The following is a 111318-nucleotide window of genomic DNA, read 5'->3' on the forward strand; positions in this document are numbered from 1 at the left end:
ATCAAAGGCCATTCTGGCTGTCAATCTTTATCAATTAAACTCTTTATATTTTTTTACAAGTATATGTAAGCTCCATCTATATTGTTCTATCTGAATACTTAAAACATATACACAGGGAACGTAGACGTTCACTACTTTCTGCCTCATACAATATGGCGGTGACGTCGATGTGCAAACCTGCACCCAATGGAGCGTCTACGTATATGATGTATATGGTAACCCATGTTTACTTCCTGGTTCCTGTACCAATCACATGACAGTTCACAGGGTTCCCAAAACAGAGCCCAGAATTTAAATTAGTTCAAATCCAACCCTGGGTCTTTCTGCATGGAGTTTGCATGTTCTCCCTGTGCATGCGTGGGTTCTCTCCGGGTACTCCGGCTTCCTCCCACAGTCCAAAAACATGAATGTTAGGTTAATTGACTTCTCTAAATTGTCCTTAGGGGTGAGTGTGTGCATGAATGCTTGTTTGTCCTGTTTCTCTCTGTGTTGCCCTGCGACAGACTGGTGACCTGTCCAGGGTGTACCCTGCCTCTCGCCCGGTGAACGCTGAAGATAGGCACCAGCACCTCCCGTGACCCCATGTGGGATTAAGCGGGTCAGAAAATGGATGGATGGATGGATGGATGGATGGATGGATGAATTAGTTGAATGAGACAGGTGTAACCCATATCCTGTAAATTGGCTCTTGAAGTTCAGAGTCAAGCCACAGTCCATGCCTGCCTTGAATGGACTTTGCCTCAAAATATTCTTAAGGCAAGGAGCATCCCTGTTACTTGAGCACCTTATATGGCATTTTTTACTTCCACTTAACTTTAAAAGAAATGTGCTCGGCTACAGCACTCTGTGAAAAGCCAGCTATTTAGCAATGACCTCCTGTGGCTTGTTGTTCCCTGTTCAGGCAGACAATGACTGCTAAACAGCTGTGAAGTCAGCACTCTTCCTCCGATTGTGTTGACCATTACCTAACATTTCTGTGTTAAAAATTATTTATGTATTTGTCTTATGTAGTACTTTTAATTTTCTCAGAAGTCACATTTTGAGATTTCTTTCCCCCTCTGAGACAAATTTGAAATATATAACTGTATGTAATGAATTTGTGCAATAAATAGGTTTTACTTTTGAAATGCAATTATTGAAATAAATTAACTTTTCATTGATAATCCAATTTACTCAGAGACGCCTGTGAATGAAGGCAGTTGTACGGAGTGAAGACTGTGGGCTGCAGTCACTATATAGTGAAACTGTTTCAAAAGCTTTACTGGACTGATTGGATTTGTTCAGCCTGGAAAGATATACTTGTAACCCACGCAATTTATTCCAGAGGCTATGTAGGCAGATGAAGGAGCTTTATCTAATGAGAACAGTTGGGTGTCTGGAGGGGACTTTAGCCTGTTTGTTATATGTGATGCCCTGGCAGAAAAGCATTCACATCTGTTCCCCCCATCAGGATGGTGGAATAGTGGAATAAAAATTATATAAATGTATTTCAAGATTGTTTGTTTTTCTACAAATACAAGTTTAAAGGTTGTGGAATGCATATGTTTTGAGTTTTCCCTTATCGCTACTTTATAGTATCACCTACTACAATTACAGCAGAAAATCCTTTGCGGTATGTCTCTATGATCTTTGTAAATCTAGAGACAAAATTCTTTACCCATTCTTTTTTTTTTTTTTTTTGCAAATTGGTGCAAGCTCTGATAGACTGGAAGGAGAGCATCTGTGAACAGAAATCACAGTAGTCACTGAATCTCAATTGAATTTAGGTCTCGACTTTGACTAGGCCATTTGAACTTATCACTGTACTTTGATACAAATCAATGTATTCCAGTTCCTCACCCTTTATAATTGTATGCTCTTATCTCAAGTTGAATTCTCGATTGTTTCAATGTCAAGATAATTATTTGTTTTATTCAGTTTGTTTTGTGTAATTTGATAACTTTATTGTATGAGTAGTTAATGGGTTGTCTGTCCTTCTACTTAACCTCTGAAAAACTTTATGGCAAGATGTGCATTTCACACCTAATCCTTTGGTAGTAGCTAATTCAGTCCTAACCTCAATAACTATTATATGGCAATGAAAACTTGTATTATCCTGGCAAAAAAAAAAAAAAAACAGTTTTTACACTCTTAATCGTAGCAGTTTGATATAGTTAAACTGCTGTAAAGTACATTTTTAAGTAAAAATTATGATTATGATGATTATGATGATTATTATTATTATTATTATTATTATTATTATTATTATTGCAACAACATGATGCTGCCATGCACCTCCATGTATTACAGTCCACATCTGTTCAGGATGATATGCAGTTAGCTTCCACCCCTGTCTTTTGCATGAAGAGATTACTTTTGGTCTCATCTGACCAGAGCAAATTCTTCAACATGTTTGGGGTGTAACCTACAGACTTAATGGCAAACTTTAGATTTGTATAGCTCTGCAGCTTTTCCAGAAGACCTTTTGGCTGCTTCTATGATTAATGTTCTCGTTGCTTAGCCTGTTAGTTAGATTGCAGGGAATTTCTTGATAGGTTGTGATCGTTCCATGTTTGGATTGAACAGTGCTCTGCAAGTTCAAATTACCTGTCGGTAGACTCTAGTGAGGTGACTGCTGACGGTGAATGGTTGCACTGGATTTAATTTAGTGATATACAAGTAGCCTACATCTCAAAGAAAGTAGAATATTGATAAATATGTATTTTTGTAACTCATTTCAGAAAGTGAAATTCATATCGATTCATTACACATTGAGAAAATATATCAAGCCTGTATTTCTTGTAATGAGTTTGGCTTACAGATAATGAAAAAAAAAAATTCAGTGTCTCGGGAGATGAAATATATCGCCCAATCAATAAAAATGATATTTTAAAAAGAGATGTCAGAGTTCTGAGAATTGTGTTAAATCCTCTGAAAAATGGAGTTTGTGGCTAAACCGTCCTACAACCTGAAAAGATTCAAGGCAATAAAAACCTTTGCAAAGAATCGTAAATTTATTTTAGGACAATAAACCGGAGGATTTCTGTCACGAGGTTTGTCAAAGACATAAAGTCTGCCTGCAACATTTCAATATCCTGTATCTGGAGCGCAGCTGTCACAACATCATCCTGCGGGTTTGGGGAGATAAAGGAAGCTCAGTGTGGCGTGACAGATTATATACTACGGAGACGGACAGCTCACACTGTTTGTTATTCATGAAGTTTGAAACAGCAGCCACACAACTATCGATCAATCTGTTTGACTGTTCGGTGCACTTGTGCGTCACCCCGCCTGTTGCTGCGGACGGCGGAGGATGTGCCTTCACACCCACATTCAACAAGCACCGGATCACACACTGCTGGTTTACGCACAGACTGGACAGCGGTCCAGAGCGGCTGCAGACAGACGCGGAGGAAGATGGGGACCGCTTAATTTGCGCGCAATGGCGCCGGTGCGCAAATCCCCTTCTGCCAATCCAGATTTGCACTTCAACAGGTAGACAATAAAAGCAAAACAAAGCATATATCTTCACAGCATTGGGACAAAAGCAGAAGAGGATGGGGACCCCACACAACGGATCCAACGTAACGTCGAATTACACCAATCAGTTCGTGCAGCCGCCGTGGCGCATCGCTCTCTGGTCGGTCGCCTACAGCTCCGTGCTGGCGGTGGCCGTGTTTGGAAACCTCATCGTGATATGGATCATTCTCGCCCATAAGCGCATGCGAACGGTTACCAACTACTTTCTGCTCAACTTGGCTTTTTCGGACGCGTCGATGGCCGCTTTTAACACTTTGATAAACTTTATCTACGCTGCCCACGGAGACTGGTACTTCGGGGAACCCTACTGTAAATTCCATAACTTCTTCCCAGTCACATCTGTGTTCGCAAGCATCTACTCTATGACTGCAATAGCTGTGGACAGGTGGGTCTATTGAATACAGCATGAATAATAATTCAGATAATGCCGAGTATCCTCTGTTGACCTCAGTTCTTCATAACAGTGATGCAATTTTAGGAATGGATGTAAAAGAAGGTTTGGAATCGAATCACACGCACAAAGTTATATATATATATATATATATATATATATATATATATATATATATATATATATATATATATATATATATATATATATATTGTGTGTGTGTGTGAAAGTATTAAGTAGCCTATGATCCCATTAAACTGAATTGTGCTCGGCTGCACGTCCACTGATGGAAAGTTCTAGTAATTAGATTAAAGATTAAAGCTAATTTATTCCTGATATTTAATGACTGCGGATAAACTGTGCTTTGCCTGGCTGGTATACCTAAGGTATTTCAGACTAATTTTAAGACCTCAATTTGAATTAAAACACCCAATTGGTTTATTCGTCTCTTCATTTAGGACATCTTATCGTATCTTTTCACATTTGATCCTTCAACCATAGACTTCAATAGTTTTGTATTGGGGTTTACGTAACAGACAAGTAGTGCACAATTTGGAAATGTAAGGAAATTGATAATGTTTTCTCACAAAAAAATAAATAAATGAAATAGAATACTGTATGCACATATCTTCGGCTCTCTTTACTATGATGCTCCAAAATAGGATATTGTCAGGAGTCATATTGTCAGTACATTGAGTCCACCTGTGTATAATTCATAGAAGCACAGCTGTTCTGTGAAGGCCTCAGTGGTTTGTTAGAGAACATCCATGAACAAACAACATCATGAAGACCAAGGAATACAGCAGACAGGATAGGAAGAATGTTGTGGGGACTGTTAAGCTGTACAGCAATATTGTATGCTTTGAATGTGTCATAGGGCACTGTTCAATCTGTCATCTGATAATGAACAGTATGGTTCAATGTAAATCTTCCAGGTCATAGCTGTTCACCTAAACTAACAGGCCACTTAAAGATAGAAATAAATCAGAGAGGCAGCCAAGACGCCCTCTATGGACCTTCAGAGACCCACAGTTTAGGTGAGGGAATCTTTTGACAGAACAATCATTTGTTGTACTCTCTACAAATCTCTCCTTTATGGAAACATAGCAAGAATAAAGCCATTGTTAAAAGAAAGCCACTTAAATTCCAGTTTAAAGTTTGCCATGTAAGTGACAGCGTTCATATGAAAGAACCGTATTTAGGCTTACATGCAAAACATTAGGTTGGAGTAAAACTAGCAATGCCCATGATCCCAACAGTAACACATGGTGGGGACAGCGTTGATTTATATGCATGCTTTTTTCTTCAGCTTGGACGGGAAAATTGGTCAGAGCTGATTGGCAAATGGATGGAGATAAATACAGGGCAACCCTGAAAAAAAAAACCTGATGCAAAAAACATGAGACTGAGGTAGTTTCACCTTCTATCAAGAGAGCAACATTGAGCAACAGCCAGAGCTACAGTGGAATGGTTTAGATTAGAGCATCCAGACCTGAATCTAATTGAGAATCTGTGGCAATTTTTGACCAATGATACCCACAGGTGCCTACCATCAAGTCTCAGATTGGATTTGAGCTATTTTGTAATGACAAAAGGATAGAAATATCAGTCTTTGTGTAAATTCAGCTCAGTTTTATATATAAAGCACTTATTCACAACACAACATCTCAAGACACTTTACAAAGCCAACACAATCAAATCATACAGACAGATTGGTTAAAAAAGTTTTCTATTTAAAGGTATACTATGCAACCGGTGTTGATTTTCCAGCGAGGATCACCCCCAGAGGGCGAAAGTAAAAGTGCACTGTCATAAAGATGCTCAGCTGTTCTGGTTTGTTTTGAGCTTAGCAGACAGGCGAACGCAACGAAAAGTGGAAGAAACGGCAGTACAAACAATGACTAACACAGTGAAAGTGTGAATATCAGGGTTTCCCGCAGCGCTATCTTGGCGAGGCGGCCACCGCGGCCACCTCGCCAAACTCACGCTACCGCCTCGCAAACATAAAAAAAAATAATAATAATAATAATAAAACTCGATATGCTTGCATGTTTATTTGAGGTTAACACGCGGTTCTTTGTTGCTTTCGCGCGTGCATATAGTGAATGGCAGGGCAAAAACACATGGAGTTCTCGCCGTAAAGCAAGACCGACTCTCGCGGTCTTGCACGAGACTTCTGTGTGTGCGGGCCGTGAGCTCTTGCAATTGCAAGTACGGTATTTCCCCCACAGACCACCAGGGCGGCCGAGAAAACCTTTGTTCGACCTGAAATGACTCATTTAATCATCCAAAACGGTATGGAACACATTAATTAACTGAAAAATGTTGCATAGTATGCCCTTAAGGAAACCCAGCAGATTGCGTCAAGTCATTGATTTGCAGAATTCACTCATCCTGGATGTGGCGACAATAGACAGACGCCTGCTTCGCGTCGACCTTCCAGCAATCCCTCGTACTGAGCATGCGTGCAGTGACAGTGGAGAGGAACACTCCCCTTCAACAGGAAGAAAAATTAACCTAAACCAGGTGTAGTGTGAATGGCCATTTGCCACTGTGGGTTTGAGGAGACAGATCATACATACAAAAAGAGTGAAGAAGTACAAATCCAGGAATACTTTCTATGGTAGAGAGGATAATGGCAGACTAGCTCCACAGGTGGCTTTATATTAGAAAGAAACACAGTTAAGCAGATAGGCTCAGAGCCAGTTTTCTGCTCCAAAGGATGAAACAGCGCACATACAGTTAGCTGCAGTACGAGTTCAGCCAATAGCTATTTCTAGGAGAGAAACTGGGATAAGGCCCAAAAACACCAAGCCAGCTGATCCGTCCGATCTGATGGAAAATTGCGTTGTAGCAATTAGATGTTGTTGAAGTGAATGGAGGCTGGGCCGACCGGCCTGTGGTTTTCTTCAGCTGTGTCTGCGTAGCTCCAAATAAGGTAGATCCCTGCTCCACCTTGGTCGGAGCTATGCTGAAATTCGATGGGAAATCCACGAGTCAGACAGGAAGCGACACACTCTGGCAAAATAAAACACACCCTCTTTGGGGAAAATACTAAATAAAATCTCCAAACCGCAAGGTAAACTGAACACAATTTCCGGCCAGGTTCATCCCCATGTAGGTTTGTCGCAGAAAACACACAGCTCAAAAAAATAGTCAATGAAACATTCAATAAAGAGTGTACCTACCCATGGTCGGAGCTCAGAAGTGCAGCAAACAGATAAGAAAGTTAATTTCCTTGATCTTGTTCAAGCAGCAACTGCAGCTTTACGTTTGCTGCCCAGCTTGTTCACGCCGGCAGAAATTGCAGTAAATCCTCTGCATGAATACTTGATCTCACGAGTCCGGTGGTCCGTAAAGCGAGCTTCTATGCAGCCACTAGGTCAGAAAAAAAAAGGATCGGACTGATGGGATGGTTTGGTGTGTTTCGGCCTTTAGACTCTGAGAGGCAGTATCATGCATCATCTATAGGATTAAGCTGTTGACAGTGGTGGTTCAGCTGATCTGCCCTCCAGGATGGTGTCACACCTTAACAATGCCAGGTTAGATGTATCTACTATGAAGAGAAAAAAACATAAAGTTCAAAGTCAAAATAACAAGAATGAATGTAAAATACACAATACTTTTGAGATTTTTATTGGAGATTAACGTTGAAAACAATCTATTTTCTTCTTTCCACTTCACCGTTGTCACATTTGACCCATGAAATCCCAAACAAGTACATCAACGTCTGTAGTTGCATGTGACAAAAAGTGTCTTTCTTTCAAGGCTTTGTAAATAAGAAATTTCAACTGCATTTAAGCATGTTGCATACAAATAATTTTTATTTTACATAGCTAATAGATTGAATCGGCAGCTTTGTGAATAGTAGAGTTAGAAAACATGTTAGAAAAGATCCCCCCCCCCCGTTGTGGTTTCTCAGGCTCTAAGCCTTTTGTTTTCTGTCACATGCAGTCATCCTTTTTTCCTCTTTCACACATTCCTTTTCTTTCTTGCGTCTCTGTATGTTTCTCTTTGCTCTGTGGTTTCCAGTTATTTGGAAGTACAACACTTTCAGCTGGGCTTTGATCGCTGAACCATCGTGTACCATAAGATGCGCATTAGGGATTACATTTAGGAAAGATTCAGCTACTGGCCAAACATGAAGGGGGAAAAAAAAATAAACGATGCAGTGAAGTAAGGGGAGTGTGCTTAAGTTTGCATGACAGTGTGAGCTGTGATATTGTGTGAGGTGTCTTATCTGTACAGTGCTTCCCCCTGACACACGGACAAAACAATGCATTTCCCCGGGCAGAGCTCATTTTGGCTCCTCAACAGCAACTTCCACGCATTGGTATTTTTGGCCTGCAGTGCCCCTTGAATCTCACAAATTGTTTACTGTGAAAGAGAACATTGCCACGACCTAGCCTACATGATGCAGATGTAACCTCGAGTCATGCCTTCCCTTAACCCCCGAATGGCTCTGGCTCCGCTCTGATGTCTTGAAATGGCAGAAGCCACAGTTCGTGATCATCTGTGAGTTTGTCCTTCCTGCTCGCTCTCTGCAGGCATGCAGGTTTTCTGGGGGACCGCTGCATAAGAAAGACAGGTTTCTGTGTGCAAGGGGAATTCACTGCAGTGGATTCAACTATTTATCCCGGGTTATACATATGCATGCCTGGTCAGATTGGAAACATTAGATGTATAGATGGACAGCTATTAAAATTGTGCTGTTACTCTTTTCAATGGATTTTGCTTTAACTGAAGGCTAAATCCTCCATAAAAAAGAAATACAGTGATGCTTAAAAAACATCCTAACACTTGGCTACATCTCTGCCTAAATATATGTTTAATCATATGTGTTTTAAGGAGATGGTGATATTTAAAAATTTAAATAAAATGAATGCATATGGAAAATATTAATAGAACCCATTTAAATATCACTCCTTGTCCTTATATTGTATATAATATGTAAAAAGCACCCATAAACCTTAAGGTTTCTGGTGAAAGTCGATCAGTCATGCATGTCCATATTCGGCCGTGCAGAACAGTTTCAACTCATGTGAACTGCTTGCTTCAGTTCCCTCCACAACCTTTCTGTTGGATTTAGGTCAGGCATTTGACTTCGCCATTCCGAAACATTAACTTAATTTCTCTTTATCTATTCTTTTGTGGAACAACTTGTGTGTTAAGTCCTTATGTCCTCTACATGACCCACGTTCTGTTGGGATTTGTTTCACAGATAGATGCCCTTCTTGCTCATATCTTACTGATATAATTTTGAACTTATTCTTCATTCTTCCAGCAGTGCAATCAAAATACCCTGGGCTATATCACACATAATCCCAAACCATAATACTACAACCAGGAAGTTCACGGCTGGTATTGAGTTATTCTATTTTTGATAAAATAAATTAATTAATTAAACTCTGTACTTTAATTTTGAATTTTGAATTTATGGTTTCAGCAATGCCACAAAACTCTCTTAGGCTAAACCAAGCTTTAACCCCAAGTTAAAGCTTGGTTTAACTACCTTTCATACATAGTACTTTTTTTTTCTCTACCTTGAGTGAAACAAAATGCTACAAGGCAAAATATTCGTTTTGACCTTTTTCAACTGCAAAAAAACTTTTGCTTAAAATTCTTCTGATATGAATAGCAAGAACTTTATCAATAATAGCTTTTATCATGTTTTATTTTTGTGATGTTGTTGCTGTTTTACATCCTGGCGACTTTTGCCACGCACAGTTTGGTCCTGATGTTAAACTCTCTAGAGTAACCCTATAAAGGAAATTAATTTAATCCTCCTAAACTAACATTTGGGGATTTCCGTAAGCTTTTATATCATTCCACGCTTTTTCTTTGGGGCAGATATCTAGTGGTTAGAGCATCTCAGTTTTTCTTTACTTGAGCGTCGTCAGCCTGATTGTTCATTAAAGAACTTCAGACTATTTATCTTCTTTTTCAAGGCAGATCTCGGTAGACTTGCAGATTTATTATAATCATTTTGCTCAGTAATAAATAAATATTGGGCTTTCTAATTGGAGTTATTCATATGTATGTATGGTTCTGCATCTACTTTTGGTGCTTGTAAGAAAATCAGACAAATATCCTCATAGATTTTGTGAGCTTCTAGTTAATAGATTTAAATAAATTGTAGGATATCAGTATTGCAAGCTAAAAATAAAGGATATGTTTCTCTTTTTTGAAACTGGGGCATCTAAACCAGTGAAAATGTGCTTTAAAAACTAAAATATTTGTATTCAACTAATATATTTATTCTTTTTTTTACTTTTACAACAAAAATATCAGAAAACCAAATAATATGAATAGAATTAGGAGATCTGAATAATATTTAAGGAAAGGAACACGGATAAAATATGTCACTCTGGTTCTACAGAGACCAATTAATCTTGTCTGTACTGAGACAAAACCTGGCTGAAAGCTATAACATGAATGGGTGGGGCGGCAGCCCTCAGCACAGCCACCAAACACAGTCATGTGTTCAAATTACTCATCCACTACACCTAAAAGCTAAGAGTAAGGCTCAATTTCTGGTCAGTAACCTTATTTGTTGTGTGATAAACCTTCTGTAGTTTTGCCAAATGAGAACATGTCCAGAATATATGGATCAGGAGCATAAGGGCAATACTTCTCATTGTGAAAATCCAAAGCGTGGTTGATTTTTGAAGGCTTGCATTTTAATGGATTGCATCACGTTTGGCAGCCTGTTAGAGTGACAACTTCTGCTTATTCCATGTCATGATCAGATGTCTACTTGAAAGTTTCATACTGTCGCTTGCAAAAATACACATTCAGAAAGATTTCCTATATACTACTTAATGTATGAAATCAATTATTTTCCCACCGCTTAAAACATTTATTATTAGGTTTGTGTCTGTGTATGTATTTCTGTTTTTATTTTCAAGGGATATTGTCACTGCATGACAATCACTGTGTTGTTCAGTGGCTTTTAAATCTGTCACACTGGCCTACATCGTATTTCAGTTTTGGCTCAGAAATCATCCTTCTTCAAATCCTTTATAAGGCATCTAACATGCATGGGGCCAATGTAATGCACCAAGTTCCACACAATTACTTGTGATTGGATGAAGCGTCTTTGTTGTTGTCCCCCAGAGGGTTGCTGTGGTGACAGAGAAGGACATTTTTTTTACCTCCTCCGTGAGACTGCATTTGCAGCTATGAAGCGTTTCGATCAGCAGTTTGAAAATCTGGCAGCGTCCAGAGTGGGGTTAATGTAGGTGCTCATTATCAGAGTTTCAGCTGTATTTTGAATGGAATCCAACTGTGCTGCCCAAAATTAAGTGTAGCTTTCAGTAGGGCTGAAACGATTCATCGAATAATTCAAGTAACTCGATTACTATAATTCCTCGAGGTCCTTTATCGACATAAAGTCTTCATTTGTTTCATTAATAGAAAATATATTGATATAGCTTGTTACCACAGCCAACCAGACAGCCAAAGTGCTTTACAATAAAATCACAAAAAATATAAAATAAAACAGATAAAAGAATAGATAAAAAAAATTAAAATTTACATACATTGCCATAATGCTACTGAGTATTAAAAGCCTTGCTGAAAGGTTTTAAATTTGGGTTTAAAAGGCCCGGATCAGTAAGTGAGCGAAAAGATCATTAAATTATGTTTAACTATTCAGTGCACCGTGTTCCGGCCAGGGGGTTAATTGCGTTTCACAACCCTCTCACTTCCACTTATTATAGCCTACACTGCTGATAGATTGATCCGTGTCGCCAGATTTGACGAATTTCCATCAAATTGGCCTTATTTCAACATGTTGGGCTAAAAATATATATCTTTGGGCGGGTTGTTAAAATTCTGCCTGGTTTTCACATCATTTAGGAGGTACTCGTAGGAAAATTCCACCAAAAATAATTGTCATTGTGTGGCAGAAAAGTAAAAAAAATTAAAAAAACTTGCCATTTTCTTGCACTCATTTTATTTGCTTGTTTATTTTGAATTGTCTAGAATCTGTCAAATCTGAAATCATCACTGATTGTTAGTCGCTGGATAATCAAGAGTCACTGTGAAATGACATTGGTCAATGTCAGTTGTAAAGTAAATGGGGTTAAGAGTTCATCTGACCAACTTAAAAATGTTTCGTGGCTTGTGTGTGAAAGAGAAAAGTTAGATTGATCTATAGTCTGAGAGAGAAAAAATAAATGTTGTATTAAGTTAGATTTCCAACTCATCTTGGTAGGCTAGTGATAACTGTTTTTGCTGTGGCTATGACAAGATGAGAAAGTAATTTTTGTTTGTAGGTTCATGACTCTATATCTATGTGTAGGTTATTTGGTTGCCTTATTGCACATTTGGTGGGGAGCCTTTATGTGCAAAGTTATTTTATTCCTTTGGTGCAGTTGCATGTTAAAGGTGTGTTATTTGTGTTTTAAAAATGTCAGTCATCTCTGGCAACCCTGACATTCATGTGGAGTGTGATTATCAGAAATGGAGGGACACAGCAAAGGGCGAAATGAGGCCCAGAAAATGTCCAAAGTGTAGGATCACTTCATATATATATATATATATTAGGGCTGGGCAACGATTAAAATATTTAATCGCGATTAATCGCCCTGATTAATCGCGATTAATCGCGATTAATCGCATTGTATTTACAAAGTCCAAGAATGAATTCAAAAGTAGTGTAAAGAGCACTTTTATTTTAATGTTCTGCTGCCATATGAACAAAAGTGTTGTAACATTTGTAGCACTTATTTTATACTGGATATTTTCAACCCATCTATTGAATTTAGTGCACTAGTTGATCTTTTCTTCATAAGAGAACAGCAAGCACTGCAGCCAAAATATGGCCTTTTTTGACCTGCTGTATATTAGCCACTCCCTAAGCTTGATGTATCATGAAACTGTTGACCTTTTGGGTTTTGTGGTTTTTATTTTATTATTACAATTAAATAATAATAATAATAATAATGTTATGTTCAGTGTTTTTTCGCTAATCCACCTCTTATATATTTCAATCCTTATGTAATTTTGTCTGTGTTGTGTGCACCTGCCTGTTGCTTTAATCCTAAAAAATTTCCCCGTCGTGGGATAAAAAAAGGATTAGCTAATGTTATCTTATCTTAAATAACACTTTTTAATATATGTACTGGGTTCTTTCAAGGTCTTAATTACATGTTATGTGTGGGCTCCAGTAACATCCATCCATCCATCCATCCACTGATCTACCTGGATGTTCCCTGGAGGACTGAAACGCCTCAGTCAGTGACGTCTGTGGGTCTGTCGGGGCAATGAGAGAAGTTTCGTCTCCTCTCTCCGTTTCTGGGGCTCGACGTTTTCATGTTTTTTCACGTGCTTAGATAAATTTGTTGTGTTTCCACTAAAATGAACCGGCTTTTTACAAAACATACAGCTTGATTTCAATTACGGTATTAAAATAAATCCAAGCGGTGGTACTTCCTCCGTTAATGTTTTTTCGCTGCTGCGGTCTCTCTCAGCTGTTTCTTTGCTAAGTTAGTGTAAGAGCTGAGTGGGCGGGCCAGGCTGAGCCTGCGTGCTGATTGGCTGGCGCCGCTGAGCCATGTACGAGAGGGGAGGGGGAGCGGGAGAGTGCTGCCGTGACAGCGCGCTGCAGTCAGCGCGCCTGCTGACTGACACTGACTGAAAGCATGTGAGCAACATGCGTTAATGCGCGATAAAATAAATATCGCCGTTAATAGTCTAATGAATTAACGCGAAATTAACGCGTTAACTTGCCCAGCCCTAATATATATATATATATATATATATATATATATATATATATATATATATATATATATATATATATATATATATATATATATATATATTAAAGAATAACATCTGCAACTGGGTATTGAACAACAGACTAATTATGAAGTCAAAACTAAATTGGTGCTCCAGGGTTGTATAATTTTTTAGGGAAGTTATTATTTCAATGGCTTTAGCATTTCAACTTGATTTTAGGGAGTCTTCATTAATATTTATTCAAGATAATAAAATCTGGAAATTAGTTTTTTGTTTCAGATGTTTGGAGGTGTGAATATATTTACCATAAGTGATAAAAAATAGTGCTAACAACGTATAACAATTTTCTTTTACCAAATCTACTTAACTTCACTCTTAAAAAAAAACACTTATTTGTATTATGGTAATTTTTGGATTTCTTCAAAGAACAAGGTTTGTGATTTCCGTCCAAAATATTCTTGCGTAACAAAAAAATCCCAAAAGAGATTTTGGGATTCTTGCAGAGAATACACATGGGATCCAAAGCCCATATATATATATATATATATATATATATATATATATATATATATATATATATATATATATATATATATATATATATATATATATATATATATATATATATATATATATATATAATCGAGAAATGCTTAGTAATAATAAATCATTTAAAAATGTCTTTCTTACTTTTTTTTTTTTGGGAAACAACCAGGTCCAATTCCAGGTAGCATTTTCAAAAACTATGGACCAAAAAAAAAATTCACTGGATGGTGAAAAGAACTGCATTTTTCTAAAGAATATTGTTAATGGGTTTTTTGGTTGTTTTCCTACTTATTAAAGGACAGTCATAATCAATATGAATGGTACTTGGATCAAAACATGGAGCAGAGTGATCCTTACTTTGAGGTTGAAATGACAGAAGTTGCAGAGCACCACTGGGGACTGCATCAGTCAGCGGCGTATTCTTTGGGTGGAACAGGAAACTGAAAAAGTGACATAAATTCAGTGTACGATAACGTAACACTGTTCAGATTTAACAACTGACAGACAACATATATTCACTGTTGAAATATTCTTCTGTAAAAGATATCTTATTTTTGTGCTCAACGTCATCATTATTCCAGATAAAATGTTAGAAAAAAAATGGTGTTTGTACAAAAGTGACCATCTTAATGACAACTTCAAGGGGATTTTTGGTATATTACTGTTACATCTGAGAAGATAATGTGATCCTCCAGCATTACTAGAAACACAAATTAGAATAGCATTCCAGATAGAAATATAGTTTTTTAAGTTTTTTTTTTTTAGAAGAATTTTAAACAATATTTAATGAAGTCTTTAAAGACATGACGTTAGAGTGCTTGGGTGGCTCCATGTCTAGCTCAAGCTCCTTGTCTCGGTCCTGATTCATGACAACTCTCTGTGCTGGTTCTATTTGGAGTGCAGGGGACTAGAGTGGTTTTGGGGAGGGGGGGGTACAGGTGCTGCTGGTTCCTCGCAGATTATGGTGGCACTGCTAGAGGTGCCTTCCTCTCCAGATGGATTTTAGAGAGCAGGTGTGCCTATTGGAGTCAGCGGGGGAGCTGACTTCCTGGGAGGGCATGTTGCTCCCCAGTTCCTCTGCCTGCTCCATCATGCTGCCACACATTACACACTGCCCCAACTCCCCACACCCTTGGGGAGTGGGGGCGTTGCTGGGGAGTGGGGAGGATTTCCCAGCCCCGCTGTCTTGTGACATCCTGGCCCCAATTTTATTGCTCAGGCTGCGCTGTTCTCCGATTGCCATCCAGAGTTTGAGGCCTGGAGGAGGAGTGGGCCACCTAGCCGGGGTTTGGGCTGAGGATGGGCATTGGGTCCTGGGGGTGGGCTGGGGTTGACACTTCTGCTCTCTCGGGAATGGGGTGTGGGGCTTAAGTATGGAGGGCAGGGTGCGGGGAAGACAGTGCCTCCTGGTTCATGGGGTGGCCTCTGATTGGCTGGCCCATTCAGATTGTGTTGGTCCGATCTCTGAGTGGATGGGCTCATGGGTCGTCGTGGCTGGGAATGGGGTGTAGGGTTGAAGCTGGAGTGTGGACCGGGTATGTCAGGATTGGGTTATATCAGGTTTGGGTTTGCCCTCCCCATTCTGATGATGAGGTTCACCTCCCAGGTCTGGGGGCTGGATACCCCTCTGGGGTGCCGGTACCTGGACCTCGGAGTGTAGGATGTGTGTGGTGAGTGCAAGTGTGAGTACAGCGTCCCTTTTTCTCATGTGTGGTTAAGGGTGTTTGCATGTGGGGGCACAAGGGTGGGAACGTGTGAATGTACTGTATACCTGGTTTTGTGTTTGTCTTTTTGTCAGGTTGGGTTTTGGACTGCCCCATCTCCTGGGCCATCTCAGGTCTCCACTAAGTGTGGAGCCCATCTCCCCCATCCTGCTCCCCTTCGTTGGCTGGCGCCTTGACCCGCTGGTGTGTTGCTGATCGGTGTCTGGGGTTGGGTGCTCAGGTGTGTGCTGATGTACTCCTGGCAGCTGCTTCACAGGACATGGGCTCCATGGCTCTGTTGAGGCCCTACTGGGCCTTGGGTCTCTGAACCCTTGGCTTGATCCGGTCTGGCATAGCTGGCTGCCGGCGGAGCCCGCGGGCTCGTTGCTGCATCTTCCAGGGCCTTTGGAACTGTGCCTGCTGGAGCTTTCCTGGGGGATCCTCTCTGCTATTTCCTGGGATGGGAGAGGCAGATGTCCCTGTGTTGGTACTTCATTTGCTCCTTTGCTCTGGGGAACCTTTTGGTTCTGGTCTCCCTGGTGTCTGCCTCAGTGCTCTGTGGGGCAGCTCTTTGGCTCCTCATAGCCACTCTTGAGCATTTTGCTTACGTGTAAACCTTACATATACCAGCACTCTCTCACAAACACCTACAGTTGCTTGGATTCCAGTGCTTACAGATTCACTTCTATACAGAAAAACTATTATTAACTTTGGCTGTCACTATATACATCTTGTATTAAATAATATTACATATTTTTCAGTTATGTTATCAAGGTGGTTATTTGTATCCTGTGATACTCTTTTGGGTGGTTTTGCTGTTCTTTTTATAAATCTCTCTGCGGGTGTAGAAGGATGTTATCTTGTACTCTCTTTTTCCTCTACTCTATTTTTTGTCACCTTTTATTCCTTTTAGCATTTTTTTCTCATCTGTTTCTCTTCTTTTCTTTCTCTTTTACCTTTCTGTTTCTGTATCCATTGACAGCAGTTCTTAATGCTGCCCTGCCAGACAGGACACATTAAAAAATGATTTTCATCAGAACATGTTTACCAAAAAAGTAACACGAATATGTTCTCCCTCATCAAACGATTTTTGTCTCAAAACATCCTTAACTTGAGAATTTATTTCATTACCTCTGATTCCATCTTTTTTCTAGTGCTATTTCAGACCCAGCTCTCATTAAAATTCTACAAAGTTGCAATTTCAGCAGTTCCCAGTTTTTCCTGAATACCTTCTGAACTTGCAAGTTCAGAAGGTATTGAGGAAAGTTCAGAAGGTATTCAGAGTTTAACACTCTGTTATTGTCCCTTAATGCTATTTTACCCACTACTTCATTTGCTAAAAGTGAATTATTTTGGTTCCAGCAAGCTGTGATTTTATTTTTTCTATGCTGATTAACTTTAACTCCTTCAAGTAGATTAGGTTTGTGGTCAGACAGAGGAGCTGGTAGAATAACAAAGTTAATTTGATCAGTTATTAAATCAGACATCAGCCAGAAATCAATTCTTGACTCAGAGTGCCTGTTTCCATCAACTTTATAACTATTTTTTTCCCTCCATAAAGCAGTGACACCAAACTTTAATTTAAAATGCTCTGAAATTGTATTTGAAATTGTGTTAGCCTTTGGAAGAATCATATCTATTGCATCCTTGAAAGTACAATTGAAGTCTCCACTTATTGTGGTATTAATATTAAGATATTGTCCACATAAGTATATCACCATATTGATGTTATAACACTGCCCATTTTCTGTTTTAGTATTGCATTCATAAATTCATCCCAACAAAGATATTTCTTAATTTAGTGACACAAGTGATAAAATAAAATTTGGATCTAGGGCTCAACATGCCATATTACCACTGTGATTGTTTTGTAATATTGCAAAACCATGTACCAGCCATAGTTCTAGAAATCTTGGTCTTCCATCAGTTTGTTGCTTTTAGCCGGGATCTTAGTGGGTATACTGTCTGTGCTGATGGATTTACGTTTGCCACTTGCAGCCATTAGATCAGAGATTTGGGATTTCTTCTCCATTTTCTTCATTCTTCTTTATTTTGGTGTAAGATTCAAAATAGAGATGTCGATTTAAATGCTTCTTGTGTTAAAGACATATTAACACAACTAACTCAGAGGGAGGGAGATTGCTAAGAACAACCAGTCTTGCGCTGCCTTTTTGTTAATATCAGCTAGTGTTTCGAGAGCACACCAGAACGATATATATTACTGACAGAACACATTTGTAAACCAATGACATCTGCAGAATGAGACCATTCGCGTGTGCAAGGAACAGAAGGTGATGTTTGATAAATAAAAGGAAGTGTTTATTATGCCTTTAATTTATTTAAAAGGTAATGTATATATTATTATTATTTTCATTTGTTGTCTGTTCTTCAGCAACAACAAAAACATGAAAGAGTCTAACCTGGTATTTAAGTTCTCTGCAAGGGTTGCATTTATTTGGATGTTATTTGGACATTTAAAAAAATCTCTTTAAAAATACAGAATGCGATATGTTCAAGTGACACATTTGTCTGGGTGCAGCTTCTGTCTTGCCGCACCCTGAAGATCTCCCTGCACCTTCCTCCTGCCCTGCTCCGTCTCCCTCCTCTAATCATCTACACCTGTTAACCTTCAATCAGTCAGAACTCAGTCCACCTGCAAACCTCTCCATAAAAACTCACCTCAGCCTCCAGTCTGTCTTTCATCCTCCTCTAATGAGAAGACTTTGCCCGCCGCCTTCATCGCTCCACTGATGAAGAAACCTCTTCGCTGCACCTCTGGTTCAACAGCAGCCCATGCACCTCCAAGAACCCTCTCCGCTGCGCTGCTGAACATACTGCAGTCCCTGTGTTCTAAGGACTCTCCCTCTGCTGCTGCTCTTCTGGTCGTTCTGCAGCCCCATGTCCAAAGAACTCTCACTACTGCACCTCTGGTTCTTCAGCAGCCCCAGTGCCTCCTGAAACTCTCTGGTCAAGCTTTGCTCGGGTCCCGGCCCGAAACCGCCTGCCAGCCTTGGGTCCCGCCTCAAAGGCGCCACCGGTCCTCCAGCTTACTTCTGTCAGCCTGCTCCAGCATACTCCATCCATCCACCCACAACACTCCGGTAAAAGACTCTGGTTCACCTCATCCACATATTCATCCAACCCTGCAATAAACTATTTAAACTAACGCTGTGTGCTCTGTGTGTCCATGTTCGGGTTCACCGAGACAAATCCTGACAACATTATGTCCCTTTTTGTGTACAACCATTTTCACTACAGAGGCAGCTAGCACCTCATTGATGGTCAATGACATCTTCACATGTACACTATAGGTTCACTATAATATTGTGTTTTAGCAAGAAGATTTAGGTTTTTTTTTAAAATGTAATTATTTGTTGACTTGTATGTATTTCTATTACTCAAAGTAAGCTTAAGTAGTTAATTGAAATATCTGCACAATATTCTAAGTTTTATTTGATTACTCAGTTATAATCAGAATAATCGATAGAATACCTGTTTACTAAAATAATCGGCAGCTGCAGCCCTAGTTTTATAGTATGTTCCATGTATTAACAATAAACCTGCATATGTCACAAAAATAGCAGAAAGACAAAACTAGCTTTTCAGTACAAACATAACAAATGATGACTACACAACATACAGATCCAACAGTTTTTTTTATCATCCTTACAGCTCAATGAAGCTGAAGGGAAACTGGTACAATAGGCCATCCCACCCAGTCACAGCCTTACAAAATGACTTCCTTTATTGACTTCTCCTTTTTTCAATTCCTTTTTTATTATTGTATTATCTTTTTTAACAAAAAATCTTCTTTACTCTAAAATATAATTTCCTTTTGACTATAAACATAAAGTTCAGTAAGAAAAAGTTACGATTATATCTGTTAATCAAAAGATTTTGTGTGTCTAAGCATAAAGACAATCTGTCAAACTTGCAATCTCCTCCCTGCAGATACATGGCCATCATTCACCCTCTGAAGCCTCGTCTCTCAGCAAAGGTCACCATGGGAGTCATCGTCAGTATCTGGAGCCTAGCAGTGGTCCTTGCTTTCCCTCTGTGCTATTTCTCCACCACCCTCGCCCGACCCCACAGGACCATCTGCTATGTCGCCTGGCCTCGCATGGCCGATGACCCCGTCATGTGAGAAAATATCCTTTCAGAAACAGTATTTGCTTCTCTCCATAAAATCTTTAGAGGTTTCCTCTTGAGCTACAGTGGTGGCTGAGTTAAAGGGACATTTGATGCTTGACATCCTTCTTTTTATCAAACTGACATATATTAACTTCTTGTCATTTTTTTATATCATAAAAAATGCACAAATACAGTTCCAGTCAAAGTTTGATTGAACAACATGCAACTTTAAATAATATTTAAAAAAAGTAATTGCTCACTACCCAATCTTATTGTGAACTTCTTTAATCCACACAAGACCAAAACATGCCCCGTTTTATAGATTCATCACCACAAATATTTTTTGAAATAAACTAAATTTTTTGGAACCATCAACAAGGTCTTGGTATAACTCTGCCGCAATGTTGCTCAATCTTTTTTTTTAATCAAATACAGGCCTGTGTAATTTCTAAGTTATGGTCATGGCAACCACAGTCTGAGTTAAATCGGAGTATAACTTCGCTCAGTATTTTTCTGAAAATGTTTCAGTACCTTTTCAGGAGTTTTTGGCAATTCTGGGGAAGCTGCAGTAGGAGTGCTGCTGTTTTTATGCACATAGAGGCCCATCCTCCTAGGCGATGTGCATCTGACTTGGAATGTGCCGGGGGGGGCCTCCATGTGCTTCAAACAGAAGCGCTCCAACTGCAGCTTCCTCAAGTGTGGGTCACCAGAACAGAACAATATTTTGAATGTTAGAAAGCATAACCTTGTCTTCTCCAAACATACTCATCAATGTTTGCATAGATAACTCAGCCTTTGTCTTCTCTGACTATAACTTTTTTTTATTTAAAACACCTTACTTTCAGGTGTTTGGCTTTCCCATGTTGGAAGCTGCAAATTTAAGTTGAAGGTTCTGGCCATATGGATTTCGCTCCGCCTAGCTCCACTCACATCCATCTGGGACCTCTCCATAGGAATTGCCTTTATTGAAGGCTGGGCCTTATCAAAAATCCTTGCATATGATTGGATAAGCCACTTGTCTGTCATCTTTATCGACGTGCTATTTCAACCACTCACACCGAAGCTAACCCGTGATGCCGTGAGAGCGACGCAGGAAAAAAATAGACTTTTTTTTTTTTTTTCCGAATGTGTTTGCGGCTCTAGTGGCACACATTTTATTGACAGTGAGCTGACAGGAAGAGGGGGGAAGACAGGCGGCAAAGCGCCGCGGGTCGGAGTCGATCCCGGGCCGACCGCGTCAAGGACTAAAGGCCTCCTAATATGGTTCACGCTAACCGCTAACCGCTGGACGCGCCCCAGAAAACAAAACTTGCCAAATCCAGTCGGGAGAAGGGCGAAAACATCGTTTCCACCAACAAAAGCCTTCAGAGCCGTTCTCTGATGTTCTTTTAATGAAACAATATTAGGTAGATTGGACAACACGGAAGAAATAGCAGCATCAATGTTAACGCTTGCTTCCTCGATGCGAGCCGCCATTGTCTGAATCAGTCTCATGGTCGCTTCTCCACTACGTCACATCTATGAAACTCCAGCCCTGCGTCCTGATTGGCTAGACAATAAAATTGGTTGGAGAAATCACTCTCTATGGGAGATGTCCCAGATGGATGTAAGTGGAGCTAGGCGGAGCGAAATCCATATGGCTAGAGTCAGGTTATGTTTTTCCTGGTTGACACCATGCAAACCCAATTTGACATCAAACTTTCTTCACAATAGACTTCCACTTTTATTATCAGCTTATGCCTTTATGGATATTTGGTTATTCTTACCGATTTTTTATGAGGTACCCCGTTTCGGTAAAATTGCTTAAAAACTCATCTAAACTGCTTTTGGAATGGATAAAACATTCCTACATAAAGATTTTGAGAATGGTGTTATGATGTTAAAATTTTGTGGACTATTGATAAAAGCTGCACCAGGAATCCCATTTATTTAAATAGACTACAGAAATTGTGGTCAAATATCCATTTACATTAGAAGCTGGTCTGTCGCTAAAAAAAAAAAAAAAACAGTGTGATCAAGATGCCACTTGAAACAGAACATTTGGTAAAATCTTTAGGCTTGCTGCCCAAGATGAATGCATGTCAACCTCATGTTTATACTTTATGTTCAACGGGGAACATAAAAAAAGATCAGCAGGTGACAAAATCAGTTGTGTGCCTCCTGCCACGTCTTACTGGTGCTCAGCCAGCTTAATTGGATTGCAGGTTCTGAAATGGGAGTTTAAAAGGATTTTATTCGCTCTACAGCAATGCCATCAATGATTGCTTTAAACTTAACTCGTCAGCTACCACTGGCAAAGGATTAACAACAATCTTTTAATGTGATTTTTTTTAATGTTCTAATACACCTTGTGTTTATCTATGCTTTCTCCTCAGGTACCATATCATAGTGACAGCTCTAGTCTATGTGCTGCCCTTAGTAGTGATGGGCATTACCTACGCCATCGTGGGGGTGACACTGTGGGGTGGCGAGATTCCAGGAGACTCATCTGATAATTATCACGGACAGCTCAGAGCTAAAAGGAAGGTAAGCAAGCTAAACGGTGGCTTTGCTTTGGGATGGAAATGAAGCATGACCTGGGGGCTTTCACACAGCAGCGCACCATCTGAAAGCTAAAATGCTGCAAGCTGAGAATAAAGTGTGTTTATCTGGCGGCGGCACGCTTTCAAATAGCAACCTGCTCTCCTCTGTTTTAAACATAACTTGAGCCAAGACCAAGATATTTGGAAGCGGTATGTTGGGGCTTATTGTTTTTGAAAATAAGGACAATTTGAGAAATTGTCGCGGTTTGAGCGTGCAGAACAATTACACAGCTCTCTACAGGGTACCTTTGGGATTTTGATTTAAGCTCCCGTGTCTCCTACTGTGGCTGACAGCATTCATTTTCTTAAGGGGGGGGGAAATCCCAGAACGTCTGTAAATCAAGCTGACAGTTCAGTAGCCTTTTTTTGTGTAATATATTTCACAGAAGTCAGTCCTGCAGATAGACATGAATACTAAGCATCTTTGGTGGTGATAAAAAAAAAATGTTACAACATTAAAATCATGCCGTTTTTTATGATTTAATTTACTAAAGTTGTTACGATGTACGCTTTTTGCTACATCATTAACTGTGTTGATATTTCTTATATAAAAGCACTTTATCAAAACTATATTCTTTTTTTTTTTCTTTTTTTTCGCTACACCCCGCACATTGTAGGCTTTGATTGCTTCAGATAAATTAAACATACATCATGTCAGCGTCCTTTCAGGGATATTAAAAAGAGCTATATCGTGGTAGACGGTGCTAAAATATTTAACAGTGTGGGCTGCATTGATGGATGTTCCCACCTAGGAGTGAGAAGGTTTTAGGGTGATCGTGAATGTGTTAGAGCAGCAGCTATTGCTCTGTCAACATTTCAGAGAAGAAAGCTTTGAATTCAACGTAACACAACCTTTGTGATTGTCACTTATCGTCAATGCAACTGGACAGGCCCAAGCTCGGAAAACCAATGATGTCTTCGGGGTTTGTGAGTTTGACTGCACGTCTGGCACATTGGCCTTTCTCCTGAGGAGTCAGCATCTACTTCCAGACGTGTCTTCACACTGGAGCTGTTTGCCACTATTTCAGAAGGAACACATAAGAGAAAGCTTGTAGGAGATTGATTTGGGTAACAAATAACGACACTTTTTGCAGCATCATTGACATAACAGCCATGTATTGAGATTATAAATTATACTCTCTTGCTTAATGACTCATCGTACTAAACCATGTTATCTTCTGGCCTCCATTCAATAAAAAAAAAAAAAAAACAATATCATATTTTTGTGGTTGATACATGATATTAATCATTGCTTAAATTTTAGTTGATTTAGGGAAGTTACTAAAACTGGGAAAACTAAACAAATGTGGTAGTTTTATGTCTTTTGGGGCATGGTTTAGGGACGGTGACAGACAGATTGAGCACATTAGGTTTCATGAATATTCATAAATGAGCAAATCCATTTCTTCCCACAACTGTAATGTCAGAGGAATGATATATTTCAACTGAATTAATTAGTGGCTCAGCGTAATTTTCTGTAGGTCCAATAAAGTCTTGTTTGTTTCTCAGCTGGGAGCAGTATGCCTCTGTTGGTACTTATATTGAAGTCACAATAGCTGTTAAAATACTGCATTGTAAAAAGGAGCAATCCCCAAGAATGTCATAGGTTATCAGCCAGTCCTTTCATTTAAACAGATGTTTTGTCAAGATGCTAATATGCTGCCATGTGAAAAAAAGCGGATGCCACTTGCTTGGATGACCATAACTGGGAGAGCTGGTTTTTGCTTTGAATGTCTTGACTTTTAAACTATTTTCCAGACAGAAGAAACGCTCTATAAGCCCTTCACCAGTCTCTTAAACTGATACAATTTTCTTTCTGAAGACTTCAGACAGCTCCAACGATCTCCAGGCTGTCGTAGGGTATCCTAATCTTTTCACATGACTGTGGCCCTATGCACAAATTTTTTTTTGTTGTGGCTTGAAACTACATTTCTACCGTTCGTATATATCACAACAGTGAGGGTTTTCTCTGAAAACAATACAAATGCTGAAACGCGTTCCGGAGCAAAACAATTCATAGACATAGACCCAGGTCTCCATTGTCCACTGTAAATCTGTTTATATGGGGAAACCATGGCACAAGTGCAGCACCACTTAGTGGTGGCGTCTTCTTAGGCTGGGAGTGTTTGTACACACGCACATGTTGAGTTTCAAAGAACATATCCCCTACTAGTGGCTACTAGTAGGCCTACTTTAGTGTTCCTGCTAGATGCATTAATAAAAACAGCAAAAAGCTGAATCTGGAGTCTGGAATCAAAATGAGACAAGTTTGAGGTGATATTGCTGTGGAAACAAAGCTCAAACTCCCAGGACCTGACGGTTTTGTGCACCCACAGCCAGCATGGTGCTGTGTTGAACCCCACCGCAAGCACAGTGCACATCGTGCTCTTTCTGAAATGCCCATAAAAGTTATCAAGCTTTCAGTAGCCACTGGAATTCAACATCTTGTTATGGAGCAACAATAACAATACTGAAAGTAACGCACTGCATTATACCAGATGGGACTATGGTTGTTTTGACAAAAATATGTTCCATTTTAGCTATATTTAGTAAATAAAACACACACACACACACATATATATATATATATATATATATATATATATATATATATATATATACACTATACAAAATGTATCAGCCTACTTAAAACAACACCTTATACAGTTTGTTCTATTGTTAAAGATCTACAATATTTGCTATTGTTTGTTCTTATTGAATTCTTACATTTGTGAGTCTATTTGCAACTGCAGCTCCTCATTTTTAGTTTGAAGTGTGCTGTCAGACAAATATTGGCTTGAAGCGTCATGTACAGTAGTTCTGTCACTTCAGTCTCTGTCACGAACAATGGAGGTAATACAGAAAATGTAAGGGTGTGCTGTAAGGGAAAGTATAGAGGTCTGGGGGTATTTGTTTGTGATGGTGGTGGTGGATATTCTTGGATTGATAGAAAGGGGACAAAAGGAAAAGCATTTGCCAACAATGTTTTCAGTAATCAAGAACTAAAGCCAGAAATTCAGAGACAATCGGATTTCCTCACTGTTCCAACAAAAATCAGTACTTTGCAATCAAGTGGCACAATTCCTATTACTTTCTTGGGAGTGGATACCAGAGTTTATTTTCAGGGGAATCCGAATTATAGTGGCAAAGCTGAATCTCAAAAGAAACTGATGGAAGAGGACCACCAGGAAGGGAGCCAGCAGTTTCATTTGATTCAAAACAGCTACAATAGCTTTAGCTGGCTAAGGCTCCAAAAGAACTGCTTCTTGCCATTCTGTGGATGGTTATCGAAGCTACTCCTGGCAGAGAGATCTGTATGGTTCCCTCCGATTCAACATGTAACTTGCAGGTGATATCACACCACCTGGAGGATCTGCTCGTCTTTGAAGTTCTGAATTTTATTTATGCAAGGAGAGGCCTGACCCCTGAGTCAGGCCTCTCCTTTGGCTTTAGATGAAGTGATTGTTGGCACAACTCTTATTAGTGCTAGATTTCTAGCAGACAGCAGCTTTATTCTGAATATTTTTTATCATTCTGCGGGTGCTGGATTTCATCTATCCGATGGAGACGTGGTCCGAGCCAGGAAGTTCATCCATTTTCTTGACTTTTTTCCTCCGGGCTGCGGTTTCATCAATTCTCGATCCAGATTCCTGTGTCGGTCGTTTCCAAATTACCCTTTTTAGCTATTTCTAACTCATGGACACAAAGGTAGAATCCCTGATGCTTTGTGTGGTGATCTATCAGCCACCAAAATTATTACAAATAGTGACAAAATAATTAGATTTATGTTTACTTGTTCTGAAACCCTAAAAACAGACTGCTCTATGTGAAACTTTATTACAAGTTTAAATGTGTGTTTATTAGTGGCAGTTGTGGCATAGCTCAAATCTGCTGAATTCAGCGTTCAGTACAGAGATACGACTCATAAATATCTGTCCTTCATAATATCAGCTTCAAAATGTCTTATATTTGCTCCAGTCGAAGTATTGATTTGATGCAGGTTTGTTATTTTATGACACATATTGGGAGTGCATAAATGAAAGGAGTGTATTTGTTAATACTCAGCATTTCCTCTGTGTTTTCTGTGCCTTAGTTAATGGAACATCTCGCTGCCGTGCCAGAGATTAATGGAAACGTGTTACATAGATATTGAAAATGACAACAAAACAACCTCACTTTGAGAGTCGACTAACCCAAGGTGCTCATTGTATATTACACCACCTTTTATGCATAGTTTCCCATTTTTTAACCCCTTACCACAAAAGGAAAGATTCTGTCATTACTCACACATACATACATACATACAAGTGCAAGTATTTGAAGGATACTTAGAAATAAGTATCCTTAAATGGTCATGCAAAGTGATCCTTTTTGTATGAAACCAGTGTGATTTTAAGACCCAAGGGAACCATAAATATCGGAGCAGACAGGTTTGGGTCACAGGATAAGCTCGTCACTGAATGTATATTGATCTCTTTCAATTTCCTAAGTGGTGAACCTCTGTCTGTTTCTAATTCTGTCTTCTTACTGCAGATTTTGTCACTCGTGGTGACAACAAAAGTTCTTTACATTCTTAGTTACCTACAAAATGAATGTGAGTACAGTGCTTTGCAAAAACAGTCACGTCTTCTGAGATCTGATTTTTTTCATATTAGGATTTCATGAACTAGATCAACATAAAGCAAATTACTATGATGTGCAAGGAAAAGGATGCACCATTTAAGACTATATTTGCAAATAAAATCCGAAAGCTGTGTTGTAGCTATGCAGTCATGGTGGTTCTACAAATATTTTCACAAAAAACTTTCAGAAACCCCTTTTCACTGAAATAAATTGTATATGAAGGGTAAGCCATATCACCTTTGCACATAAACAGATTAACACTTTTGCTGATTTTTCTTCAAAATCTAGGTCAAGCTGGACCTTACCTGAGACATCCTAACTCATGAATCATGAATACACTTTGATCTAAGTTTCATTCTTCATTCCACTGTAGTTCCGGTTGAATTTTCAAGGTCATTGTTTTGGTTGCAGGTGAACTTTCACCTGATTCTCAAGTTCTTTCCAGGTTTTATCCCAGAATTGCCCTGATTTTAGCTCCATCTCTTTTCTCATCAGCTCTGACCAGCTTCCATGTTCCTGCTGATGAAAAGCATCCCTTTAGCACAATGCTACCACCACCTTGTTTCAGCATGGGGATGGTGTGGGGATGTGCAGTGTTAGTTTGCCTCTACACATATTGTTTTGCACGTACCCCAAAATGTTGGATTTTTATTTTCATCGGACCAAAGCACATTATTCTACATGTTTTTTCTGCCTTCTACATTGGTTGACATTAACTAATAAATAGGATTTATTATAGCTTTCGTTAAACTATGGATTTCTAAAAAAAAAAAAAAAAAATCTAGAAAGGTCAGATTTAGGGAGTGTATTTTTAATTCAGTTCAATTCAAAAATTCTTTGTTGTCCCATCAACAGATTCACCGACGGAAGATGCCTGCTGGGCTTTTGCCGGCTCGCTCATAGCTCCTGCTTAAAGGGGTCATGACAACAAATGCAATTTTTGCTGCGGTTTCGGGGTATGATATGATCTATTGTGCACTGATGAGGCTGTGTGAATGTCAAGAGTGGGTAGCATGTGATGGACGGTCAGCTTTGTTTCTTTGCTCAAAAATAGACAAATCAGAGAGGGTTTGAAAATCTGGTTGACTGACTGAGTGACCAGCTAAACCGCTGGCTCTTAAGCTGCCAGCTGCATGAAGTTCCTGTAGCAGTAAGCTCTCTGCAGTCGGTCTTGTAGTTAGCTTTGTACTTCGGTCCCACTGTGTGGATGATGAATTGCGTCATCAGGTTAATGCCTTTGGTCAGATTGGCCTCGCCTGTCCGAGATCCTTAAACACAAATACTTACACTACCCATAATGCCATAATAATGGAGTTGTGACAGAGTGTTGCGAGACGAAGCTGCGGATGAAGGGGGCAAAGACGTTTGGGGGCGCGTTTGACCAGTTTCGCAAATATGGTTATAGCCAATCAGAGTGAAGTCAATCAGGAAGAACCACATATCATTACTGTACTTTTACCAAGAAGGGAAATCATGGCCTGCCAAAACAACCCTCTACAAAAAGTAAAAAAAAAAAAAAAAATTAAATTATTTGGAGAATTTACATATGCAGCAATATAAACTACATGATATAGTTTATAGAGTGATGTCACAACTCCTTTCTCTCTACCTATCTCTGCCTGGCCTGTCAGCTTAAGTTGACACCCATGTCTTGGCAGCTTCTTAGCTTTGCTGAACTTTCCATTTTCAGATGGCATAGTAAGCAGGGTTCTTTCAAATCTCTAGATATCATATTCTTTTTCTCAGCCTAATCCTACTTTAACCTTCTATACAACTTCTGTGTTCCTTGGTTGTCACAATGCTGTTTGTTCACTTCAATTAACAGTTATGCACCATTTTGTGTTGGTCTGTCACATAAACCCCTCTTAACATACATAAAGGTTTACAAGGCACCATACAGGGTCAAAACCAGCTTTTACCTGCTTTATGTTCTCTAGGAATCATTGCTTGTTTCCTCACAGTGTCCATTACTTTTTTTAGATAATGGTTCTCAGGGGAGTCCTTGTTGAGTGGCTGAGCAGATCAATAAGTGAAAAGAAATAATTGTGTGTCTGAAGATGTGTGCGCTGCTATTTGTGGACAGGGTTTTCGATATAAATCCATTTTGTGTTTTCTGTATATTCCAAGCAGACGAGGTACTTAGGTTTATAGGTCAGTACTCTGAACACAAAAGGTTCAAGAAAGGAAAATACAGCTGTAGGCAATGCTGTCAAGTATCACCAGATAAGGGGAGTCACAAATTTAGGTTTCTAACGAATTCAGGACTTGCAGCGAACTCTATAAATTAAATGATTAAAAAAAAGGAAATTTAATGGCTGCTAAAGGAAATTTGTTTTTACACAAATTAGTTAAGCAGTCACAATGATTCACGTTTTGGGTAACTGGTAATCTGTGTAGTGTCTCAGGTTTTAGATTCCTTCATTGATCACTGCTTTTTTCTAATTAACTCTGTGCTATATTGTCAATTTATTACATCCTTGTGACTCATTTATCTGAAGGGAGAACAAAACGTGCATAGAAGAACGTTAATCACACCGTATCTTTTAATCCCATTTAGAATAACAATGAACCCAAGGCGTACATTTAATAGCTTCTGCATAGTTATGGTATTATTGGAGAAAATGCACAGGTATAGAATTGACCCTAAAATTAATACCGTTGGTAAATTTAGATTTAAAACATTTTCATTAAACCAACAAGTAAACAAATCCTCCTCTCTCAAAAGATAGTAAAAGAATGTAAAAAGAATGCCAATTTTGCAAGCAATTATTTCTGCTTTTCTTTGCATATTATCAAATTGGGCATGTCAAAAATTATATATCGGTAGTACTGTTGCCTTGCAGCAAATAAGTCCTGGGTTCAAATCCTGGGGTCTTGCTGCATGAGGTTTGCATGTTCTCCTTGTGCATGTGTGGGTTCTCTTTAGGTACTACTGCTTCCTCCCACAGTCCAAAAACATGAAAGTTTAGTTACTTGGTTTCTCCGAATTACCCTTAAGTGTGAGTGTGTGTGTCCATGGTTGTTTGTCCTGCGTGCCTTGTTACTCTGTAATGGACTGGCAACATGTCCAGGATGTACCCCGCCTCTCAGTCAATGGCTGCTGCAGTTAGGCGCCAACCCCATGACCCCACAAGGCTAAGCAGATATAAATAATGAATAGATGGTGAATGGATAGAAGGATGGAATGTACAAAATTGTATATTCACTTCTCAATACTGAGTCAGTGGCATTCCAACATACAGGCCATTTCAATAGTTACTGACGAGCTTTTTGCATGTTTCACCGATATTTTAACATGAGTGAAATATGATGTGGTTTTACACTTATCTTAAACTAAGGTTGTCCCATTGCTAACATTTTTTTATTTAATATGCATTTATTGTAGTTTTTTTTCCACAAATACAATACAGGTTCAATGAATCTTAACCTGCGATTAACAATCTCTGTTAAGTATAATATAATAATCCAGTTCATATTTGTTCACTCTATTTTAGATTGTAAAGTAGAAGATGAAAGGCAGTCTTCAGGATTCCTCAAGCTTGTCCCACATCCTGACAGAATAATACTCTGCCTGGTGAACCATGTCTGTAAAACTGTAAAACTTTCTACTACTTGAATAAAAGCTCAGACAAAATTATAGTAACTAACTCAGCTATCCCTACAGGCAAAAAATGCTCTTTGCAAAGAAACTTGAAGAAACAAAGAAACAAAAGAAAAGCATTTGGCTTTATATAATAATTAGTTTTGTGCAACACACTGGAAAACTTATGAATTCCTTGTTTCACCATCTTAAAAATATCAGTTTTCTATAAGGTCACAGAAGGCTAGTCTGTTCGCTGGGTGTTCTTGTGTAATGACCTCCCAGTTAGCTTTAAATCTGCTCTCTAAATGTCATATGGGCCCATTGTACAATGATATTTGCTTAGTAGGCATCACTGCAAACAAGAGGGGATAGGGCTTTCACAATCAGAGCCTCATAGTAATGGAAAAAGCAGCCCGATGAAATCAGGTCAGCCGTTACGGACTCTGCAATAGTATTGATCATCTTTTATTTCACTGTTTAATGCTTCTTTCAGGCATTTTGTTACTAATTCTGTGGTAATAATGATCTGTACAGAAAGTCGGTTTTACAAATATATTTTTGTGATGAATGAGGGACTTTGGGGCTTCTTGTTTGGAGTGAGATTAGGTTTGGCAGACATAGTGTCTGTCAGTGGCGGAGTAGCTCCGGGGCCCAGCCGCACACACTCAGCAGTGCTAGGGCTGGATATCAACATCATTATTCTAACTAGCATACAGTGCAAATGCTAAGGATACATACAGACTGTGTAATTGTGTGTGCTGAAGATTGGAAAGTTTGCTAAATGTTTTATGGTCAGGAGGTTAGGTTTCATATGAGAATCCCAATGTTGGTATAGTGGAGCCATCTAGATTTTTAAACGTCCTGCAGCTAGATCAAAAACCTGAACTAATGTATCAGGTCAGTGATTGGCAGCATGCTTAGTTTTTTTATTAGGACTAGATCACTTATGTTCAGGTGCAACCCATTAAATTGACATGTTTCCCTGGTTCAACATACTCGGTTTGAAACAATGGAAATTGTCAATATCCTGCCAAGGACGGTCAGCCACATGGATTTGCTATCTTGGAATAGCAACACCTCTAAGTGCGTCCAAAAAAAGCAGATAGGCTGCATTTGTAGCCAGTTCCAGATAAAATACCGAATGACTGATTATCACAGATCCGTCACCCATTTGATACCTGCCACCAGAAAAAAAAAATGACTAGAAAAACACTATTAGCTCATCACCTTTTTTATGGCTGTGGGCTGGAAAAGGCTGCCAGCCCCAATCATGCTTATTGGCTTCATCTTAAATTAAACTTAATCTTATAGTTGACTGCTGAGGTTGCTGTTTAATTGCACAATATATTTGCCCTATCAGTTAAAACGGGCATTTAAAATCCACTAAATCAAAATGAAAGAGTGCCCGCATCAATTGACAAAGGAACAAAGCAATATCGGGCAAAAATACCAGTTATTCAGTCACTTTGCACCCTACTGTTTTGCTGTTCATATGACGTAAAAGGAGACTTCATATTTTATTATTTACTCGCATTGATGTTGAATAAAAAAAATAAATCACTTTTGATTTAATCCACTCTGCCACTATCACTACGCTACAGGTGCTCTATTTTAAGCTCATGCCGGGGGCTCCGCAATCCAAATGTCATCTTAAAGAAGTCCTAATGAACTATCTTAAAAAGGCTCTTTTAGGTGGTCTGTGTTTGAGGTTTGACTGCAAGCATCTTTGATTGCCCATTATTTTTCTGATTTACTCTGCCTGATTATGAGCGTGCGGGTGGAATAGGTTACCTTCAAAAGAGGATTTTTCTTTCATGGGTATTAAAATGCTTGTTTGCCACTGCCTCAGCACTAGCCACCAGAACAGAACCTTTCTAATCCTACTGACAGGTGTCAGTAGGTGTCTGCCATGAAACACATACATGTATGGATGACTTGGCTTAGGGTTTTTTTTTTTTCTCTGATGGAAGATTGATGTAAGGACAAGATATATATATTGACTGCATGTGACCACGTTATGTCCTACTAGGGTTACATGACCTCATGTTCTTTGCGCCAGAAAAAATTAAAATGAAAATATCTAAAATAAGATAAAGCACTATATTTATATGACTGTGTAGACATTTTAAATTGCCTAACATATTTATATTACATCTATATTAGTTTAAACATATTAAAATCTGTATTAATGTAGTGTGTATAGTTTTCAAATTGCAAATTTTGTCCCTTATAGGGACATTTATTTAGATGAATCTTGAACATTTGGCAACAATAGGGCCTTTTACTGGATTTTTATTCTCCAAAATAGACCGGTCACTACATTATGCAATATTTTGTACATGTATTACTGCACCATGAAAAAAGTATTTGTCATGCATGCAGAAGGCTGCATTCATGTACAAACAAAAAGTAGTAGAACTGATGCACACAGCAGATGTCCAGGCTTTGGTTGGACTACAATTTCAGGCAGACTCATGGGGTGGGGAGAGTGGGCAGCTAGGCAGACTGGCTACAGAGGCAATGGTCCTGAACCCAAGAGATAAGAGTTTATTTTCATTCAACGAAATACAAAAATCTTCACCGCACAGATTAGCTCAACTGATTCCAGTGCACTACCCAAAAGTTTAACAACCATCTGAAGAGGGGCAGTGAGCAATCCACGAAGGAAATCCTGCAGGGGCTGAATTGATTGATAACTGCAGCTCCAGAGTCCAAATACCACATCCCTGCGCCATCCCTGAGGAACGAGGAGCTGGACAGACAGACAACACAGAAGGAGGGAAGGATGAAGGGGAGGAAATGGGAACTCTAGAAATATACTGCTGTGAATGTGATAGTATATCTTTCCCAGTTAAGACCATATTAGCTCTGTGGTGGTCTATCATTACCTCTGTGCATTTTAGCTGTAAGCAGTAGCTTCAGAGAGCATGGAAGACATTCTAACCTTATGCGTAAATGGGTATTTTTTTGTAGGTATACAGCATCTAAAAAGGGAAATTAAACCAAATAATTTCAGTCAATATATTTAACGAAAAAAAGCAACAGAGATTCTAACTGCTGCAATAATGATATGTGTTAATTGTTAGCCTGAAAAATATAAATATGCTGGTAAAACCTGCCAGGTTATACCAGCATATTTATTCTGACTAGAAGAAATATTCATGTATAGTTGTTGCCTAACCAGATTTCTGTCTAGTTTTTTTCCAGAGAATCAGTGATTCCACGGATTCTGTTTAACCTCAAAGATTTTGAGCAAATCACTAAAGATGAATTGTCAACCTACCAGTGAAAAAATGAAAAATGCTGGCCATCAATGATAATAAGAAGGGTATGATTGCTGCAATGCCAACAAAAATATATCTAATGTCTGTTGAAAATGATATTTATAGATTTCAACATGTCATTTTAATATGTTGTAAATAAAAACGGATACTTTTTTCCTCTAATACCGATACTCCTTTTACAATGTTTTATTATGTATTTAGAAAGACTACTCCTGATTCCTTCAGAGAAAAAAAACTTACTTGGTGGATTTAAAACATTTATATCTAAATCTACTGGGGATATGCATAAGATAACTGTAGTTATAATGTTGTATTTAACTCTTATTTGTTACTCTAAGCCGTCATGGTGTACGCGGCTAAACCCACGTCTTTGAAATGGGATCATGAACTCTGTCATGATCCTGGTGTGTGAGTCTGTTTGTCTGACTGAGTGAAGTGTTCCTGATTCTGAGAATTAGCATCCCCCCAGTTGATTCTCCTCTCGATCCAGTTTAAATCTGCCATTGTTCATCATCAGGTTTATTACCAAGCCGATTACCTGGATTCCCTTAAAGAGTCCCACGTTGGCAATAGCTCCTGCATGCCACGTTTCCACGGCCGTCCTTGCTTTTCCTCCTCTCTGCCCGCTCTCCACCGATACCGGGGCTCAGACTCGCCTCCAGGCTCACTGTCTCCCTTTGGACCTTCTCCACCTAATCTAACAATAAGCCTCCTCTTGCAAGCACCTGCGAAAGATTCTTAACACATCTAACAGCATCTCTCCCCTTCAGACCCAGTGGCGCTCCCAACCTCTCTCTAGATTGCCCATTATAAATAAACTCTTGTGAACTGGTACCTCTGAGTCTCTCTGGTTTCTGCACGTGGGTCAGGAAAATTCTGCACATCATATCAGACCCTGGTTTGTATTCTAGTTGCATCAGGAAGGGCATCAGGTGTAAAAACTCTGTCAAGTCTGTTTGGAAGTTGTAATGGCTTGTTGTGGAAACCCTTGAATAAGGGAACAGTTAAAGGACTCAGAATTATGGTAAGAACCTTACAAAAATATTGAACAAATATCCGCTAAAATTAGTGGTAGTTGATTGCTACCAGCTGCTCTTTACAGAATAACAAACACGGAAAAAGCTGATGTTAGCAGGTTTATTATAATTTAGCAATACATATAAATGTATCCACAGTCATAAATAAATAAGGATTTTTTTTTCATTAAAAAATGCACACGGCAGCTGTATCAGGGAGTATTAAAAAGTCTTATAGCACTTGGAACAAAGAATTTTTTTCAACTGCTCATTTGTGGATTATGGTGAGCGTAAGTGCCGTGTTGCTGGCTCTGCTTTTTTGGCCAGCCAGGATGCCATAAAGTGGATGTTTGATGTTGTCCAAAAGACCCGTCCCGAGTTTGCCTCAACCTGGGGACACACTACACACTACAGTCGTCACAGATTTTGAAAAGACTTGATGTTCACATTAAGAAATGCTTTTTGTGTCATCACTGAAAGACTCACACACTTAACAAATGGATCTGCTGAGGATCACAGACTTAAGGATTGTTCCACCCACCTGAGTGGATCAAAGTCTAGTGAAAGCTTTCATGAGGGAGACAGTTTGGAGCAACGAACGTGCGCTGGCAGTAACAGAAAATGTTACCTGCATTTTGATAGGTTATATTTACAATAAACTCCCCTGTAAAATTAATGAGATGCAGTTTAATATCCTTTAAGTTTATAGCACAAGTGAATATAATTTGGACAGCGGTGAATTTATTCTTTGTTATACTCGTGGGGAGGTTTCGGAAGATATATCTGTGGTTGTGAGTTTGTTAATAGTGCTATTCATCACAGACAACAATGTTATGCTTGACCTGGATCACATAAATATGTGATAAGAATGGATGATAAATAGGTTTATTATGTGGAAAATACTTCAGTCAGTGATTTCAGTTCATTAAACGAAGTCCCATTACCTTACGTTAAATATCTGAATTGTTTAGTTTATGTTAATGAGGCCCTGCATTACTGCATTTTAATCTTTTATAATATCCAAGTCCATCTCTTAGCTGATTTTTGTTTTTTTTATGCATGATAGTAGGGTTAGTGGATAGTTTTTAGTAGGTAGGTTATGCTCTGAGCATTTATGTTCATAGTATTTGTATAGTTACAAATGAAGTAAAAGCAAAAAGAAAAAAGAATTGTGCCAACGCGCTCTGTTGACTTACCACAACTAGTGCACGCCCACAAAGACCTTCCTCATCTGGAAACAACCCATGAACTCAAGGGCTTCCTCAAGGCACATGCTGGCAAAAAGGCAAACAGAAACAGAACATACTCTCCCTGTCAAAGTAGCATGTCACACATATTTGCTATGACCTTAAAACTGTCCAGCAGGTGTTTCTCATCAGTATCTACTATGGCTTAAGACATGAAGATATTAGACAGCAGTTGAGGCCACTCATCTCTAATGCTGATTTTACCGATGAGGAAAATGTTAGTCGTTTAAAAATGTGATCAATGATGAAAATCAATATCAGCGGAAGTCGAGCTATGTATCCAGGCAGAAAGCACATCAGGCACACAGCTTTCATGTGGATGATGGGGATAGTACTACAAATAGGAACGAAAATCAAACAGTACAGCAACTTTGCTCAGGTGCAAGTGTTGACAGTCATGGTGGTAAGCTTAATGGGCCAGCAAGCCACAGCTGCAAAGGTAGACCATGGGGGGACTTTTTCCTCGCAAATCTCTTGTCAAACCACAGTAAGACCTTCAGGCACAAGCACACTTGGTCAGCCTTTTTTCCTCAATGAAAAGTAGGCATCTCAAATGCACAAACGGTTCATTCCAAAGTATAGCGAGCTGCAACCATTCTCTTCATCTGTAGTGACCTAGGGCACCTGGCAGTTGGCTGTCTGAAAACAGCAAAAATATAATGGGAAAACATAGTTTGTGTCCAGTGATGGACAACCAAAAGCTGCCCTGCAACTCCAGTAGCACTCAGTCAACCTCACACCTAAACAACTAAAGAAAAAGCAAACCAAAGATTCCAAGACACATTGTGGGGACAGATTTCAGGAAATGTTATAGGCCCTGAAAATGACAGTAATGTTGCTCCGTTGATAAGGAAAAGAGCCTGTTAAAATGTTACATCAATGGCTATGCTGCTCAAGACAGGCTCACAAGTAAGTCATGGAAAAAGACTTTCCTCCCAAATCATCTCATAAGACCACTGGAAGACCTCCTCGACACTGCAGAAAATCCTTGATTTATATGCAGCATATGGACAGAATATATCGTATGATAGGTGGAGCTGACGGTCAACCTCCCTTGAAACGATAACCCTAACTTGACCATGCAGATCCCATCCCTTAGCCTATGTTAGGGTTCAATGTCCTTCAAGAAATTATCAATGGGTTGCAGTCATCTTATAACGCAATCACCAGGGTGATTGGCCTTCTTTAATAAGTGAAATCTTACCAAAATGTATGCACAATGGTAAATTTAGAAATTTATTTGAATACACTTGTCTTTTGCTTTATCTCTGAGAGCTTACTAGTGTCATCCACATGTTCCAAACTGTTAACCAGACTCATTTCGGTTCCAAGTAGACTAATGGGTATTCATTTCCTGCAATAATAAAGAAACATTAATTGTGATGTGCCAAGCCTCCAGGTTCTACTCTAACCATGTACAAAGTTAAGACGTAAAAAAACAATTAGTATGTCAATTAGGGTTTGTTTTTAAATTATAATCTCAATAAATTGTGTCTTTATGTTTGCAAATGTCTTTCCCACTCAACTTTTTGATTTGCTTCCCTCTTCCCAGCAGTAATACAAAACTGATTTATTGCTATTATGTTATGCTGTGTTTCAACTTTTTTAAAGTTGTATTTAAAACTTTAAAATTCAGTTATCTATTCAGTTATCCACAGGATCATTTAAGTTGTTACTTTGAAGTTTGTGTCTGAGCTGTTAAAGGGAGCTGAATCAAATTAAAACAGAGGTTTTATTTACATTTATATTTGCCAACGGTCTAAGATCACACTGAGGGATTTTGATTGGTTCAGAACATATGCTTGTTGGATACTCTAATCCTATAGAACAAAAGTAGTCATCAGCTTTTTTACTTGTCACATTACAACAACTAAAATTTACAATACTAAAATTTACATTTACACTTTATAACTTTGGAGCTGTACCTGTTTTATATCAGATATGTAATTTCAGGTGGAAATTGCTCCTAAAATCCTCTTGGCTTAAGGGGTTAATCATCATTTGTGATGCAAACTAATTATCCAAAATAAAGAACAGTCTGTTCAGCAGAGATTAAGATTACCCTGACAGATATGAGGCAATGTTTACTTCCCTGAATGAGGTTCTTGAAACCAAACCCACATATCCCACCCCACACCACCACCCTTTCATAAGCAGTCATAGTAATTTTATCACACGTTATCTATTGCATAAAACAAGTATGCAAAGTATGATCATGGCCTTCTCTTTGGGATGCCGTATGCACCTTTATGAGTGCAGTGGGTTGAATAGCAGGAGCCATTACCCAAGCCAAACCTTGAAGTAATTTTGTGTTCTGTTTCACATAAGAAAACGTGTAGATTTTCTTTTTTAACTCACCAATTTGTCCAGAGAAATTACAAAAACGGTTAAGTACATAACAGGATACATTAAATAAATTAACCTATTTAGGCTAGATGACAATTTCTGGAAGCTTCCTAAACCTCTTGTGAATATCTTTCAATCTCAGGGATGTTCCCTGGCCGTCATACCAGATCATTGGTTAGCTTTTAAACCTGAAATGTCCCAACGAAATTCTAGACTGAAGAAAGCCTTTCAAATGAGTGGTGGAGGCTCCACAAATACCCTAAAAAGTAGTTTCCACTTTCCTTGCTGGTAATGGGTTTCCATGACCTGGATAACTGAGAACCTACATTTCCTTTTTAACTTTGTACAATTTTTGATGACTTGCTTAAGCATTAATAAAATGTAGTAAAACAATATTTGACGTTGGCCTTCAGAGATATGCTCCACTGTATATAAATTTCTTTTATTTGTTCGCCGCCTATCTATTATTCTCTGTGCTCTGCCAGAGCTCATTTTATCCTGAATTTCAAAACCAATTTAATCGCAAGATCAGCCGAGGCACTCCAAAATGACAGAGAAATACAGTCAGAGCGTGCACTTGCAACAGAAATGAGTGCATAAATGTAAAGTGGAAGAAAAGTGATACATGGTTTTTAGAACCTTTCACAAATAAAAAAGTGTGTGTAGAACCACATTTTACTGCAATTTCAGCTGCAAGTATTTTGAGATGTCTCTACCAGCTTTGTGTTTATATTGATTCTTTTCTCTTTTTTTGTAGAAAAGCTCAAGTTCAGTCAGGCAAATGTTTTCTTTTGGATTTAGGCCAAGGCCATTCTAACTGTTGTGCTTTGATCTAGTCCGTTCCGTTGTAGCTTTAACCAGATGATTAGGGTTGTTGTCCTGTTGGAAGGTGGATCTCTGCCCCAGAGTCAAACTCGGCAGAAGTTCTGCCACCAAAATGTTTGAAAAATTGGAATGGTATGTTCAGATTTGTTAGTTTTCCACCACACTTTTAGTCTTGTTTGCCCAAAAGGACTTTCTTCTGCAAGTGTGCTATATCCCGTACATGGCTTGTGACAAACTTTAAATTGGGATTACGAAAATATATTAATACATAATTATTGATTTATTTTTACAGAATTTGTTAAGGTGCTAAAACTGTAACTTTGGAGATTTTACAATGAAATAAAATATAAACTAATAAGTAAAGGACTTCCGGTGGAGCCATGTTTATGTAAGCTGCAAAAGTTTGAGCTCTGCTGATTAACCAACCTACCAAATGACATTGGAAGAAAATCTCCGCAAAAACGACGGACTGTCCAGATGTCAGTTTAGAAACAAATGGAAGTAACGAGTCTGCTAAGCCGAGTGCACCAGGTGCTAGCAAGAACGCTGAGGCTGCCGCTCAAAATATGGAAGAAACGCTGCAAGTTATCATCCAGTCAAGCTGGGAAATAGAGGGGCAGATCTACTTTTATATTGACTACTTACCTGAGCTGAAGCAGAAATGCGCTCAGCTCAGACATGTCGTGAAACAGTTAAAGCAGAAGAATCTTAAAGCTGGGTTCATATATCCAGCTCAACTGAGGATGATTGTAGGCTCAGAGGAAAAAAAGTTTCCAAACAGTGATGGACACGGCGCCGGTGCTCCGGGTATTGAATATTCGGGACCGAGTAGATGAGCGAGACAAAGTTGAGTGACAGCTGGCCAGATACAGGTGGGAGAGACAGGACGCAAAACGAGATGGGCAAAACATTCACAGGTTTACAGAAGATTGCAGGTTTTTCCTCTCTTGAAATGAATGGGCATGTATATGTATGTATGTGTGGTTGTTCAGCTGTTTGTTCACCGAGTTCAGAGTGTAAAAGCATTTTTTTCTGGTCATTTTGGTGTATTGCATCAGCTGTGATTGACTTAATGAGTACATTTTACTCAGCCATCACAGGGCTCTAGCAGCTCACCCGATGGAACGGGACTGTTGCACTATGTGACTTTATCCCAGGGGGATTTGGCCTCCCTCTGCCGGGTTCCACACGGGGACTGGTTAAGATTGGGGATTTGCCAGTAGAGGACTTGGTAGCCAGGTTGATTAGTTCCATTTCTTGTGTTCCTTGTTTGACATCGTATATAGTTTCTGTTCTGTTTTTGGTTACATTCTTGACAACAGTGCATCTCATGAAGGAGGAAGGAAAAGAGGTGTTGCCATTTTAATTAGAAGGAATGTCTTTTTTCAATAGTGAAAAAGTTCTGAAGGACAAGGAAGGCAGATATAATAAGCGCGATTGGGGAAAATAAATGTACATTCATGAACATTTATACGCCAAATGAGGACTGTCCAACTTTCTTTAAGAAAATGACCTTAATTAGCAGAAGAAGGGGAGGATATAGTGGTTGGGGAAGATTATAACTGTATAATAAATTCTAGTATAAATAGACTACTGGCTGAGAAGGGACCGCAAACCAGAAAATCAGTCACTGTTTCAGGAGTGATGGATGGACTAGGCTTGGTGGCTGTATGGTGATATCATCACCCCAGAGACAGAGACCACACATGTAGGTCCCCAGTTTATGGGAGCTATTCCAGATTAGATATGTTTCTTGTCTCCAAGGCAGAGTGACAGAATCCACAGTAGAACCCATAACTTTGTCGGATCATAGCCCCATTAAGATTAACATCAACTTGGGTCAAGAAAATCAATTCAGATATTACCGACTTAATGTCTCACTATTGAATGATACCCTAAGCCAACAAGATATGTGGGATAGGCTTAAAAAAACACCTTGAAATAAACAACAGTCAATCTATTTTATGGGACAGTACTAAGGCAGTCATGAGGGGACATATCATTCAAATGACATCAAGATTGAAAAAACAAAGAGAAGCCAAGAGACTTAGATTACAGACTGAAATTAGGAGACTAGAAATAGAACTCAAAGCAACAAATTGAAGGAACACATTAGAGTTATTACAACAGATGAGACGATAAGATGATTTACTCACATATAATGCAGAGGTAATCCTCAAATTTGCAATAAGTAAATATTATGAAATGGGTAATAACGCAAGCAGCTTTTCAGCTACGGAAGGCCTAGTCAGTCCATGTAGTACCAAAGATAAACCACCCTGATACAAATACAGTTACTCATCAACCAAAAGAAATAACCGAGGCCTTTTCTGCATACTACAAAAAACTATATGAAGGCTAAAAAATGGTAGGAAAGAAAGAGAAAATTACAAAACTTCTGGGCTTAATTCAACTGAAATGACTATCACAGGAGAAGGCGCAGGCCTTGTGTTCCCCCATAACAACACTGGAAATAATAGATAATATTAAAGAATAGTAAATCCTCGGGTGTAGATGGATACTCTGAGGAATACTATGACGTTGTTGACAGTGAGCATGCCCCAATCCTATGCTGGATATATAATTATGCACTGGATGAAAGAGCCCCCCCCCCCCCCAAATAAATAAATAAAAATGAACTTGGTCAGCTGCAATGATTACAGTCATACACAAAGATGGAAAGGACCACACTCAATGCTCAGAATACCGACCCATACGCTTGCTTTGTCAGGTCTTAAAAAATGTTGACCTCTACAGGAGCAGGTAGAATACAAATAATCATCTGGAACTTAGTCAGTTCAGATCAAACGGGGGTTATTAATGGACGACAGGGCACCTATAATGTGAGACGAGCACTAAATTTAAAAACGATTGCCTCTGAAAGGATAAAAACATCAATGCTTCTGAGCCTAGACGCTGAGAAAACATTTGATACATTGAATTGGACAATGATGGTGCAAACACTAGCTCATATGGGCTTTAATAAAATCTTTCTGAGTTGGATTAGAGTGTTTTATATAACTCCACGGTCAAGAGTCTGAGTTAATGGACAATGCTCTGAATTTCTTGACCTGCAGCGGGGGACAAGACAAGAGGATGCACTTTGACCAGGATGCACTTTGACCAGCCTTGTTCTCTCATAGCATTGAGCCCCTTGCAAAATGTATTAGACGTAACCCTCTGATACATGGAATAAGGGACAAGGGTGGAAACCAACATAAAATAGCTTTATACGCGGATGACATACTACTATTTGTTGAAAACCCCACCCACACAATCCCAGCCCTCCTGCAAAACCTTAATGAATATATGGCTTAGTATCTGGCTATAAAGTTAATCCTAGCAAATCAGAAGCAATGATGGTGTCTGGAGAATGGCCTATTCAGCTTGATGAGATAGTGTCATTTTGTAGATCTAAACAGGGCTTCAGACATTTAGGGACCACACCCACCCCCCATCTAACACAATTATACCAAGCAAAATATTAAAAAAAAGATTTTGATGTATTTAGAAAGGATCTGGCAAGATGGGATGTGCTATCATTATCTTTGTTTGGGAGAGTAGAGGCTCTAAATATGAACCTACTGCCCAGACTCCTGCCCAGAAGCTTATATAAGTTTTTGAGTGGCAAAATAAGAGACCTCAAATGAGACTTAAAACACTTACACTGGAGAAGAATAGAGATGGACTCAGCCTCCCCAACATAAAATATTATTGGTAAATGACAGCAGTGGTAGTTTGGATCAATAATGACATTGAAACAGGATGGGTAAATATAGAGCAGAATTCATTGCCAAGCATACCATTACCTGCTCTGGTGTTTTTGAGTAAGCAGAGTCCCAGAGAAAATTGGATATAAAAAATGTATGGATGAAACACACTGTAACCATATGGTCAACAGTCCAAGAGAGAATTAGAGGGACAGCTGTCCACTATGCAAATTTCTGGAAACCCGGACTTTGTCCCCTCAACAACAGATATTACCTTTAAGAGATGAGCAGGAAGAAACGTAAAGGTTACTGACAGCTGTTCTATGACGTTTAGCAGCCATTGTCATACCTCCAAGACAAAATTTCTCTACCCCAAAGTGATATGTTCCGGTATTTTCAGATTACAAATTACACGACAAACCTTAAAAATGGGAATACATTACAAATATCCAAAGAAATGTAGAAAGTTATTAATTAAGTTATTAGTTATTAATTTAATTAAACTCTAATTTCATAATAACAAGCATATTTCTTAAGGTTTCTTAAGACACCTGCGGCGGTTTCCAAGTTTGTAGACAATCCGGGTGAGATGCTTTGTTGAAGAGAATATGGAATAGTTGTTCACTAGTCACATATATTTTTAGACTGCCCAAAGATATTTAATTTCTGGAGGGGAATATATAGTGAAATTGATAAAATTCTGGGACTTGATATACAACTCACTCCGAGTAAGTTTATCTTAGATCTAACACTTGAAGGCACCAACACCAGAGATAAGTTCCTGTTACATGTACATGTACTCCTTATGATAGTCACCTACATTGGCAGAGTGGAAACAGAAGCTGAGGGAGGTGTATGGAATGGAGGCTTTAACTGCTCAACTACAATTAAGATCTGATCAGTTCCAACGGAGATGGTTGCCGATAGCAAGATATCTAACTGGAGAATCTGATAATGTGCTTTAGTGTCCTAAGTGTTTATTTTGATATATGTCTGCTTTTTATTCTGCTTTATCAAGTCTATTCTTGTATATATTTTACCTTGATATTATCAAGAATTGTTGTGTATCGTTCCTTGTAAAATCTAATAAAAAACACAACAAAAAAAGAGAGTAATAAATTATTTCTTAATGTGAGATATTCTTAACACCTAATATATTTACTCAAGATTTTTACGTTTTTATGTTACAAGGAACCAGCCCTATTTTTATATTTGATGCCACCTCTAAGCAAGTACTTTAAAATTAGCAAAACAACTGAAAGTAACATGAACTGACAATAATTTATTTATTTATTTTCTATTTATTTGAGCAACAATACAAGCAAGATTTACATTGAGATGTTATGACATTTTAATAGTGCTCAAAAGGAGTAGGTAGAAGTTCAAGAACTTATAAGAACCTACCCCAAATTACAATATTCATGTCATGTAACATATAAGGTCTTTTGATAAAATGAGGCATTACAAATCAAAGCACAGTTACACAAATACAGTGTCTTATTTTGAAAGCAATTGTACAAACAGAAGATATCTATTAGTACTTATCAAAAATGTTGCAAATTATCACATTTAAATGTTTGGGTTACATGCAAATTTTCTAAGGCTAACATATTTATACATGCTTTTAAATTGTCTTAGCGTGGTTCTCCTTTTTATTTCTATATCTAACCCATCCCACAACATAACTCCAGCTTGGCTGAGCCACAGACTTTAAAGTGTGGTGTGAACACTACAGTTTATTCAACACAATATATACATCTTTATTAGAATCAGAATCAGAAATACTTAAAAAATTATAGATCTAAAATAAATGCAAAGAACCTGGAAAATTTAGTTTTCAGGACAGGACTTAAAGCCAGTTTTTCTATTTTAACATCAGAGATAAGTGTCCATTACCTAAAAACGTCTTCTATGACTTCTTCGGCTTTTAAAGGTGTCAGTATTTCCCCAGCTGGGGAGACACTGCATTCCTCAGAGCCTGAACAATTATTTTTATTTTCCTTTGTACCATGAAAACATTTAACTTTCTGTGAATCAGGTTTCCTGATAATGGGCACATTTTGCTGAGACTGAAAGGCAGCACTTGATTGAGCTAATTTTCCTAATGCTTGATGAAACTTGCAGCATTTCATTAAATGATTGCATGGTTGGATAGTACAGGGTTATTTCTTTTTTCCAATTCCAATTTCAAATAATGCACATTGTGTTCCCGAGTCTTCTTTGTCTTTAGTCCCTTCCCTAATTGGACAAGTTATTTTCTTTCTTGAGAACAATAAAGAAGATGAATCCCTTTCACCTCAGTTCAGTAATTAAAATTTTATTTAACTGTTAATAATAGGGTGGGCGGTTTTTCCAGAAGTTTCACCAAGTTTCTTTTTGAAAAACTGTGAATGCGACTTCTTGCGACTTTCAGCCATGTTCAAAGTATACGCTGAGAGCAACGGAGCTACAATGAACTGCTAACACCGATGCTAACCGCTAACCTAACCAGAGACATAAACACTAGAAGTGCACGTGCGCAGCCAGCTAATGGAAACTAACAAGGAACGAGCATGCCCACTGGCGTTACATGACCGTGTCAGAATGATTGGCATGTGGTAAAACCAATAGATAAGGCGATACCCCTGGAACTTGAGGGACAGCGGGGAATGAGGGCAGGAACGAAACTTTGACAAAATTCTGCTCTTCAGTGCAAAAATCTATCCCACTGAGATCAATTTATTTTAACCTCCTTTTCTGGATACATAATGTATTGACTACTTTCAGGATGGAAGGACAATTCTACCCAGTATTACAAAAAGTGTTTCGGAACAGGATTACCATCTGTAGCTTTGAATGCCATTTTATTCAAAATATAGGTTTAAAAAAATAAGTTTAAAGTGTGGCTTTTCAGGCTCATGTTCACCTTAAATGTGACTTAGATAAGAATCTGATTTTAGATAATTTAAACTGTAACACGGTGATTCTAAGACCCCGCTCTGTACAGGAAATTAGATAGGCATGAACAAGGCCTTGATCTTATTATACTCTCTGTACTTCCTTTTTAGCTGCACAAACACACTGAAGGAGAATGCTGAATGCTTCAGATTCATAGCCACGGCACAAAAGGAGATGTAAGAGTTAAACTATAGGGAATATTAAAGTAGCGAATCACTGATCTGATCAATTAAAAGTTGTATTGAAGAGCACCACGCTGTATCAGAGGGACTCCAGATAACCAGGAATTTTGTCGTTTTTAGAGTTAGTCATTTTAAAACAAGAATGACTGTCAGTCTTTCTATTTTTCAAAAAAGGAGAACATGTCCAACACACTATCCATGTCCACTGTGCAGAAATAAAAACACATTCAAAACAGCTGGAGAACTACAAAGCAGTCCGTCCAATCACTTTGACAGAGATAACTGCTAGAAATGTATAAAAGTGTCTTTGGTTATTAAAGCTGCAGTAAATAAAAGTATAAATATAATGATGTATTTTTTACATGTTTGTTAAAATATCCCAACCTGGGGTCTTTCTGCATGGATTTTGCAGTTTGCATGTACTCCCTGTGCTCTGGCTCCCTCCCACTGTTCAAAAACATGACCATTAGGGTAATTGCTCTCTCCAAATTGCCCTTATATGTTTGTGTGTGTGTGTGTGTGTGTGTGTGTGTGTGTGCGTGCGTGCCTGCGTGCGTGCGTGCGCATGGTTGCTTGTCCTGTGTTGGCCTGTGATGGACTGGCGACCTCTCCAGGGTGTACTCTGCCTCTCGCCCCATGACCGCTGGAGATAGGCACCAGCTCCCTTGAGATCCTGCATAGATAAGATGGTAAAGAAGATTGTTGAATGGATGTTTTACAGCGGTATAGCTGACTGGATGTATATTATTGTGATTTTATGTGTCTGACTAACACAAACTACTTTGAAATTGTCAAGTGGAAGGAAAACACATTTTAAACAGAAAGAAAAAAAATTATAAAATGTGAAAATTAAATCTTTAATACCCCCTAAAAACTGTTGAGTGAACCCAGTTCTGTTCAGAGTTTCCCTAATTAGTAAATTGTCCATCAGTGATTTGTTTAATTTCAGTATAAATCCAGATGTTCTGTAAAAGCATTATTAGCAGGGTTAGATTATGAACGATATCCCAAAGTCCAAACATCTCACTGCTCAATCTATTGTTAAAAAATTAAAATAAAAATATTTCAGGAACAATGTCAAACCTTTTTAGACATTACCATCCACCTTAATTACAAGGCAGGATAGGAATAACTAGGAAGCTAAAAGGATAATGTTTACTTTGGAGGAGCTGAAGAAATCCACAGTTCAGGTGAGAGAATCTCTTGGCGGGACATCTATCAGTTGTGTACTTCACAAATCTGCCCAGTTTGTGGCAAGAAATGGCCATTGCTGAAAAAAAAAAAACCTTGAAAGGTTATTTTTTACGATGAGTCATGTGGTGAACACAGTAAACATGTGGAAGAAGGAGCTCTTTTTAGACGAGTCTAACACTGAACATTCTGGCCTACAGTAAATATGCTGTGTGTGGCAGAAAACTAACTCGCTCTTGGGATGTTTTTGTTCAGGGGGAACAGGGAAACTGGTCAGAGTTGATGTGAAGAAAGATTGAGCTAAATACAGGCTAATCCTCAAAGAAAACCCGCTGAAACAGACTTGAGGCTGCAGCAGATTCCACTTCTGCCAGGACAACAACTTCATGCACTCAGCCACAGCTACAATGGCATGGTTCAGATCAAAGCATTTGTTTGTAGAAAGGCAAAGTCAAGGTGCAGTCCTAAATTCAATTGAGAGAAAAAAACTCCATTAACAGACACCATACATCTTACCTTGACTTTAAAGAAAATATCACATTGGATGCCCAAAAAGAAACATCTGGTTGCCCCAAAACAGCTTCATTCATTGACCGACTGGGCAGCAAACCTCAACAGAGGTTTTCTGTTCAGTTTTTTTTTAAAGCTGTTATTCCTTAAAGTAACTTTTTAGTCATTTGGTTGATATCCTTTCCTTCCAAAATCAAAACTCTGCCAACTTCTTCTCCCAAGTGTTATTTAATAGCAGTTGGCAAACAATGTTTTGATGAATTGCCGCCACCAAAAGGAATGTACTGTAGATCTCAGCGTGTCCTCTACATGGTCTCTTCTGGCGTCTCTGGCTGCTTCTGAATAGGTATAATTGGTAAGGACTCTTTAGCCAAAGCAGAAGAGCATCAAGGATCGCCATGATAACTGCTATCCCAATAGTGCAGTCAGTAAGGAAGGAGGTAGGAAAGGGAGCCTGTTTGTTTCCTATGACAGTTCCTATAGCATAGGGAGCTCGCAATGTCAGTCACTGGCACTAAGGAACTATAAGGAATTCCATAATCTTTTCCATAACATGACGTATAAGCACAGCCCACCTCACAAAAATTTAATGCAAATGTCCGGGGAGAAGAGAGCACACACTTTGCAGTTCTTTTTCGGAAAGCTGTAGACACGGATTTGACCAGCATCATACATGTGTGTTTCCGTTGCAAAATGACGTTTGAGTTAAATGCTGTCTGAAATCGGCACTGCAGTCTGAAGCTCCTTTCCTCCCCACAGTAAAGTTCTTACTGTGTTGACCTCATGAAAGGTCAAGGAACCGGAGCTAGGAACAGTAGCAAGGGGCCATAATTAGAACATTTCGGATGGAGCCTCTGTTTGGGTTTGTGTGTCACACTCCACACTGGTGAAGCTCATCAGACTAACCGAGGCAGTGTGTGCCTTCACCAGATGGTGTTTGCTACTGCAAGTCATCTGGGCACCAAAAAGAGCAAAGCTTCAGCACACATTGTTCTTCCAGTCAAAACCATTTCAACATGCAGAGGAGCTTTCAATTTCTCTTGAAATTACTTCCAAACAAAACACACAGAAGTGTTTGGTTGTCATGTGAAGAAATCTGAAGGAGTGTGAATACTTTTGCAAGCCCCTCCCCCCACCGATTAACAACTCAAATAACTTTTGATGTAGCATAACAAAACCTTGGTTCTTCTGTAAGACCGTTTTCTTATTAGAGTTAAATTGACTGGGAGAACATGCAAACTCCAGGTTTTGAACCCAAACCTTCTTGCTGCATGGCATTAGTAGCTGCCCCTATTTGACTGTGCAGACACATGGTGAAATGTAAATAAAATGTGACTATAATATTAAAATGCTCCAGGAAGGCGATGGTACATCTTGTTTAATTTAGGGCAATTTAAATGAATTTTGACCCTATAACAGCATTTTTTTACTCCACAGGCCACAGAACCATAGATATCCTCATGATAAAGGTAAATTACATAGGTTTTAGATTATCAGTGCAGACCAGAGTTTTACTGTCACCGACACTGTGTGTAGTATAGGCTAACCAAGTTAGTTAGAACAAAAACATAGTGTTTTCATATTTTGCAGTGAAGGAGGTGGTAGAGCATATTTCGCGTCCACTGGGTGGGCGGGGGGAGTTCACAGAAAGCACAGTGGTTTTGTAGCTGACACTTGATATTTTTAAAAGGCCGACGGCAGATGACCTGAGTGAGCTGAAAAGTCATGGATCACTGCTTCAGATGAACAGCGTGTTGGGACAGAACATTCTCTGAAATGAGCTACATCATCGTAGTTAGACACATTTCACAGTTGAAAATTAAGTTACGTTTAGCTGGTAAAATTCTATGTATACCTCTTTTGTATTGCTGGTGAAAGGAAAACTTTCCACAATATTTTATTACATCACACACATAATGAAACAGAACCACAGCTCATTAACCTAATTAAATCTAATAAGCACAAAATAACAAAATATTATTTTTGGGATGCTGGTTTTGTTTGGTAATCCCCGCATACCAGAGACAGGTGGTCCAATACTGTGTGGTTACACATAACAATCTGCCATCATAGAATCAGCTGGAATCCGATGGTATTGTTCACTGGAGTGCAGTGCAGCACATGCTGTTTCCTTCTTTCCACATTCACACCAGCTGTGAATGCCTCTGTTTCCCGCTCAGAGGTGTTTTTAGTGTTAGACCAACTTCGACCCCTCTCATTTCACCTCAATACTTTCACACAACACCTTGATGAAAGCATGTCAACTCTGGCATTGGAGGCAATATGTAAAAGGGGCTTAAAGTCGGTGGTGTAACTCTGTGGGATTGGCCGTGGGATATAAAACCACCACAGGAGACCTCAACTGCTGGATCTGCCTTGGGTTTATCAATCAGGCTTTCAGGGTCTGACTGAAAATGTTTTGACTTGTCTTTTTCCCACTAGCATACTTTTAGATGTTAGGACATTTCTTTCCAGGGTCCTGAATGTTAAATAGAAAAACAATGCATTGGTGTATTTGATTAGATTTGATTTATTAATAGAATCCCCATTAGTGCAGCCATGCTTTCCCTATTCTCCCTGGGGTCCAACAGTTAATAAAAACAGTTTACAACAATATTTTTTTCACATTTCCTTCACCACCTGGCCAGGCGATCATTCCAGGTAATCATATCATTTTTATCTCCAGATTGTCACTCATACAAATATCAATACCAGTCAATCACGTCCATAATCAGTTAATGTTCATAATCTAGTTCATATCAATTTTGTTGTCCAGTCTGTATAGTTCCTTGATCATGTTTTAAATATCAATATCCAGTTAGCAGAGATGAACACATCAGTTTTCATTTAAATAATTTATTATTCCAAATTCAAGTTGTAAATATCCACATCCAGTCAAATGTATCTATATCCATTTTCCATATTTATCTCATATAATCTCAAACGATTCTACAAATATCCATGTCCAGTTAATGTAATCCATTATATTCTTTCTGCACAAATTGTATATTTACCTATGCATTTTACAGTTTAAACTGTTCACACAGGATTATCACAATCACAATTGTTAACCATTTCTCTATACTCCTTATGAATTTATCAGAATCTAGTCAATAAAAAGTGTTTTAATTGTAGTTTGAATTTTGTTGTTTTCTCTTCCAGAGTTATTCTTTCTGGCAATTTCCCTCATTAACACATGTACAGAAACACTGTTTTCATACTGTTTGATTTTACCTTTGGTGATACAAATTTCCTGGCATTGACGTATCTGGTAATAAAATTGTGTTTATGATTACTGAACAACACACAGCATCTGTTGCTTGCAGGACGCATTCTAAGATGTCGTTCCAAAATGTTAAATAGAATGTCCCGAAACCTGCGTTAAATGAGCTGCTCTGCACTATAATGATGTATAAGCTTTAATAACAGCATAAATACAACAGATTTACTGAATTCAATATTTACATAGTAGTTTTCCTCCATTTCCTGGTCTGTGCTACATCCCGCCCTAGTAATATCTGTCCAATGGGAGCAACAATCATCACACGCTTTGTTTACAAATTATAGTTCACTTGCAAAAAGTACAATATGAAATCCTACTGCACCAAACAAAAAAAAAAGTCTGCTTGTGGTCCTAATCAAACAAGTGGACAAAAGGACTATCCTGGTGTGAATACACCCTAAATGTGGCAAAATTTGGCTAATTTCCTGTAAGGTTTTTACAGATTTTTTACAGTGATCCAAGTAAGTGTGGACACTGACAAGCACCCCCTCGTGACCCCAACAGGGATGGAAAATAGGTGGATGGATGGCCTTCATACCTTCTCTCTCTCCCAATATTCATACAGTATTTGCATTGCTGATTCCTCCGGTTTGTTTGTGCTCCAGATTGTTTCCCTGCCTGTGATCCATGTTGGCAGTTTAGTTTTCTTCCTTTAAATATCAATCTTACCTTAAAAGGGACAATGTGTAACTAATTTAGCTTTTATAACTTCTTATTAGTTGTTTATAAATAAACGGGACGGTGCTCCCCATGGGAGACATCATGTTTTTTTTTTATTTCAGAAGCCGAAAGGAGACAAACTTGTCAGCCATACCCGTTTTCCCTTTCTGTCTTCTATATAAAGATGTGCTGTCAGTGGAGGAGTAGAAAACAAGACAACCATAGATAATTTTCTGTAGAAATGGAGGACCATCCATACTCTTTGCCCAGCGAGAGTGAAGTGAAAGTAAACAAGAAAAACAAAGAAGAAGTAATAACCGGGAGAAAACCAGAGGCTATATCAGCATAGCTATTATTACCAGGTGGAGAAAATTCATGAGGGAGTGGGGCTTCAAAACAGGTCCAGTGGTTGAAGGCTTTCTGTTGGACAGGTAAGTTAATTCAATATAAAAATAGCTTTCTGCTAGAAACAGGGTGGTGTGGTCCAGCAGCTACTCTGACACCCGGTTAATGGTGTCTGTAGCACAGCAGCGCGAGCGGATCTCTTTATAACTTGTGTTTATCGTCGCTTATTTTAGACCTCAAATAAGCGACTGCACGTTCAGAAATGAGCCCAAAAAATGCAACCTGCTACTCACAGAATTTACAAGTGACTTTAGTTAAAAACAAACCCAAAGTCGCTTATACTAAGTGGACTTGGCAGTAGTGCCAAAAACCATTTCACATGATGACCATAGCTATTAGCTAATAGCAGTAGCTAATACATGAAGGACATATTTACATTGTCACATTTATGACACACCACGGGTTCTGTAGTAGTTATTACACGCTTAACGGCGAGGTCGTTTGTAATTCATTTAGCACAAGTAGATGGTGCACCATTGTGTAAATCAGCGGTTCCCAAACTTGTTTAGCCGCGCACCCACTTCTGTATCCCAACCGGGTTGATGCACCCTCAATCCCCTACATCTTAAAAAAAAATGCAACAATATTTTTTATATATATAATTCTCAAATGACCAGAACACACATAATTAAAAGAAATGATAATAAAAATACGCAACCATCATAACAAAGGTTATGGAAATAACATTAGAACATCCATCCATCCATTTTCTGACCCGCTTATTCCCTCATGGGGTCGCGGGGACATTAGAACATAATTTGAATTAAATTGTAATAAAGTTACACACAACAGGATCCTGAGGATTTTCAGGTGCATCGGTAGCTCAGCCTGGAGCCAGAGAAAAACAGAGACACTCAGATCGGTCAAACCTCCACAGACAACCTGAAACGTCTTCTGAAGCAGAGACCATCCAGGTGGATTCACAGACAAAACTCTGATAATCTACCTGTGTGTGTTCTCAGTTTATTTATTTCATGTAGCAGCTTCCAAATCTGAGTCTGACTCACAATTTACAGCGCCAAATATAAACACGAAGAAGTTTAATTGGATTTGTGTCAAATGACGAGAGAGTGAGAGAGAGAGAGAGAGAGACAGAGACAGAGACAGAGAGAGAGAGACTTTGGTAGAGTGGCATAGAGTAGCAAATGCACGCTAAAACCGCATCCTTAAAATCAACTGCATCTGTCTAAATCACAATGAAAATTATTACAGCTAAGTCAAGAAATTGAGTCAACCACCAATTTTCCCAGCAGCGGCAGCGGTGTGGCCATGACATGCACATCAGCGCTTGCTGCCGGTTCAGAGTCACAGCACCATGGACAGCGCCGTGTGTGTGTGCTACGCGATCAATACAGAGACTGTGTCATTCAGTTTAAACTTGTAAATAAAACTTTCAGCCCAAATTAAATTTTGCCTCTACTGAAGTAAATGATGTGCAGAAGAGGAAAGAGATGGAGACATTTTCTGATTCCCTCTCCTTTTCTTTTCCTGGATCGGTTGCAATTGTCTCGTCTGTTGCCTCCGATTCCTCTCTCTGTCTTGGCGCCTCTTCTCCATCACTAACTTTGACCTTAGATGTCTCACCTGCATGACAGTTTCCCTGGTTTTAGCCAGTTGAGCATATTTGCAAGAAAGGGCTAGGTGCTGTATATGTGCACCTAGCCCAAGCTAGGTGCACATATACAGCACAATGCGCAGAAGAAGATAACTTCTTCTATATTTCATCTTAAAATTAAGCAAACAAATAAATACATTTTCGTGTGAATACATTTTTTATTTATTAAATTTACAGTTTTTGATTTTAATCTTTACAAAGGCAATGTTTATTTACACGTCTTTATGGTGTGGGGAAAAACACTGTCAGACCGCCATTACGTTTTTCATTTTGCAGACCCCTTAGCGCCTCCACACTTTGGGAATCCCTGGTGTGAATCATACACACTGGGGCTTTAACTAGTCTGCATTTTGAGTCCTCATTGTATAAAACATGCCGGAAGGGCAAATGGGTATTAACACATTCCATTCACAGAAATGGATTGTGAAGATCTTTTGTCACCTAACAATGGTTTTGATTTTCTTTGGGAAATTCTACATGTCGTCAGAATTGGCCTCTTACTGTGATTTTGTGCCAGTTGGTTGTTGAACAGAGCTTTTAAAACTGTCCCACCTGTTCATGCATACAGCTGATTTAGTGAAGAAGCTCATCAAGATTTTATACTTGTTTGTAAAGGTTATTTACATTATTCAAACATTTCAATAGGTTAATATATTTCTTTATTTTTCCACTATTGTCCAAGAAAGGTAAATAAATTCACTATTTTTTAGTTGCAATGTAGCAAGCTCTTTTGCTTTGAATTTGTTTTCAACACATTTGACTTTTTCACTGTAACAGAAACTGGAACGGCACTGACTAAAACAACACATACTCTTTAAGTATACAGACTTATAAGCTTAACCGCATGATTCCTTAGAAGTTCCCAGCAAATGCTGTGAAAAATGTAAACTGTCCACCTCCACCGACATCTTTAATCCCTTCTCCCATGACCTGTTGTCCAAAGTGCTTCAAAACTGCTGTTTAATGTTGCTACTGTCATAAAAAGCAAGATAAAATACCACTTTTGGACTGACAAGGAGCCACACAGTGGAGTTTTACAGCACGACTTGTGTTAAACTGTAAACTTTTTTGAAACCTACACTCAAAACAAAGCCCACTGTTTAGATTTCAGGGGATATACTCACTGATGTCTGCTTTGTCTCTGGTAGTTCTTCTACAAGGACCCCTCCTGCGTACTTCTGAGAACCAGCCTACATCATGAGGACTTCACTTTCACACATTGCTTTGAGACGATACACAACTGATCATTACCTGCCGTATAATTTACAGTGCAGATATTTCCTGAAAAAAAAACAACAACCCTGGATGTAACCTGATATGTTAATTTTTAAATATGTTCTCACTATTTCGACCTGCTCATCAAGGGTATAAATCACACTTCCAATTGAACATAGTGAAGGTCAATTAGAGTTAAGTAGTAATGAAGACAGGAAGCTGCAAGAATACTTGCCAGGAGGATTTTATATAAGGAGGAGAGTGAAAATCAAGAGTGAGGACAGTGTGGATGCAGGTACAGAACTATGCATCACCAGTACAGTCGAGGATAAACAGGCTATGTGATTTCTGCCAATTCCTCATTAAATAGTTAGAGGATGAGACTTAATTCATTCAGTAACTAGAGGGAAATGTGGACAAATCATAAGAAAATAACGCAGAGAAATTTTACTGTCGTAAAGGGGAAACAAGCACTTTGAAATCTTGCTGATTTCCCAAGTTTGCTCATTTACAAACAACCACACAATTTTATTACACACAGACATAATAGTGTCGCTAATAAGATCATGTTTATATGTCCAATAAAAAAATAACATAAAAGGTCAAATGCGATTTGCATAGTATTAGCAGTACTGAATTAAAGATGTCTTAAAACATGCATGATGGAGAAACCTCTAAAGGAAAGCACAGCACTGAGACATTTTCTGCAGTTGGCCATCAGGCTCTCAGCTTCTCAGGGGGGGATTTTGATCCCCACCTCTTTACAGAAACTGACTACATTTTTAGAGTTTCCAGTGAAGCATGGTGAATATTTAGTAGTGATGATGACAACATGCAGGAAAACTTGCCAGGAGAAAGTGAGTCTGACATGGATGAGAGTGACATTCAGGTAAGAATAGGGCAGTGAGGGTGAAACTACTTATCCACTAAACCTCCCTAAATCCTTTTTGCTAATTGGTAACTTAAAGCTTCAGTTCCTAACAGATGTTTAGTTGTGTTGAGACTGACAGTGACACTCCATGACCTTAATATGCTTTTTTGGCCACTGTTATTTTTAACAGTGTCTTCTAAATTGTTGATATCCACAAATACTCATCAACGACCTAATCTACAGTGTTCTGATCACATATTTCATACTAAATCAAGCTGTTTATTGGACCCTTAATACAAGGAGGTCATACTGTACACCTAGCAGAAAAACAGCTCATAAGCATAATTTTTCCATATTTGTGCTTAACAGAGGAGATGCTGTTCTTCAGGTCATACTCAAATTTTCTTTTCCGACAAATGCAAAAAGAACTTAGTTGTGGTGTCATCTGAAGACAGCCTTCTCTGAATCATTTAGATCAGGGCCGAGGCTGTCCAGCATCAGAAATAAAAATCCCATCAGATGAAGGGGATACAGTCCTCTTGATATACACCCATGGTGGGGAGCCAGAAATGAACAGAGAATTGTGAATGTCTCAGACTGCAAGAATTGATCCGACTTATTTGGCATGAAAATTGAGGAAACGGAAACATGAGTTACACCCCCACTTTTAATAATGAGGAAGCAGCTGCTACATTTGCTCCATTATACAGGCATCCCATTGTTGTCAGGGCTATCTCTAAGCTATGCAATGATTTGTGTGCAACATGGCCACATAACTAGAATTTTTATTGATTTTCCTCCATAAAATGTCAATACTTTGATTTTGTTTTTCAGTCAGGAAACAGCAGGTGGTTAAATATTTATTCACCCCACAGTAGTCATAGCTTGAACTTTACCTCACTGAAACCAACATGGCAATAGTCTTGAACATTAAGATTAAAATACCGTGATTAATGACTCTCTATGTGATATACACCAGTTACAACATGCGTTCTTCAGAGGTTAATTTCTCAGATTAAAAGTACATTTACAAAATAATTACCTTTAAGCGGCACCTTTAAACATACTTTTCATTAAGCCCACATTTTTGTAATGAAAGTGTTTTAGTATTGGTGTGACGTAATATTCTCATCTTAAATGTCGGGTTTTCATCAGGTTTAAGCATCGAATCATCATTCTCATCAGAAACAAAGGCTTGTAAACATTACTCTGTGTGTAATGAATCTATATAATGTGTTTCACTTAGTGTTATGAGGTTTTGAACAAAATGAACTTTTCAATAATGTTCTAATTTATTGAATGTTACTATAAACTTTAGAGGAGATAAAGAGGTTAAAATGTTTACAGTTTTGTATGTAATTTTATATATATATATATATATATATATATATATGCATGTTGTTGTTTTTTTTACCCAAGAATACACCTTAGAATTGAGCAAATATGCATATTATTGTTTCAGAATAGGTGAATACGATAAAAAAAAGTATGCATTGTGTCTCAGTGGCCACATGTGATGCCTCTGCTTGTCCCCTTTTAAGCTGGTAGCTTTGTAGCTGAATTGACTCCACAGAAGCGCAAAGCAGATTTTTCTTAGCTGTGATGTGTGAGTAATATAGTTCAACTGAGTGAATATTTCTGTAATGTTCCAGAAACAGCAGAGTTGTTGATATTCTGTTCATTCCTCAGATGACAGGTCACTTACTGATGCTAATATGTCTTTGTTTGCATAGAAAGAGGGAGATCTGATCATTCAGGGCAGATTCTATTGCCAGGAGGCGAATTGTGCTCCGCAAGGTCTGCTTTTATTTGAATCAGCAGCCAGCACAGACGTTAGCTAATCCAAGGTCTATTTGGGCCCCTGATACTGTCATGTAAACACGCAAGCAGCACTGTGTGGGTCTGTTTTGCATCTGATCAGCTGTATGGAAGAATCTGGCATGTTGTGTTCCTAAATAAATAATTAACGGCACTGTCCAAACATTTTCTGCGCTATTTTTCACTGCAGTATACAAACTGATTCTAACAGCTGCGGTAAACGAGAAGGAAAAGCTCAAAAGCTGGGTTTAGAGGTTTTCTTTCATTTTTGTGCTGACAACAACATTTTTGTGTTGTCATTTTTGTGCTGACAACACATCCAACTGGATGTTGGTACAGGGTTGTTTTAATTAGAAATCCAACTCTAGCAAGAGTTTTGTGTTGTGTGGTTTCTCATCAGACAGACACCAATGAGGTTCCAGATATTCACAGCCTGAGGACAACTGCCCTGTTATGGCAGGACAAATAAATCAAACAAAGATTAAATAAACCCAGTTAAACAAACATAATGATTTGCAAAAGTGATTTTTGGGTTACCACTGGTTTGTGTCAAACATCAAAGGGTGTTACAAAATGGTAAACTTATAGCCACATTAAAGGGAAACCATGAAAAATCAACTTCTTTTAGCTCTTTAGCTGGTAAACAAGGTCATGAACATCCGGTTTGCCAATTTCGTGAATCTGCCATTTATATTTCTCACCGCGATTCTGTTGTCGAAGCTACAAGTGGATAAGTGAAAATGTTTGCTTGTTGGGTGTATTGACCCAAACAATTCATTACACTGTCTCTCAGCATACTACGAAAATGGCCAAATAGGGTGCAGTGGAGCGTTCTGCAAATTGGAGGGGGGGTGAAGTACCTCGCTTGCATTTTAAGAGACAGCGTCAACACAAGTTACTCTCAGATGCACCTGCCGAGCTAAATTAGTGAGTTCAGACCAAAGCATTGCAGTTCAACTTTATGTAGACTACAACTGAACGGTCTGTGAGAAGGAGCAACTTAAAAGCTTGATATGTCCCCTAACACCCTTGTAAAGTCTGTATTTTCCTCATCATGGCCCTCTGTCTCTGTTACAGGTGGTGAAGATGATGATCATCGTGGTGGTGACTTTTGCCCTCTGCTGGTTGCCGTATCACGTCTACTTCATAGCAACTGGTCTGAATAAGCGTCTGAAGAAGTGGAAGTACATCCAGCAGGTTTACCTGACCGTGCTGTGGCTGGCCATGAGCTCCACCATGTACAACCCCATCATCTACTGCTGCCTCAACAGCAGGTGGGTCCCCATGAGGTCTATAAATGTTTACAACTTAAGCTTAAACTCAGCTTTAACTTTCAATCCTTTGTTTTTCAAGGGTATTTACACTTAACTAAAGTAACACTTGGAAAACTTGCTTCATAAACTACAGTGCCTTGTAAAATGAATATTTTTTTTTTAGTCAAATGTCCCTTTCTTAACCGTAAAAGTATTTTGTAGAGATTTTATTGGAAAGACAAAGTTTAAAGTAATGCACAATTGGCATGAGGAAGACATTTTTTTAAATTGTATGATAAACATTTGTGTTGTTTCACAGTCAATACATTCTTAAACTACATTTCAAACTTTCATTTGAACTAGAGGCTGAGATTTTTTACCAATTTCTCTTTTCTAAAATAGATTACAGCTGTATGGAGAGAATTTGTGAACAACAAATTTTAAGTCTTGCCAAGATTATAAATTGAATGTAGGTCTGAAATATGACTATTTTGGGGTTTTTCCATGCTAGAAGGTGATTCTCCATCCCAAATCCTTTACAGCCTCAAACGGTTTTAATTTAAGATTGCCCTCTCTTTAGTTGCACCCAATCTTCTATTCAATTTTGATTAGTTTCCCTCTTCCTGCTGTAGAAAACCATCTTCACAGCATGATGTTGCCACCCCCATAGGGACCATGTGTTAGGGGGGTTCGTTCGCCACCAAATATGAGATCTGTATGTAGCTAAAAAGTTGGATTTTGGTTTTTGACCAGGGCTCCCTCTTCTACGTGATGTATAACAATCTTTAGACAGTACTGTTTCTTTCAACAGTCTCTTTCTTTTTGTGCTCTTCAATAAATGTCAATTCAAAAGTTCAATTCAAAAGTTTATTTCAAACCTGCACACATTTTACAATACATATACTGATAAACAATACATATGCATGGCTTGAAAGGGGAATGGAAGAAGCAAAAGCTTATACATGTCCAATCCCCTCCCGCTCATCCCAGGGACACTCCCAAGACCTGCAAACGACAAGACAAAGACAAGACAAACGACACATCCACACTCATGCACACAAGACAACACACTGGCCCAACTATCTCCTTCCCTACACCACACCACCCTCATAGAACATCACTCACTCTCTTCCAGGTATTTTCTCAGGACATCCCGCTTAAATATTTTTTTTTTAAAGATTTATGTTTTCACAACACTTTTGTTCCTCCGCTAAACTATTCCAGAGGGTGACACCACGACTTGAGATGCACATTGATTTCAATGTAGTTCTTACTTTTGGTTCGTATAATTGATTATAATGTCTCTTTCATAAATGCCAGACTCTTTCCTTTTTAGGATTAACAACTGAACAGTACTCTGTGAGGTATTATAAGCTTGTAATACTGTTTTTAGTCTCAACCTGGCATTAAATGTCTCCTCAACTGTATCCCTGATCTGTCTGCTGTGTCCCTTGGTCTTGCTGATGCTATATATGTACTGAGACTAATAGGGCAGTTTCTTCCATTAGACTGGATTTATTAATTCATTTGGGGGTTATCACAGTAAAGACTGCAGGACAGAATTGGACTGTACACTTTTCAGATTCTGAAGTTGTAAACAGTCTTAAAAACTATGTATAGCTTTCTTCCTACATTATAATTATGTGGCTGTATTGTGACAAAATGTGAAAAGTTAAAGAAGTGTAACTGCTCTTACAGGGCACTTTCAAATGTTTCTTCCCAAAAGATTTAACTGCATACGGTACCAGTAAATTAGCTGCTTTACACTTCAGTATACGAAAAGTAATGCCTCAAAGAAACACAGCAAACAGATTTTGTTATATTTGTCTCACTTGTGCACCTCTCTCAGTATTTCCAACAGCTACTCTTTCCTATACAGTCAACCATTGTTCCCTTGTTCTGATCTGGCCCCAGGTTTCGAGCTGGCTTCAAGAGGGTATTTCGCTGGTGCCCATTCATCAAGGTATCCAGCTATGACGAGCTTGAATTGCGCTCAATACGACTGCAGCAAACACGGCAGAGCAGCATGTACACGCTGACACGGATGGACACGACGATGGTGGTGGTTTATGACCCTGCCGAGGGCAACGGCGGTGCAGGAGGAAGAAAGCACTCCCTGTCTGCCAGGAAGAGAAGCTATGTCACCTCACGGCAGCCGGAGATCTCTGCTTCAAATGACACCAGTGCAAGAACACAAAATGGGGTTGCACCGAAAGCTGAAATTGAGGAATTTTCATAAAAAGCACATTTGCTGAGATCCACGTACAAACCTAAATAACAATGATTATATATATATATATATATATATATATATATATATATATATATATATATATATATATATATATATATATATATATATATATATATATATTATAATCTGCATAAACATAAAGAACCTGCTGTAGCTGCTTGGCTGAACAATAATATTCACTTGCCTACTTTCTCAGTCTAATATACAGTTCTTATTAAGCGCTGTGTACGTCAGCACTCTTGTTCAAATGTTAATTTAAAAGAGTTGCAGCTCATATAAATGATCCTCAATTAAAACTTCTTTAAACATCATCAGATTCTTAAAAAAAACCTTAATCTGAAAGCACAAAAATGTCATTATATGCGGATGAAAGATTTTACACATACATAAACCTGTGAGGTGATGCGATTCTCCATCTATCAGCCCCATGGCCATGGACAAGGCTCTGCAGAGTTATCAGTGGAGAGGCAGCTGACTGAACTCTGCTTAACTCCATATCTGGCTTTCAGTTATATAACAATTGAACGGGATGTGCCCCACTAACTGGCCATAAGCCAGACGTGAAATCTAGTATTTATTTGCTGCATGTCAATACACAGGCTGATGGATAATCTCACTGAGGGAAACCTAACAAACCAGATTGGTAACAAGTTTTCCAATGAAGTGAAGTGCAGCCAGTTTCTTTCAATGCCCTTTTATAGTGAATAGTCAGAAAGCCTAATGGTTTTGGCTTGTTGTTGCAAATGCAGTATTACTAGAACGTGTCATACTGGATGTTGAATAGTTGGAACTTATAATGAATCCTGTTAAAAGTGAGAAAACATGAACCATCTTTTTGGATAATTATTGTGTAGGTTTAGCTTTTCTATCATTTTTGTACTAAGTACAAAAAAGTAATATAGGCGGTTTTAATATTTTGTTATTCTTCTTTGTACCCAGTAAAACATGTGGGCCTTAAAAACTTAATTATGGATAGTCCTTTCAGTCTCTCAGCAAGTAATATACCAACATTTACCACTTTATTTTTTGTAAAGATCTCTATACATGTTCACAGTTGATGGTCACAGGCCAAGCTTTACAGTACCTTTAATTCTTTATTTTTAATCACTATATTTTATAATTATTACCAATTAGAATCAAAGGAAAAACACCAAAGAAAAATTTTAGGTCCCATAGCATGTATCCAAAGTTGATTAGTTAAGCTTAAACACCACTGCGGTAGTTTACCTCTATGGCGTGGTGCTTAAAAAAATCAAAATCAGTACCTCTAATATTTGAAAATTGAAAGAAAAAAAGTTTACATATGGTTTTAAAGTTTTGGTTCATGAGGCTCAACTAATGTGACCGTTAAAGGAGATTTATTTCTAAGTTTATTTTTTTCACATAACATAAGATTTCCCATGTTCAAAAAACGCCAAAACTGACAAACTGGAGCATGGAAAGACAAGTATTGACTAGTTTAGGCTGACGTTTAATTACAATCTCCTCCAATCAAAGCAATGTATAACCAAAACCTTTATTGTATTATTTTCTAACTCAATATCTGCCACTAAGCAGCTGTCTCAGCAACACCAATAAATCACATTAAAATAAATCACAGTTTACAGTCAAAATCAATAACCTTTACTGTCATTATGTGTTACCATAATTAAATTTTGGTGAGACACGGGCTCAAAATGCCCATAGACACAACATATAACACACACAGACATGTCTTCACATTATTTACATTTTTTGCTGATTGCGGCAACACTTCCTGAAAGCTTAACATGTGCAAATAGCATTCAATAAGATTCATGTTCGAGTCAAAAAGACAGATAGTGGTCCCTTTACAGACTGTGCATATGCATTATTATATCAGAAGAACAATCCCTGAGAAACTATGATATATTAAAGAAACCAGTCAAAATCCTGAGGGCATCTGAAGCAAAGTGCTACTTTTCTACCTTCCAGTAAGAACTAGCTGTGCTCCAGTGTCAAAGCTTGCTTGCATAATATGGTATTATCTTTTTATTGTACTACTTTGCAACAATACTTTAACCAACAGCAATTTCAGTTAACATGCTGTCTTGTAAAAAAAATGCAATATAATTCATAATGTTACAGTGCTTTGTCAAATAGGACAAAATATTCCATAATAGCTCAATTAATTATGTTTTTATGCCATGCAGGAGGAAGAAAGCACTCCCTGTCTGCCAGGAAGAGAAGCTATGTCACCTCACGGCAGTCCAATAGCATAAATTAAGGCCTCATCTTAGGACTGTCTACTTAAAAACTAAGGTTTTACTTTCCTACATTTCATTCAACCTTCAACCACCAAATACAGACACATATAAACCCACCTTACCTTTGCTACTACTTTGGATGGCATCACAAAAAAAGAAAAAAAGAAAAAATAACTAACTCAAAGTATTTTGTCTTAAGGCAAGCCGACAGTGTTACTTAACACACTAGTTTAATCTCTTAAGTGCAACTCCTAACTAATCCTCTGATAAGGGACTAAGTTGTTTATTTTATGTCGTATATTATATAAATAATACGTATTATTATTATTTTGCAGTTACTTTGCAAGTAGAGCATTATGGGGAGTGAATGTTTATTTTTGCTAGAAATGTTAAAAGGCACACACACACACACACGCACCCACACACAGTTTAGAGTATGAAACATAAAAGAACCCAAATAAAGTTTTGTGTTTAACGATATTAAACTATTTAACTAAAGCTTAAGGTTTTTTAGGTGATTTTATTGCTGTCAGAGTTCTACTTTTGTACATTATGGTCATGATAAGAAATCAAAGTGAATGTTTGACTTCATGAAAGTATTACCGTAAGAATGTGAAGAAATACGCTCGGTGCATTTTGGTGTTATGCATTTCAAAGCTGTTGTCTGAGCAGGTTTATGGAAGGTGTTCAACATTTTGTTAGTGGTTATTTAAAGGGCATATACCATCATTTTTTCAAATTGTTTTTTTTTTATTATTTGGAAATGTGTTAAGACTTATAGCTCACAATATTTATATCCATTTACATAAACAAAATTGAAAATGGAAAAATGGCAGCAAAGAAACAAAGTGAGCACAAGGCACCCAAGAACACAGCCAAACGTTAAAGTTGACAAATCAGCAGTTGACCGAGGGATCTGACAGCACCCTGTGGCTAGCCCAGCCGGGCTGTAATTCACCACAGTGGGGAATAGCCTACTGAGGCAATACACTGTTATTCAAATCACTGAAACTCTGGCAGCATCCACATAAATATAGTTTTTGCTCCACTTCTGATCAGCATTTTCACTCTAGTGCCCATTAACATCAGCCCTCTCATTTTGTATTCCTTTTAAAAAGTTTGACTTCATCTACATGCAGCTTTTCCCCCTCCAACAACATGTGGTCAGGTCCAAAAAAGGCACTTCAAGCTTGTGTTTGGGAGGGACGTTAAAAGACAAAGAAACATTCTCTCCCTCATTTCACTCAGACATGGAGAAGAAAAAAAATTTAGTGCAATATTATTGATTTTATTTTATTAAAAAAGCCTTTTCTTTGTGCTCAAAAACTATGACTCTGATCTTTTTGTTTACAGCCAGTTTGAGCTGTCTATGGTGTGTCCTCTTATCTCAGCTCCCCTTTTATTGCTTCAGTTACAACAACAAAAAGTATTTCCAATGGAGAGGCTGTTTTTGTGGAGAGAAATCTCTCCTCCTTATCTGTGTGTAGCTCCACAAAGCTCTACAATGTTTCATGCACATTTTAGCCATTTTAGCAAAAGGGCTCATTCCATCCTCTTTGTTCTGTCACCAACAAGTGTTCACACAGCTTTTTGGCAAAGTCCTCATTGATTTTTTTGTTACTAAGAATAAAATCCATTATTTGGCCACAGCCTTAGACTTGCAGGCTGGGTCTGGGGTGGGTCTGGGGCTCTGGGGCTCTGGGTTCCTGGGGTGTGACACCCTTAGGTAGATATCCTGGTGGGGCTTCGGCGGCTTGGGTTCTGTGGAGTATGTCGCTGGGGGTTTGGGCTGGTGTATGCCCGGATGTCTGGCCCTACCCGGGTCCTCTGGTCCACTGGCAGGCCTTGGAGAATGTCGAGCTGGGGGGTGGGTGGGTGATTATGGAGATTAACATCTCATGGCAGATGCTCTTGGGTGATTTCTGCTGGTGGGGGGATGGGAGGGGGAGTGGGAGTGGGATGAACCCAGCCTGAGTGTCTATCGTCGTATGTGATATGGGAGTTATTTGAATGTTAGTGTAGGAGTGAATTTAATTTCATTTTTATTTCCATGGTGGGGGGTGGGGGTTTGGGCGTGGGAGTGCGATGCTTGGATAGCTCTGTGTATGGCTACTTGTCTCAAACCTGGTTCATGATGGCTCTCAGTGCTGGTTCTCTCCGGGGAACAGGGGTTTGCATGGGGGTGGGGGGGTAGGTTGGGGGGTGGTGGCTGTGTTGGTCTCAGTTTCTGTTGGCTCTTGGACCCTGCCACCTATATCTGGCCCAACTATGGTGGTGCGGCTAATGGAGCCTCCCACTCCGGGAGGGTTTTTGGAGAGCGGGGTGCGTATTGAACCTCCCTCTGCTTGCTCCATCATGCTGCCACACATGTAGAACCTTGGGTGGTGGGGGTGTCACTGGAGAGTGGGGATGATTTCCCAGCCCCACTGTTTGGTGACGTCCTTGACCCCAATTTTATTATACTTCTTAGACCCTTTCATTTATGACATTCTTACAACACACATATATGTAGGGCATTAAAGGGGGGAGGGTAAGGAACCTGGGGAGGGGGGGGGGGCAGATTATGTAGGCCTCACCTCTGGTGGCTTCCTCTGCCCCCATTCGCATTTAGACATTGAGGGTTCTGGGTAGAGGAAGCACTGTCACCTGCTGGGGTGGTCTATGCCAGGCACCCCCCTTTTTGGCCCTCTCAGTTATAAACGCATTTGAGAACATCATGTGACAACACGACAAGAACACATGGCAGGGAGATGCTCGGGGTCTTTCTCGCACCCCTGTTCTCCAGTTGCCATCCAGAGTCCTGGGCCTGGAGGAGGAGTGGGGCACCTTGGTGGGGCCTTGGTTGGTGATGGGTGTTGGTTCCCGGTGGTCGGCTGGGGCTGGCACATTTGCTCTCCCCTGGGATATGGGGGGGAGGCAGGGTATGGAGAGCCCTGGGGTTATAGGATATGTGTGGTGAGTGTGTTTACTGTGTCCCCATTTTTTATAGGAATATTTCATGTGGGGGCACTAGGGTGGGAACCTGTGAATGTAACTTTGTATGTGGTTTTCTGTTTGTCTTTTTGTCAGGTTGGGTTCGAACTGAGCCCTCTCCTGGGACATTGCAGGTCTCCACTAAGTGTGGAGCCCATCCCCATCATCCCACCTGTCCTGTTCTCCTCCGTTGGCCCACTGGTGCGTTGATGGTCCTCGTGTCCGGGGCTGGGAGCTCGGGCAGGTGCTGGCCCGCTCCTGGTGGCTGCTTCACGGGTCCTGGGACATGTCAGGGAGTCCCACCAAGGAGCAGGGTGCCCCTGGTCCCTGGGCCCAGCATAGCTGGCTGCTGGCGGAGCCCATGGGCTCGCCCCCTTGGCTCCCGGGGGCTTCACCATTGTGGCTGTTGGGGGGTTCCCTTGGGTTTATTTCTGCTCTTCCCTGGAATGGGGGAGGCAGCTTTCACTGTGTTGGCCCCTCTTGAGCACCTTTGCTCATCTGGGGGCTTTTGGGGCAATGGTTCTCGTGCCGTCTGCCTCAGTGCTCTGTGGGGCAGACTCCTCACAACCACTATTGGGCATTTTCTTATGGAATAACCTTACGTACACAAGCGCACTCTTGAAGTCAGGTGCTTACAGATTCACTTCTATACAAAAAAAAAAAAACATTGTTATCTTCACCTGTCACTTTATACATTTTGCATTAAACAAATACTGTATATTCTTCAGTAATGGTATCAAGGTGTTGGTTATTGGTACTTTATCGGTTGGTTTTGCTGTTCTCTTTATATCTCTCATTGCAGGTGTAAAAGCAGACTCAGGATGTTCTATTGCTCTCTCCCTTTCATCTCCTCTTCTTCACCTTTTCTCCCTTTTAGCATTTTGTCTCACCTGTTTTTCTTCTTTTTTCCCCCCTCTTTTACCTTCCAATTTCTGTGTCCATAGAACATGAAATAGTCCCAGCATAAAATCTAATAAAGCTTCTTGTATACATAAATAAAGCAGAGCATTATGGCGAAAGCAGTAAAGCTCCACTTGTTAAAGTAAAATCTGTTGGGCTCTTTTTGGCATTAAGACAACAATTCCACTTTGCCAGACAGGACACAAAAAAAACTGTTGCAGGCTCCAAGATGGTGCCATTACAGATGCAACACCATCATCTGTATATGAAAGGGCTTTTCTGTTTTGGTTGATTCAAAAGGCTCGATTTATTCAGAGAAAACCTATTTCAAGATTTAAAAAAATAAATAAATAATCTGTGAAAAGTTTGTGGAGATTTATTCATGTTTTACACCTTAAAGACTTTTAGGTTACCTGGCTCTAAAATATGATGATAAATGCCCTTTAAGTCATTTTTAAGTCCCTCTGTTTAAATGTGTTTGAATGTACAGTACAATTTGTGCCTCTATCTGTCGAATGGTGGCTATAATATGTGTTGTGGTTTTAAAAGACAGCCGTTGAGTCTCATTTGGTTGCCATTTGTTGCAATAAATCCTGTGGTACGCAGCTGAATTACATTTGTGTTGCTTTTACAAAATAGTTTTAAAAAAGATGCTCAAGTTGAAAGTAACTGTATTATACTTTAAACAAATGCTTATAAATCAAAAAAAAAAATATTAATGTAAAGTGAAGTCTTACATTAGAATAGTATTAGTATTATGATCAAGGGTAATGGTAAACTCATGATACTACATAATTTCACCATTCTATATCATACTACTTTTACTAAGACTGAAATGTTTTGTATTGCTTTGCATCAGTTAGTATAACTCTTATCTGCTTTATGTAGGTTTATTGCAATATGGTCTTCTGCATAGTGTCATGTTTACATGTGTCTGGACATGTGTATGATACAACATAGCTGTGACTTGTTGCAGTAGCAGTCAAACTAAAAAAAAAGGAAAGTATTTTCTGTTGGTGTTGCTTGTCAAAAACAATGGGAGTTATTGTAATAATTCACAACATTTCTATATCTCAGCTTACCAAATTCAGACTAGCAATGTAGAATTTACGAAAACTAATTTGCGATTTGTAGTCTGCCAATTAGAACCTTCACATTTTAATTCTTACTTGTTGAAATTTTAAGAACCTGCCCCTAATAAAGGAGCATCTTAATCTTATTGTGTAACATACTTCCAGCCTCTGCTGCCTTTCTGGAAAAAAACTAAATCAACAGAAATGATACAACATCAAAGGGTCTCGTCATGCATTACTTTACACCTCTATTCTCTTCTATCAGTGGACGGCTGTAATATCACTGTTTTTGTAATAATGGTTGGATAATGAATTTTGTCAACACAAATGCATGTCTTTGATTCTTTCTGTCCAATGAAGTACTCATAATTGAGATAATTCAAATGTTGTGTATTATCCCATTAATTTGACCTCGTATAAAGTGCCAATAATTCTTGTTTTCTCTGTATTGATGTACAGGATTACCTAATAAATTCAAACTTTACTTGTGTCTGCTTGAAAACTAAAGATTGTACCATGTCCTGGGAAAAGCATCTGATTTGGCTGTGCAGGACGCTCAGTGCAGTCAGCAATGTGACCCAATTGAAGAAAGTAACACCAGCTAACAATGTTTAAGGGCATATGCCAACAGCTGTATAGCGTTTCCTTTTCAACTGTGTTAGCAAGTTAGAAGCTTGGAATGTTTATGCTAACTCCTATATATGAACAAAATCAAGAAATATTGTTAAAAAGAATGAAAGAAAGAACAAAACGGAGCACAAGGCAGCAGAGAAACCATCTCAAAGCTGTTGCCGAGTGATAAAATTATGTATACATCAATCCATAACACAATAACCACCCATAAAAAAAGGGTTGAAGAAAAGTTTCTGGCTAGAATTTGAGTTTAGAAGGTGAAGATATAAACACCAATTTGTCCATTGAGGAGGAGGAATTCAGGAGCTGTAGGAGACTTAACAAATTAGTTATCACTTATGCATTTAGAAGTGCTATATTGTTTTCTATTTTGCGCAAGAGGAAGAGAAGACTTGTGACAAAAACTGGAATTATTAGAACCGAATTCCAGACACATTGTTATAAACCTACCTCTGTCCTGCTTGTGGCGAGCCACGTACACTGTGAGAAACATGGGCATGAGTAAGCATTCTCTATTTTCTGGGCGTCTATTCCACCAGAACCTTTTATTAGTTACCCGTAAAGCAATTATGCAAAACACAGCAGTAAAGAGAATCAGCTAAAAGTCTCCTTTTTTTGCAGATAATTAGACTGAGGATCTGACTCCAGTTGCATTATCAAAAAAAAAAAAAAAAAAAAAGATACAAATTTTTGTTTGCAACAACTGCAGTTTATTTATGCTTCACACTTAAAAGATTTTTAGGTTTTCTGGTTTTAAAATTAGATTCAACAAGAGAAAATTAGATGATAAGTCGTCCAGACAGGTAAGAATAATAAAAGCTCCATTTGAGAATTGTTTCAGCCTGCTTGAACCTGTCTAAATGAAATAATGACTTTACAGAGCTAAAACTGCAGCTGTTTTAATGACCTATGTTTAAAACTAGCAACCTTCACTGCTTAATGTAACATCAATGCATTCAGTCTTCAGCTATCTCTGAACACTCGCTCTACTTTTCAGACAGAGATTCAAGCCTTTAGTTGTGTGATAATAATCACCTATTGAGAGTTGTTTTTAGACTCAGATTATTCAGTTGGCAGTTAAAACATGCTTTGACAACGTTTCATGCTCTCCAAAATCAAACCCTTTTGTCTTACTCGGACAACATTTCTTATTTCTTACTTGCAACCATTATTAATTGTTTTTCTAAATCCTTTCTGAACCACATATCTCACTTAAAGATCATTGTTCCCCATACGTGACATGGATGTATTTTTTTATGAAGAGTTTTTTTTTTTTTTTTTTTTTTTGCACAATGATCGGGCACGGATCTGCACTACTAAATAAGGACATTGTTACACTGTAATCAGCATCTGCTGCGTGCATTTTAGGAGCGCTGGTCTGCGTCAGTCATTTTAAGAACAGCCTCTTACCCACCACAGTGACAAGAACTCGGAGCACACAGCTGTCAATTTCCCTGAGCGCTGCTGCTGGGGGAAAATAAACACTTTATCTGCGGTACTTTAAATTGTTTGCTTCTTCCTTTTTTTGCATGAACGGTGGAAGTGGTTTCTTTTCGAAGATACCACTTCCACTGTTCATGCGCGTTGGCTTTTATGTTACTGAAACACTGAAAGGAATTGTTGCTATTGCTGTCAGTGATTCCTGGAAAAGTCTCTCATGGCAGAAGTTGAGCTTGGTACTCCACGTTTCCTGCAGAAAACAACAAAACCTTAGGCGTGGAATTGCAGTCCTTGTTCTACTCACTGCAATTTCTATCCATCTACAAGGATTTTCTCTAAAAATCGATTGATTACGAGGTGAAAGAACAGCATTTTTTTTCTGTTGCGACCAATTGCAAATCGATCTGGCAAATTTAAACATTCTCCTGAAGCTGGCAGTATCAAATTGAATTTAGGTGTCCAGGAGGACAAAATGCATGAGTGCAACTCTTTCATCAATAAATCTGAATTCTCTGGATGGAATTTCTCCCAGAATCAAATAAATTTGCAGGGTCTGCAGCTAATAATGTGCATATGTTGAATACATTGTAAATACACTGTTGAAACCATATTTTATATTGTATGAAAACAAAAACACATAGACGTGTTTTCTACTACCCTCATTATTTCTAATTGAACAATGCCAGAATAATAAGAAAAAATCATTGTGTAATCCTTTCTTCAGACGTTTACATATCCTAGGGTCACTATTCCTTTAAACAGTTTGGAAATGCCCAGCTTATGACGTTTTTGCTGGGTAAATATCTAATCAATTATGTGGCTTTTGGTTTATTCACAACATTACTTCCTTTTGAGGTTTTGAAAATCATTAAAACAAATCAGTAAAGACATCAAGAATATAAATTCGGACCAGTGTGATTTATCATTGGGTCCAATTTCCAAAAGTCTGAAGGGGCCACATTTATCTGTACATAAGTATGGATATCATGGAAATGTCCAGCCATCATTCTATTCTGGGATGAGATTGGTTTATTGTCCCTGAGATCAATGTATTTTGGTGCATAATGTGTTAAATATTAACCTCAGAACAAATGCAAATGACCTTGTGACAATGCCTGCTAAAGCTGTTAAGAGAATAGCACCATCCACAGAGAAACGACAGGGACTGAAGTGCCACTCAGCATCAAAGAAGTCATTACTCCAAAGGCAACGTAAAAGGCCAGATTGCAGTATGGATATGCATCCAAAGACAAAGATCTTCATTTTTGAGACATGTTCTGTTTAAACTAACACTGAAGTGGCTAGTCATAAGAGCCATTGTTATTTTTTTTTTTTAAAAAGGGGACGCTTACAAAACTAGGAACAAAATCCAAACTGTTAAATACGGGGTTGCCAGCATTATGTTGTGTGAGTATTTTGCTGAGGGGGGTGGACAGATATACTGCAAACCTAACTCTCCTACACCAGGTCTGTTGATTTTTTTTCACACTATCCCCCTGAAGAGCAGTAGAGCAAGGTAAGACGGTCTTGTTCATGCGCATTTATTCAAAAAGGGACTTGGAGAAACTTCTGGCATAATCGGCAACCCTAGCTTTAAAAGGAATAAACCACACAGAGAAGTTCTAAAAATCCTGAACGTATGAAACAACAAATCACAGGCCTTCAACTGGTTTTCAGGGAAGGAAAAGTTGTATTTAAAAGTACATTCCTACAACAAAAAGTGCAAATTGAGTCATGTTTTCAGAACAGAGTACTGTTTTGTATGCTGACTTAGCATAATATGACTGTCCCTTCTAGAAATCTCTCAGAGATCAATCAGAGATTGGATTTATATCTTGACTAAACAACCTTTTTGACAGGAAAATGTCAAACAGATTTTTGGCCTTTTATACCACCGCTGGTAACCAATTTGGCCCCACAGGTATAAAGTAAGTGCACAACATAAGGAAAAGAACAACCAAAATCAAAGGGAGGTAGACACAAAACAATTCAATCCACAGATACTATAGAGAGCTAGCGAGAACGAGCAGCCACAGATGTTGTTTGTGAGAACAGAGCTTGTCAGGTAAAAAAAATAAAATAATGTTTTTGTTGTTCTGCGTTTTTTATTTAATATGCGCCCTCTGTCAGTACAAAAATGTCTGGTGTTGGCTGATTATGTCATTAAAATGAAATTAATAACAACGGTCTCTCAAAACATTACCCCTGCGTGTTTACCCATAATTAACTCCAGCTATGATTTCTTTTCTTTCTTTGTCTGAACCAAATGAGCCAACCAAGGAGTAAGTGTTTGACTGTCTCTGTAGCAGAGCTTTTTAACTTGCCGTCTACCCACCACATGTGTAACATATGTATAGTGTTAGAGTGGTATGGCAGACTACAACCATCAGAATAATTTTTTCACCGTGGTATTAATCTGTGGCGCAGTTTTACCCTAAAAAGTAAAAGAGACTAATTATAAAGTAAGACTTACACAATAACTGTACAGCAAGTATAAAGTGTTCTGGCAACTCAGTCCGTTGGAGGAATAAGAGGTTCTGGCTGAGATGTGCAGCCAGAACATCTGAGTAAAAGTGCTGGTCACAACCAGAGGGGGGAAAAAATACAGGTTTTGTCTGAAAGCAGCCAGAATTTTAGTGTTTCAGATTACAGTTTGTGTCACAAGCGTTTGTTCTCCACTTATGTTGAAATAAGCAGCCACTGAGCTTGCAAGAGAGCATTTTTAAAACCTTGTGTAGGGTGCCACTTTATTAGGCGTCTGTCTGTTAGAAATATTTTCTCCTGACTTGCTCTTCCACACTGGATAAATCCCCACATAAAATTTCACTCAATCAATCTGTAAACAAGCTGGAGACTTTTCTTAGTACCGCGTTTGTCTTCTGTGGACATTTGTTATGAGTGGATTTGTGAGTACAGAGTCCAAGACAAAATCTCATCAGTCTTCTGCAACTTTTATCAGCTTTCCCTGCTTCAACGTGTTTGCTTTTTTTCGTTTCATGTATTCTTTTTTTTAATTGTGAGTAACAAGCTTGAACCAAAATGAAAAGGGAAAAGTTGTAAACGTTAGTGCAAGAACATTAAAATAAACTATCGAACACTATACAGAAACAGAAAACATGCATGTAGCATCTGGCATATCAAAAAGCTTTATTTGAGCAATGCTAACCATGTCTCACAATGTGGTATGACTAAATCGTAGCAGAAAGGCATGAAAAGACCTATTTTACATATGTCAGGGCGGCTTATATTTTTTATTGTGTGATTTAAAGGGAGCAGGAAGAGGCAAACGTGTTTTTTTTCAATTATTTTAGGTTCAATATCAGAGAAGTACAAAAGAAACTGTCATGCATACAATTTCCTTAAAGTTCTTCAAGATCTCATGTCAACTTAGGGAAAGTTGAGGAGTGTATTCTATAATTATTGAGATGGAAAACAGCAGTGGCTCACGATCCATTAAGCAGTGTGAAAGTTTTCACTCAGGCTTTTTTTTTAACACTCCGATGCTTCTCTGTTGGATGAACTGCTGATATTTAAATACACCAGACATCCCCAATGTTCTCCTTTTGACTGTACGGTCACACTAAATTACATGTTTGTGCGTCTTTTTCAAAAACATTAAGTATCAGAACAACCAAGAAGAGAGCTCTGCCACATTAACGTCCCAGTGACACCAGGCTGGTTTGAGTGAAGCCTTCAAATCTGCATCTCGGCAACAGCAGAAAACATGGAGGAAAAAAAAGGGGGCTCATCAGTATGGTACACTGACCCAGTCTGAAATGATTAGTGTTTTGGTTCTGAGAATGTGGCGTCCAGAACTTCCTTAACATTGACAACTGGAAAGATTAACCAAATACATCTGCGTGTGTTCTCCAGTGTTCTTAGTTTCCAGTGTTCTTGTTTTCAGTTTACCATATAAAACAATCCTGTCAGGAAACATTGTGAGACATTCGGACTTGTCAAACACACGGGTAATTAATAAGATAAATAATGTCTCTTTCCATTGTGGTGTTCCAGTACCATCAACAAGGTGAATGTAGCTGAACTGTATGTGATGATTTCACACAGTTTTTCTTTAAACGGCAGTGGAAAATGTGAAATAGATGTAAAGCTGTGAGATAAATGTCATCATGAGTGGAGTATAATTAAAATAAAGTTATTTTCTAAGTTTGAAGCCAAATGCTAACTACTCAGGGTTAGAGTTGTCTCAACCTTCTCTTTAGCATGAGAGGAGGATTAAAAGGCACAGATTGCTATCAATAAAAAATGAAAAGATTTTAAAGTGAGGGATTTAGAAACAAAGCTGTGTAAGCTGCGCTTGCAAATACATATGTATGCTTGTAACTCCCTACTAATACGACAATGCAGCAAGCCAAAACTGGCATATTTGTAAAGTGCCATTCCAAAGCAGCAAAATTCAAAGTGCTAGAACACAAAGAAACAGAGATAAGACACCTTAATGAGACACATTAAAAAAAGAAATACACAAAATGCACTAATAAAACACAAAACATCACATAAAAAACTTTAGAATTAAAATAATAATAATAAAAAAGGCAAGACCTGATATAAACTGATCAAATAATATTTTACCTTTATGGGAAATCTACATTAAACAGCAATGTTTTCAGTCCTAATTAAAAGGAGCCAAAAGCTTCTGCACAACTCTGGTCACAAATGTTCACATAACTGGAAATGGTTGATAGATCAAGATATTGATCCATCATCCCTGGTGGACCCACTTCCAGAAGGAGGTGCCAAAAGATATGAACCACTTTTTCCCACAACTGATGATCTTTGCCAAGTAGAGAAGGGTTTTAAAATTGACCAGGACAATTTTATATCCTTTCTGTGAAGTGACTTTTTGTACATTAATATTCTAGGGCTACTGTGGATTCTCGGCTCCTCTGGGGTGTTTCCATCTGACACTGAGAGCTCTAACATTTGCCAGTATTTGACCAAATTAATTTATCGGTAGTTCAGTTTGCCACTGGCTGCAACACCAGCCAACCAGATGATTAACTATTAAATTTTCATACAGTATGTTTGGAAGTTGGAGATAGGTTATCTCCCAAATAAAGGCAAGGGACACAACTTCAGGCTGTGAAATTCGCTCTCTAGAATTTAAAAGTGAACAGAATTTGCAAAGCACACTCAAATGGGATCTGTTTGGATTATACCTAAGGCTATCAGGGAAGAGGGTGTAAAAACAAATGCATGAGACACTTCTGATTTTAACTTGTAGGAAATATTGGAAACCATCTCTCCCTCTTCCTAAGCAGTCATTTACTACTTTGTGTTACTTTGTCACATAAAATCATACTAAATTATACTGTACTGCCAAGTGTAGTATTTGCTCATCCATCCAAATTAAGGTTTTCCAATCACTTCAACATCCACATCTGCATAAAATCCCACATCCCACTATGCATGCAGACTGCGTCTACAGACACTCTGAGGAACTCAGTTGAATTCCAGCGTTGTACAATGATTTGATGCAACTTGTCCAACAAGTTCAATTGTGAAATTCCCTTGCCACTAAATAGTCCACGGTGAAATGTCAGTATATATTTAAGTAGAAGTGACTGGGAATGACAGCAACTCGGTTATGGGACCTAGGCAGGCAGAGAATGTGAAATTCTAGCCAGACACGTCGTTGCGCTTTAAAAAGGTTTATTTACAAATATAAAACAGAAACCTGGTGCAGACAGGAAACCTCTGCAGGAGCAAGCTGGAAACCTTGGCAGTACAGACCACCAGGTCACGGTCAAGAAAACAGAAAGCAGCGTAGATGTTTGACAAGAGTGCATGAGGCTTAAATGAGAAATCAATAACAAATCTGCTGCAAAATTAGCAAAATCATTCTCCTGTTTTGTGTGTTATTTCGATTTGAAACACTAGGTGTCATTATTACTTATTGCTCCTTTAATTGCCACCGGAGGAGTGGCAGGATGAAGACAACAGAGAGGCCAGATCATGACAAACTTGGCTGCAAAGTGGTAAGCCAAGTAAAATCATTGCAGATGCTGAGGTTCATGGTGTGTTAAAGGTCTCCCATTTTTTGCAGATTCAATAACTACAGACCTTCAAATTTCATGTGGCCTTCAGATTTGCTAAAAGGCATTTCATAGAAAGCTTAAAGGAATGGGTTTCCATGGCTGAGTAGCTGCATCAAAGCCTTGCATCACTGAGATTTGGATGCAGTGATATCTGGGATCACTTAGTGCAGAATAAGCTGATAAGGCTGCAGAGTCCTGATCTCAACCTAAAAGAGGCTGGAGTAGTGATTTGCCAATATGTGAAAAAGTGGGAATTAGCGAAAGAAACTGTATATGTTTGTTCACACCCTAGTCAACAGGAAAAATACTGATTTCATTAGAAATCACTATGATTACGGCGAAGTGATAAATCTAATAAGTGGACAAGAATTGGACTATCAATTTGCAAATGCTCCTGATAGTGAGAACTTTAATTTTTGTAGTCTTTACAGATTAAAAATGTGTGTGAGTTTTGATGTTTTGTTATTTACTTTAATAGACCTGGAAAATGTGATATCAGATGAAAATATTTTCTAGTCACAAAGAGCAAACAAGTTTGCCCATTTGAGTAACAGTCATACCTCTGCTATGTTTTTACGTTAATGTTCAGCAGCAGCTGTATGGAAGCTTGGCTAAACTAGTACTAAATATGTTGTACCATCTAGAGAGAAAACATCCCCCCACCCAAAAAAAACCCCAAAAAAAACACAAAGGAGAACCTGGTTGAACCTTGCTGCACTCTGTAATGGAAGATGCCCTCGAACAGAGAAAGGGCGAGCAATTCCAACTGTCAAAACACCATTAAATAAAAGAACTTGAGGGTAAGCTCATGACAGGTGCTTAACTCACGCATGGTTTTCTTAAGGAGCAGCATGACCATTTGATTTGAGAGGAGGAATGTAAGATAAAAGACTTGCTGGAAGTTAAGTTCTGTTGGGCAAAACATGCACATCAACTGAGACGAATCCTGAGCTAAGATATGAAAGGTGAGCTGATACAATTTCACAAGGACGAAACAGATTTAAGGGTAAGTCTGCACAGCTGTTGCTGCCCAGTCTAGCCTCAGCAAACAAGAGGATGCAGTCTACCCATATTATATCCATCAGTGTGTTTAGTAAATTATGTCATGTGCATCTTTTTTAGTAAGATAAACAATGTCTGAAAGTGCGTTCTAAAAGACTTACAAGTGGATTCATGTCTGTTTCTAATCATATAATTTTCATTTGTTTTTCAATTCAGTTATCAACAACAGATATATTGTATATATACGTGTGTGAATTCCAGCCTCTAATCTTATCTTTGGCTTACTCTATGGAGGACCAATATGGAGGACCAAGTCTTCCATATCTAAAAATAAATACAGAAATAAATAAATGCTCAATAAATAAATAAGCATACAATTAATTGCCACCAAATTAATAAATGTAGGTAGAAATTAAATTATACAGTGAGACATAAATGTATATATCTCTTTTAATTAGCTTATTCTTTTATTCGCCTTTGTAATAATTACCTTATTTATTTATTGTGCGTTATAATCTTCAACTTTATTTATTAATTACTTATTTTTTTAAGTATTTATTTTTGTGCATGTTATAATATTTTTGTCTGTTTTATTCTTCCTTTGTATTTTTTTACCCTATATATTTCTGTGATGCTATTTATTTCTGCCTGTCGTTTTTACATTTCTGCCTGTCCTTTTTACATTTCTGTATGCATTTCTGCCTCATTATGCAAATGAGGAGGGGCTGTGTCTTAAGGGCTCAACTTCTTCCCATTGGTTGGTTAGCATTTTACTGCATCGGTCAAATCTACATGGCTTTTCCCCGCACTAAAGCTTAAGTAATGTCAAACTCAGCAGGCAGACGTTCAGTGTCCAACCTCTTAAGGAAAGCTGCTAATAGACTGGAAGAATTAGAACGCTGTACATTTGGGATTTGAATGTTTTTTCTGTGGTTTCAGATTCGGCTTTTCCAGATCAGTAACTCATCGGCGGATGGTTTATTCTACAAAACAGACACCTCTCTGCAACCACAGCAAGGCAGACACTGAGCTACAACCATAGTTTCCTCAAAACGAGTCTCCCATCGCGCTGGGTGAATTACATTGGACCCTATGCAGAGCTCGCTTGATAAGAAAATACTGTAGTTGATTATAAAAGTCCCGTTGACTCCACGGAGTCAACAGGATCTAGCTCATGGTTGATCCGGTTGAGGGGCTCCGATTTCGGCCAGCGTCTCGCAGCTGCTCCCTCCTCCCACACGCGGTGGTGCATTTAGGGACCGTCAAAAAACGTTTGAATCAAGCACTCTTGAGAAACAAAAATCAATAAATTCCGTATTTTGTGACCACCTATGACAAAACTAATATAAAATCATGCCACTAAATAACATCTGTAAGGCACCCTTGTTTTTATTCCATTTTAAGCTATTTTCAATTTTTAAGATTTATTCAAAGACAATAGTTGGCTGCAGTAGTAGAACAATTTCACAAAGAATTTGAGTGAGTGGGTCACATGACCTGGAAGCTATTGAAGAAAAGTCCAAATTTTTGTCTTGAAATTTGAAAATAGCTTAAAAATTAATAAAAACAAGTGTGCCTTACAGATTTTTATCTATTGGCATCAATTTATATTAGTTTATCTTAGCTGGTCACAAGATAATACATTTATTGATTTTTATTTCTCAAGAGAGCTTGGTTCAAAAGTTTTTTGACGGTCTCTAACTGCACCACCGCGTGTGGGAGGTGGGAGCAGCTGAGAGACGCTGGCCGAAATCGGAGTCCCTCAATCGGATTAACCATGAGCTAGATCCCGTTGACTCCGTGGAGCTGTAATGTCCAATATCCAAATTCAAACCAACTTCACTGCGGTGCTGGATCATGCCTAAAGACGCAGCATGAACCCCAAGTGTTGCAGCTGAGGGGGAAATGTTGGATCGGCTTGATGAAACTCCGCCTCCTTCACAAATTAGACCAACATGGATAGAATAATGATAATATGTAGTGCTTTTTATTGCCTGGATGTGAATCTGATAATTCATATTGTGCCTTTTATAATCAACTACAGTATTTTCTTATCAAGCGAGCTCTGCATATGGTCCAATGTAATTCTCCCAGCGCGATGGGAGACTCGTTTTGAGGAAACTATGGTTGTAGCTCACTGTCTCCCTTGCTGTGGTTGCAGAGAGGTGTCTGTTTTGTAGAAGAAATCATCCGCCGATGAGTTATTGATCTGGAAAAACCGAATCTGAAACCACAGAAAAACATTCAAATCCCAAATGTACAGCGTTCTAATTCTTCCAATCTATTAGCAGCTTCCCGTAAGAGGTCGGACACTGAACGTCTGCCTGCTGAGTTTGACATTACTTAAGCTTTAGTGCGGGGAAAAGCCATGTAGATTTGACCGATGCAGTAAAATGCTAACCAACCAATGGGAAGAAGTTGAGCCCTTAAGACACAGCCCCTCCTCATTTGCATAATGAGGCAGAAATGCATACAGAAATGTAAAAAGGACATGCAGAAATGTAAAAGCGACAGGCAGAAATAAATAACATCACAAAAATATATAGGGTAAAAAAATACAAAGGAAGAATAAAACAGACAAAAATATTATAACATGCACAAAAATAAATACTTAAAAAAAATAAGTAATTAATAAATAAAGTTGAAGATTATAACGCACAATAAATAAATAAGGTAATTATTACAAAGGCGAATAAAAGAATAAGCTAATTAAAAGAGATATATACATTTATGTCTCACTGTATAATTTAATTTCTACCTACATTTATTAATTTGGTGGCAATTAATTGTATGCTTATTTATTTATTGAGCATTTATTTATTTCTGTATTTATTTTTAGATATGGAAGACTTGGTCCTCCATATTACTCTGGTGTATGTTTAAACAAGGTCAGACACAGTCATTTAAAAAAGTTTTTGTTTTAAATGAATCAGTGATAAGATAAATTCTCTACACAAATATAATATATCATGACTAAACACTGCAATTACAACCCTGCAATTACTCCAACGTAATTGGTATTAAGCAAGCACAGTTGATCATTTCCTCTGGTTTAGTATCAAGTCATTGCTTGGTAGCAGCCCACAAAGGTATGATGTAATAAATAAATATTTCCCATTATGGTCCTACATGGAGGCAATTTGTTTAAAGGGATTTGTTTAACCCATCCCTTAGGGAGCAGTGATCTGCCAACACTGAGTGTCACACGGGGAAAAATCTGTGGTCAAGGGTCTTGCTCAGGGACACAGAGTTTTGAACCACCGGCCTTTGGGGCCTCTCCAAAACACAAATGCCTAGTTCCCTAACAACTAGGCCACCACTCCCAACATAATGCATGTAACATTTATCATCTTTATAACAGTATGTCTAACACTGAACTGTGTATTAATGCTAAAGTTTGCTGAAGTGGATAACTCCAATTTAGGTAAGTGGTATGTGTGATAACCTGGAGGAAAACATCATCATCGGTTTAACGGTAGTGAAGCTAATATTTTTGTTTGCAGAACATGAGTCTGTGAAGCTAACTTTTTGATTAGCTGTACCCACCACTGAAAACCACCACAGTATCATGGAATCCACACAAAAATTGAAAAGAAATGTTGTAAAATTATGTAATCACAGAAAGCATCCAATATACTGCTGCAAAAATACTCTCACAAATCTGTTATGACAGTTTTATAAATACTAGCTAATACCTAACACTTATTTGTCATGTTTTTTTTATTCAATGCTTAGATTTAAGCATAAATTGAGAATGCATTTCAACAATTTTTACTTGACGTTGCAGTAGTTCAATTGCCTAATATGCAAGCCAACGGACCTTTTTGCCAAATAACACCAGGAGTCTAGCAGATATTTGATTATTTGGTCCAGCCTGCAGTGGCACTCATAGCTTTCCTTTCACATATTACTGTCCAAATTTTTTTTTTCTTTTCCATTTCAGAAAATATTTCTAATATCCATAATGGTTTGCCTGTCTCGTAAGGAAAATAGTAGTTGCCTTTTGCCTTTTATAACCAGCTGACCAACAGTATACAGCAGCAGGTAGGAAAGGGATGCCGCTTATTGCTCTATCTTCCATAACACTGCATGAAAAGTGAGATTTTCGTCCCCGTAAACTACCGCAGATCTCCCTGATTTTCGGCAGTTAACGACAATTTGCAACCCGCGCTTGTTGCCGTTTTCAGTGCCACAAATTGTCGGAACCGGACTCTGACGTATGTGGAGAGCGATCAGCTGTACTAATGGCCCTAATTAGCGTATGAATGCAGCGAACCCGCGCGGCTGGCCAGGTCTGGCTTGAATAACCTACTCAGTATTGGCTGAAACCACTTTTTTTAAATAAGTAAAATCGCTCCTGATTGGCAGCAAAACCACACGTGGCCAGGCCAGGCTTGAACGTTCTTACTGAGTATTGGATGGAACCACTTCTTTCAAACAAGTAAAATCACTCCTGATTGGTTGGCAGATCCCCAATAATTTATTTACATATATATATTTATTTATTATATATATATTTATTTATTTATTCATTCATATTATGCTGTATATTCATGTTATCCTATGTAGGCTACTACACTATTATTAGGCTACCATCAAGGACATGAATGAATTTATACAGGAAATGAACATTTGCCAGGAAGATGTTTATGCAAAGAAAGAGCTTTATTAAAACAAACAACTATATACAACGCGAGGATCCAAAAATTACAACCCCGTGAACTGTCCGTTTGCCTCCTCGGGGTTGTAGGTAACTGCTGGCGGCGTTCTTTCTGAGGCAGGTCCGATGTGCAGACGCCTCCTGTGCGTGGCTCTGTACTTCGGCGTCGCCTCTAACCGGGACTGCAGCTTCACACAGAGTTCAGAGAGATCCGGTGTTGTGCGCAATTCTGTTCCCCCGTGAAAATCTGTTTCCCCTGTGTCGGGAATGCGCCTTGCAGCCGTTTTCCCGGCGCTTCTAATTGATTTCTCGGTAAAACAACTCATATAATCATGTCATGGTTGTAACAGTCAGTTTAATCGGCAGTTGTTCACAAAATTGTAGAATAAAAATAAATAAACTAGGTCTTCTTACGCTGTATTGTGTTATTATAAATGGCAAGATAAACGGTCTTTTTCCAACTTTTGTCACTTTAACCTGACAAATAAAAGTAAGCCATAAAACACTATTCCAGCACCTATTGTGTATTTATGATTTTACATTGCTGAAAGAGGAGGATGGGATGGCTGATAGCAGGACACAAACATTATGGCTGTTTCTCAATTCACGAGAATGCGAGCGCGTTCTCGTGAATTGAGAAACAGCCTAAGACTTCCTGAAAACACAAGAGTGTAGACTTCCCAGTACATCCCTTTGTAATATAAAATATGACAGTTTACTGGATTAAGGAAATTTCTAGTATACTACATGCTATCACACATAATTTTTGAGAATTTAGAAACATTTGCTCTTTATTTCCCAAAGTTTTCGGGAGATGTCTGAAAGACCGTTTATTTATTTTTATTTTACAATTTTGTAAACATCTGCCGATTAAACTGAATGTTACAACCTAGACATGATTATAGGATTTGTTTTTACCGAGAAATCAACTAGAAGCGCCGGGAAAACGGCTGCAAAGTGCGCTCCCGACACGGGGGAAACAGACCGGCCTACGAAATGGCGGCGGCCGTCCAATCCATCCAGAGACCACGCCAACAACGCCATCTTCTTCGCCAGGCTGGAAAATAATTAAATGAGAGTGGTATGAATAAAAATCAAACGCAAGTCACAATAACATTAAACAAGGAAGGAGAAGCAGTAAAAACAAGTCACTTACAGATAATGTCGTCTTTATCAACATCGTGTAAATCTGGAATCGCAGACATGGCTCCGAGCAAATAGGAGGTCACCGCCTCGCTCCGGTTCATAGCGCCTGCAATTTGTCTCCGAGTTGTGAAGACGGCATACTGCTTCCTGTAAATGAAAATACACTTTAATAAAGCTTGTTCTTTTGCAAGGCTACTAGGATAATCTTAGATTTGGTTGTAGGCTAGGCTACTTTAGCTTAGCTAGCAGTCACCGAACATATTCTTACCTAAGCTTGGGATTCTGCACCCGTCTTCTCTTCTTGGAGTTAGTCTCTCCCGCAGTTGTTCGACTGCAGAGCCGCCAACTTGTTCTCTATGGACAGCAACCTGGAGTTTACCGAATTCTGCAGTTAAGTGAACCGCTAATAGGGTGTTTTCAGCTGACGTCACGCTCAGGTGACTACTCAGCGCTTCCGCCATATTGGGTGGCAGTCGTTTTGCACCGTTGACCTGCATTGTATGACGCCTTAGGCAGTATTGGAAGCGAACAATGGGGAAAACGTGTTTAATGGTTGGTTGCACGGCCCGTGGAGGTGGAGATCAACGCTCTTTCTATCGCCTACCAGCCGTAATAGTTAATCAGTGTGAAAAAAAAAACAGCTGTCTGAACAACGCCGTCACCTATGGCTGACACGGATATCCAGGTCCGATTTGGATGGTTTTAAGCTGGAATACGCCAGAGTCTGCGGTGCTCACTTTGTCACAGGTAATTAACTGTTAAGTATTTAAAACATATAAGAAGAATATATTAATAATAGGGCTTGGGCGTTATGACTTATTACTTTCCACGGCTGTCGTGTTGACTGCCTCCGCCGCCTCTACTGCCTATTACTACCGCATACTGTACTCCCTCTCTCAGCCGTGTTTTAATTTGATTAATTTCACCTTAACTTGATTTCAACCATGGTAAACCGTTGCTGTATTGTGGGCTGTAACAGCGCAACACATGATCGCCATGGGAAAAACATAGAAACAGATTAATTTTCCACCGCTTTCCTGCCTGGAGGCGCAACCACGGAGAACAACTGTTAACAAAGAGTCGTCGGCTCGCTTGGATCGCGGCTGTAAGTCGACCGAACATAACTTTCCACAGTATCCCGATGTCAATGAGAGTGTGTTCTAAACGTTTGAAACACATAGCAGCAAGTTAAAAGTACATTACATGCGCGAGTGGTTGTTAGCGCTAACGGTTAGCATGAGCCAGAGCCCGGCTGAGCGCAGCTTACCTTTGAACGAGTTACAGAGATAAAGAGATCGTCGGCTCGCTTGGATCGCGGCTGTAAGACCGAACATAACTTTCCACAGTATCCCGATGTCAATGAGAGTGTGTTCTAAACGTTTGAAACACATAGCAGCAAGTTAAAAGTACATTACATGCGCGAGTGGTTGTTAGCGCTAACGGTTAGCATGAGCCAGAGCCCGGCTCAGCGCAGCTTACCTTTGAACGAGTTACAGAGATAAAGAGATCGTCGGCTCGCTTGGATCGCGGCTGTAAGACCGAACATAACTTTCCACAGTATCCCGATGTCAATGAGAGTGTGTTCTAAACGTTTGAAACACATAGCAGCAAGTTAAAAGTGCATTACATGCGCGAGTGGTTGTTAGCGCTAACGGTTAGCATGTGCTAACCCATCTGTACGCAGCTTACCTTTGAACGAGTTGCTGTGTTCCCACTGTTTGCTGGCTTTATGATCTGCAGCTCCTACCGGCGCCAATACGGTAAATACAACTTAATTTTGCACTGGTCATTGTTCTGCTTAAATAATTAAAGCCGCGAGCGGCGTCGATCGGCCTTGCAGCCAAGCGCCTTAGCGCACCGCCCGCCGCAGGCGGGCGGTGCAACACATTTGCGTCGGATTGTTTACATTTTTACCATCTTATTAAAACTCACCCGTCCACGTATGATGGCGATTTCCTTGATGTACATAACCAGATGTGAACTGGTTGTGAGCCTCTAGATCCTTGTAAGCTCTCATTTCCTCAAGAGTGTGCAGAGGGTTTTCACCGAACACCAGGTAATGCACTATGTCGCCGTGCTCTACATTTGGCCAATCATCTGGATAAGTGCTAAACAAGGCACCGTGGAGGGCATACGGGTCCATATGGTCGATCACGGAACATTTCCTCAGATATACGTCCTTATCTGGTCGCTCTAGCGTGCTGGCGTACTTATCCATTCGCGATACGATAATACATGTAAGACAACTAGATATAAGGAAGTGTGCCACCCAATATGGCGGACCGGAAGTTGGCCAGTGACGTCAGTGAAAACACCCTATTCATATCGGCACTATTAGCGAGAAGGACCTCGCTGCAGCCTTGCGGAAAGGGGCGGGGACGGACCACTGTCAGTCCCATACCTTATATGGAAATGGGACTATTGCACTCCGGAAAGGAAGGGGGTGCTATTTTCATAATCACTAGTACCTTAAAGAAGCGGAGTTGAGAAGTCGATTGAAAGAAGTAGAGGTTCTTCCACTGATGTTCGGCACACGATCCATAATGCAAAACCTACGAAGTCAGCAAAAGGTATTTTTACCTTCTTAAAACTTGTTTTCACATAGTAAATCATTTTTTAGATTAGGTTGAAAATATAATTAACAGCTGTAGACAAGTGAAATTCGTAATTTATACAGGGAAGGCTAACATGTAGCATAGATAATTATTTTCCTGCAGGGCACCATTAGATGGAAATAGAAAAGTAGATAACATGTATATTTGAGAAATGTATTATATGTTCAAACTTTGTTATTTTAATCACACAGATCCACGCATCTATCTATTTGCAACATATTGATGTCCCCTTTGCTCATACAATGCCGATGAGTCGCACAAGGTACAGAACCATATAGCAAAAGCTGCTATGGCTCAACATAACGGTATGTAAAATAACACTTGAAAAATATAAAATATTTTTTTACATGCTTATCAGTTTTCAAGGGTTTTTCTTTTATTTTTAAATATGTTTTTGGAACACGAATGTTACATTTCTGGAAAGTCAAATATTTTTTATAAACTAACAACTGTCATCATATGTGGGTGTAGTACCCAGATGTGATGCTCTAATAACGAGTAGCACTGCTTCAATATATTTTTAATAAGTAACTGTGCAAAAAAACAACAAAAAAAAACACACAAGTAAGAGTAACAAAGTATTTTGTGAGATGGCTATTATTAAGTCCTGTTTTACTGATCATAATGTGCGATGTAATATTGCCCATTTATTTCAGCAGACATGCATAAAAATGAAGTTATGTACACTGTTCGGCATTTTCTAACAAAAAAAATGAAAAATATTATTACAAGAAAACAAATTAAGGTTAGAAGAAACCTAGCATGAACAACATTTATCTGTGTATCGTGTTTTATTTTTTTATAGGTTAAAATGTGTTCTTCATTCAGTTAAATTACACGCATTGGGTTGCGTATCAACAAATTTACTCAAGATTACAACATAAGGAAAAATAGTCCTAATTTTTTTATTTATTATTTCTTTGTCAAACGTTACAGAATAATTGAGTAAATCTAATTAGTTAATACCTGCCCTTGGCTGTTTGAGCAATATCACTTTTACAATTTCAATTAATTTTTTGCAGAATATATATCTGTTAACTGGAAGCCATTGTGACTTCTAAAATTAATTGTTAAATCCTACAAAACAGTAACAATAAAGTTAAAAAAATCTACAGTGATTAATTTCAAACATGCCTTTTTTATACCAATCATTTGTATATTTCCTGATGAGTACTAACCTTTTCCTTTTATGTCAGTAGCTATTACGATTTGTCCTTAAATTTACGTTAAAGTTAAATTTACAATGTGCAAATGACACTAAAACCCTAAATGATTTAAAACAAAAATTAAATTCATTATTTGGACAGCATTTTGTATACCATTAGAGATGGAAAGGATAAGATCTTGAGCGATATAAAGTATTAACTATCGTTTAATACTCTTCACCATGCAGGTGCAAAGGATATCGCCAATCTTACAGGTAAGATTCACTCATAATCACGTGTCATAGCAATTTATCTGGTATGACTGTCTTGCAATGCACCTGTTTTTTTATTTTTTTTATTTTCAGATGCCTTTGAATGGACTTGAAGCTGTTCTCCAGGAGGTGGTACTAGCACAGGGAGACACAGCTTACCTCACCCTGGCATGCCAAGACACACCTTGGCATCGACCTTCAAGTGCTTTGAAGCCATTGTGTCTGACCCAGTTTCCGGGAAGAAGATTCACTTTGCTTGGCTGGATGGTAAGGACCTTTGAATATTTTCACTTTAAACATGCGAAATTAGATTTGAACTACATGAAATATATTTTTTATTAACAGGTGAAATCCACTGGGGTAAATTTTAAGTCATTCAAAGCAGAAAATCGGATTCCTTTGGGGTCGAAGCGTGTTCTTCCTGCAAGCGGCTGTGTGGGCTTCACCAGAAATGGAAGACGAGGGGAGTACCCTCGTTACTACTGTGATGCCATACCCGGACGCTGCCCTGAATGTCAATAATGAATGCATCAGTTGTTTTCCAGTCTTTCACATATTTCTGTTGTCACACATTGTTCGTTTTTTGTTTTTTTTTGTGTGTGACATGCCATTTTAAAACATTTCTGATGAAGCACATTTGCCTTTTAACTTGTGCAGTCATTCGTTTTGAGTTATTTCAATATTATGTAAATTTTTGAACGTTCTTTTTGTTGTAGCTCATTCATTCATTTAGTTTTCATGGAAATATTGTCGGTTCCAGAAAAAGTTACATTGTGGCTGTAAGATGTTCAAAAGAGAGTAGAACCAATAAAGTTATTGTAACTATACTGTAACAGCATTGTTTAACATTTTGATAATCTTGTTTTAAAAATTTGACATACAATCAAAGTTAATAACTTGCAATATTTTATATGTTTAAATAAAATGTTTCCTAAAATCTTTGAAAAATGACTGGAATCAATAGAAATTTTCTTTACAAACCTGACATACAGCTAAGTTGTTTATGTTTTACCAGTCAGAATTAGATTTTTTTTTTTGTAATAAAGCAAGCACATAGAAAAACATATTGTTCTGTTACATAGTCATATTACAAACATATGATTAATGTATGCTGAACAAAGGTGGAGACCAGATGGAGGTGAGGAAAGCTCAGGTGAGGAGCAATTGCACACATCAAGCCGGACTTTATGAAGGGTGGAGGAGATGAGACCTTCCGCCGTTAGGCTGGGACAGAGGTGCATGATCAAGTGATTCGCTGAGCAGATAAGATGAAGATAGTTATAGTTAGAATTTACACATTGGTTTAACTTATGTATCCAGTGACTTTATTCAAAAAGGTTTACATATAGAAAAAAAACCCTCATCCACAGCGGATCATTCTCTCTGCCGGTTACCAGCACCATGTCTACTGACGGATTCCGAGCGCCAAAGATTATTTCTTGTCAAATTAACTTTCTAAAACCTATCTCTGTGTGAGTCTTTCCAGGTTGAAGCTACATTTAAAGTTTCAAATGAATCCCTTTTGGTTTTGCAAAAAGTGGATATTTAAGGTATTTGGAGCGCAGTTTATGAATCGATTGCAATTGGTAGAATTGATGTGGAAATTCTAAATGGAATAGTGGGACAACAATCAGTTTTCTGTAGAAAGGTTTCCAATGAGACATTATGGTAAACAATGATAATAGTTGAGCCAGGTCGCCTGCAAAGAAGTATATCTTAGTTTTCGGAATGCCACTTGTTAGAAGTTCAAAAGTCCTTTGGTTTGTTTGTAAATTGTATTCACAATGTGAATAATAAGAGAAATATTTGTCAAATAAACAGAACAAAAGTGCACTGTAAATGGACATACTAAGTTGGAAAAAATTGTTGTCTAAATGTCTTACCGACCAAACCTCTTTTCTATCTAGTCCTTATTAAATAAGGCAAAGGCTATTATATTTTAGATTTGAATTTATTCACAACATCAAAATCTGTTATTCGAACTTCAGCACCAGCAAGTATTTGGTTATATCTATTTTCTTAATCAACGCTGGAGATAGGCACCAACCACCCCCGCGACCCCATAAGGGATTAAGTGGGTCAGAAAATGGATGGATGGATGTTTTCTTAATCTGCGATGGACTGGGAATCTGTCCAGGATCCACCGCAGCAGCCCTAACGATCCCACTATAGGGATAGGCGTGGATGGATAAATGTGTTGTAAATGTAATGTACATTTGTCTCTAAAATATTAATTTGATTTATGGTTGGCAAACAAATGGCGTTATTAATATTATAATTATTATAACACGGCTGGTACAGGAAATAGTGTCACTAGCGCCCCCTTCATTTCCGGAGTGGAATGGTCCCATTTCCATATAAGGAATGAGACTGACAGTGGTCCGTCCCCGCCCCCTTTCCGCAGGCTGCAGCGAGGTGTACTTGCTATTAGCTGACGAGACGGTCCTCCTCCTCCTCTTCTTCTTCTTCTTCTTCTTCTTCTTCTATTGTTTTATGGCGGTTGGCAAACAACTTTTGGTGCATTACCGCCACCAACTGGACTGGAGTGTGGTACTGGAGTCTAACCTTCCCTAATAGGTTGCAAACAAATAAAACAAACACACAAACAAACATAACGAAACAAACCAATCAAAACAAAACAAACAAAAAGATCATACTAAATTATTTTAATTAGTCCTGTATTCCTCAGGAAGCCAATTACATAGTTTACACTCATTTCCCCTGTGTTTTTTTGCAGAATTTCTAGCCTCATCTGTTCTCCTTGTAATTGTAAGACTGGTCTTTGTCTTTCTTCCTGATATTTATTACAGTGTACAATAACATGCTCTATAGTCTCTGGACTACCACAGAATTCAGTTGCCATCAGCATGCTTCTTCATTATTAACAAAGTTTTATTTAGACGTGTGTGTCCATACCTCATTCTAGAAAATACATCCTCCTCCTCCTTGCTTCTGTTTGTATTTCTGCTCTTTCCCACTTTATTCTGAATGTTATAGAACTGTCTTCCAGTCTGCCCACCGTCCCATAATGTTTGCCATTTACCCTTAACTATGTTTTTGACCATACTTTTAATTTCTTCTTTGCTGTAGTGCACTTCAACATCTATATTAGAATGTCTAGCTGCTTGCTTAGCACTTTTATCTGCTAACTCGTTTCCTATTACTCCTATATGAGCTGGTACAATGCCAGAGTTATATTAATTCCTGACTTTATTAGATTATTTGCAGCTTGCAGTATATCATACACAATGTCTTGCCTTGATTTTGACTGAAATGTTTTAATACTGATTAAAGCTGAGCTGGAATCTGAAGCAATTACTGCCTTCCTTGGCCTATTGACCTCCACCCAAAGCAAAGCTAGCCACACAGCAATCAATTCCGCTGTGTAAACTGCTAAATCATCACTCATTCTTTTTCCAACTTTAATGTTTAATTTTGGAATGACATAAGCAACACCCATTCTTTTATCAGTTAGTTTAGATGCATCTGTATATATAGTTAAATCCTCACTATACCTCTCCATTAAAGTGGGACTTATTTTTAGTTCATTAAACCCCATTTCATTTGCTTTAACCTGAATGACCCAACCAAAACTTCTGACTTGAACATTTCCACGCTCTTGGCATTGCTTCAGTACCGACTCGACTGACTCATATGAGACAGTCCACTGATAGCAATCAGCAGTTTCTTCTCGTCAGTCTGCGGACTGGCTGAAAGTTGTAGATCGCGTCCAAGAGGAGTTGAAGGGGAGTTGAATGCAAGACATGGGTAAACTCCCCCTGCAACCCTGATTAGCATTTGTATAGCTCACAGCATTTTCATTTACATGTTAAAGCCTCTCCTAGAATTAGGAGGAGGGGGGGTCATGGGGGGACCACGCCAAGCAAGGCCCACGTCAATTTCTGACAATTCACGGCAGTTTTCGGTGTTGCCTGCAAATTACCGTGAACAGCCGTTAACCTGAACTTCCACGACAATCTACAGTGCCGCATAGTGACGAAAATCACACTTTTCATGCAGTGTAAAGCTTGAGAAGCCTCCTGTCACTGCTGCACTTCCTCCTGTACTACATAAAATGGGATTTTGATTGATGAATACTTAATTTCTAAAAAACCTGATTATACCAAAGCCATACCTAACACCTTTTTTAGGTCTCAGTTTTCAATAGCAGTCAAGTTTTCCAGAGTCCTGCTAATGACCTGATTATTTGACTGAGATGTGTTGAAGCAGAGACACATATAAAAGTTCCAGGACACCAGACCTCGAGGACTGGAATTGAAGATATCTGCACTAGATCATCTACATAGAAATAATGTTATCTCCACTTTGGTTGGGTGCAGATGTTTTTTTGCAGGACGTGTTTGGCAGTTAGAGATTTCCTCAGCTGCAGTTTATCACAGCTCAGCAGGATAAGAAGTTCAGCCGAACCAGAGGATGATCATCACATAGTTTCCACGTGTGGTGCAGGATTCAGGCTCACCTGCTCTTAGAGGTATTCTCAGGGTATGAGTTACTGTCAAGAGATCCTCATGATCACTCAGGCTTTCCTCATTCTCATCCTTTGACTCCCTGAGGGGCTTCACGATGAAAAACCTGTCTTCTCCTCACCAAAGCTCATTGGCATGCCTCCAACCGCGTTTCTGGATTCTGCTCACCTACCTGTCAGTCCCTGGAGAAAAGGATGAGAAAACACAAACCAAAAAAAAAAAACAAAAGGCACCACATACTGCTGGAAACACATAGTCTGCCAACCTTGAATGCAACATTCTTTGACACTCTAATAACTTTAATATTTTGTTTATATCCCACAACCTTTGTTTAAGCTTTGGTTAATCTTCTCTTTTCAGTTCCTCCCTGGTTACCTATAAAACAACACACTATTTTATTCTTGTTTTCCCAAAAACACTCTAAAACTGGTTGTCTCCACACTTATAAAAATGACACTCAAAGTGAAAATCAATTAATAAAAGTATTTTTCCTCCATTGTCACCAAGGCCTTGTTGAACACCATCTAAACAACATCATTGACGATTTTCAAGTAATTTTTACCGTTGAATCTTTTTTTTTTTCCAGTTACAAAATCTGACCAGATTTCTTATGTTGTAAATCTTCTCTCTGCTGCTGAGAAACCTTCCCCATACTGGGACAATAAAGGATCTTTCTATTTTTCCTATCCTATATAACTGATTTAATGTACAAGATCCACTTAAATGCACCATGCAGCTTTCACCCTGCTGCCATAAAACGTTGTATGGTAGTACAGTGGCCAAAAAGCTGGGCAGAACTGCTGGGTGAAAGATGTCTTTCATCCATCTGGTGAAAGACAGACAGTGACAGTCATGCTGTTTTACAGCTCACACATGAATAACATATAGAGGTTTGATTATATATTAAAACACATCAAACTCACCACTGCCGTCCCACTCCCAAAGAACTGTTGCAGCCAATCACCTTCAGAATTTTATGGAACAACGTTAACTTGAGACAACGTTTTAAAGGACGGAGATGTCTGAAAGAGTTCTCAGCGTGGAGAGTTGATGTGTTGTAGAAGAGCTTTATAAGATCGTTCACTTTCTGGAAACAGCCTGTATGGAGTCAGACTGGAAGGCTCCAATCACAGAATCCCTTACTGGAGGCAAAAATAAAAGTCTGAAAGGGTTAATGATTGTCCAGTTTGTTATTGTTGTTTTTCCACACAACATGCACAAAACTGGTCAGTCCAGGGCCCTGCCAGCCCTACCGGTCCCGCAGTCCTTGATAATCACAAACCATGAGATGGATTCAACATTTGGATCTGAAAAAAGAAAACATAGGCAGAAATGCAGGAAACAAAAATAAAACTACATTTGAAGTTGTGGGATTTATTACCTAGTTAAACACTTTCCTGACAAAATGTTTCCATCTAAATAACTTCTCAAAAGTTTCTTTAATACAATACACAACCATTAATTGTGTACTTTTCTGGACTTGTTTAAATTGAAATAAACATTAAGAAAGGATATTACAAGGTTTGGGTACCAGTGACTGGCCTCCAAAAACCAAACAAAACAAAAGAGTTTACAAAAATTAACAATTCTAAAAATGCTAAACTGGTGAATTATAAAAGTAGAGAACATGCCACTGAATGACTTTGCAATAAATCTATTATTTACAGTCAGTGATCCAAGAAAGAAGTGTCAGGCCTTTGCTCTGCAGCCATTTGTACATTCTGTTACAACATGGAGTGAAAAAAAGGCTTTTTTAAGAAGCAAAATCAGAAATTTATTCTTCATCATAATGATGAAAGAAAAAGAAGAAACAGTGGGCGGTAAATGCTGTTTTCCCCTGTATATGCCACACTAATGTCAAATCAGTCAACCTTTAAGTTGCAGCTTACTTGTTCATTAAGCAATCAATGTACCTGTTAAAGAAAATTACACAATTTCTGTTTCAGCGAACAGATTTGTGATAAACCACCACATTTGTTGCCTTCTGCATTTTGACAGCGTGTTGTGCAGGGCAAGTTGTGTGCCAGAAAGTATGAAGGGCACTTCTGAACATCAAGTCCTACAGATGACAGTGTAATGAGCTATGGCCGCCACAAACTAAATTCCAATTACTTTCAGCGTGCTGAAGAGGCATTGCAAAACAGAAACCCATATCTAACCGAGCAAAGTAAAAACAAAACAATTACTGTATGGCACCGCAACATTGTTTAGTGTTTCTCCAGCACATATCCCTTGTATTGATTTGGTATTAAAATGTGACTTTGAGATTACAAAATTCCTATTAAATTAGCTAGATTCTACAAACCAGTTCTTTTTTTCTTTTGGAAGATGATTTTTACCTATTACTTCTCTCCCCACAAGTCAACGTTATGGAACAATAGAATGATACCTGTTAATAAAAAATCAAGACTATTAAGCTAGATTTTATGTAATTTTCAAAGAAATATGATTTAGTTTGTAAGGCTATTCCAGTGGCTTTAAGTCGGCTAATATACAACAATATGCTAGTTTCCTGTTAAATCAAGAACAGAATTTAAAATTCTCCTTCTCACATATAAAGCCCTTAATAATCAAGCTCCATCATATATTAGAGATTTGATTACCCACTGAAAGTGCTGCATTGTCATAATCTTAGTTTTTTTTGTCCAACTCTGAACAGGGCAACAAACATGGAGGCAAAAATGAAGTGATTTATTGAAAATGTAAATGGTAGAATGGGAAAGTTATCAGGACAACGGGGATGGCACTGTTCACGAACTGAGGAGAGAAAGAAAGGTTGATTGGAAAATTATTGCTGAAGAATGCCGTGACTGAGATCCAGTCTGTGCAGCTTATAGTTGGAAGTAGAAGAATAATCAAACTCCACCGACTGGCAGACACCAATCTGCACACCGATCTGTGAATATGATGTGCATACTACAATCAGTGCAACAGCTGATTACCATGGAGATTGGCTGCAGGCAACAGGAGAGACATTGCTGCTCAAAGAGTAACACTTACTTTTTAGGCAAAACCTCCTGCTGCCTTGGCATCGCAAGCCGTAATAGGAGGATCTACCCTCCCAAAACTGTTTGACCTACTAACATCTTAGGAAGCGAAACTACTTCTATAATATCGTCTGAAAGAATAAAATATAATTTAATTCTATTACATGTTTTTATACAACAACAGCAATTTGCTTGTAACCTATTAAAATATCAACCTAACAATTGGTTAGGCTTTTGGACTTTTTGTCTTTACACTGTAACTTGGGTTTTTGCCCATTTATTTAACACTACAATTCTAAAATGCTGCTTTGCAAACCTAAGCAGCGGTACAGCCACGCTTTCTTGGTATCTTTTTTTATTATTGATGTATGTTTTCCCTAGCCAGCTATTATAAACTAGCCATGTTTTTCCATTCCTTTTTTTAATTGTGTTACCATGGCCTTTAACATTTAACATACTAACTGAAGTGCCCAGTGTCTGATATATTGGTCTTGGATGCCGTTTCTCTTTGCGTTTCACATTCTGACCTCTTGGTGATCTTGCAGAGATGTCCACCCCTGGGAGTGTTGGTACATGTCCTGACTGTTTTCTGCTCCAGATTGTTTAGAACTGACCTTATGGCCCCTTCTCATATTGATTTGGAAGCTAAAAATGTGTCTGACCCATTGCTAATGCCTTCCCTTTTGGCTTTGTGGAAACACACACATGAATACTGCAGACAGCCAAACGTCTGCTACTGTTGGTTGCACATGCCTGATGGTGATGATCAGCCAATGTAGCACAGTTCAAGTGTAAAACGTAATGTTTTTTTTGTAAATCAAAATTTATTCTTGCCTTTTTAAAACAAGGTAAGGTAGATCCATAACATTTGGTTTGGGCTTGATCTTTTGATGTTCAAAAATAAGGATTTGTGGACAGTTACCACAGTTGGAACAAATAAATTAATCAAAACAACCAACTGCAGTCATGTTCTTGTCACTTTTGTCTCTGAACTGAAACTGACCAGTTTCCCCTCGACAGCAACAGTTGCAAGCCTCATAGCTCATGGATTGTTTAAAATGTATACCCTTTTGTACAATGCAATCCATTAGTTGGATCCATATGGCTTTAAAGGGCTTCTGTGTAGGTAGGAGATCAAACTGTGTTGACTCGGAAAAAAATAAACCTTTGGAAAAGCATTTCTCTGAACACACAACACGCTGTTGTGGAAAAGCTGTGAAAAATATCACTGAAGGACATCTCCTCTGTATGTAAGGGGGATAATGACTCTAAGCACCATCATTTGGAATTACTGCAGAGTAACACAGTAGAGCATAAAACAAGAGTAGACTGAGTTCACATTTGCTATTTTTACGAGTAAATAGCTTGGTACCCAGCACATAAGAAGAAATTGTTCCGCAAAAAGGTTTACCTCTTGTCTGACAGCAAAAAAAACAGACCAAGAGACACTACTTGGTCATATCATAACCTAACATAACACGTGAGAGCAGGTTTAAACGGCACAATTAGTGGTTCCTGCTGCCATAGGGCTTTATAAACATGTCTTCTTCTTTTTTTTGATAGCTCCCTAAATCCCAACTTCACTGTTTTGTATCAGCAATTGTTCATACCCTTAAACTATTATTATTAAACTGTTGTTTTTCATTTCATGTTCTAACTGTAAAGCTTCATTGTGTTCTATTGACATGTTCTGTGATAGACCAACATAAAGTAGTGCACAATTGTGAAGTGAGTGGAAAATAATATAAAGTCTTTGCAGTTTTTAAAAATGTTTTTTTCTGAAAAGATTTGGATTAAATACATTTTGGGTCTCAAAATTTAACCTTTTTTTTTTTCTTTTTTTTTTTTTTTGGTAACTGCTGGTTTCTATTGGGGCTGCACAGTGGGTAGCACTGTTGCCATGCAGCAATAAGGTCCTGGGTTCAAGTCCTACCCTTGCCCTGGGTCTTTCTGCATGGAGTTTCCATGTTCTCCCTGTGCATGTGTGGGTTCTCTCCGGGTACTCCGGCTTCCTCCCACAGTCCAAAAAACATGACTGTTAGGTTAATTGGTCTCTCTAAATTCTCCTTAGGTGTGAATGGTTGTTTGTTGCCCTGCAATAGACTGCCGACCTGTCCAGGGTGTACCCCGCCTCTCACCCAGTAACAGCTGGAGATAAACACCAGCACTCCTCGCGACCGCTCAAGGAAATAGGCATGTTAGAAAATGGATGGATGGTTTCTATTGTTTTTGTCTGGATTTTGTGTGTATTCCTCATGTGTTGTAAGTCTTTTCATTATCAAATCCTTTGTTTCACACTCCAACGTGCACCTGAGGTTCTGTTGCCACCTGGGTTGTCCTCAACAAACTCAAAACATGACATAATCTCCTTTAACTGCAATCATTGCTGAAAGTATTTTTTCTTTGCACATCTAATGACTGAAATTTTTATTCAAAATAGTTTAAGCTTAGGCAGATTGGATGGAGAACAACTGTGAACATTGGTTGTCGAGCCTAGCCACAAATACTTCACTAATTTTAAGTTTGGACTTTGTAAAAAAAAAAAAAACTGGATCTTGACTACAATACAATTTTTTTTACCTTTATTTACAGAATAAATCTTATTAATAAATAAACTCTCAATTTCAAGAGAGATTCCGACATTATATAAAGTCATTAACATTAAATACAAAACAGTAAAATGCATATCAGTGTCAAAAGAGCATATACAATTTACAAAGCCATGGTTGAGGAAGCCTAATGCCATTTTGACCTACATATTAAATTTACCCAGAGAAATTAAATGAGAGAGTTTTAGTTCCTTTTTGAGACGATTCCAAGGTAATGGTGTAGAGCAAGAGAAAGCTGTCTTCCCTATTCCTGTCTGTACAGAAGGAACGCAGAGAGTAATTATATACTTGTACTGCAGGTCGTTGCTGGTGTGTTTGGGTTACATATAAGAAGACAGACGAGAGCAAAAGGCCAAGAATTGGTTTACAGATAAAATTCTACCAATGAAAAAAAAGTTGTGTATGGAAAGAGATGATTCTAACTAAAGAATACCTTCCGATGGTAACCTTAGCAGCTTTGTGATAAGCAGAAGCTGATAACTGAAAAGATTGTGCAGAGACATTCATATAAATAAAATGTCCCCATAGCATAAAAGAGGCAGATAGAAAAAACAAAAAAACAATGACCTGTTTCTGTAGAAGAAACATAATTTTAGTCTCTGATTTTTAGAGACTCTTGAAAATAGCTTAAAGTTTTCATCAATGACAATGCTTAATATTTGTAGGAAGACAAAAACTTAATGTAGGAAACTTCTCAGGATAAAATGCAGTTTTTCTCTTTTTGTTGAAAAACAGCATGGTCTTAGTTTTGTCTGTGTTTGACACCAGTCTGAGCTGTCATAGTTTTAACCAGTTATTATTAAATGCAGACTGCAGATGCTCAAAAGCCTTTGCAACAGTGCGAGTACAACAGTGAACAATATTATCATCGGCATACAGTGTGCATCCTAAAACTGACCCTTGAGATACACCAGCAAAAACATCCGAAAGGCCAGAGGACCAGCCATTAACTTTAACACACTGCTTTTTGTTTGACAGATAAGCACTAAACCAGCTGAGACCACAGTCAGGCCAATGTCACACAATGTTTTGGTACAAATGCAGTGACTGACAGTATCAAAGGCCTTTGAAAGGCCTTTAGAGAGGCAAACAAGAAAATCATAAGAAATAAGGTCAATAGAGAGGCAAACAAGGACATTCTTAGTGTCCAATGCATGTATAATGTCACTGATTACCTTTGTGGCTGCAATAACTCCACTGTGCTTTCTAAAATCTGACTGTATTGTGCATACATGAATATACCTTAATCAAAACTGTATATTTAGGTTAATTGTCCTGCAGGAAGGTTAACCTCTGCCCAGTCTCAAGTCCTTTGCAGCCTCTGACAGGTTTTCTTTCAGGTTTTCTCAGTATCTAGCTCGTCTGTCTTCAAGTCAGTTCTCAACAACTTCCATGTTTCTGTACATGCACACACTGCTTTGTGCATGTAAGCAAATAAGTAAACTTTTGTTTTCATCTGACCAGAGTCCATTTTTACACATGCCTCATGTCTCCGCTAAAAGAGTTGTGGTAAACTAAAACCGTATTTCTTATGGCTTTCTTATAATAATATCTTTTTTCCTAAATCTTTCCAGTGCATGGCTGATCGTTATGTTAACAGACTCCACCTAACTTTTCCCTGACCTGTATTGCGTGTTCCTTGGTCTTGATGATGGTTTGTGTCCAAACATAAACTGGAGTAAAACATCTTGACACTTCTAGTTCTGATGTGGCAAAAAGTTTGAGTAGGATGCACACTTTTGCAAGAAGTTGTATATGCAGAAAGGATTTTATAATATTTAGAACATTATTTTTTCTTTATCCTTTCAATTGCTGTTCTGCCTTTTTAAGCTGAAGTATTAATAACTGAAATTAGACTACTTGCTTTTAACTAAGCGTTAAAATCTAATTTATCAACTCCTGAATTTACATCGCTGCCTGGCAGACACACTTGACCTCATTGAACTTATCATTCTCGCTTGCTCGGGCAAGGGAAAGATGCTCTCTCTTTTTGTCATCTTCATTATTAGCTCAGCCCGAGGCGCACACTGTGCTTGACATAGCGTGTGGAGGTCAGGCAGGGTGTGTGTGCGTGTGTGATGGAGTTCAAAAAGGAGAAGATGAAACGGAAATGAGGATAGTGAGATGTTGGACGAGGTGTGGAACTGACTGAAGGGGAGTCTTTACAAGAGTCAAAACAATGCCTGAAATCAGATTCATTATCTGGTCATGAATAAAATGCGTCTGGGAATTCAAAAAATCTGACAAAATGTGATCTGTATGTAAATGTCATGGAAACATTTTTGAAATCATTCTCTGCTCTCAGAACCAGCTGTCAGTCAGCAACATGAGCGCTCTAGTTATTTGCTGCCTTCCCCGGGAATCACAGACAGATGAAGGCAGGTTTCATGTGGATATGTCAAAATATTTCCAAGAATTAATTAATTCAATTGTTACTCTATAGGCACCAATAATAACAATATTATTAAAAGTCTTAAACACAAGAGCTATAATTCAATATACAGAGTACTTGTATTTTAATATTAGTAGTGTAGTTAAGTGACAAGGTTAAAAGAACAAGACATAGGGCATGAAATGAGAATAACATACGTTTTCACTTTCCAACAATTGTTTGACTTTTCAATGTCTAACTTTTCAATGCCAAATCTCTTTTCAATGTCACTGCAAGCTGTCACTGTTTTAGTTCCACAGATTCCAAGCTAAGTACATCCCTGCCCTGTTCCAACATCGGAGCTTGACAAGCCGACTACCATGAAACAGGATGTTTATGATCTTTCTAAGCTGTGCAGGAGAAAAGCCGACCCTGGAGCGAGCCACACCTCTGCTGCGTGAAGAACCACATGCTGAAGCCCCCGCATTGCTGAGCTTCCTACGGCCTGAGACCCGCATGAAGGAGTGGGAGCCTCCTCCTCACAGACCCGCTTCGAGCTCGCCGCCTGCTCGCTCTCGCTGCTGAGATAATCAGCTTTACCTTAGAGTAATTCACTGGCAACCGGACGCCCCGTCGCCACAACCAGAGACAACGGCAGAGGTTTGGCAGAGAAATAAACAGGGAAAGTTTAATTTGCTCTCATGTTTTTTAATGTTAACTTTGGTTCTCTAACTTAGATCTGCAGAGAACCAGGATTCTCTGAATCATTGTGATGATGGTTTTCAACTATTTTATTTGTCTTTTGTGTGTACATAGTTCCTTATCTGCTTTTTATCTTAATTTTGCTTAGTAGTTTAGTTAAGTTTCACTAGCCTAGTAGAGAGGATTTATTGGTTGAAATATAGCGTTAATTCAGATAAACAGCATTCTATAGTGATTCTCTTTGGATGTTCATTTTTTTTTCTGTTAATAAATTCTTGAACTTGAAGAGAAGTTGTCCTTTATTCTATATGTGTGCAGAGTTTGCTGTTAAACTATTTTCCTAACATCAGCTGTTTGGGCTGATATTCACCACACAATACCTAACAGACCGAGAGTCATTTATTAAACATTAACTTAAAACAGTGAGTAATAATAGCACAACAGTTCTGAAACCTTCAGTTTTTACCATTCTGCAGGGACTTCAACAGAAGAAAAGAAAAAAATGGATTGAAACGCTTAATGTGTAGCTCCAGTTTGTTGGAAAATTCCCTCCACCCTTTACATGATGACAACCAGCCATTGATCTTCGGACATCGAGGTGTTCCTTAAATGCTCTAAACCAGAGCTTTATCCACAAAAGCCACAAAAAAAAAAAATGTTTAAAACCAAAACTATATTTCATATTTTGATGGTAGGCATTCTGTGATTATTTTAATTTCTATATTCTCTCTCTTCTCATCATACAGACTATGACAAAATGATGTCTTTACACAACAATTTTAAGGTAAATGTTTACCCCAACTGTTCGTGATGCAATAAGGACACATAAACCTGCATTTTTAAATAATTTTCTAAAACATTTCTAAAACTGTCTGCTCTATCTGTTGTTTTTTTTTTTGTTTAGTTTTTTATTTTGCTCCCCTGATGAATAATGACATCTGATTACAGTCTTTAACCTTTTTTCCAGCCATAACCCGCTTCGTTTGCCACCAGTTACCTTTGTAATGTCACACTTAAAGACCTCCTCGATGCCGGCAGTGTGAGTGCAGCTTATGACTGAAGGGGGACCTATCACAGCAAATCACAATTAAGACCTCTTGAGCTCACGTTAATTAGGATGTTTCATCTCAGGGCCTTTTCAAGAATAGCTCTGACCTATTCAAGTCCACAAGCCCGACAAGTTCTATTGTGTCATTGCCTCGCTGATCCGACGGCACACACCTCTGATCCACAGTGCACACACCATTAGCGCATGCTATTGTGTGCCATTGTACCGTTTTCCCAGGATGTAACTTTGAAATAAGATCAGGTCGTTTTAAATTATCCCTCACGGCAGCAAAATGTATCTTACTGCAAGGCTTTGTGGAACAGATTTTTGCTTGAAAATCATGTCACCCTAACATGATTTTCAACAAAAACCTTATTTTATTTGGTAAAGATACAACTATCTCTGCAGAACAATCAGATCAAGCCTAAATAGGGTTGACTTTTAGTGTTTTTATTGCGTTAAATCAAGCTATTTCGAATACTAGAGCTCTGGGGGAAACAATTGCATTAAATATAATTAATGTATTACAAAACATATGTGGTTTGTTTTGAACTGGTCTTCCTGTTGATGCTGTAGGCAGGAGCAGTGCAATAGAATTACCTGGTGTGTTGCCTTAATTTGTAACATGACAAGCAATGTAGCATATGCCATATTTCTCTGGGTCCAAATTCAATGAAAACGGTCAGTGTCTGCATTTCATCCAGTGTAATAGTTTCTTTAATGTCTTTTTTCCTACACAAACATCCTCACCTATTGATAGCTTAAACATTTTTAATAATGGTTGTCTGGCAAGCTCTTTTGAAAACCTCTTCAAAGATTGTACTTTAAGAAGTCTTGTTTTTTTTTCTCTCTTTTCTTTGGAGCACTTAAGCTTGCACAAACTGAAATATATCAATGTGTGCCCATTGTGACTTCTCAGCACATGGTGGAAAATAAGCCCAAGTCAGGGCATAATAAGAGTCAAGATTACTGCTCAGTGATTTTCTTTATCTGCACTTTCGTGACTCAACAACACATTTCTGACACGGGTCTGACTGCTATCAGCTTTTTGCTTGTGGCATCCTTTCCTGGAGCTTCAGGGCATTTCTTCAATCTGACCCTCCAAACAACACTACAACCTTCTGGGAATAAATGCTCAAACTCAACAAGAAAGTCACGCTGTAAATAACGACAGTGTGCTGCAGAGTGATAACAACAAAGGAACTTGAATTATTTCAGAAGTTAGAAGCTGCTGGCGTTCCTTCTTTGAAGGCTCACAGTCGTTTCTACAGAGAGAAAGAAGGTTGAGAAAGTAAGCTGAATAATGAACTTACTGCTGAAGGTGGTCAAGGTCCTTTTTGTTTTCCATTATCATTTTTTTTCCATCGTCTTTTCACAGATGCAATTAAAAGACATTAATTTAGGGCTTTTTTTTTTGTTGGTGGTTATAGATTCAGAAAAACCAAAGCCTTTATTAAAGATTTTTAAAGAGTTTTTTTTTTATTCTAGTGAGATGATTTTTTTCATGTACCAAATTTAGCCCAAAGAAAATGGAAATTTGTGTTTGCTTAATTTTTATTTCATTTAAAAAAAAAAATAATGAACAATTCTGTGCAATAAGTCGTATACTATTGGAAAGCCTGTTTGATACCCTTTAAATGTTGCAATACATTTGGAGGTTAAACGACACGGTTGAGTTGTGGGTTGCACCAATGAAAAACCTTCCAATTCTTTGCACAGCTCCAAATGAACTCATTGTACAAAAGGTACAATAAGGCCTTGCAATACAGCTTATCTAAAGGCTCTAAGCATATTCTTACAACAAATTGTTGACCCTGGCATCAAATAGATTTTTTTTTTTTTATCAGCGTCAAAAAACCAAACAAGGCTGCTGCATTCAGTTCACAAACAATTTGAAAAGCTCTGAAATAAGTTCTGATAAAGAGTCTTACAATGAATACCAAAAGAGTATTAAGGTTTTACGATTTTGTAAAGACTCTGAGAATTTTCACTAACACTTGTTCTCTGTGTTGAAAGGTTTTTTGTCTTTTCAAGCATGAAATAGGCATCAGAGTGTTTGGTAACTTAGAGACTCTCGTGTAGTACAGGCTGAGAACTCAGAAGAAGGTTTGAAACGTTTGCTTTCCGAGACGACTGTTCAGATTAACTGTCCACTTGTGTTTCTTTCCGAAAAAGCAGCTTAGAATGGCAGGACAAATGATAAGTACAGTATAAAGTGGAAGTTCAGGGCTGATTCCAGGAGAGCCAGTCCAAGTAGGTATACGCTGAGCGAAGATATAAGATGACAGTCCACGAACATGTGTTGGAAGGTTGGACAAGATTAAGGTTGAGCACAGACCTGCGAGGGGAAGCTGCCAGGCAGGGGCTCTGCAGCATGTGGGCCTAGAGGTAAGTAACTAACTCTTGGCTTGGTTCTTTTCTTGTGGAAGCACCCTTCTACACAGAGAAGAGCTGGCTCCAGGAAGCAATCATGAAGCGCGGGTGTTTACAGCGAGTTAACTGTGGGTTGTGGCTGGTTTGTAATGGAGACATTTTCCCAAACAGGTGCTTGAGGAGATTACTGGAGGGAGCATCTAGGTAGCAGAGAAAGACCACAAGGTGAGTCACGGGGAAACAAAGACTGCCCAGGAAAAACAAACTTTTGAATTTGTACTAAATCTCAGGCCTCTGCTGGCTTTTAAATCCAGGCTGGCTGTAAGCGCAATGAGACACCTGTGGGGTGACAGCAGAGGGCTGAATCATGCCCTTTCTTTTGTAGCAAGAGAAAATAACTCGGATATGACACATTTTCTATTTGTTACATGAACAATTTCTCTGTGTGAAACACCCCACAAAAAAGATTGGTATTGTTGAAATTAATCGCACATCTTGCAGAGGACAAAATATGAAATATACATATAATTTGGATTCCAGAAAACAAGTACTTGCGCAAGTCTAATTACGAAAGTAAGCCTGCATGAAAATGAGAGTGCCTGCAGACCAGAGGAAGCTGTGTCTCCTGGCCCGTTGTTGATAATCATGGCACCAACAAGAGAGCATCATCTGAAACAATGGGAAAGCTGAAAAACTCACGTGTCTAAAATTCACAACAAGAATAGAATAGGAAGGTTTTTACAAAAGTAACACTCAGGTGGAACAAGAACGAAGTCAAAATAACAGTCATAGACAAAGTATAAAGTAAAAGTGTTTCGTTTTTGTTAGTAATTTCATATTTGTTATCTGTTCTATTAGTAAAAAAAAAAGATCATGTCCTGATAATTATCAGATTTCTTAAATGCTTCTTTAAAAGTAGAGAGCCTGTTTTTTACTTCAGCAAAGCCACACATTTGTTACCCCACAATTAAAATGGAGAGCTACAGCTTAGTCCTCAGTGAGACATGCCAAGAAAACATGTCCAACCCTCTGAGCTGTCAGACAGCAGATTTTCAGTTCAATCTGGCTCATAGGTTATTTTCTGGTGTATTGTAATTTAGCTAATATTTAATCTTAGAACTCCTTCTAACTTGTACATGAGCTGCACTCCTCTGTCTGCATGTTCTGGTGGCCTTTGAGTTTGCCCCTAATTGCACTGGTGTCATTGATACAACTCATGTTAAAGCTGCCCCCGTGTCCAAATGCAGCGATGGTATATTGAAAAAGCTGACATTTCAAACTTTCTCTGCTGCAACCTAAATAAGACAATCATCTAAAAAAAAAAATATTTAATTTGGAACGCCAACTGCCTCAGTTTAGAATTAAACATATGCATGTGTGCAAAACAAGACTAAACTACTTTCAATTGTGATTGTTTTATATTGTTTTTTAATCCATCAAAAATAACAACTGGCATGTCAAGGACGGAGGCATTTTTTAGATGCAGTGTACTGCTGGTCTGACTACCCCACTGCTTTAGAACATGTGAAACATTTGCTGAAGACAATCAGCCAGTCTGGAATGACAGCGAGTTGCTGGCTGTGAGACCATTCCAAAGCTTGTGGAATTCCCTGCTGAACCTGACTTTGCCCTGTTGGTTTACATCTCGCCACTGAAGAAGTGTTAAACTCACCATGTATTCTGTATTAATTGGTCACTTACTTGTATTTTTGGGCAGTCATAACTCTCTTGCATATCTCCGTTATTATAAAGGAGCAGATGTTTGCTAGTTTAAAGCTAACTTGTCAGATGGCAGTGGGACAGCAAAGAAAGGCCCAGCTTCAGCAGTGATTATCTGTTCAAGCTGGGGTGGATCCATGTTCTGTCACTAAACCGGGAAACAAAACCAGGATTCTTTTCCAGCAGCGCCTTAAATATCTGTTCTGTAAACAGAAAGCTTGAGCCATTTGCTCAGATTTAATACAGAAAAAACAATCTGTCCACATTTTCTTCTGTTTTCCTACAATGACAATGCCAACACTGGCTGACTGGAAAGATTTTCAGACAGAATTGTTTCCATAGGCATTAACTCTCCCTGTAATTAAATTTATAGTTGTCATTCTTTTCTTTACACATAAAATATTGGCACTGTAACCAAAGTCAGATTCCAGGGTAATGCACGATCATGGCTGAATAACAATGATTGTGATTTTGATTAGAAAAACACACACAAGCTTAGAATTGAATGCAACACAGTGTTTCCAGTAATTTATCTTTATACTGTTTGAAAACGCAGACTGGATCTGCTGTAAATTAACGTTGAAGATCGCAGAATCTGCAGATAAAGCTGTCAAACTATGAAGGAGAATGTGTATGCTTAGGGTATTTAGATGGAATATGGAATATAACATATTAAAATAAATAGGGCATTGACAGGCTGCTGCAGGACTTGGTGGCATACTGAGGAGGGAAAAGTCAGTGGTAATCAGGTGGGCTGCAGCAGAGACACAGCTAAATATGCAGCACAATGGACCCTGAGGACCAAGGTTAGGGACCACGGCACCATGATACTAATGCTATCTGAACCACCGTATTTATTACTGTTATAAAACTGTGGTTCAGTGACCTCAATGCAGGCCTGCAAATGGCAGTTTTTTTATTTTCATTTTAACAACTCAACCAATATTCAGACACCCTGACTCAATCAAAAGTGGAAACAGAAACACCTGTCGAAGGGGTGAGTAAGAAAACTATTGAGTTCTTCAGGAGAAAGTTACTAAAACCTCTTTCACGTAAAAATTTTTGGTATAAACCCACAACGACGTGGAGCCTCTGAAGTGCTTCTGGCTGTCCATACATTACAAGTTGGAGAAAGCTGTGAGCTTTCAGAAAGGAAATTTGCAGCACAGGGTGACAGGAGGTGTGGTGCTGCATTGACAACAGCACTACTTATAATACCAGGGCAAATACAAGGTAAGCAATATATCGCTACACCCTGAAATTATACGAATATAAACATTGTAATAAACTTCCAAATTTCTGAACTGTGAATGAAAAAATATGGCTACGAAATGGCTACGCAGGAATAAATACAGACAGTGTGATTTCTTTTTGCTAAATTGAACAAGTAATGAATCTGCAAAGTAATGCAGATAATAAAGTTTTATCTAGTGGGTAATCTGTGGTTAGGAATAAGTCAACCTTACGCAATCTGAGTAAGCAATTCTGAAAATGCAGTGTATATTTTAGCCCGATGGTTCAGGCATATATTGCAGTATAGAGAAAAATAAAAGCCCTATTTGCCCATATATGGAAAGGTGTTAGATTATATATTTTTTAAAAGTTGAGTAGATCCTCTGGACAAGTTCTCCATTGCTGAACGTTTTGGCTCTTCTCCAAGAGACTTCTTCAGAACCGTGTGTCATCACTCCCTCAACCCACAAAGCAGGCACACCCCTGTACAAGTCAGCAAACGGGGCCTGCGACTACTTCTCTGCTGCTGAGTCCGGGCTGTTAAAGGGAGGGCTGACTTCATCCCCACTGGTTGTGTTGGTCTTTTCACAAAACACATAGAGGTGTAATAAATGACTCTTAATCCTGTTTTAAAGTGACTTGTGAAAGGGGCTTAAACAAATTTGACAATTACCTCACTATCAGTTGCAACATACCTCAAAATGGGTTTACAATGTAGACGTGGCAGCTGTTATTTTTTAATAAGTTATGTGTTTAACGTCTCTTTCTCAGACACAACAATTAAGCAATCGTTCAATGCTATTAACTGGATTAATTTAAGTTGCTATACGCCACTGACAAGAAATACATTATTTTTCTTGTCAATATATGCTCGATTGCCTTTGATTTTACTTCACTTTATTGTATTTGGAGCTATATCGGACTGCTTGGATGTGACTACAGCCCTGTTCAATAAATTTTAATTTTCTTTTGAAGGGCCTTGAGATGATATTTGTAAATTGCCACTAAAAAAAATTAAAATAAAACCTAGCTATGTGACACCCAGTTTTTGGTAAATATATCCATAGTAAGCATGAGAAGCCTATATTTGAAGTTGTTGTCAGGGTCCAGTGTTAGGCATGTTCTGATGTTGTTGTGTACATCCCAGTCTCAAGTCTTCTTGGACCTATAGTCTGTTTTATTTCAGGATTGCTCTGTATCTAGCTATGCCGACCATTCTGGATGGTTTATTCTCATAGGCCGTGGGCCAGAATCTGTAGGATGACTTTTCGTATGAACTTTCAGGGGGCAACTTTCTTGCACCGGGATAAGTTGCTACACATAGCAGTGATCTCAAAACCCCAATGTTCCCACGTTTTCACTTGCACATTAATAAGTTATAGCCGATAAAAAATCTAAACTGTTAAAAGGACTTGTACCAAGAGGTCACGTGATTCGATTTTTGCTGCTCAGCCAATCAGATCGCTGTATTGTCAGCTGTGCGAGTTCAACCAGTTCATCATGGCTGCGCCCATAAAGGGTTGTAAACATTTGTTTCCAGACGAAGAAAGCCCAATAATAGCATTTTCTGGTGCCAGTTGGCAAAGATCTTGATGGCAAGGAAAAAGAAATAGCCCAGACCATCCATCCATCCATCCATCCATCCATCCATCCATCCATCCATCCATCCATCCATCCATCCATCCATCCATCCATCCATCCATCCATCCATCCATCCATCCATCCATTTTCTAACACGCTTTTCCCTGCTGGGTTCGCGAGGGGTGCCAGTGCCGATCTCTAGTTGTCAATGGGCGAGAGGTGGGGTATAACCTGGACAGGAAGCACTGTACTCTGACCACTTTGGGGATACATAGAAACAAATAAAATGTCACTGCATGAAATCTTTTCTTTACTATTTCAATTACTGAAATGCAAGTTGTTTAAATTCCTGAGTTGACATTCTTTGCTTGCACTATTTTAACTTTGGTTACTGTACCGGTCCAACATCCATTAAGTTGATACATTTAAACTAATCAAGTCAGCCTCATAGATGGTCTTGACAGATCACCTTGGATTTAATGCATACGCCGCCTCAAGGAGGGGAGTTGTTTCATTTTCTCCTCTGACTCAGTCCAATCAATAAACCATTAAAGACCTGCAACAAGTAACATAAATTAAGTTTTTAATGCTGCCTCGTTGATTCTTGAAAGCGTTTCTTAACTATTTAGCCCTGTAATCCATAAAAACACACACGGAAGGGTCTAAATTAACTTTACAAAAGCTAAGACGCCATGTTAGTCAAACCTTCTTGGCCATCAATACCTCTTCCACAGCTTGGGTAGAATACATCATATTTTCTTCCTCTCTGTGGGTTCTCACAGTCTGTCATGTAGCGGCGGGTGAGCAGAGCTTATAAAGTATTCAGCAATCATCTGAATTCACCCTGAGTTGGAATTTGTCTCACAAAGGTTGTGCAGAGGAGATAAATGTTCCTGTTTTCACAGTGTGGACAGGAATCCATCTATATGTCCCATAACAAAATGCAGGCATTTTATATTTATATTTATATTTTATATTTTATGAGTTCACAAGAACTGTCTCAGGGTAATAACATATAAAGAAAAATACTAAAGCACTACTGCCATTAATAAATCAAAAGAAGTTACTTACTGAAAAAGTCAAAACTATTTTGCTTTGAAATACTGCACTTCAATAATCCTTTGGAGGTAGATCCTGAATAAACTCCTATTTCCATTCGGTTGGATAGCACTTTACAGCTATGGTAGACAAAATATGGCATTTATTGCCTTGTAAAAGCTACTGCAATGCAGAGGCATTTTCACCTCTGTATAAATGAAATACTTTACACTGTATAAATTAACTGATATTATGAATAAAACAAACAGAGACCCATAAAAATGAGTGTGGCACATCCGTTTAAGAGACTGAATAGAATTAGTAATAAAGTTAAAAGCAAAATGGTTCACTAAATCCTAAATGTAACAGATGAACCACCTCAGTTCATGTGAACAAAAACAGCATTAAATTGACATTCAAAATGAGTATTGACGGGAACATTTAGTACAGATCTACATGCTATATTCTGTAAATCTGAAAGAAACGACCAGATTTACATCCTGAATTTTTTTTAATTATGTTATTCTCCCTCAACAATTCAACTGTATGAACTTGTAATACACATTTGTTTTAAACAGGAAAAATAATACCTTTTGTGTGAAGAAACGTTTACTTATGGTTGCCAGTAATCTTACAAATTTAACTAGTCCCAGTAACATCTCTTAGCATTACAGAATACATTTACATTATAGATCTTGATGACACAAAATTTGTAAAATCCAATAAGAATGTTAAATCTCAATAGTTCCCTGAGTCCAACACGGCTAACTACTGAGTACCTAAATAACAACTAAACAGACTGCCTGGTTCACATTAGTGTTAAGATTTGACAACAGACACTGTTCACTGTCTACTGTATAACCGTCATGGTGTTGATATGTGAAATCATTGTGCAGCTCTAAACAATGTTTTGACTCAAGTGACGTAATTAATGCTTCGTTTGGATCAGGGGAGGCATTCAGGACTGCGCTAAGGAAGAGAGGCAAGTGAAAATTAAGAGAAGCAATGTCAGATCATTTATTCCAGGGAGGAGGTGATTAAACCAATGGAGGCTGAGGAAGGCAGGTTAGTAATGAACCTCGTGTTCTGTTTCTAGGCAAAGATGAAGATAACGGTGAAGTGTTGGAGGGTGGACAAGACAAGCAGGTGAGTGCGCACGGCTGTGCGCTTCGTCCCTCATCCAAACGGTTCCAATACGAACCACCCAATTTGGCCTGAGTAGAGGTTTCGCTGCATATATTAATTAGGTCTAACATCTTTGTCATCGTCTCTGCACTGAGCAGCGCTGTGGCAGGCGACTGCCATCTGTCTTGTTAATGCTAACTTCTATCACTTCCAGCTGCCTCTGGTGCAAATTTGTAAAAAATGTTGATGGTAAAAAGTCAAAGTCACACTAAGTACGCCTTGGTTGTTCCCTCTGGAGTCACATACAGAAAGATTGGATCCAAGTCAGGTTCAGGAACACATTTAGACATATAGACTCATTTACCCTGATGTCTTTAGTTCCCTCTCCCTTTATAGGTCTCAACTTTTGCTACTCTCTGATTCTTCACACCTACTCTCCATGGTTTTTCTCCTCACTT

At 38.6% G+C, this 111318-nt stretch overlaps 1 protein-coding gene across 1 annotated transcript; it reads left to right on the forward strand.

Annotated features, from left to right (window-relative positions):
• The first annotated feature begins 3129 nt into the window (after nt 1–3129).
• Nucleotides 3130–61463, forward strand: tacr3a (tachykinin receptor 3a). The gene is made up of 5 exons (XM_012877740.3): nt 3130–3904; nt 19858–20046; nt 22413–22563; nt 59018–59214; nt 61108–61463. The coding sequence occupies exons 1-5, from the start codon at nt 3537–3539 to the stop codon at nt 61430–61432; spliced, it is 1230 nt and encodes a 409-aa protein (XP_012733194.2). The 5' UTR covers nt 3130–3536; the 3' UTR covers nt 61433–61463.
• The last annotated feature ends 49855 nt before the right edge of the window (nt 61464–111318 follow it).

The sequence above is a fragment of the Fundulus heteroclitus genome, chromosome 5 (assembly GCF_011125445.2).
Source record: "Fundulus heteroclitus isolate FHET01 chromosome 5, MU-UCD_Fhet_4.1, whole genome shotgun sequence".
NCBI lineage: Eukaryota > Metazoa > Chordata > Actinopteri > Cyprinodontiformes > Fundulidae > Fundulus > Fundulus heteroclitus.

Excerpts from the sequence above, each read along its gene's own strand:
- tacr3a (XM_012877740.3), top strand. The coding sequence starts at position 3,537 with ATGGGGACCCCACACAACGGATCCAACGTAACGTCGAATTACACCAAT. Across the intron at positions 20,047-22,412 it reads ATGGCCGATGACCCCGTCAT|GTACCATATCATAGTGACAG; the intron begins GTGAGAAAATAT and ends CTTTCTCCTCAG. Across the intron at positions 59,215-61,107 it reads TACTGCTGCCTCAACAGCAG|GTTTCGAGCTGGCTTCAAGA; the intron begins GTGGGTCCCCAT and ends ATCTGGCCCCAG.